The sequence below is a fragment of the Solea senegalensis genome, linkage group LG3 (genome assembly GCF_019176455.1).
Source record: "Solea senegalensis isolate Sse05_10M linkage group LG3, IFAPA_SoseM_1, whole genome shotgun sequence".
In the NCBI taxonomy this organism is placed as follows: Eukaryota; Metazoa; Chordata; class Actinopteri; order Pleuronectiformes; family Soleidae; genus Solea; species Solea senegalensis.
The window spans coordinates 13,520,420-13,664,598 of NC_058023.1; the positions used below are offsets into that span (position 1 = coordinate 13,520,420).

The following is a 144,179-nucleotide window of genomic DNA, read 5'->3' on the forward strand; positions in this document are numbered from 1 at the left end:
CAAATAAACAAATTTAGAATAAATACATTTTGTATATTATATTATTATTATAAATATTATTTAATACATACATGTAACCTAGTATTGAAACACCTTAATAACACTGAAAATATAATTTTCTGTTATGTTATATTATTATATCACTAGATTATGATTATAAGAAATATTGTAAAAGGTGAGACATTTTGGAAGATTTAACAATGTTAAACTGATGACGATAACAATAATGAGGAAATTTTATTTACTCTTTGGAGACAACAGAAGCTTGATTTCTTTGTACATGTGGTCAATTAATGGTAAAACTTAACACATTTCCAAAGACACAGAAAACAAAAGAGAGAAATATATTTATTTTGAAAACAGTATAAGCACACACTGTATTTCTCCCTTATTTCCGTATTTATTTTCTTCTATGATGCCCCCAACCAAATTCTCAAGTGTACCAAACTACAACCCCCTACAGGGGGAGCCTGTGAGCTTCTCTATGATCATTCTCGTCATAGGTGACTAGTGCATAATCATCAGTGTCGTTTTTCATCAAGGAAGAAAGTGGGATTTTTTCAGAAAACATATTTAATGAAACAACCAAAGCAGAGTAGATAACTAGATAAGCTTTCGGTTATGTGTAGTGTGTGAACTACACTAAGATGATGTATGATGATGCTTGATCTAACTGACATGACCGAAATAAACATATAAATAAAGAGTGCAGCGATACCTTTGACATTGGTTTGCTTATGTAATCTGCCTTCATACGGATTTTACACATTATATGTACGTTATACTTACACTTGGTTGTAGTTAGTTTGTAAAAGCTATTGACTTTATTTAAGCGGCACATTAGATGCCCCAAGGCGGGTTCACAATAAATTTCACATGAATTCCTTTATCCTGCGCTGACTAATGGAGTTGTGGGTGGGACAGAGGGTAAGTAGACGGTGAAAGCAGAGGGTTTACCAGCCAAGGAAGACATTCTCACTAGCGCAGGGTGCTGAAGCGCACAGAAATACAGGTGAATCCTTTATCCTCAAATTAATGTTGCATGTCTTTTGTTGTATTTCTGTCTCTTCCTCTCCACGAGTAAACTGTCATACTGCTGAGAAGCGGAATACGAACAAGCAAAGTATCTCACACTTCAGTGCCGTTGGTATGTGTCCTCTTAAATGTAAAACAAGAATAAAGCTGCTCATTATCATGTACTGCTCTCTCATCACCAGGCGCTTGCACTTAACTTAAGTTCTTTAAACATTTCTATTTAAACACTGATATTCTGGTAACTTTTTTTTGTTTTTTTTGTTCATTTCCTGCTTTCACCATTCAAATAGCAATGCGTCAGAGACCAAGGCACCTGGCTTTAGAAGGGAATGACAAGCGGAAATCTGATTGGCCTTACTGATGTTACACCCAAAACACACCTTGAATAATTCAGACACAAAATACAAGCCTCATGCGCCTCACACTTATTTATGAATAAATAAATGAATAAAGAAATAAAAAGGTCACAGGGATGCCAAGTGGAGAATGTTTTCTATAGACCACATATTTGAAGGGTTTCATTGAATTTCTTTGATCGGAATTTGCACCTGTAGATATTGATCAGTGGATACAGGTTTGTATTCCTTTCTATTGACATTATCTCTGGAATGCTATGTGAAAAGGAAAGCTAAAATACATTAACATGAATGAATATTCATGAAACAAAAGAGACTTGACAGAAACTTACTGTTCTCAGAGCACAGTATAACGAGCTGTCTACATATAAAGCAGTATTCAGTTTAAAGAAACTAAAACAGACATTTTATGACCAAGAAGAAGTCAGAGGAAGGGACACAATCATTAATCCACAAGATATTAATAGTGCTTCCCAATCATTTTACTCAAATTTTTTTTTTTTTCGCTTAGTGTTTTTATTTATTTATGTATTGTACGGTGTCCTCGAGTGCCCAGAGAGGCGCCTCCAAACAAAATGTATTATTATTATTAATAAAATCAAACATTTTCTCATGTCACCACGTTCTAGATCAAATAGAGATAGAGCTCAAGTCTCCAATTTCATTATCTGAATGCACTTGGCCTCACTTCATTTTAAGATCAGCTAGCAGATGGTCACAATGAAATTGATATTTGAACATGGCATGGGACATGATAGATGGAAATTAAAAAAATTGTCTCTTTGCATTGAAGATTCTCATAATCACATTCCCCAGGAGGCTTATTTGTTTAGTAAGAGATAGAAAAGTTTCCATGAAAACTCCTTAGCAGTAAATACAGCTAGAGAATTTCATTATCAGAATGATCAGAGGCCATTGTTGGCACCAGGGACAACAAGAGAGAATTGGGCAGACTCAAAACAAACATGAAAGAACTTAAGGGCAGAACGACATAGTTAGATTAAGGAGCCCGACACATGGAGGAAAGACTGAACACGGCTCTGCGCGGCTTCTATTCCAAGCGACCGCTAAACTGTCAGTGAAGTGCGATGATTTGGAGTCAAGAAAATACGACACGACAGGTTCAAAAGAAGAAAAACGGGCGAGGGATGTCATCAAAAGATTGAAGGAGCAAAATGTGAAGGCACAATTTTTTATTTTTTTTATTTATATGTTTATTTCGGTCATGATCACTCATCACCCAGCAGTGCAGTTCACACAATACAATAACCAAAAGAGAAAGCGGGAGAAGCCAAAGGCTTATCTAGTTCCACTCCCATTATCATCACACATTACATTTTTCTTTTTTTTTTTTTCTTTTTTATGACATTTGACAAAGAAAACATGTTTCAGCATCAGGTAGCACTCAGAGATATAGTCTAGATCTGGACAGTCAAATCAGACTCCATGTGTTTCTGTACATGTGTCCATGATATTCCGTCGCGCATGACAGTCTCGACTTGTTGCCTGGCATATTCAACTTCCCAAAAGTCACAAAATGATCCAATCAATAGATGTCAATGCATCGTTTTTATTTATTTTTTTGAAGTGAACTACAACAATCAATTGTTACCTATAGATTGGATACTATTATCATATCTGCTTTTACTATGAATGATAATTAGGAGTAATGCTTGTTTTGTTTGCACTACTTATTAAACAGAATCATTGGTTTTTCTAGAGAGTGGCAGTAAAATGTTGAGTTTTCAACAACTAGATACACTTAGTGCTTTTCCACAGAGGGAAAATGCCACAATTCTCTGATGAGTTTTGGAAGACACATGTTCTTGTTCCTGTTATTATACACAGAAGAAATATAAACTTAAAATTATAAACTTTTGTTTTTGCTCCCATTTTTCATGAGCTAAACTGAAAGACCTAAAACATTTTCTATACAAACAAAATCACCATTTCGCTCAAATATTGTTCACAAATCTGTCTAAATCTGTGTTAGTGAGCACTTCTCCTTTGCCGAGATAATCCATTTTACCTCATATCAAGATGCTCATTTGTTCAGTTTAGTTGTTCAGTTTAGTTGTGTCTCTTTTATACTAAAAGAGACAATCAGGTATTTCATGCCTCATATGGCAAAAGAAGAGGGGTTGCCATTTTAACTAGCAAATGTACACCACTCAAGGTTGAGAAAGAGATTATCACTATTTCGGTGCTGAATATATATGCACCAAATGAGGAGAAAGAGATGTTCTTAAAACAAATAGCTAAAGTAATAGTAAAGTAGTAAAAATCTAATGCCCAAAGATTGTCGAAGAGTTTTGTGTGCTGAACTTCATCTTAATCCAACCCTATACATACCACTTGGGGATCTAATAGACATAAACTGTAAGTCCTGCCTTCTCATGAACTGACTACTGACTCTCCCTAAACTGACTTGCAAAACCTTGAAGCAAAACACACCCATGTCAAATATTTTTGATTAAGGAGTGTAAAAAAAACAACAGACGATGTGGACATAGCCACAGATGTCACTGAAAGAAAATGTTCTTCATCTAGTTAATAAACATTATAAATAGATACATTGTCACTGCATAACAATGACAGTTGCTCTAACAACAACACAAGCTCCAAAAACTGCAAAACCTGACTTGACCTGACAAAGGCTACAACAACAACAAAAACAACTTACATAGAAAGATTCTTTAATGTACCCAGGAGGCATCATCATTTTCTCATGTCAATCCATTGTCCATACCAACACAATGAGCACAGCATTAAAGTAATTAAACAGAAGGTCAGGACAACACTACATCTAACATGCATTCCCTCCCTCACCCAGGGTAAAAACATCCCATTAGAGCATGTGGGAGGAACACAAATCACATTTGGCACAAGCTACATAGTATGCAGTGCTAATATTGAATCCTTATATTTGTTCAGTGCAAATACGTTTTTTTTCAGTTTGTCACTTGCTCTGACAACGAAATCTGTGACAGTGCAGAATTGCTCCAAAAACAACAACAACATAACACCTAGCTACAGGACAGACATGAACACAAATAAACATTGTTGTTCAAAGACCTTGAGCAGCAAGCTTTAGAGATGGTGTGAAAAGTTTGAATACAGAATCAACTCTGTCAATACATTTTAGGTAAAAGACAAAAATTATTTTGATATTGAAAATATTGCACTTTGTCAGATAAGATATTTACAAAGAGCTGTACACTTAAAACTTAATTGAAGTTGTAAATAAATCCCACAATATATACAATGACACCTCACAAATCCCAAATTGGTCACGACATTCAAGGTGACTTGTTGAGTAAGTAAGAAACCTTTTTTTTTAACATTCCATAAATGGTGGTACAATCCATTGTTTTGTTGTGCAATTTAAATCATGGTAGCACAGAAAACAAGAAGACGTGCCTGACGAGACTGACTACACTGTATTTATTCACTGTACAATTTTTGAGAAAAAGCATAACTACAATGGATAAAATGCTAAACTAAGAACTTCGAACTTTAAACTTCCTTTGAATTAGCTCATCACTTAATTCAGCTTTGCACTGATTAGACAATCTTAGGTATGAATCAATTTATGAAGCAGGATGACATACTGTACTTTGAAGTTCATTTCGGGTTTGACTTTCAGTCCAATGAAGCTGGTTCACTTTTTTTTTTTTACCAGGGATAAATCACCATGGTAAAAAAAAGGTGCAATACTGTATCCTTTCTGTGTCAACAGAATGTTGATTAATTTGAATGGATCAAAAAAAGGAAGTAAGGGGAAATAAAAGAAATAATGTTTCATAAATAAATGATCCATGTATGATCCACACCCTCTGCCAAACACACTGATTTTGCAGCAGTACTAGCCTGCCTGCCATTGCTTGAGCTTTCCATTCATAATAGTTTGTTCACCATCAGAAAAAATATTAAAGTATTCAGTGTTAACTTCATGAAATTATTGTGCTTATTATAGTATGTCACTCATTATACTATACGTGAAGATTGAAACTTTTCTCCACGGATTTATTTCGGTAGAAATGGCATTCCACCCTCTTTGCCAACAATTGAAAAACCAGCTGACTCTTGGAGAACTGGTCTTACTGGATACTTGTAAATGAACTCCGAATAACTTTGAGGCAGGCAACTCTGACTTTAGGTGCCCTGTTTGATCACAATTTTATTGAGTATATTTTGATATTTCATGATTCTATATTGTATTCCTCTTTAAGATGAATCATTTATGACTATGTGGATATTTTATGATTTTGTGAAGTTGATTGTAACTTCCAATTTGCCTGTTAGTAACCCTGTAAAAATAAATCTTTGAGTTGTCTTAGAATATCAAAAATGATTTCTAATGTTTCCTGTCTATTCTCTGTATGCCATCATACTTTTTTTTTACAAAGTTTAACAGCAGTTATCAACATTTCCTGTGTCATTCTAAGTTCTTTATTCATGGTGCTGATGATGCTAAGGTAGGAGTTCTTTTTTTTATTTTTACTTGATCTGTACTGGATAATTTACTAAAATTGAAAGTGGAACATACTGTCGCCACCATATCTTTATTTTAATAGAGACCATACGTCTGATTATTTACCATGGATATCTTTCCTGAAAGGGTCCACATCCTCATCTGGCCAAATCTAATGAATTCCTTCCTTTTGTGATGCCCTGTCTGTCTACCAAGTTTGGCACACTGCATTACAGTGCTTTCTTTTGTACTACAAACATGACATGATTAAAATATCCCTGGTAGGAGTGGTAACAAATCTATCTATTGGCTTTCAATGCCTTTAATCAAAATAAACCTGATCTATTAAACCATGGGTTATCAAAAAGCCTTTGTCCTAATGTGCTATTATAGTACAATGTATCTTTTTCCCAGAGCACTGTCGTATGATAATATTTACTTAATGACAATAACTAAGGCTGTCTTATGTAGTCTTCTTTGCCAAACATAAAACTGGCCACACCCAGAGATTCTTAAGTGATGCACTGTCAACTAGCAAAGATGTCTCTTTTGTCAGCCAGCATACAGGTGTATAGAGGGTGTGGAAGGGCAACAGCATAAAATGTCTTTTATCTATTTGTTTGTTTTAAACCTTTGTAATGTTCACTGATCGTACAAAATGCAGAGGCTAGTACAATCTTTTTTGAGGGGTGAGGTTCTGACAGACACACCAGCAGTGAATTTTGTCCCTGTCAGCTGCCAAACAGTAAAAGAGGAAGAAGAAAAGGTATCAGGCACAGAATGAAAACAATGAAAAACAATAACTGATGAGCCAGCATGGTCATGTCATAAAGGCTGGATTCTATCGGTATAATCCAATATGCATCTGGGGGACTTGAATTGATTGAATAGTCACTAAAACAGCACAAAATAAACATCTAAGCAGCAAATTATCTTACTTTTTCACCAGTGATCCTCATAGTTTCCACATTCAAATGTCCACAGATGCCGCTGGATCCACGTAACCTTTTGTCATCTGCATATTTCCACAGTGGCCGGTGCTGACCCTATATGGACAAGTGAGATTACAATGAAGAAAATGGTAACCATGGAAACTTGCCTCAGATTACGTTCAACACATCACGGCAACTCTTCTAGGTGAGAAGCTAACAGCGATGCATGTGGATGCCCCGCGAGTGTCCTGGATTGTGGATTATCTCACTGAAAGACCACAGTATGTGCGCCTGCAGCACTATGTGTCGGTCAGGTTGGTCTGCAACACCGGGGCACCACAAGGGACTGTCCTCTCCCCCTTCCTCTTCACCCTTTACACCACTGACTTCAGCTACTGCACAGAGACCTGCCATCTTCAGAAGTTCTCTGATGACTCTGCAGTAGTTGGATGCATCACAGGGAGTGATGAGACAGAGTACCGGGCTGCGGTGGACTCCTTCGTCATGTGGTGCATGCAGAACCATCTGCAGCTTAACGTGACGAAGACTAAAGAACTGATTGTGGACTTTAGGAGGTCCAAAACAACCAGTGACCCCTCTTTCCATCCAAGGGGTCAATGTGGATGTGGTCAAGGACTACAAATACCTGGGAGTCCACATTGACAACAAACTGGACTGGACAATAAATACACACGCCGGCTACAAAAAGGGCCTGAGCCATCTCTATTTCCTGAGGAGGCTTAGGTCATTCAACATCTGCCAGACCATGCTCAGGGTTTTTTATGAGTCTGTTGTGGCCAGTGCGATCCTCTATTCTGTTGCATGCTGGGGCAGCAGGCTGAGGGTCGCTGATGCAAACAGACTGAACAAACTGTTCCCGCTGAGTTGGACTCTCTGACGGTAGTCTCAGAGAGGAGAATGTTGTCCAAGTTAAGAGATGCACCACTGAACGGCACAGAAAATCATTCCTGCCCGTGGCCATCAGACCTTACAACTCCCATCTGTAGATGTTCATTTATTAATAATCATATTGATAATGAATTGAATTGAATTGAATTGATAATGTCTATCCTGTACACGTTGTACATTTGTGTGATGTTGTTATTCTTGTTTTAAACAAGGGCTATACATATATGAAAGATTGTCAAAGAAGTGGGGGCAATGAAGCTGTGAAAGATCCTCAGGTGTGTTTGGATCATACTGAGTGGGATGTCAGGACATCTGTGTACCACCATGCAGCAGGATGAGTTAAAACAATGTCAAACCTTGGTTTGCAACTAAATTCGGAAAGCTACAGTGAGATGAAGATGCTGCTTTCAAGAGTGGGGACAGACACCAGTTTAAAAATGTACAGGTTTAGCAAGAAGGTGATGTTAATACAATTATTTATTTAGAACTAAATTCAATTCAATTTTATTTGTATTGCACCAATTCATACATAATCTCAAGGCACTTACGTGGTTAGGTCAAGACCTTACAATTACTACAGAGAAACCCAGCAGGAACACAATGATCATGCAACAGTGGAGAGAAACAACTCCCTTTTAATAGGAAGAAATATCTGTGTGTGTGTGTGTGTGTGTGTGTATGGAGGGGTAGAGTCGGGTTCCTTGTTCCTGGATTAGGCTAAATAACAATCAGATAATTACTGGGAGGGCAGGCGATGCTGGGTATTGATGGGACAGCTGGGACACTTCACAGATGGAACAGTGGACAGACAGACAGAAAGAGACAGAGTGAGATGGACAGACACACAGGCGGACAAAGAGCAGACAGAAAGAGAGACAGTGGACGGCCAGAGACGGATGGATAGAGAGAGCAAAATAGAGACAAATATAGACAGAGAGTCAGAGATGGAGACAGCGAGAGAGAGTGAAAGACAGACAGTGGTTGGACAGAGAGAGCAAAATAGAGACAGAGACAAAGTGTCAAAGATGACAATGTGTGTGTGTGATGCAGACAGGAAGAAAACAAGCATATGAAAAGCACATATATTTATAATAAACTGTGTTACTGTAATCTCCTGTAGAAAGCCTGAGAACTCTGACGCCGTTATCTTTCAAAAACCCCACCCTTACCGTGAGGCAGTTGTGACACAGCTGTAAATTAAGACTAGGAGTCATGGTAGGAAGTGAGACAAGGATGGAGGAGGAAAGGAAATGAAAGGTTATTTGAGGTTTTCCCTTCTGATAAGAGAAAATTGCAGCAGAGAATAAAGTGCAAAAGGAATAGAATAGAAACGGAAAGATGGACGTTGGACAAAGCACAGAAGCTAAAAAAAACTAAACCCTCATTGTTCCACTGTGGGATTCCTGAGCTGATTCCTCAGGAATGTGATGAGCAAAACATGAACAAGAGTGAACGAGTGGGAGAAAAGGGTAAAAGTAAGAAAAGAAATATAAAAAGTGGACTGAATGTAAAACTACAGTATAGAGCAAAGATTTCATCTCTAGACTTACCTTAAAAAATGAGTCAGTAGTGGGACACGTCTGAGCAGAGAGAAAACAGAGAACCAGTCATGCAAGGAGAAACACGTCCCTCTTCTCTCCCTTATATACATACACACGAGACATTTCCTGCTTCTGTCTGTGGTCGTCGTAGCCCGAGCCCCTCCCTCAAACACAAAGAGCTGTGCCCTGATTGAATCAGGACTTTAAATGAGGGTAGAACTGATGTATAAAGGTCCAGTGTGTAAAACTGAGGTGAATTTATCCTTATTTTGCAGAAAGTTGCAAAACTTTGGCAACCCAAAACCCTCCGGAACTCCCTCCAGCTGGCTTTTCACCAACTCTTTTAAATCTATGTTGAAGCGACACTTGTGGGTGTTTTGTGGCCGCCTGACTGCTTTTGTTTTGTGTTTGTTTTTGCTTTGTTTTTCTTCTACTGTTGTGCTACTATGTTACAATCACCTGATGGTATGAGATGTGTTTTTTCTTTCCACCCTAATGAGCCTCATTCGGGTGGAGTCATCTCAGCGATGTGTGAATGAAAAAAAAACTGTTGTGTAAAGCAGCTTCAAAGGAATACTTCACCGATTTGCATTTAGCTTTGTATTACTAGAATAAGGGTAAGTATTTTTGAAAAATTGTGCTTCCCAACCTCAGTTTCCCCTGAGTTGAGAAATATCTTCATTCTTTTTTGTTGTTATGTGCCCACCAGTGACGCTAATTCCGCACTTTTTAGAGAGGGGGACGGGACCTCATTGCCAGAATGTAAACAGTGCCCGCCATCTTTGCTAACAGTTACGCTAACAGGACCAAGTGTCACTGGTCCTTTAAGTGGTCATCAAAACTAGATAAATACAAACCATTAACCATGACCAAAAGGCTTTTTTAATGCTTCCTTTGTTTTATTCTTTAACTGAAAGCAATTATTCACATATGCAAACATAACTATGGGTAGTATATTTAATAACTGTAAATAAAAATTCTTGCACACTAGACCTTTACCTTTAAAATTCTTTTTTTTCTTTGTTTTTGAACATGTCCTTTCATCAACCACAGTGACTCACTTCAAAGTTGACAAATATCACCATGGCAACTGTCCCCAACAGACTTATTAATAATACGTCTTGTTCCCTGGTTGAACGTGTGTGGGAGAAACCAACCTGTGACTCGTCATTTCCACTGGTGAAGGATCTACTGGGTGAGACCATGTTTTATCTCCACAGGGGTGTGTTCTAACTCAAAGAAATAGAACGTTTCCCATGTTAAGTACATACAGTTTCATGTTCTTTAAATGCACACAACTGTATTGTTGTATTTGTTTTAATTTGACTTATCTTACTAATATTTACAAAAACTGGTAATGTAAAACTTACATCTAATTTAAATGTTGTGATTACAACGGTGGGCAGAGACTAAACATGACTCTGTGTTAGATTCTGCTGGACCTCACAGTAACTGTCAGTTGGCTGACTCTGGAGACAGTAAATGACAGTAAATGACTTATTGTCCTCTGTCTTCTTGTCTGTGGTGGTAGTTTGAGAATGAGCCTGATTTCGAGGTGAACTTCCTGGTGTTGAGCAGGCGAGTTCACAGTGACGTCAGAGCGCCCCCAAGAGGACGGAGCGTCGGATAGTCTGGACTCATCAGGTAACTAGCTTTTTTATAGAGTTAATTTAATGTTATTTATTGCTATATCTTTATAGATATATCTATATCTATATAGATACAGTGACGTCAGATATATATCTATATCTATAGATATAGTTTAATAATACACAATATTTTCAAGATGACCACATTCCTTGCATGCCATATTTACCTATTAAAGATAAGTAAAAATGACTTCATATAAGTGTAGTAGAAATGGCATAATTCAGGCGCCAGTATTGTAAACATGTTCTTAAAATGCTAATGCACTTCATGTCTTCAAGAACTCAGTTGCTTGTGATGAGACCATTAATAATGCCTCAACTATACAATATCATTTTCTATTTGCCAAATGCTATAACATTTAATATGTTTACGATATCTCAAACAGCAGTTGCCAGGTGATAAAACAGCAAAGACAGACACATGTTGTAAAAGTTTTATTCTTTATTCAAAGTCAAAAAAACTAAAAGAACAACGATACAGAGAATGAGAATGAAACTGCGTAAATGATCAAATGGAACAAGCAGGGAAAGGGAAAAAATGTTTCCATTGTCATCAAGCATACAGATGCTTCCCTACCAGTCAAACTGGGTCAAGTCGTGTGAGAAAGCAGCCATATTAAGAACAAAGTTCACACTAATGTAGTGGGTAAGGTTTTTTTTTTTTTTTTAAATAGAGAGGCCAAAAGTGCTGTTTCTTTGGACAATCTCTGCTTAAAAGAAAATGAGCTGTTTCACAGGACAAAGGTTGCCCTCTAGTGTCTCCAGTAGTGAAAACACCAAACTGAGCACTGAATATTTTGTCCTTCGTCCTTTTAACTGAAATGACGCCACAACCTGGTGACAGCATGCACCATTTTGTACAACTGTTAGTGAAAAGAGCAGTCGACATAGTGGCAAAAAAACAAAAAACTGGTGGGGAAAACAGGGAGGAGGTGAAGAAAAATTAAAGTCCTCCCCCCTTCATCCACAGTTTATGAACATGATCCTCCTGCAAACAGGTTTACAAAGTCACCAAACGCAAACAAGAGAACCCCCCCTCCAAAAAAAAATTTAATTCTTAAATTTTCTTTATTTATATTCACACAGAATAGTTGTTAACTTTCTTAAATAAACTGAATAGTCCAAATAAACCTGTGTACATGTCAACTATTAGAAATGGGACGCAGATTAGCAACAAGTAGGAGGGGGTTTGAAAAGACAGAAGTCCCAAAGTGGAGATTTCTCCCAAGAAAAAAAAAAAAAAATAGTACAATTGGGACTCCTGTGGATAAAAACACCACCACCTCCAGCAGGTTAAAGGTGCTGTCCTTCAGGTGACCACAACGAGGTGATGGGGGTTCCTTCAGGCACCTCTCCTTCTCCGTGGCTCCTCAGTTGTTCTCTTCATCACTGTCATCTGGGCTGATGGCTGGGCTGTATGTCGGGGAGGTGGGGCTGTATCCGGGAAGTGGGGCTGCACGCGGAGCCTTTAGGACTAGTTGGCTTAGTAGGGAGACGCGGGTGAATACTTGGGTGAGGTCGGGAGTGTCGGGAGGGGGGAGTACTTGGGGCTGGTAGGTGTGTAGGTCGGGAGGTCGGGGAGTGGGGCATGTCGGGGAGGTGGGGCTGTATTTTGGCGTTGTTGGGGAGTAAGTGGGAGAAGTAGGGGAGTACTTGGGCGATGTTGGGGAGTACTTCGGAGAAGTAGGGGAATACTTGGGAGACGTGGGAGTGTACTCTGGGGAGCTGGGGCTGTATGAGGGTGAAGTCGGGGTGTATTTGGGGGAGGTGGGGGAGTAGGAAGGAGAGCTGGGGCTGTAAGAGGGTGAGCTGGGTGTGTAGGTGGGGGATTGTGGGGTGTAGCGTGGACTGGAAGGGGAGTAGGATGGAGAGGTTGGGGAATACGATGGAGAGGTGGGAGAGTAGTTGGGGCTGGTCGGGGTGTAGTTGGGAGAGGTTGGGGAGTAAGAGGGTGATGTTGGGGAATAAGAGGGGGAGGTGGGGGAGTAACTGGGAGAGGTGGGAGTGTAGTTTGGCGAGGTGGGGCTGTAGCTTGGACTCGTTGGCGAGTAGGAAGGAGATGTGGGGGAGTATGAGGGGGAGGTGGGGGAGTAAGAGGGAGATGTGGGAGAATAGGAAGGTGAAGTGGGCGAGTAAGAAGGCGAGGTGGGAGAGTAGCTGGGCGACGTTGGGCTATAGCTTGGCGACGTCGGGCTGTAGCTCGGCGAGGTTGGAGAGTAGGACGGAGAGGTGGGGGAGTAAGAGGGAGACGTAGGGGAGTAGGATGGGGATGTTGGCGAATAAGAGGGAGATGTGGGTGAGTAAGACGGAGAAGTTGGGGAGTAGCTTGGTGAGGTGGGAGAGTAGGAAGGAGACGCTTGGCTGTAAGTTGGGGCTGGTGGGGGAGCACGAGGGGGAGGTCGGGGAGTAGGAGGGGGATGTGGGGGAGTAGCCCGGGCTCTGAGGGGTGTAGCCTCCAGGGGAGCGTGGCTCGTAGGCTGGGGAGGTGGGTGAGTAGTTGGGTGACATGGCTCCACCTAAAAATAAAAACAGACACATTTTAAGTTGAGAAAAAAAAGACGAGATCCACCATTGGGCCACGGTTATTACTTTATCTTTGCTTTACATGTTGCAGTGCAGTATATAGTGTACATGCTGAATTATTTCTCCGTGAATTCCCTAATATATTGTCACAGGTGTTACAATTTTGATGTTTGAACAAATAAACTTTCTCCACTGTCTAACCTGGAGATGGGATGTATGGACTGGCTGGTCCTGGAGATCCTGGAGACCCAGGAGTCGGGGACCAGGCTGGGGAGTAGCCTGGAGAGAAGCCACTTGCATCTGATGCTGCACTGGGAGAGAAACCTGCTGCCCCAGGGGTCATGCCGCTTCCTGAAGAAAAGAAGAAAAAGAGTCAGTGAATGAAAACAGGAAACCAACAAAAGGAGATGAGCCATGTAGATCTGGACATTAACTCACCAACACTGGGAGACCAGGCACCGTAGGCTGGTGTCGCTCCTGTGTTCCATGGTGTCATGGCAGGCGACATACCACTCATGGGGCTCGGCACTGTGCCAAAGAACATTCCAGTGGCTGCAAATAGGAAGGAAACAGAACATGAGTATCAAAGCTCTTGCATTATACCTACAATACATGTCATGTAAACACATTTTAACTAAACAAATCTCTCCACTTACGTCCAGCCACGCTGATGCCAGGTATGTTGGTAGGAATCTCCATGCCGTATTTACACTTCTCAGCATCTAGGAGCAAATCAAAGCAGCCTGTACCAGCCGGAGCGAGCTGGCCGAGCATGATGTTCTCCGACACACCTTTCATGGGGTCACTTTCTCCATGGGATGATGCCTCCATCAACACATCCACCTTGAGACAAGAATGCAAAAAAGAACATAGGATTGAAGTGGGGAATTTCATCATTGGATCTACAAACTGATCTTGATTGATTAGAATTTCTTTTCCCAGTTTTTCACAATTTAACAGTGTCAAATTCATTTCTATTGAAACTATCTTCTCACCGTTTCCTCGAAGGAACACTTCATCAGTGGCCCTGTGTCTTGACGGTTGATGCCGTGACGCGTGATGGCCATCAAGTGACCGCGGCACGTCATGGTGTCACAGAGCAGAGCCAAGTGACGGTAGTTGACGTAGGAACCGTCAAAGGAGATGACGTGGTACAACTCCCTCTCCAGAGCCTTTCGCACAGCCTCGATTCCCAAGACCTTTGAAAACGGAAATCAGTGGAAGGGACAAAGTAAAAATCAAGGACATTTTTTCAAGTCATTCTATTACGGAGACATAACCATTTAGCGTCTGTACCGTGAAGATCTCCACAATGTCGTTGGAGGTGGTTCTGACGGGATCCACGTCCTTCTCGCTGAGCACTCTCATGAGACTCACTCCATCTGTCTCGAGGATCCACTCCTGCAGGGCCTTGAACTCACCATCTTCTGTGATTATGATCTTTTTCTTATTGTCAGTCTGGGGCAAGTGCATGTACACCTGAGGGAAAGGAGTTTCACTGTTACAGACGCGAGTATGATATATATATATATATAAATGTACGTATATATAGATGATTCAGAAGGTAAATTATGTCATTCTGTATACTCCATTACCTTGCTGATCTGCTCAATGCCTTGTAGGGTCATGTCTGTCAGCATGTTGGACTCGATGCACCTCAAGAACACATCGTCATCCATTTTGTCTACCACCTCCTCATCCTAGACGAGAAAAATACAGTTCTGTGTGATTCATCACGCAACAGTGAATTTGTGGTATCTTTGTTAAAAGTATCCTCACGACTCACCTCTTGGAACTTGTTCTCGTCGCTGTTCATGATTCTGATTCGCAAAACAAGCTTTTCCGCATTGTCGTCGTTGAAGATACAGTTCAGATCATCTCCAAAACCTATTCAGGGAAGGAATAAAGGGGACATTAAGTAAGAAAAGAGAGACACTTCTCTCCGAGTACAGAAGTAGGAGCATAATAGCCCACCTGCGTTGATCTTCTCTGCAATCTGCTCCATGGTCAGCTTGCGGTCAGTCATGTGTTTGCGGTCCAGCTCAATGCGCAGCAGCCAAGGGGAAATGCGTGTCACATCAAAGTCAGGCATCTCGTAGTACACATTCACCCACTCCTGGTCCTCGGCCACCACAGTGTTCTGAGGGTTGGGGTCGTAATAGATGGCAGTGTTGGCAGTCACCTGAGGAAAAAGAGACACATTTTTAGCTTTTGTAAATTAGAAGGAAACCCTTCAGTTTTCATGACAGATACATGAAAAGCTCACTTGTTTTTTTTCTTTGGCAATGTAAAAAAAAAAAAACCCACACAATGAGAACAGTACAGTAACTCTCTCTTACCTTTCGCAGTGTGGTGTGCTCTAGTCGACAGAGGATGTCCTTGGCCCTCTCAGCGTCACGTGCTGCCTGACCCAGCAGGAAGACGGTAAGTGAAGGTGTCTTGGGCCTCTTGGAGATGTTGATCAACTCCTTTAGACGTGGCACACCAAGTGTTACGTTCTTGGCTGATACACCGGCGTAGTGGAAAGTGTTTAGAGTCATTTGAGTGGCTGGCTCTCCCAGCGACTGGGCAGCCAGAGCTCCAACCATTTCACCTGGGTGGGCCTGATGGAGGTGAGGAAATTTGATTAATATAAAAAAACAGCTTATCTCCATAATATCATGTGAAAATGCAATTGAAATTGAAAAATGAATTTGCTCAACTTACAATGGACTGGTTGAACTTGGTCTCGATCTCTCCCAGCAGCCAGTCGAAAGCCTCAGTTGAAAGGCGGAACTCCTCCGTCATGCGCTTGGAGCAGAGCGTGGAGCGCAGGTGGATGTTGAAAAGCAGAGTGGCATTCTGCTGGGCCTGTTTGCTCAGTGGGTCGTCCCCATTCACAATCACCAGCTTTTTACTCAACTCATGAACTCCTGCAGAGCCAAATACACATCACAGAGGTTCAGATCAATGCTGCAGTTAAGACAGCATCTGTGTTTGGTTTTTTTCCCTATATAACTAATATAACAAATGGCACTAAAGAGATTTACACTCTGAACAACATTCGAGCCATAACTTCTCAAGCTCTATTTCTATACCGTCAGGTGACAACATGGTTCACAAAATCCTCTAAATAAAAATATGAAGTAATGACTTTGCTTAATGCATTGAAGGTCAGTGGCGGGTGATGTAGAATATATTTCACCTACGATGTCTGTACTTACCCTCGACTACTCTTAGTGGATTCAGGTCTGTTGGGGTCCGAGTGTTGATGCGAAAGATCTTCTGGGCGTTCCAGATCATTCTGGCCAGGTTGCATGGCAGCACAACCTAAAAAAACAAACAATTATTTATCAGAATTTTTTGATTGTTCATGTGGCGGAGCAACTGCTATTTCACAGAGGCGTGCATGGATCTGATCACTCACCTTACTGTCTCCAGTGGGGAAAATTGTTCGAAGGGTGTCCCTGTCCTCTTTCATCCTATCAAACTCCCTCTCCAAAACGCCCTGTACATGAGCGTTGGTCTGCACGTCTTTAACCACGTCTTCTTGCAGGATCCGCCTCAGTGCGCGCTCATTTGTGCAATCAAATCGGAATCTACACAGAGTAGACGACATACAACAGACATTAGGGTTCTAGCAAGTCTAACATCTTAAATGTGAGGTTATTTCATTTCCTAGCTTAATATACACAAGTATAAGGATGTGTGTGTCACTCACTTCTTCTCAAATGCCTTGTGTGAGGGTTTGACTGTTGCCAGATTTTGAAACTCCACGTTCTCTCCTGCCAGGCCGTCCTCACCGTAGCGCAGCTGAACCACCTGGTTGATGGAGTTACGCACTGTGCCATCGTACTTCACCATTACAGACTCCATAGATTTGATGAGACGACGCTGGATGTAACCTGTTGAGGCAAGACAGAGTTTCCACATTAAAAAATGCCAATTAAACGGCTTTGTATGTGAACAAAAGCTCCCTTGACACTCGGATGCTTTGACTCACCAGTCTCGGCAGTCTTGACGGCCGTATCAATCAGACCCTCTCTGCCTCCCATGGCGTGAAAGAAGAACTCTGTTGGTGTCAAGCCGGCCAGGTAGGAGTTCTCCACAAAGCCTCTACTCTCAGGACCGTAGTCATCTTTGATGAAGTGGGGCAGTGTGCGGTGTTTGAAGCCAAAGGGAATTCTTTTACCCTCCACGTTCTGTTGCCCCACCACAGCAATAACCTGTATGAGGATAGATCGACAGTCAACAAAAGGTAAAATCTACAATTGTCTTCCTGATGAAAGTGTGTAAATTTATCAGACTCTTACCTGTGAAATGTTAATCTTTGAACCCTTGGAACCAGCGACCACCATGGACTTGAAGTTGTTGTACTCAGACAGAGACTTCTGGGCGGACGATCCCGTTTTGTCACGGGCGTCGTTGAGGATACGATTCACCTGGTTCTCAAAGGTCTGTCTCAGTGTGTTACCAGGGGTCGGCTCTAGCTCATTGTTGTGGGCTTTCTCAATGACCTGGGAGGTGGAGGGCAAAGGTAAACTACATTTTCTGTACTAAAGTTCCCATGAAAACCAAGTACAGCCGTGTCAATGATTTGCGTTTACCTCTATCACATCCTGCTTGGCTTTCTTGATGGTGTTCTGAATGTCGAGGTATGTTTTGGCATCAGCGATGGAGTCACCAATACCAATGGAATGACCTGAAGGGGTTGTGAATAAAAAAGAAAATAGGCCAAATAACGACAATTAATGTAAATGGTTTGGTGCAAAAACAATTATTGTTTAACGTTTACCATTTAATACAACAATAATATCAAGTATGATCTACAATATTCCTGGGCATTATTGTTGATTGAAGTTTTAATTGGAAATAACAAAAGGACTATTTTAACAAGTAAAATGCTTAAAATTAACAAATGTGCTTACTATGAACATTCTCCACACCCCTAACTCTGTACAGTTTAAATTATCCTCATCCTTCATAGTGTAATATAAATACTACTCTGCTTCATTCTTATTTAACTTGTCAATCAGCAGATCTTCATCTTCCTAAATGTTTGGCTTGCAGAGGGAAGTATCTTAAAAATATGGAATAGTTTTCTCATCTAGCTGTACATATAATAGAAAATACAACAAACTCTAATATTACCTTTGTGAGAGAAATAGTTTGTGATCAATGTAATCTAGGCATATTGTCTTCTTTTTGGTTCACTGAGGTTTTGTATTAAGTGAAATGGACTTTCATCTCTTTTGTTTTACCCTCGATGAGCAGCCAGTTGTTGACCACAGTCTGAATGTTGGAGTAGAAGAGTCTGGTGATGTCATGACCCATCTCCAGGTAGGAAATGTGGACGAGGGAGCCAGCTGACGTTCCAAGAGACTTCTTACACAGGATGCCCATGATCAACTCACCATTTTCCACTATCACCTATGTGAATGAGATAAATGTGAGTTTCCTCGCATTGTAAACCACTTATATTCTTTGAACTACACTTAATTAATCAGGGTTTTGCACCTTGGTATCCCCAGGTGAGATGTGTTTGTATGGACCGCTGTCCTCATCGTCAGGGTGAGTGCTGTGAGTGCGGATGACATTGATGTGTCCGGGAATGATGAGACTGAAGATCTGCTTGCCTGTCCACAGAGGACGTGGTTTGAGAATGGCCGGTTGAGGCATTTTCCCGTCCCAGGTGGACAAGAACATGAGGAGATTCATGACTTCACCCTGTCAGAGCAAAACGTACAGTAAGTACAAAAATATTCTGACAACACTACATATTCATGGGGTTATTGTCTGAGATGCCAACAATCCCCTTACCCTCTCTAAGAAGACGTCCCTCTTTGTGAATTTGCGTACAGCGGTGAGAGTGTCCTGCACAATACCCATGACGGGTCTGTTGGACTGGGGCGTAACAATCATACGTGGCACCATGGCCAGCTCCTGAATCTCTGCCCTGGTCTCCAGGGACTGAGGCAGGTGAAGGTTCATCTCATCCCCATCAAAGTCAGCATTGTATGGGGTGGTGACACTGAAGGCAGAAAAGAGAATAGGATGTTGGAGATGATGATGCTTCTTTTTTTTTTTTTGCACATGGATTATAGCTGTTTCTGTTGAACCAATCAAACTTACATAAAACGTAAGGAATATTCTGAAGCGTGCACTCAAGTGCTAAATAAATTACTTCTGTGACAAGCAAGTGAGGTCTGGTCATGTGATACCTGAGATTAAGTCGAAATGTGGACCAGGGCAGAATCCGAACCCTGTGCCCCATCATAGACATTTTATGTAGTGTGGGTTGCCGGTTGAAGATAACAATGTCACCGTCACACATGTGCCTTTCCACCTAAAAAGTGAAAATACATCCATTTTAAGATTGAAATAAAATATTTCACATCTTTGTGTAACAAGGGGCATTCCTTGTAATATTATACACATGCGTTAATATACATCTTTTTTGTTTAATCTTGCCTTGTAGCCTATCTGCAGGTGAAGGTCACTGGGTTTGGGGTGGAAGCGGAGGTCAATTCTGTCTCCATTGTCGCGTATGATGTATTTGGCTCCTGGGTACTGGCTGTTGCCTCTTCGCACCAGCTCTTGCAGTCTAAAAGAAGCCATGGGAATTAATTAGCTGGCATCAAATTGAACTTGATGAAATACAAGTTTGTGCACATTGAATGAAATTTAGCCTGGTAACTCTTCTGAAGCACCTGTCAATGTTAAATGGTGTGACGATTTCTGGGAAGGTCATATTAGCTGCGATGGATCGTGGCACGCCCACTTGATCGATTTGCAGGTTGGGGTCTGGGGTGATGACAGTTCGGGCTGAGAAGTCCACACGCTTGCCCATGAGGTTACCTCGAACTCGCCCCTCCTTTCCTTTTAAGCGTTGCTTTATGGATTTCAGAGGACGGCCAGATTTTTGCATTGCCTAATTGAAAGAAATACATGAATTAATAACCACCATAAAATCATTGTGCAAATTTTTGAAACGGAAATTTACTACAGCCACTGAGACTGATATGTAAGGCACTGAGAAGTGCTCACATACCCTTGGCAGGCCTGGCAATTCATTGTCCACCATTGTGGCGACGTGAAACTGAAGCAACTTGACGTCTTCAGCTATTACATGAGCTGCTGCACCACTCTGCTCGTTTCTTCTCAGCTGGTTGTTGATTTTAACAATATCGGCCAGCTTGTGGGTCAGGTCATCCTTTAAAACAGAAGTCAGTTGTTATTCTACAGCTTAGCTCTCACTCTAATGCAGCATAGAAAAGCACACCAGAATAAAAACATTCAGATTGAGTTTTATTTCTAACCTTTATTAAACCAGAAGAGTCATACTGACAGTAAAAATCTTTTACATGAGAGCCGTGAGCCTCTTACCTGGTTGCGAGCAGATCCTTGCATTACTACAGCAGGCCTTACAGCCAGTGGAGGCACGGGCAACACAGTCACAATCATCCATTCGGGCCGGGCAAACTTGGGGTCCATGCCCAGGATAACATCCTCTTCATCTGAGATGCGCTTAAAGATCTCATGTACACGCTCAGGACTCAGCAGGATTTTTTTCTCCTGTGAATCCTCATTAACGTGCTTCCATTCCGCATACAGCTCCAAGCCAGTGCGTCTGATGCGTGGCTGGTAGCGCCCACAGCCACCGTGACCCTGCATTGGTCACAAAAAGTTGAGGTAAGATGGGAGAGTACACAGCCAGGAAATGTTGACACCACGTACGCACATAATTATGACAACAACCAAATACCTTCTCCTTGGTGAGGTCCTCCTCATTCTCCTGCTGTTCCACTCCAAATTTGTTATCCATTTCCTCCCCACCTTCACATATATTTTTTCCTTTGCACAGCTCATAGACGTGTGTCAAACGCTTTCTGGGCTGCCCTTTAGATTTTATCAAGATGTCTTTGATTTTTGGATTGTTCTTCAAATAAAAAAAAAAAAATTATTAGAGTGCAAATTCATTACAAGCAAAACTTAAATTGAAATTAGACCTAACATTAAAACATATCATGTGGCATTAACACAGCGGTGAATATACTTACTGAATCCACTAATAGCTTGGAACAGAAGAAGCAGACACATCGGAGAACCTTTATTATCTTTGTAATAAAGCAAACGTGGAAAACTGGCTTTGCCAGTTCTATGTGCCCAAAGTGACCTGGACATTCTGTCATGTTGCCTGGGGGAACAAACATGTGACTTACACAGAGTCAAAAAATCAACAGTCAACAACAAATAACATAATTTATCAGGAAATATACCTGCACATGTCTGACATCGTCCAGTTCTTTCAATGACACCCTGTCTTGGGTCCATGAGGCCACCAAGTTTAGGACGTCCTCCTTCTGTTGTTTCGGGGTATTTAATCCCCCCTTCTGTGACAGACATCCGTTTCTAGGGAGATGAATGGCAAACATTTACTTTATTTGATACTTCAGGAAAGTTATTGTTTACCATCAGTGTTAGAATATGAATGACCAAAGGTATTTTTTTTCATACCTTTCCCATATAGAAATATCAAATATTGAGTGGTGAAAAACTGTATTACCACTAATAAATGTTGCATCAGTGTTACATATAGCGTTAACAGTAAATAAATATGATGATAAAATCAGTTTGTCTAGTGATTGCATGTAAAAACATAATCTGAAGAGTTATTTTTCTGTATCCTTTATTCCTACAAGACACACAACGCTCAATCAAAAATCATGCATATCCGTTTATTTTTTAACTTTTTATTGTTTAAATTTCGGGTGAAAAAAACCTAACCGTTGTTACAATGCGGTCAGAGGTAAAACACTTTAGTCCACAACAAATAGCTACAAAATAAACACTACTGCTTTTACTGATGGGCCTAAAAGTCACACTGCATGAATACAAAGGGGGTTTAATTCATGTGATAGCTTTGATCCTTTTTAATAATGTAGTGCTTTAAGTTTTTTCGAACTTCCTGCTACATGCTAATTAGCACAAGCTCCACTAGCCGGATAAAGCTAGCTAGGCTAGGCTAACAGCAACAGGAAGCATCTTCGTTGTAAACAGAACCATGTACATGTTTAATCTACAAGATAAGTTAAGTAATTGTTAAAAGCAATGTGTGCATGATGTGTCAGATATTTCACAAAAAAGATCCCCATAAAGAAAACCTACAAGCTCATCTGGGCTGAGGACGCCGAATTGAACTCTCTTGATCAGGCGCAATGGGCATGCGCTGTCGCCGGAGGGCGGTCCGTGCATCCTGTCTATTCAAAGAGACGCGTCCTTCCTCGGCACGCCGCTTTGTGAGCAGGAACAGCCTTTAACTCGGCACCTCGGCTCTGGTCAGGCCGCCAACGGTGACCGGATAGTCTCCGAAGGCGATATCCCAGGGACCTCAGCTGTCGCTTGCCTTTATAACGTAATTAATTGTACTTTGATCCTGACTTCGCTAGCTACCGACTGTCCCCCTCCCTTTTTCTGGTCTACACTCTGGAGCGCTCTAAGCGCTTCTGAACGTTAAGCTCCTCAACGCTTGTTTATATAGACTGAGTGTTACTACGGGGTTTCACACTCAAAAGGACAGGGACAGAGTCTTTGTGGGGCGGGCCATAGGTCTGCGTAGTAAAACGCCCATTGGCTGTTTAATGCAGTTACGTAAACAAGTCCTTTTATCACACGTACAACCAATAAAATTCCGTGTTGTATTTCGTCAACGAATCAAAAATGAAGGCGGGCGTTGATCGGTTTCTAACTCATCCTTATTGGCTTTGTTAAAACAGTGTAGGCTGTGCCATTGTAAATTTGCATGCTAAATATGAATATTAAATTACAATGCTCCCTATTCGCCCATCTTCTCATTCATATTGAGTAGAAGATAATAATTATCCAATAGGCACGAAGAATTTTGCCTTTTTAGAATAATTTAACCGAAACCCTCCCCGTTTCCGATGTTTTCCGAACGCTGCCGATGTTGAATTCTTCCCAGAGAGCAAAAATAAAAAAAATCTCTGTTGTCTCGTTCGTCTCGCTCTGGATCAGCCTGGGCTCTAAGAAAAGTGGCTCAGGGCTGAGGCCTGTAAAAGACCGTTTATGAAACTGGAAAATTGTCGAAATACATGACATTTTCGTCTCAAAAACACTGTAATGCGGATTATTTTTCGACCTATGATAGGAGCACGTCGACGATCTGCTTTTTTAACTTGTGGAATTTTGGATCTCTGGGACTTTTGTTGCAAGCCTCGGACTCACCCGCGCACGATGTCCGACCAGAGGACTGGATTTTCCGCACGGCCTGTAGGAAAGTATGGGAGAAGCCTGGAGTGTTCTTTTCTCGTGTGTTTTCAGATGTTTTGACATTTTTTTTTACTAATATTTGTCATATGCTGAGTATTTGTCTGACTGTATTATTCGCGGTTTTTTACGTTTTCGTTTTTTTCCTTTTAAGAGTGACATTTTGTTACAGGCCACGTTTTAAAATCAACCACAAACGCCGTCGTTTTGGCGGTGAAGTAATATTTGTCCGCTTTCTGTTTCAATTGTCTTCTTAAATGCAGTTACTGCAGACTGAAGATTACGTGGTAGAAACGACCCAGTCTGTAATTAATTTAAGTCCAATGTTGGTATTTATATTTCGTAGAAGTGTTGCTGGTTAGCTTTAAAGTCAGACTTCTTCGCCGTCGACGGTATGTTCTTCGTTGTTGTCTCTCTGTCATTATGCCAAGTATTGTGTATAATTAATTTGGATTTTGTTATGTGTGTTTTTTTGTAAAATGTCCATATGCTCGTGTGCGCCCAGTCCAGTAAGTCAGACCTACGAACGAACGGTTTGTCCATTAACGTAATGGACACATCGTTCGTTTCTTACCAGTTAACTATTAGCTAATTAAATCCGTCGTTATGTAAGCCACACTATGGTCGTGTTTAAACGTAAGTGTGTTTATTTTGTTACAGTGATAATGGAAGTAGTTTCCGTGTTTTTCTCGTTTAGAATAAATAAATGCTATCTCTGCTAGCATAAAGCTGCTAGGTCTCCATTAGCGTCCAACATGGCGGAGGTTGACTATTTTCTTGTAGAGAAAGATGGAGACTGGGATATTCTTGTTGTTTTACTAGACCATGTTATTAGCTGCGCATTTTCACAATATCGAGTTGATTCTTATACAAGAACGACACTAAATAGTGTTTCCATTGTCTTACGAATAGGTAGAGTTGAATTTTCGAAACATGGTATTGAGCCATTATTTCAGCGGTCTAGACTCCTCGTCGGTGTCGAAAGTTGAAGCCATTTTGCTAGCTAACTACGTGCATGTGACTGTAATTTAAAAAGTAAGTCCGCTGTTATGAGCAATAGTTTAAGAAATCGTTTCAGCACCAGTCTTGTTTTCAGAGACGGTTATTTGTGTGTAATCCTACAGTTAAATCTGGTGAGGTCTTGTATGTTACACCCAAGGTAAGTTAAGTATAAACGTTTGGTTGCTGCTGATTTCAAATGTCTAAAAGGCTATCGGTACAATGTGTGTCTATGTGAACTCAATTTGAAAGCTGCACTTCTTAAATGCCCCAGATTTAAAATTGTGTTGTCCCTTTGTGTGTTTACAATAACGGGAATGGGAAGTGCAAGCAAAAACTAGACACAATGCTTCAACCACCTCACAATATCTCCTTACATTAGTTGCATAATATTGACGATGTTGTAGTTGCTTATAATATGAAATGACTGTAACACTGCCTAAACTATATGGTTTAATTTTACTGACCTTTTTTAAATAAAGAAACTGAACCAACATGTTTGACTGGGTTGATTTTTTTCTCCCTTTGGGGCTCTCCCACGTTATTTTTACATACATGAATTTATGTGTAAAACAGTTACTTTAGTGCATTGTGGCTGGTTTTGCTTTCTGTGTCTGTGCTGCTGCCCTTCCAGCATGAACAAGCCTCTTTGCCATCATATCTTTCTGGCAGGTCCCCAAGAGGAGAGCATCTTTCAAGTCCAGAGGCAAGGCTAGATGGTACGTTTGCAGTATCCTTATGGAGTAAATAAAAAAAAAAACACGTTTTAAATTCCGACAAACTGATGAAATGGCATGCATGTCAAGTTTGATATGCACAGCGGAATGTGACAGTAAATCACTTTGTTCACCATGTGCCATGCAATACCAATGTCTATACAAAGGATCTATTATAGAGCAGTTGGCTCCCTCTTCTGGCTCAAACTGAGAACGATCACCATTGCAAAGATATTGCACAACCACGTTTCCAGTGCAGAAGTGGGCCCCACAAGGCCGCCAGTCCTACTCCCTCTGCTGCTACAAGGTTAGTGCATAGGCTTAAGAGTTCAGGTACAAGATTGAGTGAATTTAACAAAAAAAAACATTTGAAGGGAAGAATTTAATCACACACCAACATTTTTACTGACATAATATGTCTAATTCTTTTGCTAAATAATATTGTAATATCCATCAACTAAACAAAAATCACCAACCTGTTGAGAGCTGGATTGTGAATCCTAGAGAAAATCAAAGTTCGATTATTATTGGTGGTAGTAGTAGTAATACGTTAACAAATGTTACAACGTTGGTATGAAGATGTGACCTGTAAGTAAGTGGTTCCCCATTACAGACCTGTACTTATGTTGCTGCATGTTTTTTCCATTCTTATACTAATTTAGATATTGACTAGATTTCATAAATTGCAGAAATATAATTGATAATTGATCTGACTGATATTACAGGCAGAGGTGAAATGTATGTGCTGAGTACTTGATTTGTAAAGTATGTCATTGAGTGACATTTAAGTTACATAAAACTTAAAAATACAGCAACTGTTAATGCTGTGACATATTGTGTCATTAATAATGATATATGATACTATAACAATTAAAGAAGCCATTTAATGAGCTGTTTTTCTTCTGATGCTCACATACAGTGTTTTGTACGATTGAGTGAGAATTTGACTGCAGGATATAAACATAAAAATTAATTTTTATTACTATTAGAGCTGCAACTAACGATTATGTTCATTGTCGATTATTTTCTCGATTAATCGTTTTGTCCATAAAATATCAAAAAACCTTAAAAAATGTTGATTGGTGTTTGTCAAACCTGGAAATGATGATTTTCTTAAATGTTTTGTCCACAACCCAACATGATTAACTGTTAATGATTTCTTTGTTATCCAGAGCAAAGAAATTAAGAAATGGTTTGTTTTAATGAAAAAAAAGCTTCAAACTGATATATCGATTATCAAAATAGTTGTCGATTAATTTAGCAATCAATTAATTGTTTCACCTCTACTATTAATATGTATTGCAATTTTAATTTGTTTAAATTAACAATCCAAGTCGATTAAACAATATCCCCATTTCAAACAAGGTCTCAGAAGAGTAAAAGTTTGGGTAGGGGTGTTTTTTTGTTGTTACATTAGACCGTTTTTATCTATACTTGTGTTATCGTATTCATGTGTTGTATTAATATTCACATATGTAGGGTCAGAACATTTAACACATGATTTCCTGTAAAAGGCCCTGGATTTGGTTTGTCTGTAGGGGGAGCTCTTGTTTGATGATGTCAGAGTATGACTGTTAGTGTGTATGTTTACAGGGGTTGGTGGGGAGGTAGGGAAGGGAGGAGCTTTGTAACACAATAAAGTAACACTGAACAAGAAGAGAGGGAGAGACAGGCAGATGGAAAGCATGGTGGGACGAGCGAATGTGACTGGATATTCGTTACTCAAGAAAAAAACAGCAACATGTCCATAAGGCTGTGATGCTACTGCTATGATAAAATGTTTTTGCTGACCAGACAATAGGGATTTTGTAGGTTATATTAAAGTTTGTGAATCAGATTCTGGGCTTTTTATGGTGTTAAAGTAACCAAATTTCGCTCTCATAATCAAAGACTAAACAACAGCCTCCAAAGGAAATTTGCCATTCAACATTGTTTCTAGGAATAAAAGTGATTCACCCATTGTAATTTGAACAAAAGAAATATGTGTCAGTTTGTATTTTGCCTCAAGCTTTTTATCAGGATTTTGTTTTTAATAAAGATTGGTGACGCAGGGTCGGAGGCATGCTCACTGAGAGTCCACTGGAGCAGGCCAGCCCATTTCTATTCGCAAGAGAATGTCCTGTTCTTTGGGTGCTTGTTTTGGCTGATGTCAGCGCCTGTCAGTCGCCATCTTTTTTATCATTACTTTATCACCCACACGCTCCTTACATTAGGCCCTCCAACTTCTGATCTTCTTGGACTCCCTTTTTTCAGATGGCTCATCTACAAAAACTAGTGGAGAGAAGTAGGAATGTTAAGTCACCTACTATTTGGCTCACAGGACACAGCAGAGATTTGCAGTAGATCCATTTTTTGTATTAGTCCTTCCAGCTTCTTCCTGGAACTATCTGGTTGCTAAATTAATTGCTCTTAATCCCACCTTGTGTTGCAATCGGCTTTAGTGCTAATCTGGGTCTCATGTAGTGCAGCCAAGTCTCATCTGGGTAACCCTGCTCCACTGGCCTGTCCACTGCTCTCTTCTCCCAAGGTCCTGGAGTCTGGAGTTGTCTGGAGTCTCCTTTGCCATGTATCCTATTTTTTCCCCCCACTTTTTATTTATTTAGTGTGTATCCTATTGGCCATTTGTTTATGTACAGTTCACCCTTGTACTCACATGCTTGCTGTTCCGCCCCTTACAGAACCTTCTCCCTTGTCTATCCTCCTTTTGCTTGAACCTTCCTCATAATTTCACGCACGCTATCTTCAGCCATCTTTTTTTGTTCTCACCCTTGCTCCATTCCCTCCATCTCTCTCTTGCCCTCATAGATGGCACATGCTGTTTGTACTGGCTCTCTCCTCGATGTCCAACTTGCCTTTGCTCTCTTTCTCTGTCTTCACTTTTTTGTGTTTAGTTTCGCTGTTGTGTTTCCCCTGGCATAATGCCATAGCCCCTGACCATCTGTCTCACGCTTTTCTTCCCTCTTAACTGCTTTCCTTTTCGTCTGTTATCCGGTTGTAAATAGTGATTAATAATTTTCCGGTTGATCTTTAGACAAATTCACCTCACTTCTGTTGCCTTAAACCCTTTGTATTTTTCTGTCTCTCTTTGTAAGATTTTTTTATAGCCCGTTGTGTTTCCGGAAGGTTCTCATTGAAGCGTCTGTGTGCTATTTAAAGTGTCTTGCAGAGAAAGAGGGCTGTTTACAGTGCTTTCAAAATACAGGCTGTCTAGAAACAGGAAGTACCATCGCCCCGAAGCGCAGCAGTGCATAGCCTCAGCCAACACGCAGCCACTTCCTCCTCCTCAACAGAGGCTCCAGCAAAACAACCCTTACGCTTATCAGAGAATTATGCACCCCTCCCATCTGCTGCCCGTCCTCCTGAATGGCGCACATACACAGCAGGCTTTTCACCTCCACCATGGACTATCTGGCTTTCTCCCATTCTCCTGTGCACACAGCCCCCCCTTTTTCTTCCTACAAATGTCTGTCTTCGCCAGTGCAGCATGCCTGAGTAGCTGCCTGGAGATGAAGAAGCTAATTAATTTGATTTAGCCGTTCTCTCTCTCTCTGGCAGTGGAAAAAACAGCCGTCCACACCACCCTTCCACACCGTATCAGCCACCCCTCCCTGATGATTTTCCACCTATCCTTTCCATTCTCCTTTGGCAACACACTACAAACCCTCTCTTCCTCTCCTCCTTTGCTTTTTTCTTTCCTGTTACACAACTTTATTTAGCTAGTGGTTTGTTGCATATCAAACTAATTGTGAATTCCATGTCGATTGTAACATGCATATGTGGCTAAAAACCCATCCATTACCCCCTTTTATCTCTTGTGTGTGCCCAGGGACAGTTTGTGTGACTCAGCAGTGCTTTACCGCTCACACAACCATCCTTGTTACAGCTCAGTGTGACTGCTTCATGGACCTGCAGCAGGCCTGTCGAATTCCGGGTAATGAAAAAACATCTGTCATCTGATAGTATGCATCTACCCATTGAGTTTTTTCTAAGTTTGCTCAGCTTTTTACTTGTCAAGATTATCTTGGAAATCTTTCCTTTCATCATCCGTGTCTTATACAGGTGATGATTTCTCTAGTAAAATGTAAAGAAAAATTGAGCCATTTTAATTTGTTTAAACTTCTCTAATTAAACTTAAAACCCTGAGCATGTGTGACCATTTCTGTTACAGCTGAATTGTGATTAGGACAGTTAAAATATGAAATTCATATTTGTCTTCATATGTTACATACATAGGATATACATACATCAAGAGATCTTATATATAAAGAAAACTTTACCTTTACACCTTGTCATGGTGTTATTAATTTTGAGTTATATAGCATAGCCTAATGAAGCTTTGAAAAAAGCAATTGTGCGTAAAATATCTTTGAAAGTAAAACATGGATTGTAGTGACCTGAAATTTAAGTTAAAATTTGCCACAGCTCTTGCCATATGGATTGATGTTTCCATGTGAGAGAGAATGCAAATATTAGAATTTTTATATGCACAAGTCTTCTTCACATGTGCCAAGCTGGGTTTCCTGTAGGTCTCAAAAAAAAAACCACCTATCTAATATTTTATTAGATAGTTTATTTTCCACCCTGTGATGTGTCAGGGTGACACTTTGAGGCTTTATGAGAGAAGTTTAGATTTTGTTAGGAAAAAATAAACAAAAAGTAATGTTTGACTGCACATAAATTGACATCCTGATTTGTCTGGAGTACATGCACATGTTTTGTTTCTGTTATCCTTGATACATTTGCATTGATGAGTCGTTGAAATTGAATGTGTGGATTGGGGAATATCTTGCTGGGTGAAAATAACATTTCTTGGCACTGAGGTATGTGGAAGTTGTGAAATATTATATTAGCTGTGCATCGCAAAACCATATGCAGGGTGCTCTCAACCCCTCTTGTGAAAGTTGTAAGGAGTTTATTGACATGTAAGATCGCTGCACCTCTAGATAGTCATGAGTAAGTGATTAGCTTGAAACGTCTCAACTGCAGTGACTGTTCATCTAATGGGAGCTGTTTATTGGGTGCGTCTTCTGTTCAATGTAACTGAGGTGTTGCCCCAATTTTAGTAAACAGCAGAGAAGTGTTGGCTAATAAATACATGCTCCAGCATGCAAGCTCCGCCTCTCTGTCTGTCAGACATAGCGGGGGGGCTTAACCACTGTTTAATTTGTGTGGTGTCTGGCTCCAAATGTAAACATATGTCATGCCAAGCTGTACATGTACTTACACATAATGTATGTGCTGTGGTTTCATTCCACGTCTCTGTCTTCACTTTTCTAAGTACAGGCCACAGACACAGGATTTGCGTCTTCGTAAACCCACAGCTTCCTCTTTAAGAAAACCACTGACCTTTGAACTCGTCAAGACTTCTCACTTTGATATGGGTCCAAGTCAGCTGGAGAGCAGGTTAGTCATCCCTTCTTTGAGATCACTGAGTATGTTTACTAGTGCTTGAGCATGCCTCATGGCCTGTTCATTTATGTTGAATAGTAAGAATTCAACCTAAATATATACTGTATAAATCACTCACAACAGGCCATCTGTCAAGGTAATTATTCCCATGTGAAGCATTTTTACATTTTTGCGCTATTTATGAAAAGCACAATACCAATTTTTGTATTTCCAAATGCTCAGACATGAGCAAGAAGTGAAACACATTCACTTCCTGATGAAACGAGGACTGTTTCCCAAAGCAATCCTTCACAATAGTACGTTGTGCTCTGGACAGAATAATACTGATAAAATAATAAATAATATGAATGGATTTCCGTAGCCATCTGACAATTGTGTCAACAGTCTCCTGGCTGCTTACCAAAATTGTGGTTTGGTTTGACATCTGAAAACAGCTCACTTTTCCTCTAGCCACTGATCAGCTGGCTTACTGTAGCTAGTAGACTCCTTTCCATCCTCTTCATCAATCACAGTATTTATCTCGGCAGCAAAGATTTTGCTTGATGCACAGCTCTGGTCTTCGGACACCAGCCTAAGCAAATGCCTGCATAATCAATCAAAATACCAAAATGCTTTTAACTAATTATCTCTGGAAGACACTTAAGTCGGACACAGAAAAAAACTACCATACATGCATTTTGAGGCCAGTAATAACCTTTAATGCAACACTCAATATTTACTTCATTGCAGTATCCTCCTTATCCAGAGCTTTCAAAGACTCTTAAGTATGTTTTTTTTTTATTTGCGTTTATTTGGTCTATGAACTGTCCAAAAATGCTTAGATTTTAGCCCAAGCTTGTATGGTACCTGCCCAAACAACAGCCACCATACAGAATGAACATAGTTGAGCAAATGGCAACTTAAATGTTGTATAATTCCTCCAGAATTAAATAAAGACCAAAACCAAACCAAAATTAAAGTAAAAAATGGGCTTTACATAACAAAAGGATGCCTTTATTTGTGAAATGTGAAATGTAAAATGTGAAAACGCATGCTCTAGCTGGTGTTTCTGTGTAACTTGCTGAAGATGCATGGTGGCACAAGATCGTAGTCTCAGTAAAGCACGTTCTTCGCCCAAAGTACATTATGTATAAAACGCTTATTGAAAGGCTACGAAAACTATTTTATAGTAAATATACCCTTACACACATGTGCTTATGGGCAGTGTATTACATTTTTGCCAGTATACCCTCTTTAATGTTACGCATATATTGTATATATTGTGTTTATTGCTTGTTCATGCCACCCTCTTGTAGCTCAATGGTAGAGCCAGACGTCTTTCACCTCGAAGGTTGTGGGTTTGATTCCCAGCTCTGCTAGTCTACATGCTGATGTTTCCTTGGACAAGACATTTAATCCCCCTGTGCCGACAGTGTGTGAATGGGTATGAAAGATGATAGGTGATAGGAAATGCCCTTCATAGATGTGCTGTAAGGAAATTTGAGTGAATGGTGAAACTAGTAAAAAACAGCTTTGCGCTATATAAATACAAAACCATTTATCATTCTTAAACCCTTTTACCTTTGGCTTTTTTTTTATTCCTCAAAGTGGCATATTGTTGCAAGATGCAAGATGGCTTCCTTAGTTCCACATCTTGGTCAATTCAGATGTGTATGTGTGTGTGTGTCGCTTGGTAGCACAGCATGAAAAGCTATGATCACGTTTCGCCGAACATTCATGAATGGGGACGCCTGGACAGCAGGGGTGCCTCTGAATACAGAGTCGGTGGCTGGCTGCAGCCATGGGACAGTGCCAGCACACATGTGTGGACCAAGTGGCTGCACTCCTGGAACACAAACTCACAATTGTCTTTGCCAATGGGTAATCTGTTTCACACACGCTGCCCCTTTCATTTCCCCACATTTCAGGCATTGTTTTTACTGCTACTTATGATCATAGGTTTTACACAGTCCAGTCCTGAAACCCCTCACAGCTGCTGTCACATGCACCGTCCACACGCAAGCAGCATGCTTTGAAAACGTGCAGGGGTGCATGGGGTGGGCTGGGTGGGGGGAGTTCCAACTCCAAGACCCAGAGAGGTCACAGGAACAACACCCAATCACAGAGAGGTTCCCATGGAGACAAGTGTGGCAGTGTACAATGAGGGTGAGAGAGTGATGAAAAAGAGGGAGAGAGGGAAAGGGCAGGGAAAGAGTAGGAGGAGGGTGGGTTGTTGGCGTCAAGGTTCAGTTGGTGGGTACTCGGTGGAGGGGGTGGGAGGTGCAGTTCCACTCAAAAGGACAGTGGGAAGTATGATGGTGTCGTAGTATAACAGCACTGGAACATTCTTCCATCCCTCCTCTCATTTTTCTACTTTCTTGTTCAACTGAAAGAATTCCTCCTGATCTAAAGCTACAAAGTAGTTCAGGGCCAACTGAGGGAGAACAGAGATATGTGGAGTTTCCACTGACCGTGATGTACGTGGCCAAGAGTCACCATAACGGACAAGAGTGGTTGCTGTGAGGCATTTTTCATGGTTACGAATAAATCATAACTGATACCCAGCCACAGGCCTTGATGAATGCGCTTTTGGGCCATTGTTATGTTAAGCGTCCTGTGGCATTTTTGCAAAACAGAGTGGAAGCCTGTGATTTGTAGTTTTAGTCCAGAGACTCACACTATGCTGAGAGAGGTTAATCGATCTTCGATCATTTGAAAAAATGTCTGTCCCTGTTTCTGTCTTTATCTGTCCACCTGTAGCTGTCTCTTATGTTAAGGATACTTATAACTGATTTTCCATGTTATACCTTTAACCAGTTCCACGCTACTCAACTTTGAGTTCGCACTCATTCTATTTCACCAGGTGAAGCCACTTTATGATAGGCCTTGTCATACACAAGTGAGAAATCACATGGGGAAATAATGTGTGAAACCGAGCCTAAATTAGATTTATTTCATGTTGCCACATTAACTGTAGAACATTTACTGAAGCAGTGCTGTCTGTGATGTTTGTCATATTTTTAGATGTCATACTTCTCTTTTTTCTTCTCCTTCTTCTCTCTGATGAAGCATGGTTGAAATTCTGTTTGGGTTTCAGCTGCCATCACCCCATTCTGGTTTCCGATACTGGGGTTGCTTGAGTTGTCGCAAACTCTGCTCATCACATGTCAGATTGGGCTGTGACTTGCAGAGCTTGTCCACGCGTGGATTATCAGGCTGGGTAGTGTGAACTAGGCTTTACATGGAAAATACACTGATTACCTCTGAAAACAGTTTTATCTAAGTCGGAGAATGTATGATCATGTTCTGGCCACCATTTTGGACCACCGAAAATGTGGAATGTCTGCACTTTCAATAATCCCCTGTTAATTCAGACACGTATCAAATGCCACTCCTCACAAAAAGGCCCTGTAGGACTGCAAATGTATCTGCAATTTGTACGCCACAAGCAGCATGTGTTCCCGGTCAAGATGGAGGATAGAATTACTGTCATGCTGACAACTTTCCAAAGCTATAAAGTCATTTCTTATGGCAGCATAAACCACAGTGGTATGTTTTGGCAAATCCATGGATTGATAGGCCACTCCAGCCTTCCTCAACTGAATTTGTTTCTTGAAGGAACACGGTCCTACCAACTCAACCTGTTACCATGTTGTCACACAGTGCTGTTAAGGTTGATGCCCTTCAGGATTAGAAACTAAGGGCAAGGAGTTTGAAAGATGTGGACATTAGCCAGGCAGTGGGAGTCTAATGAAAGATCGTGCATCATGGAAAATGTAGGTTTCAGTGGTTTTGAAACTTGGCCCACACTACAAGACTTAATGTCAGGATATCTCAGCGATTGTTGCATTGATTTTGACAAATCTTTCTCTATCCAGGCTCCGTCGAGTACCTAAAGTTTATCAAAGTACAGTGCTAAATCACTGGAGTATCCCTTTAATGCCCAGCATTTTCCCTCAACTTCATTTGTTTAACAGGCTGCTTCCATCCGCCATTAGACTACCACTAGTTTGTCCTCTCTCTGTCCAACTGTGTCTCCCTCGCTCACACTCCTCTCACAGTCTCACTGTCTTTGCGTCCCTGTGCCCAGGTTTTGTGAGTTGGCGTGGTTCCTGTTTGTTTTCAGCCATTTTGGGGACTTGCAGTGCTCGTAACAAACTGCTTAAATGGCGTCCTCTTGCTTGCTTGCTCTCCCACCATGTCTCCCTCTGCCTCTCCCTCCCTTTCCCTATCGCTGGGCTTTGTGTATATAAAGTAGTGTGTGTGTGTGTGTGCGTGTGCATGCGTGTGTGTGCGCATGTGTGTGTGTACATGTGCGTGAGAGAGACAGAGGGAGAGAGGGAACAACACTTCCAAATAAAAAGAAGATTGGATTCAGTGAGGTGGGAGGAGAGGGGAGGAAAGGGGTGGGGGGGTCACTTGCTGGGAAAAAAAAAGCAAAAATACTAAGAATCGTGTGTCAGAGGCATAAACTGGAGTGAGAGAAGAGAGAGAGCTAGAAAAGGGGAGTGAGTGAGGGAGAGCAAGCAAGTTTGAGTGTGAGAATCACTCCTGCCCTCTGTCTTCACACACTGCTGCCTGTATGTGTGTGTGTGCACCGCCTCTCCCTGCTCTCACTCTCTCTCCCTCTCGCTCTGTCACACACACACACTCAGACGTGCGCATACACAGAGCAAGGGGGAGAGAGAGAGAGGGAGAGGGAGTGTGAGGGGAGAGAACACATCGCAGCAGAGATGCAGCAGGAGGTTTTCCGAGGTACGTTTTCTTGTATGCTTGCCTTCCTGAGAGACAGACAGAGAGAATTAGAGGAAGAGAGGCTGAATTCTGTTGTTTTCCTGCTTGTTTTTCTGCTTCACTCTGCTGCTGTAGCTGTAGTTGCTTCAAACATGAAGAGGAGGAAAAGGTTTTTTATTATACTGTGCGTGTGTTGGGGCGTGAGCGTTGGTGGGTGTGTGTATTTGTGCAGTGTGTTTGTGGAGACATATTTTTATGTGTGCGTGCGTCTGTGTGTGTGCCAGTAACAGGCCTTGTCTCCCTCATCCTCCGCTCTGTCGCTGGCGCACCACGCAATTCTTTTTCAAGAGTGATGACTCGTTTTGAGGTTGTGATAAAACTTTTAATTTATCAAAGCCTCTTGCGTCTCTGTGATTCACCACAGGTGAGTTGAGGGACAGTGAGTCACATGTCAAAACAGGCGTTCAACATGATGTAAGCATTGTTGTTGGGGTCTTAACATGGTGGGCCAGTCTCCCACCCTTGCCCATCAACTTATAAAAAACATCAGAAGAAGTGTTTTAGGGAGAAAACTTGCATAGACGACGGTAAACGTCTAATTTTCCACTGACTGATTCTGTCTTTTTCCTAAATTTGGCCAGCCCAGTTTGTCCTCCATTTTACCAGCATGCTGTTTTTTTAGAGGTTGTCTCTCGTAGAGCAGCAGAGGGCATGTTGATGTCACAACCCCACTGTTGCTTCCATAAGCCTCACTTTTTTTTCCAAAACAACAGCATCTGCTGCCAACTACTGCACATTCCTGGTGTCCATGAATGCCAAGCCAATACATTGGGCTCAATGTATGGAAAATATGAGCGACACTGTTATGGGTCATAGGTCAGACAATTTGAGTGTAGTTTGGTGTTGTGATGCACTGCTCTGTATGTAGTTTGTTGTTTTTTTCCAAATACCGCAAAATAAAGGATGTCGATGTTGTTGTGTTCATGAAACTGGTGCAGGGCTTCCATGGCCTGCCATAGTTAAACATGCCATTGATGATAATATGTGCAAATGTGTCTTAGTGGTTTCAGAGAACTCCAGTGGCACTAACACGCCCCCTTCAACGGGGACTCAGTATGAAATTGAAAATGATTTTGGGGAAATTACCTCCAATAGGTCACTGGTATAGTGTTTCGTCTCTCCAGGGGAACTTATTTGGCCTTAGAGCTTTTCAAAGCATCCTGTGATTTTGTTGCTCTGAGTAGAATTATGGGAATTATGTGCTGGGTTGAGCGCTAACAGACCATGGAGGGAATAGCATTTAGACATGGGCATGTTTGCTGGTGCGTGGAGCAGCATGCAAAGACACCACGATACGACGATTTACACATGGGGAGGGAGAGAAGAGCGGGGCTCGCAGTCAGTCATGCTGAGAGGGATCACAAAGACAAGGAAACCATGAAATGTGAACATGAGGAGATGTGTTTGAAGTTACCCCTACCTCCCGTACTCACTGCACAACCACCACTGCCACCTCTGCTCGAAAACTCCTCGACCCATACCAACTTCCCTTCTGCTTACCTCCTCCCTCCTTTCTTCCCTCCCTCTATCCCATCTGGCTGGCTCCACCATGCTCTCTTGGCTGGGGGGTTGCAGAGAGTTCAGTAGCTGTTTTTCTAACGATGCCCACTCCCACTTATGCACACCCTCATGTGCTCATATACACCCTCCTCTTCACAGACCAACTGCTGCTCTGATAGTTGGGCCCCTCTGGCTGCCCCTCACAGGGGAGAAAGCCTAACCGTCACCTTCCTCTTCCCACATGCTCCTTGCCCCTGGCTCACTGACTGGAAAACCAATGCCCCCACACATTATGCCTGGCAGGCACTTGTCTTTAACTCAGGCACATGCATGCATACACAAAACGACGGCTTGTCACCGCCGAAGATTTCTTCAAAGGATAATTTTGGTTCATTACAGCTTGCTTCTTGTTCCTGTGATTTCATGTGCTCTACAACTTACAGTGTGTAACTTTTGGAGATTTCTGTTGTTATTTGTATGCCTCTGTTTGGTCTTCATGAACGGCAATTATGTAACATTATTTGTATTTTGATGTTGATGAGCCGATACAGTTTTTGTATCGGCGTGTGTATGTGTTTTTTTTTTTGTAATTTTTTGGAATTGGTCCAATACTGAAATTCACTGAATTGCATATAGGAAAGAAAAATTTGATATCCGAACAGTATCGCATGCTTCACTATGGACACTTAATATAGACTGTAGAAAATGTAAAGAAAAAATACAGCTTTTTAGCTAAGTCATGTTGAGGGCTGTTTATTTCTTCTTTTATGGGAGAAGGTTATTTTTTACACAGTTTTAGAATACATACATATATATATCTCTTTGAAATTGCTTGGTAAATGTATCAACACAAATGTGTTTGTAGTTTTAAAGGTATATAATGATTGTATCAGACTGATATTGGTATCGGTAGATACTCAAGGATGTGATATCTAGTAACAGACACAAAAAAAATTATATCAAGCCATCCCTACTGAAAACAGGTTCTGTTAACAATGCTATCAGAGCTGACTGAGGGAGCATTTGTGTATACAGCTGTAGCACAGGGGTGAAACAGGGCAAGACGAGTTTATCCTGTCAAACTGCTGAATGACCATATTTTGTGAGCAGTAGAATTCACTTCTGAAAGTGTTTTCAGTCATAGTCCAACCAATTTGCAGCTATCTCACTTTACTATGTTGCCTCCGTCTGTCTTTGCCTTAAATGAAAATCACTTCCTGTGTGCAGTGTGGTAATGTGGCCAGGCATCACAAGATCTAAATATTGCTGGGGTGCCGTGTAGCTCAGTTGGGCCCATTGCAGTGACCCGGGTTTGATTCTATCCCTGGTCCTCTGCTGCATGTCTTCCCCCTCTTTCTCCCCCCTTTACTCTTCACTGTCCTATCCATTAAAGGCAAAAAAGGCCCAAAAAAATATAAAACATAAAATAAGAAACACTAGACAGAATTTTTATATTTAAAAATTGCGCACCACATTTTTAATTGTTGAGATCAGTGAAAGCAGTGACAATGCTCAAAAAATGTAGCGTGAAAAAGAAGCATCCAAAGTATGTAGGTCAAGTTACCATAGTTTCAACCACACACTGCTCTCCTGTGCAGAAAGTGATAACTACTTATATTTCAGAATTCACAGTTGACACAATTGTCACCTCACAATAAGAAGTATAACTAATATTTAAACTCATTTACTACCTGCCTGACTTGGTCTGAGTTCACATACAGTGTTGTGCAAAAGTCTTAGGCCACTATGAGATTTGTTATTGTAGCAATACTGTAATGACCATACGGTATGATGTTTTCTCTATCACTTTATGGGAACACATCCAGAAAATATGGAAACATGTGTGCCCTTTTGGAAGAAAAAAAACAAGAAAACCAACCAGCTTCTACGATTTAAAGTGTCAAGTATTTAGTGTGACCTACCCTCACACCCTTACTCTCATAACTGGAGTTTTAAAGTAAATGGCGTGACAAACCTGTGTTTGTCCTACTATTCCATGCTGAGAAATGTCTGCTGTGAAAAAGGTCTATTACTCCAGGTTTGTTCAAGACATGCTTGAAAATTACATACACGTTGTCTGAGTTAGACCCATTGGCGGTTTGCTAATATATAAGACCAAATTTTAGTCACGTTATTCCAATCCATATGCCAATGATCACAGAATTTGACAGACATAAAAACAACAAAACTGGTGGTGTCCTGAGACTTTTGCACAATACTGTATTTCTTCACCCATCTTTTTTTTGTATCACAGAAAGTAGTTTAATGCTCCAGTTGATAGGAAACCCAATTGCATTAAATACTGACTTTTTGGGATGGAGGCTCTCTGTTCATAGCTGCTCCCAGTAGATGAGCAAGGACAGACACACACATCATACTGTACATGACAGATGACCTGAGTCAATCTCTTTATCTTAGAAATGCTCCGCCGATATTGTTACTAGTTGTGTTCTCTTCCATTTTTAGTTTGCTTTGCGCTGGAGACAAGATGGTATCATTGCTGAATAATTACCATTTTTAGCAAAGAGTCATGTATACGCAGCTGCTCATTACAACAGCCAATGGGAGTGCCCTCTCTTTGAACTGTCATGTGATTGGTCAGTGTTTCCTGTTATGCTCGCAATTTCCTCAAAGCTGGAAACAGAGTATGAGGTGTACAAGTCTAGTTCTTTCTCAGATCACTGAAACGTTGTCATGAATTATTGATTGAATGCCAAAATATGTTGCCCAGCATTATTATTATGAAAATGTTGGAATCAACCAGAATGGTGATGGGGAAATGCTGGCAAGAGAAAAGATGACTTGATTATATTAGATGCACTGTATTAAAGAAATTTTAATAAGCCTTTGGTACAAATTTACAAATGCTGCTTACATTAATTTTATCTGCACCAAAACTGTTATAAAATGCCATTTGTTCATAGTCAGACCTATAGTCCTCAATAAGTCTTAAAACACAAGTAATTCTCTTTGAGATAGAAGCAAAAGAATAAACAAAATGTGATTATTGGATTCTAACAGTTTCAGGGGAATAAACAGATTGCTCAATGGCTGGTTCAAGGCTTTGAGCTGGTGTAGCAGCCAAACTCCTGTCGTTTGCTTTCCTGTCGTATGTTATGCAAGGCCACTTCAGCAGTGATGTTCCTGGTGACTGTTCATTTAAATTCAGTGGATTACTAACTAATTGCTAATCTGTTTTTTCCCCAATGTTAATGACAAATACCTCAAAGTTAATAATTAATCTGTTTCTAATTTGATTGAAAAAATTAGGATTATTTAGCCAAACACCACCTTTGCTTTTCCTGCAGTTAAGCTGAGCTGAGGAGACTAATCAACAAATTTAGGTTATTCCCAATAATTCAACACCGAATTAATTCACAGAATTAAACATTGGCAGTGTTTTGTCATATTTGCCATTGATTACAAGTTGTGCCGCTTCTTTCTTCTACATGTAAATGTAGAGCATCTGTCATATAAAAGCCAACGTCTTTGGTATAATGTGTTTTATGTTACACATGAGTCAAGTTTGTAATTAGTCGTGCTCCGGACGAGCACCTGTTCCTGCTGTGTTGTTTTGTAGTGCCACAAGTGTAAATACATCAGATGAACACTTCACAAGGCGACTGACATGTTTGTGCAGAACGTCCTGTTGTGGTGAAGTGTGGGAACAGGTTGGTTGTTTATTTTGGTTCTTGCTTCAGGGTTCTTGCCATGTTCATGGTCACATCAGTCAGAAGTGTGTACATTGTGTGATGGTAATGTTTTTATACACCTCCTATGTGTTTGTGCACACACCTCCATGTGTACAAGTGAATCCAGCACATTTAAAGCGTTAAAAGATGCCTGTCACACTCAGACAGCGTGTTGTGCATGCTCTGCTTGTGCAGCAGCAGCTGTGTGCGTCACAGGGAGATAGCGAAAACGAGCGAGGGGGCGTCATACGCATTTTCCTGTTCATGGTACAAGCATCAGATGAGATGGTGAAATTTTTAGCCTTAGCACTTGTCTCTCAGTGTGTCCGCCCACTTGTAGCAGGCTGGCACTTGCCGTGAGGGATTTCCTGCACAACATCTATCGCTCCGCAAATATGAGTGACAGTGGGGGAGTGATTCAATGCAGAGCAACATAATACGACAAGCCAGACGAGACATGATTGTGCATCTTTGTTTTTAGACTCGGATCACCTTGAATAGGCATAAACAGGCAAAGGGAATTTAACGATTTGTTGTCTGCATACAGCAAAAAAATATATTTGATATATTTTTTTGATATATTTATATGCACTATTGTTATTACTGAACATGTTTCTTTTGCTGTGTATACTTCTCTCTCTACTTGGTGTCATGTTGGCCTCAGTTTCACTTTTTGTTTTTGAATGTCGTTTACAAATTGGCCCTTCGACAGTGAGTCGCTTTGTCTATGTCTTTGCGTCATGCCACTGGGCATGGATGAGCATATACACAGTACTGTGTACTCTTACATGTTTTACTGTGTGGATATTTTGGTGTGTGTCTGTATGCTTGTTGTTTTCATGTGTGCAAGTGTTTGCCCGGGCTCCTGTCTGTCTGACAGTGCACTGTGTCTGGCTGTTCCTGTTTGAACACCCCCCACCCCTCGCTCTTTTTCTTTCTGTCTCTTGCACTCTCCTGTCTCACAAACTCTCCCTCTCTCTTTCTGTCACCCTTCCACTCTGCCTCGTCCTCTCTCTCTCCCTCTTTCTCTCTCTCCCTCCTCTTCCCTCTGCAATAACAGTGCTGACCTAGTTTCTGCCTGTTCAGGGCTGCCTGTGGAATTTTACAGCGGCCTGCCTTCCTGGCTGCTTTGCTGCTTGAAAACGCAGGCAAAAAAGCATGACTGAGGATTTTTCTCCTCGTCACATCATTATGACCTTATACCTTCTCTGTTCTCCTCCATAATCCTCAGTTCTAAACCAATGGAATATTTGTTAATATGCAAGAAGTGAAATCGCTTGTTTCCTATGAATCCGTAGGCGTAATATTTGTGGAAATTGCTGGACTGCTGCATCCACCACCATGGCAGCTGAAGTAGAATGGAAATAAGAATAGCCCGTCGCTCATCTTCTGCAGCTCAGCTGAGATTGTACCGGATGCAGAGAGCGGAAAAACTCAGTGCACATGCATGCAGTCTCCCTCCTCCTCTTCCCCTCTCTCCCCTCCCCACCTTCGCCTTCACAAATAAATGGTTAGAGTCATGCCCAGCAAATACTAGCCACTGCCAGCAATGGCTAACAAGGCCCTTGCACAAATAGCAAGAGCCTGGGACTATTTTAATGTGTGTTAGGGCCATGAATCTTATGTCAATACTCTATTCTGAGGGAATCTTGATTAAATCTGAGTGCCTTCCAATTAGGCATAGGGAATGTTGTGTCACAGCCGAGAGAGATGGATCTCTGGAATGCCTTTCTGAAGGCTTGGCTGTGGCACGCTGAAATTTAAACCAGCACTGCCACAGATTTGTTCCTTCCCCCAGCCCTCTCCTTCCTTTCACTCACCATTCCTGGCTGATCTGTTTGAGTTCAGGGCATTGAGTTTTTTTAGCATTTTCTCAAGCGATACATGAACGTTATGGCTGTTCTGGTGAAAGATTTAGGTGTAGTGTCAAACTTTGCTTGATGTAAATGTATATTTTTTTGTGGTACATGTACCTTAGGATGTTTATGGTACTAATATATTATTTTATTTCTCTTTCAGATTTCGAGGGCTGGTCATGGTGTCCGGTGAAAAGGTATGGGACCCCCTCCATGTGGGCCGTCTTCAGTCATATCTGAATGAGCAGCACCTGGCAACTGGGCTAATTCCCCTCTGCAACATCACAGAAACTGCGTCTGAGGACACCACGTGTCACCGGAGTCAGCGGTCCATACCTTTGTCTTCCCCACCACTGTCATTTGAGGTCTCCTCACATCCACCTGTGAATTTATCCAGCTCTAAAACGATCAAAGAACTATACAAACCTGTCAGGTCTCGCAGGGTGGCCTCTCAGCCTGACGAGGAGGAGGAAGGGGAAATTGAGCAGCTGGAGATGAAAGGTAAAAGGCAAGGAGGCCGAGGAGAAGCCATGATGGAGGACAGACTTGAGGACATGGCTGATGGACCTAAAAATGCAAAAATCACCTTAAGCTTCCCACTTAGTGCTGCCCCCCTTCCAGCCTCTATGACATCTCCAAACCACTGTCGGAGCTCCTCCTCATCCTCCCCTTCCCCCCAGCGACGGCGTCCATCCTCCAAAAGCTCAGACGGGTTGCTGTGGAAACTTGACGCGACGATGGATGTAAAGCACAGACCTTTCAAGCCCCCGAGGCACGACAGCTCTCCATCCTCTTCACCTTCCTCCTCCTCTTCTCCCATGACTGTTCATGCACTTGTCAGGAAGGATATAAAATCTCCACCTCCACTAAAGTGCTCCAAACCCAATCCAGAGGCTCAGTTTCAGAGATCTCCCCCAATATCCTCCAGTGGATCTTTAGGGGGATGTTATGGACACAGAGTTGCCAACAGTACAGCCTCACCGTCCCAGACTGCTCAGATTCTCTTCAGTCTGGGCACATCAGCCTATCAGAGAGGTGACGATGCAGAGAGGAGAGAAAAAATGCAAGGAAGACCTGCTGGGAAAGCAGGAAACCCTCATGGACCAAGTCTTCACCCACCCACCCTTCATCTCCCTCCTCCTTTACCACTACCTCCTCCTCCTCCCCCATCTGAGGGTCTTACTGCAACCCCTCACTCATCCTCCTATCCTCCTTCTGATAGCATGAAACCTGAGCTGATTTGTGGGGTGTGTCATCGGATTTTCAGCTCGGCCTCTTCCCTCACAGTCCACATGCGGCTGCATCGTGGCAGTCGTGGTCTCAGTTGCCGTTACTGTGGCAAAGTCTTCATCCACAGCAAGAGACTGCAATCCCATGAGGCCTCCTGCAAGGTGCCAGGCCTACCCTCCAACGGCCTACCCTCCAATAGCCTGAGCCCTCCTTCTCTCACTGTGCAGCCTAAGGAGGAGCCACTGGAGGAGGGTGAGGTGAGGGTGGAAGGGGGAGTGATTGTGGGAGAAACAGACATCAGTAAGGTGCGGCCAGGGAAGAAGGCACGAAGCCTCCTGGCTCGTATCCAAGGTGATGATGCAGCAGCCGCAGAGTTGCTGGCGGGAGACGAGCACCATTTTGTGAAGGTGGTAGATGGCAATGTCATTTACTTCTGCTCTGTGTGTGAGCGCTCCTACATGACCCTATCAAGCCTAAAGCGTCACTCCAATGTGCACTCATGGCGCCGCAAATATCCATGCCATTATTGCGACAAAGTTTTTGCCCTGGCTGAGTACCGCACAAAGCATGAAGTTTGGCACACCGGAGAGCGACGCTACCAGTGCATCTTCTGCTGGGATGCCTTCGCCACTTATTATAATCTCAAAACACACCAGAAAACAATTCATGGTATTAATCCCAGCCTCATCTCCAGTGAAAAAACAGCTAATGGGGGCTATAAGCAGAAAGCTAATGCCCTTAAACTCTACCGCCTTCTCCCCATGCGTTCCCAGAAGAGACCCTACAGGACATACAGTGACAGTTTGCATAATGGCCTGCTACTGCCATCAGCTGAAACACCTCCTCTCTCACTGCCTGGCCTGGGCTGTGCTCTGGGCCCTGGGGATCTACAGAGTCTCATCAGTGGAGCACACCCTCAGAGTGTTAAGCCTGACCCAGATGACTTCTCGGTTTCTGGGGCTGCTGAACACAGGGACCTCACCATACCAACACCCCTCCCCCATACAGACATGCCCCAAGTTAGGACACTTGAGAGTGAAGCCTTTGAGTCAGACCAGAGTAGAGGCAGTGGCAGCTTCAAATTGTCTAGTAGCAGCAAAACCAAAACTCATAAGACTAGTAAAGGCACAGAAGCAAGCATGCCTTCTGTGATAACATATGGACATACAAAACCCTCTGTCATAGTACATGGAACTGCAGTGTCATCTTCTGTCATTGTGCATAGCAACCAGGTCATCTCTGGTAGTGACAAAAGCTCAATAAGCAGCCCATCCCCTGAAACCAGCAACAGTCAGACTTTACCCAAGGGCAGTCCGAGGTTAGTGAAAAAGCAAAGGGACAGTGCAGATAACTTTAGAAAGAGATCGAGAGACAGTTCGGATAACACAGAGGATGGTTTCAGAGGTGTACAGGAGACAGAGACGGGGAAATTGTTTCACAAGTCACGCAAGTCCCACAGTAAGAATGACAGCTCTAATTTAAAGCACCTGCCAGCCTCTGTAGGTTCACAGGTCAAAGAGGCAGGGCCACTATGCCAGATTACTGTACGTATTGGTGAGGAAGCCATCGTAAAGCGTAGCATCTCTGAGACAGACCTTAGAAGAGACAAGAGCCTTTCTCCCCCAAAAGCTAAACGCACTGAATCATCAACTGTGCGAGACGTCAAGGATTCACGCCACTCTAACATCCATCATCATCACCATAAACACCGCCTGCACCGTAGAGCCAGCATGGAAGTAGAGGGTGAAAGGGATGGAGGAGAATGTGTAGAGGAGGTCAGGAAAAAGACATCAAAATCACCGGATGGCGTGAGGGAGTACTACTTCCGTCAGGAGGTCCGTGAGCAGGACAGTGACCACGACACAGAGGATAATTTATGGCGGCCTTACTACTCCTACAAGCCTAAAAGAAAGACTCAAGCACATCTGCAGAGGGTCAAGAGCTGGCAGAGGAAATTGAAATACAAGCGCTCTATCCGGGTGAAGAGAAGGGCAGAGAGACTCAAGAACCGCATAAATAAAGAAACTGACAAATCACAAGATGAGGAAGAGGATGGAAAGATTGAGGAGCCCCAAAAACTGTCAAAAGCTAACAGAGCTGAAGAAGAGGGGAAAAAGAAAGACTATCCCTCTGCCCCTTTAAAGGAGAAGAACAAAGACCCGAAAGAACAGGTCAAGGAGGCCTGTCATAAGGTTCCCACCAGTCCTCTGCACTCTCCAAAGCCTCCTCCATCTACCTCAGAGGCTCCTATGGGAATAAAGAGGCGGCCATGGTCTAATGGGAATGCAGCAGAGTGTGGTACATGTGGCCGCTGGTTCTCAAGCACCAGAAAGCGAGACAAACACGAGCTGAGCCATTTGCTGGAGTTCGTATGTCTCTTCTGCCATGCCACTTTCCCCTCAAGGGATAAATTGGAAGACCACCAGAGAGCCCAGCATCCTAAGCCTACTGAGGCATCCTGTGTTCCCCCTAAAGTGGCACTTGGAGAACAAGTTGAAGGAGTCAAATCTGTTCCAGAGATTGCAAAGTATGATGAAGGAAAGGGGGGGCACGTGAGCTTAGTCGGGAGTAATTCTAGTCCAAGTTGCCTAAGCAGAAGAGCATTATCACGACACACCTGTCCACAGTGTCATAAGGTGTGCAAGACATCTTCAGCACTTACTCGCCATGTCCGACGCCATGAGCTAAGCAGTTCCCCAGAACGAGAAAAGGAAGAAGAGGCCTTAGAGCCAAAAACAAAAGAGACCGTTATTAAAGATGTAAGCAGAGACCTAGAGACTGATAAAGCACATGTTCCCAGTGCTCTCTCTGTTTCAGTCATCAGCTATTCAATGCCAGACCTGCCCAGCAGTGGTGACTGCTTGACATCACGGCAGCATGAGGACCACCTCCTTCAACTGACAGCTGAACATCACATGTCAGAGTCCAGAGACATACCTGAACTAACAGGGCTCACTCATCCAGCTCCAGAGAAAGAGCATTGTCCACAAAACGCAGACCCTCCATCAGAAAGTCCAGTCAACCTCACGCCCACTAAACAGGAACTCACAGCTGCCACACCCTCTGCTCTCCAGAGTGTGCTTGTCATGAATGGACCTGAATGTCTGGACTACCGCACCCACAGCAGAAAGAACCTAGACAGCCAGATCCACAGAATACCCAGCCCTGTGCATGTTGTGGCATCCACCAACACCTCTCCAAATGTGCCAGTGACATCACAGACCAGAATAACCACTGCTGCTGCTGCTGCTGCTCCCGTTTCCATGACAACAGCTCCCTGCTCTGAGGGTGGATTCATGAAACGGGATGGGGTCATTATAGACAGAGAGAGGCAGTGTGGGAGTGGCATATTTCAACATGCAGGTTATGAGGAATCAACTCTGTTTGAAGAGCTCAGAGTTGAGCCACAGTCCAGGAGTCCTTCTCCTGAAGAAGCACAAGACCTGACAATGTCCTCTATACTAGCTAGGGAGAGGGCGATAGAGAGGCAGAGAGAGAAAGAGAGGGAGCTAGAGAGAGAGAGGGTGAGAGACATAGAAACAGAGAAAGAGATAGAAAAGGAGAGAGAGAGGGCCCAGCAATCGAGAAGATCTGTTCATGCCACAGAGAACCAAACTGTTCTATTGGTTCCTAAAGAGGAGCCCTTGAGTCCTGTGCCGTCCCCCCACCACATCTCCACTCAAACCACTACAAATGCACCCACCTCACACAGGCACACTCCCACATCCCCATGTCAATCCCCCTCTGCTCTTGGACTGTTAGGTCAAACCAACCGACAGGTTCACTCCATTTCACAAGGACTCGACAGACTCCCACTTTCTACAGGAGCAGGAGGTGTTGGTGATCGCCCCTCTGCCCACGCTCTCCTTCTGCCCCGAGCCCCTCAACCACCTGAGCCAGAGTACCAGGACACTGTTTCTTCCAGAGATTCCCAGCAGGGGGATGTCATCCCAGTTGGCTACACTTCCCAGGATTACCCCCTTCCCCTCCTTGTTCCAGACAGCTATCGCTCTGGTAAGAAGCAAGAGGAAAACCTGCTTATGTCCTCCTATCCTGCTGGACATCTTCCCTTTGGCCCACTGGGAAAAGTTTTGGTCCCTAATGGCGGGGACCTGGCCAAGCTACCATTTTATCCAGACCCTTACCAGCTGCTCTATGGGCCCCAGCTGCTGGCCTACCCCTATAACTTGGCAGCTCTACCTGTGGCTCTCAATATGATGGCACCTGGTGGGGACAAGGTGGAGCCTCTGCCTTTCCTTCCAGCCATCTTCAACTACGCATCTACTGCTGGACCCTACATGGGTACAGCCCCCCACCCCCTTGTGGCAAATCCCAGCCTATACAGCAGCAGCAGTGGCAGCAGCAAGAAGCAAAGAGACAGCAGCAGCAAACCTTAGGACAACAGAAGCACTATGAGGAATATATCCCAGAGGGGACAGCCTGGCCTGTTTAGGATGAGCTGGAGGGATGTGTGCTCACTGGGTCACTGACTGCACTTGCACAGTACCTCTGCCTCTGTTTTATTCAGTAGAGATCAGAGCTAGGCATTCAATAAGGAGTATGTGTGAAGGGAGGAGAAGGAGCAAAGAAATGGGGAGGAGAAGGCCAATAATGTAGTAATGTATCATCACCTCCCCTCTCTTTACTCCTGCCCACCTTCTCTTTGTTTCTCCTGTTTTGCTGTAGTGCGTCATAGTTCTAGAGCTTGATTAATCTTCCCCTCTGACTCATATTATCTATAATATAAGAATAAGAACCGCTAATAAGAATGTGTGATGTGCGGGAAAAAAAGTTCAGTCTGCTTCCCTTTATAGTCATGGCAAACGAGGATAAACAATGTTCAGGGAAGGCTTGTGTGGGCAACGATAATGTCAAAGACGAGAGTTAGTGAGAATGAGAGGGTGAGTGAATCTTCCTGTTAAATGAAAGTTATATATGAGCATGTACATGCACATGTGTGTAGGGATTTTGTGCATGCAGAGGTTGCCTCCGGCAGGTTTTGCTGCGTATGTGTGTAAGTGTGTGTGTGTGTGAGTGGATTATGTGCATGAATGGATAGATCATTCCGTGTCATGACGCACACAGCATTCTTACTCTAGTTGGAATAACTACAGTAGGTCAATGTCTAGAAGTGCATTTAGAAGTGATTCTTCATATCCAAATCATTAAATGTCAGTTCTATGGCTGAAAGCGAGACTATGACAATGACAGATCATCTGAGCTTCTAACCATATTACTTTATGGTCAGGTGACACTGTAGGAACTGTACAGCATTCACCATAGTTTGTACCTTATGTGCACAAAATAGAAAAGTAGTGGTCACTTAAAAAGGGGACACATGTAGCTGCTTCAGATATGTAGCTGGCCACTGGGTTAGAATCGAAGGCTGGTAGAACATTGCACTTCCGTTTTTCATCTCATTTCCTTCACAAAAAAGAGGAAAGGAATAAAAACCAGTCAGCCTTCACCTTGCGTAGCTTTTACCTCTGGATTCAGGGTATTGTATTATTTCTGGATAGGAAAAGAGATATATGGGCACAAAACTGTTGGACACTGAGTCAGAAGGCCCCACAGAAGTGATTTTTGGGACAAAAACACACATGTTCCCATTCTCGCTCTGATGGGAAATTGGAAATAGTATGACCTATTTCCCCTCCCGCCCTGTGTCATTTACTAAGTGGTAGGAAAAGGCTGAGCTTAGCAGCCAAAGTGGTGGCCCAAACCCCGTAATGCCCTCTTGGGGCCCTTTTTGTTGTGTAATGTTATTTCTACATGTTTGTTTTGTTCAACTATGTTGTTGTTTATGTTGTTTAGCCCTCTTACCAGATGGAAGTGGCTTCAGTGAAAAAGGGGAGGGGGGAGTAAACTTAAAAATATGAATGTACATTTAGTCATGAGGTTAATGAAGTACAGCTACATTAATTGTAGAGTTGGTTTCAGTTCCTTTGTTTCTGTTTTGACACAAATAACCTGTTAAAGAACCGTATAACGTATGGTATGCATATATACAGTAGTCCTAGGAACATGTCAGTAAACTTGGGTTCACTATCCACAAAGCATGAGCAACACTTGCTTCCTTACCGTTTATATCCTCAGCAAATCTGGCACTGTGCGCACAACTTTTTTTTTCTGTTTCCTTTTATAATTTCTGGACTTTTTATCCTCCGTATCTATTTTCTTTTTTGAAATTAATCATAGACTGCTGTTTGGAGAAGTTCCACACAAGCGGCCACCATATTTACGTCTCACAGCTTCTACTTAAGACCTGTTTAATTCTCTCTCTCTTTCCTCAAGCAAACACTTGGCACTCTGCACCTCTGAACGAAGTACATACAGTAGGCTTGTGTGTGTGTGTGTGTGCGTGCGTGTGCGTGTGTGTGTGTGCGCAGGTGATGGTACTGGTTTAGACAGGAGTGTTAAAACAGTGTGACCAACTGAAGGGGCACACAAGCATCCTCTCGGGTGTGGTTACAAGCCTTTTGCGTGTTTGCGAACGTGTGTGGTGAATGAGTGAAAGTGTGAATATGAAAACCAAAATAAATCTGCCTGAGCAGTATATGGGCCACCTGTTATTGTTTTTTGTTGTTTGACACTTTTCTGTGGGTTAGTTTGAGTGTAAAAAAAAAAAGCCTCGCTGTCTCCAATATACTATCTGAAGTCATTCCTGTAGATGGACATGTTTGTGTTTTTGGACCATTTCTTATGCCATAGTTTGCCATCACGGCTATCATACAGACCAAAAGCATGCAAATTGACGTATTGTAGTGACTGGACTGGAATCTGGTGGTAATATACAACTATTTACTGTATGTTTTAGTTTAAATGAATGTGCCTCTGCTTTGATATTTAAATAATTATCTATAGTGAGACGTGGATCCGCCAGATTTCAACTGATAAGGTGCCTTGTTATGGCATAAGAAATTTGAATTGCAAATAAATGTTTCCTGAGAAATGACAGTATGATTTGGAGATAGATTTCATGGCTTTGTTTGCTATGAAGGTGTTCATAGATGTAGGGGTGTGGCTAAACTGTTTTGGTATTGTGTACATGTCTAGGGTAATACTGTGCCATATAGAGCCCACAAAATATGTTAATGTTATTTTTAAAAGATGTTTTAATGTTGCCTGATGACTTTGTCTTTAGATTTGATACAAAGGCTTGTAGCCACAGCTCTCCCAAAGTCTGTAGTCTCCTTTTATTCTTGTTCTCTCTCTCTCTCTCTCTCTCTCTCTCTCTGTCCTCTTGTTTCCATCTCCCTTTCTTTCTTTTTGCTGCAATCAAACAAAATAAAGTATTAACCTGATGACCCAATGAAATCAGCTCTTGTCTGGTTTCATATTTTTTTTTTTTTACTTCTTCTCCAAATTGTCTCTATTAATCTTTACATGTTGATTCATTCAGAGTTCCTAATATGAACCATGTGCTTAAAGTTGGCAGACTCCGAGTTTCACATTGTTTGAATTCTGTCATGATGTCCTTTTAATGTTTTATAAAAAGCAGAACAAACATTTAAGATCCTTTGAACTTTCTTTAGGCGCATACTTGATTACTTTTATAGAAATATAATTGACCTCTATCACTGCATTCCGTGTTAATATCCTCACAACTTCCATTGCTACGTGATGTTTTGTATCTTTGGTTATCCATTTCATAGTATTTTGTATTTCATAATATTTACACCAGCACGCATTTAAGTTTCCATTAAATTTTATATAAAAACTTTATTTTCTGTGAATTTGTTGCAGAACTGGAAAAAGAAACAAAACACAGGCCAATAACAGCTTCCTGTTGCTAGAGCCAGAGCCTTGAACAAGCGTTTTCCCACTAGTGACACTCAGTGGTTTTAACTAGTACAGGCAGTCAAGTGACCCATTGAGATGCATTTCTTATGAAAGCAGTACTAAAATTGGATTTGTCCTGCAAAACATGCACTATGAAATGTCAAGAATGTGAGGAAAAGTTATGTGTTTGTTTGATGTTTGTAGTTCTTCAGTGTAGCACAGCTACAGTGGTGGATCCAGGTTTTCACACTGGAAATTGTGACCTTTCTTAGCACAACAACAGATCACTACTAGACTCCTATTGTGTGATGAAATCTTACCTATTAACATGTTAATGAGTGGGCAGTAATTATTACTACACCTTTGACGTGCATGTTTCCTCCCGTTGCATGACGGTGTCTAGTTCTACCTACTGAAACTGAAGGAAAAACTAATTTTATTATGTCAACGTTAACGTAACAGCCTGAGAAAGCAAAAATAAATAAATAAATAAATAACCTCCTTACTACTTTCATATTCCTTCTGATGTTATCTACTGTGCAACCTCATCATCATAAAAAAAAAATCCTGATCTGTTATTACTGTTATATGTAATCACTCCCAAAGTCTGTGTCACTGCCCCTCTGTGGGTTATGAAGGTATTACAGGGGGGCTGCAAATTTAGAGGATTTAAATTTTGAGTTTTATTTTTAAGCTTCATAATTGTAAGATATGAAGGATATGTTTTGTTTTGTTTCTTACGGTTGCTTAATTTAGTTGTTTATGTAGACACTTTGGGCATTTTATAGATAATTAGTATGTATGGAGTACTTTGTTTTCATCCATCCATCCATCTACCGCTTTATCCTCCACATGAGGGTTTTATACCCTGAAATTGTGTAAGTTGTGAACAGTTACTTTGACTAAAGCAAGAGTAAACACAAGCTTAGCTCAGTAAAATAAGCTTAAGGCGGCAAAAAGTTACATCACCTTGCCCTTTTTAAGGCAAACAGTTTCCTAGATGACCTTAGACTTGACTTGAAATAAATAAGATATTATTTAAGGTTTTGAGGAAGTTTGGGAATGGCTACAGTAATATATTTCTGAGTAATGTGTTACTGCCCAACACTGTCTGTATGTGTGCATGTGGATGTGTGTTTATTGCACTTCTCCCCATCAGGCCTATTTCCCAGTATCATAGGAATGCAGGCACTACTAGTGTATAATGTCCTACTTCCTTTACAGCACAGTATAACTTTATATCATCAAGATGGGCATTTTCTATACAGCACTTTACAATTTCTTTTAAGGACACCTTTTGGGAACTTCATAACGTCGCCCTTTTTGATTGGAAGGTCACCCCGAGGGCACTGCATCACTTGTCTCCACTAGAAAGGCACTCCTCAATCTATTTTTTAAATTTATATGTCGTTTTAGAGGCCACAAATGAATGGCAGGCAGTAGGGCACTCCCTCACCACCGGTGCACGCCACTGCTGCTAGGCCATCAGCAGCAGCAGAGGATCAAAGTTCCTGTGTATTGGGTAAATACACACAGGAGGTCTGGCTGAGGTCAGCCACCCACACTCTAAATATGCCCAATGCACAAATACACCAATCACCACAGCTGATTGAAATGCACACTTTTCTAAATGTCTGTCATTTTAATATTATAACCACCAACAAATCACACTTTTCCTTCCTTCACTTTATACATCCTCGTCTTTGCTACCTGCTCACTGGATCTTCTTGAGTAAGCTTCCCATTAGTCACAATTACTCATCAATAACTTACTTTGGACATTGCCTGTTTTACCCTCTGGACCCCAGGACATTGTGAGTCAGCATCAGAATCCCTCTCAATACACCACCACGGCTCTCAGCTCAGTGTAGTTTAAAGTCTGCAGACCTGCTGTGAGCTTAGGACGGTGCACTCTGGAACGCCTGGGTGGGTGAACTCATAGAAAGGATGATTGTGCTTTGCAAAGCCATGGCAGATGGACTGCTGCTCACGTTGAGTCTTATTCTGCTGGCATGGGGAGTCCAGGGCCAGGGAAGCGTGGTATGTGTGTGTGTTTTATATTTTTACGCTATCTGAGTAAATTGCACTTAAGCTGCAATGTCAGCTGTAATTATTTTTTCCACTCTCATATATACTGATGCGCTCTCCTCAATTAAATGCCTAAGAATACACTGTCAAGAATTTGTGTTAGTATTATTATTATAATAATTGTTTCACAGACTTTATCTATGATCACATCTTTGTGTTTTATTGTGAAAGGACTTTATTTATAAGGAAAAAGTACTGCCAAAATGTCAAAACTGCAAAAAGTGTAAGTAAAAGTTTTTATGCGTAAATAAATACACAGAGAAACGGAATAAAACTAAGTCAAATTCCTTCTATATTCACTCATACTTTGCCAGTAAAGCTGATTATGAAATCCCTAATATAAAAACTAGGTACGGCTGTCAATTTCTAGTAATTCAGGATAAAAAGATTAAGTAACCTAATGATAAAGTACAGCATCTAGGACACGGTAATTAACTCTAAATATCCATGTACTAATCTGCTGAGACTGTACAGTCAAATATTTCACAGTGAGTGTTTTTCCCCTCATTATATTCCTTAAGTGTTCTACTAATCAGAATATCTGTCAGGAAACAAGATGGGGAATGAAAGAATGGTTTAATGCTGTTGAATGACTTGTGTTTTTCAGACAGCAGTACCCGGCAGCACCCCCGTCCACCTCAGCCAGAACAGAGACATCTGGAGGCCGTTGGTCCATGCAACAGTCAACCTCAGCGACGTCAAAAGGTAAACACTGCAACACGACAGCTTAGCGGAAACAACATGACCTGTGTGAGGTTACACATATTTGAATAGAAACTTGGAAACTCACAAGAGGACAATTGAAGTGGGTGAAGGGGGAAGTGAGTAATTCTGTTGGGAGATTCGTTCCTGGCTCCTCGTTTTATTTTTTTATCAGCATAAATATTACACTAACCTTCATTTTATTGGCTTTCAATACGTTTGACCTCCCGTCAGTGATTAGATTAGATTTAAACAGGGGCCCTGTTTAAATCTAATCAGTACTGTTCAATCTCTGCAGCATCAAGTCGTCCTTTCAGGTGCGGACGTTTGACCCCGAGGGTGTCATCTTCTACGGAGACACCAAGGAGGGAGAGGACTGGTTTGTTTTGTCCCTGAATGAGGGCATCCCTCTGATGCAGATTAGCCAGGAGGGCATGTTCATCAGTGTGGAAGGAGGCCCCAAACTCAATGATGGGAAGTGGCACACAGTAGGTTTACAGTGCCAAATGTGGCAAAATGATTCATTTGTTAAAGATTTAAAGCTGTAGTGTGTAACTTTCAAATGCATACAAATGCATGTTACATTTGAATCACTTTCAAATGAGTTGAGCACATGCAGTGTTGTTTTTGGTAGCCATTCTAGATTTAGTCTTAGTTTTAGTCTTTTGGACTAAAACGCTTATCAGTTTTAGTCACATTTTAGTCATTTCTATATATGATAGTTTTAGTCCAATTTTAGTCGAAGAAAACTCAAAAAAGTTTTAGTTAAACAAATCCATTTTGGTCAATAAGTATTGGAGATTACTGTTGGGCAGAAACCTATAATCTCCATATTTCAACTTTTCAACAGTTTTTTTTTCATGAATTGATGCCGACTTCATCATACAACAGTGTCACACTTAAGTTTGACATGAAATTTCCTCCGCCGGTGGTGCGCCGCAACCAAATAGATTGGCTGGAGCGTAAATCGTCTTGAAGCAAGGACCAACTCATTTTTAGGTTTTGATTAACAGATTACGCGCACAATAAGCAGAGATGTCGCGTGTACTTTGAACGTCTGACAAACCACACACTGACATTTACGTCCATTCTTGTCTCGTCAATGAAAACTCACACACATCTTGTCAGACGTTCCAATCACAGACAAGATTCACCAGCGTGTCACACGTTTGTGACATCACATTATTCATTGCCGGATATTTGATTTGATTGGCCGCGGATCTGGATGTAACCAATGAGAGCACAGCCCCAGGTCACGCTACCGACGTTTTGAAGACAGAAGTTACACACTTGAGCTTTAAAGCGGTACTCTATAATATACAGTGTATGAGACTTGTATTGGAACTGACATTCTTGTTCTCCTGGTGTCCCCAAGCTGGAAGTGAGCAACCAAGGAATGTTTGTGATTCTGGAAGTGGACGGCTCCAGTAAGGTGGTGGTTGGTATGCATTCCCAACCGAAAAGGAGGGTCATGTTAGGGGAAATGCGACTGGCTCTTGGCGGGATCCTGATCAACAAGGACAAGCTGCTGGTTCAGGTGCACTGCTTCTTTTCCTTTTTCTTTCTTTTTATGTCATGCCAGTGCACTCACTTGATGTGTAGATCTTTTTTTTCCCGTTATAGGTCCAGTGTATACAGTTTTGTACAATCACCTAAATGTTCCCACAGAAGGGACCCTTTATATTTACATTAGGAACAGGTCTTCTCCATGGAGGCTGTCATGTCAGACCATCATTTTATGGGATTTTTTATTTACTGTGAACTAAAGCCAACTGTAGGTTCTCTTTCATGCTTGGAAGGGAGGGGAAGGGTGAGGTGAAAGATATTTAACTGCAACATCCAAATTTACCACTAGATGTTGCTAAGTCCTTCACATTTAAGCATTAACATTTCTACAGTACATACTGTACTTTTTGTAACTATCTGCAGAAAATGAACACAAATACAGATCATAAAATAAAACATATTGTTAATTTTGATGAAACACTATATTTTGTAGCTACACACAGCATTTAAATGCTGGTAAGTGGCTGTATAGTGGTCACTATTTCCCTCTGATTAATTGAGACAAGTTTTCAGTGCTTATGCTTCTTGTAGTGTCAGTATGATGCTCTACTATTTTATTGCAAACATCACTCCTGAACTTAGTCTTAAAACAATTGCACAAATGTTAATTTTGAAGAAATAAATGTTTTTAAAGATGCAAAACTATGTTGTCAGTGGAGAAATACTTCCAAGTCCATCATCAATTGATAAATTGTCTTCGACAACTTGTATTTGCACTGTGGCGTTGCATGTTCCTGTCTTTTTTGTTACTCTGTTTTGATCATTTTAGTATTACCGTGTTGCCTGCACCTGAGTATATAAGAAAGAAATTAATTGCAAAAGTGTGGTGAAGACCGACCACAAACACTTTTGAATGTTTGACAATTGTGAAGCATCCACAGGTGTTGGCTCTTCCTCGCACTCTTCGTCCTGTAGTTCCTCCCACTAAATGCTGTGTTGCTTTCTTTGCTGTAGTTTGAGCCACACATGGATGGCTGTGTGCGGAAGGGCAACTGGCTAGACCTCAACATCCCCTGGGAGACAGAGATGGGGGAGCTGTGGCCCTGCTATGAAAACATCAAGCCCGGCAGCTACTTCCCCGGCACTGGATTTGCCATTTTCAGCACCTCAGGTGACAAAATTGTGTTCAGTTGTGCAGAACAGGAGCTAGTATTTACATCTCATTAAATAACAACTAGACTAGATAGTATTTCCTTTCATGACAAGGCATCTAGTGTACATTTTTCCTTTTATCTCTAATTTAGTGCATGTGTTTTTAATATGTTTATTGTGCTTTTGTGCTTTTGTAGTTTTCCCTTTTGACACAAGTATCAGTATTGAAGTGCAGGGAGATTTCAGTCAGCTGGATGGGACCATTTTTAGCTTTAAGGCTCCAGGGCAAGACCTGACGGTCGCTTTGGTGGCCAATAATGACACAAAGGTACGTGTATACATTACATCAGATATGAGCGACAGTCAATTTCACTGTAGGGCACCATATGAGGAAAATATGCAATTTGCGATGACAATGTGATGTGATAAATATCACCAAATAAAATGGTATTTATGTAGCCAACACCAAATCACAACATACATTATATCAGGGCATTTTACATGCAAGGTGGAGGAGACCTTACAATATTAGAGTGAGAGAAGAAGAGAAACCCAACAATTCACACAGTAAGCAAGCATTTCAGTCAGAGGAGAGGAAGAAATCTCTCACAGATCCAGACTCAAAGATGTGCAGATGTTCCTCGGCTGGTTGAAAGGAGTGCAAGGAAAAATGCCTCTCTTTGGGCTTGCATGAGGAAAAATATACACGTATTGCAGTTTAAGCAGTCTTTGTGACACGTACAATATATTTTATATTTTGTGATGTGTATATTGCAGGTTGTTCTTGCGATGATGATTCATTTTCGCTATATTGTGCAGCCCTAATTCACAGATCGTTCTTATAGTTTGTACTGTAAATATTAATTAGACTAAGCAGCTTACATGACATTACATGACTTAAGTTATTTTCTGTCTCTCTTGAACTTGTAGATGGTCACATTCTCTTATGGCAAAGAAAAGACGACTATGAAAAACACTTTAAAGAGACTGGTGATAAGATTCAATGATTTACTGGAAGTGTTTCAAGAACATCCCAAGCTCACTGATTTACATGTCACTTCACTGATGAATCCTGGTGTCTTCGATGCATGGAAAAATGGCCGTCTCGCCATTGGAAGTCTCCTGGGTGAGGATAAACAACAACAGTATCCCCTATTCTTCCAATTCACCTGGACAATTACAGACTTTTTGCAATACATAGTCACATGAGGTTTTGTTTATTTTTTTAGGCGAAGGTGAGGACGACGTCGGCTCCCACTTCCTGACAGGCTGTCTGGAGAAAATCCAGGTCCAGGGGAAGGATTTGGATCTAGATTTAGCTGGCAAACAAAAGTCAGTCTTCTCTCACAGTTGCCCTGCATAGAAAGTGCACACAGAAAATAAGTGGTAGATGTTTTCAGTGGGTGCCCTTCTAATCCGGCAGCTAATTCTAATTCCTTATATGAATATAGTACTTGTATCAATTGACCTCTTACAGTTTGGTGTAAAATATTAATCTGTTTTTCAATAGACATCCTCATGGACAATTTTAACAGAATAAACAGATTAATTTGGGAAATGTGAGCCCGACCTTGGTGCATGCAAACAAAAAATTACAGAAGATTTTGATGCATTTGAGACACAATTAAAATGCTGATTCCATTTTGAGATTGTGTGCAAACATTAATAAGAAACAGTGGCTAGGGTAAAGAGAGAAGAGATTTAAAAGGTGGATTTTGCCCCCTCTAGTGGATTTTTACACACAATGTTTTTTACACAAATGGAGGTTTGAACAGCTCCATCAAGAGTTTCCTTCACGTTGTCTCTAGTAATATGAATGTTTATAGGGTGTGTTTCATGAAGACATTTAAGATTATAAATGATCAATGCTTTATTAGCACAATTAGTTAAAATCACATTTAACCAATTCAGAGAGAATTTAATTAATACGTAAACTGCAAAATCAGACATGAAATAAAACAGAAGATTTAAATGACCAATGTGTAAAGTTGAGGTGAAATCATTTTCATTTGCCATAAAAAAGTGTGAAATCACCCCATGCTTCAATTGGTCAGTGAGTTTTTTATTTATTTGAAGTTTAAATTATACCCACATTATAAATTTAAACATTAATGTTATTTTGGTTTCAATGTATTCATTCATATTTAAATTACTAGGGTGTGGCGCGGTTCTGTCGTGCGATTTGTAGACGTCTACCGGATATCATAATTGTACTGTCGCAAAGTGCGACTGTCGTGAATACTGGCCGCCCGTTGAAGATGGCGGCGGAGCTGCATCCGCGGAGCGGAAAGCTTATCGGCCTGTCCAACTCGAACCGAACCGCCCGGCGCAACCAGCCAGTCCAAGAGTTCAACCATGGACTGGTACTTAGTAAGGAGCCGCTGAGGGACCGGGATGTCTTCACCGTCCGCATTGACAAGAAGGTAAACAACAACAGGCCGCCGCTGCATCTTCCGAGCCGGGCGAGAGCAGCGGGAGTGCGGGGAGCAGAGCTGCTGGGACGGGCCGGGGGTCTGTCACTGTCCGCAGAGACTGGAGCTCCCGCTGCTCGGGCGGCTTACATGGTTTGACAGCGACAGTGACTTGGTTGTTCAGCGGTGAAGTACTCACACAGTCAGAGCTTTAGCCGCATCAGAGTCGTTAAATTAACACCGTCTTATGTGAAGACATGTTATTCGGACCACTGTGCTAACTGCAACCTACCCATGGTGCCTCTGTGGAGGCAGTTAGCTATGAGCCGCTAGCAGCACCAGACGGGTTGATACCAGGCTAGCCGGGGTTAGCATTTCTGTAAAGTGCTACAGTGTCTGTCTTGTGTTGTCAAGGACCCGGTGTTTTTAATTGAGCATAAGGAGTTCAGTTAAGCCGGGGTTGTATTAAACGGGGCTGTGTTTTCTGTCTTTAGTGTTGTTGTGGCGGAATGACAGTCACCAGTGCCGTAGTCTGCCAGTCTGTGCTGATGGCTAATAGCTGCAGCTGTGTTCCTATCTGATCACTGTTACACAAAGGCTAAACACAAACAATACATATCACACATGCTCTCAGTTAGCCTCTGCTCTACTCTTCTTTTCTTACAAATAACATTCAGAGTTGCATGTTCAAGGACTGAGCTTGTACACATGATCCATCCACAAAACACATTCATTTTAACATGACCAGAAGTGAACTGCATGAAACCACATATTTACCATGATTGTAACATGTACTGTCTTAATACCATTATTATCACCCCTTCCTTATACCACTTTGATATTGACATTGATATTTGACCATGTAGTCTGCATTACAGTCCTTATTCTACTGTTTACATTGAGCCACATATTCTCTGTTTACTTTATGAGACCTATAAGGTATTTGTAAAAAGTAATAAAAAAAATATCGCTGTCTATGTGCAGCATAGCTCGAAAGGTTTATTTAATATATTATTTAGATATGAAAGATTACATTTTGGTGTTGATCTGGATTCAGGACTATTGTTTAACAACTGTTGCAATCCCTGCATACAAAAGAGGGGTGTATTCAACATACCTGTATTAAAAATGGCTTTGAAAAAAACATTATACATGTATTATACATGTGTATTCAGATATCTCTATTTTAGCATGTAGTTTGGTTGAAATTTGGATTAAGATCAGGGTCGAAAAAACATAAAATGTTAATTTGTAAAAAACAGTTCCTAGTTTGAATGAATTGTGTTTCCAACAATAAAATTGTACCTTTAAAAAACTTGGACAGTGACAATAAGACATATTATGTGATTCCTTTTCCAGTTGCCCCATGTTGCGTTTGATTGAGTTTAGACGTATACCTTGTTTTGCCCTCATCATGTACTGACCCAATCTAAAAATGCTGCTTTTGTTTATTTTTAATGTGACATGTGTGAACATGTGGTGTTTGCGTTGTTATCAGTGGTTAATGGTGTTTTGGAACATTGTTCTGTCATGACTTTCTGTATCAGGTCAGTGCCTGTACAGTGTTGCTTACACTTTGGCTGTGTTCGTATTAGTCCGATGGCTTGTCTGTTATGTCTTCAGCCTCTAACAACATGGCAGCTCCCAGATACACACATACACAACCTTGAAAAGACAGTGTGTGTCTGACCAAGGAAGACTATGGCGCAGATACAGTACGTGTTATTCCAAAAATCAACCATGCATGAGTGCATGAGTGCTTGGGAAGCTGAACGTCCACTGTAGGTTATTAGCGTCTAAAGGACTATCTATCTCTTATCTATATCTCCATCTGATGAAAGCTTCCACAATAAACAGCCTCATGCTCTGTCATGACACACGTTGCCGGTCTAAAAAAAATCAATAACTTTCCATCATAGAGGGCAAACATTGGTATGACTGCCCATTCTATTCACTGACATCCATGAAACTGCACTGGTAGAAGTTGGAAGGCTGGTGTAAGAGGGCAAATGAAGAACTGGTTGGTTTTACAAATAGAGGCCAACTATATTTAATGTGTGGCTTAACCAGCATTGTGTTAACTCATTTGACAATGGTTTGAATGAAACAGACATTATATTTGAAAATTGCACTTCACAGTTTTGAAGCAAAACGTCTTCTAATCATTTTGTCTGCAGTTTTCCCCTTAGGGGATAATTAGGTTAGAATAATATAGCTGGTAAATTACAAATTCAATGAATTCAATTAATATTGGTAACCATAGCAATTTCACTGTTTTAGCCAAACCTGATTGTCTGATTTGACCTACAAATAAGTAAAATTGAATGCTTCTTTGTCTTTTCTTTTGAACAGTTAATAATTAATTATTTTATGAAGCAGTTCATTGGTTCTACTCTGCTTTCATGGTTATATCCTGTATTTTTGAAGATGGAGAGATGGTATGAGGCAGACACCCACGGGCTGCTGTTACATAAGTGAGTGAGCAAGGGAAGGAGATGTCTGTCTACTCCACACAGCGACCCGGTCAGTCTGAGTTACTACTAAATCTGTTAACCTAGATACACAGGCTGTAGTAGCACACTGCCTTATATTGCAACTGCCACAGAGTTCAGCAGGACACTTGGGAAATTGATCAAATTAGAGGAGCTTGGCAGGGCATTTTTTCAAAATAATAATTTAATCTCAAAATAGATTTCTTTTTGGAACAACAGAGGTGAATTAATGCAGGAAAAACATCCCAGGAGCTGGTCTGGATTCAATGTTATGCTCAAGGTCACTTCATCAGTGTGGTTTTCTGCCAACTTAAACTACAGTCCTGTGGCAACACTGGGAAAAGAAAAGAGGTTTGGCTGAATATTGATCATATTTTATTTTGTCTTCTTTTTTTTTTTTACATAATGCACAAAGTAAAAAGCTTTTTGTATTCCCACTCTCCAGAGTGGGAATATGTGGATTTATGCCCCTGTCTTAGTGAACTTATGCTGGGCTGAAGTGTCTCTGTGCAGGAATCTGAATATTCAGCTGCTGCATGGACTCTGTGTTATAGCTGACACGGCATGAAAATTAGAATTTAACCCCCAGAGATCAATAATATCACGTTATTGTGAGCTTATGTTGAGTTTTCTGGGAGGAAAATGATATCTGTCTCAGGCTGCTTGTTATGTGATAGTATTCCAATGTCGTGCAAAGACACAAGGAGTTTAGCACTGAGGCTTTTGTGTGAAAAAAGCTCATCTTCATGTTGTTGAGTCTTGTGTTGGATTTGCAGTGGCAATAAAGCTTAAATATGCTTAAACATGGTATATTCTATGTTCTATGTGCCTATGTTTCAGCGTCACAGCTAGAAAACATCATTATCTGTGCTGGTTGTTGAAATCAAAGAAAAACTGAAAAAGATTGCTCTTGTTCTGAAATATTGCAATTGTGATGGGATTCATAATTTGACTTATTTCTTATTTCCATATCTATGTAACTTTATGGAGAAAAAATCAGGATTTTTTTTGGCTGTCTACAAACAAAACCAATTTTTTTTACTAAAGAGAAAGACCAAAGTGCTGCAGAATTACCTCATATTGCTGTTTTGACACAATCAAATGCTCAAAACTTGCATGCTGTCGTCAAAAATATGTACAACACTTGCTGTATGGCTGGATGGATTATGCTCTTCCTATTTTTCTTTGATGTGGTATCTTGCACCAGGTCTCAATGGGATGGGATGTGGACACAACTACCGTTATCCATTAATATGCTCAAAACATCGCATTTTGGACATGGAATGATGGTGATACTGTATTTATTTACTTTAGTATTCATGCAATCAACACATCTTTCATCCACATGTTACTCAGCATCCACTCTGTCCTGCTTTATTTTCAAAGAAGTGCTCTATGAGCTACACTGACAGAATGACTAAAAATAACACGACGGATCATTTATATGAACACACTTTGTTTTCTATAGATAGATATTTCCAGTTTTGAGCTATGTACCAGACTGAACAGTCACTCACAGCTCAGATGTTCCCTCACTCACTGAGATGATCAGAGTAACAGATGCTGTTACTGTTTTTCTTACTCCAGTCTTCTACTGTTCACATCCTGCTCTGCAGTCTGCAGCACTAATGTGTCAGCACTTTTAGCTAACATGGTTGTTGTCAAAATTGTTGTTGATGTACATGTTAATTGAGCCTCTCTCGTTTGACCTCAGGTGAACTCGTGGAGCGGCTCCATTGAGATTGGCGTGACTGCTCTGGACCCTGCTGCTCTGGACTTCCCCAGCAGTGCCACAGGCCTCAAAGGGGGCTCCTGGATTGTGTCGGGCTGCTCGGTGCTGCGTGACGGCCGATCGGTGCTGGAGGAGTATGGCCGTGACCTTGACCAGCTAGTGGAGGGCGACCGCGTGGGCATTCAGCGCAGCTCCCGTGGCGAGCTCCACCTCTGGGTTAACGGGCAGGACTGCGGCGCGGCCGCCAGTGGCCTGCCGCCCAAGCTGTGGGCAGTAGTGGACCTGTACGGCAAGTGCACTCAAGTGACAGTGGTGAGCTGTGAGCCACCGCCACCCTCTGCAGAGAGGGAGAGAGAGACAATAGAGCAGGACAAGGAAGCTGCTGATGATGATGATGAGGATGAGGAAGAGGAGGAGGAGGAGGAGGAGGAAGAGGTGTTGGTGTGTGTTGGTCGGGAAGATACAGGGATTACGGCACTGATGAATGTGGCAGCAATGAATGGAATGATCAATGGAGATGAAGGTAGCTGTGATTTTAACCACCTATCATGTTTCATTGTTGGATTGTTTTATTTGATTGTATACATTTGACTGTTTTCCTGACAGTGCCTGAGCTCAGCTGCAGTCACAGCAGACCAGACAAGTTCCCCAACAATCTGGAGCCTGACACAGGTAAGAAAATCCACCTCAGGTCAGCTGATGGACACTTTGTAACACAACCAGCATCGATGGTCCATTCTCATCTTCGTCTCTCTATCCTCAGTTCTGACAGAGCACCAGCTTTTCGATGTCTTCAACAATGCAATAGTATCTTTTTATCGCTCTGAGGATGAGGGTGGGGGGGAAGATGGTGGCGGTGGAGGAGGAGTGGGAGGAGGCAGCAGCAGCGGTGGTGGAGGAGAAGGAGTGGGAAATGCAGGAACTGATTCCTCAGCCAGAAATGGCAGAGGGAGCAGCAGCGCAGGAGGCACAGTGAACAGTGACAGTGGGACAGGTACAACAGGAGGAGGAGGAGGTGGTGGAGAAAGTGGAAATACCAATAATAGTCCTGCTAGTAATGGAGGGCTGGGGCCAGGAGCTCCGACAGGTGGGATGACCACCAATGACGCGCTGCTTTTTCACGAGAAGTGCGGCACACTGATCAAACTGAGCAACAACAACAAGACGGCGGAGCGAAGAAGACCACTGGATGAGTTCAATAACGGCGTGGTGATGACCAACCGGCCGCTCCGACACAACGAGATGTTCGAGGTGACTACAATCACACAGCTGAATGCAAAAATGTCCACTAATGCATGATATAAAGCTTAAATTACAGTTATTTGAAATATTACAAAGTAACTTTTGGTGATTTTTGTTGTTATTCTGCCTCTGTTTGGTCAGCCACAACAGAAGAAGAAGAAGTTTAAAATCACTTTGTTGATGGTTCTCACTGAACTCATCTGAGACCGCATTTAATGTCAATGTTTGCGGATACCAAGTATGAAATGTTGCCTGAGGCCGCACAAAGAACACTTCATTTTATTAATCAAGACTAGTCATACCAAAAGATAACATTTGTTGATTTATTTATATATTTTTTTTAAGATCCGAATTGATAAACTGGTCGATAAGTGGTCAGGCTCTATAGAGATTGGTGTGACCACACATAACCCCAACAACCTGGACTATCCTGCAACTATGACCAATCTGCGCTCAGGTAACATAACGCACAGAAGATGCACAGAAACAAAACAGGAGTTGTTTGAGTTATTGGTTACACTATGGACTTTTTTTTTCACCAGGTACAATCATGATGAGTGGCTGTGGGATACTGACCAACGGGAAAGGAACCCGCAGGGAATACTGTGAATTCAGCCTTGATGAACTTCAGGTTCAGACATTGACACACACACACACACATACACATTTCATTTTGCCTCCTACTGCGAAAGTGAATCTGTGTTTGTGCTTAAAACAACTGCTCCCCTCACGTTTCAGGAGGGCGATCACATAGGGTTGATGCGAAAAGCCAGTGGAGCGCTTCATTTCTACATCAATGGGATCGACCAAGGTGAGACGCATTGAGATGCAGCTGTCAGTGCTGAGTAGAAGTACACACATGAATCGTATGGGCTGTCTTTGGCATTTACCGATTATTACTATTTGATGAATGGGGATGATTATTACTTATGTAAGTTTTCTTCAAAGTTTACTTTTTTGATTACCTGTCCCTAAAAAAAAAAGAATGCACTGATTCTAAAGATCAGCATTTTGAGAACGAGTTGAGAACACACCTCTTTTTCTTTTCTTGACCTTGTGGTGTTTCTGTCCCAGGTGTTGCTGCAGCCCAGACGCCCGGCGTGGTCTACGGCGTGGTCGACCTTTACGGCATGGCCGTTAAAGTCACCATAGTTCACAACCACAACCACAGCGACCGCCTCAGACGCAATAACGCCATCATGAGGGCTCTATCGCCGGATGTGGGTCGACCTCGACCGGCTCTCACCCTCACCCCTGACCCAGAGGGTCTTGACCGCCTCCTCTTCCACCCAAACTGTGGCCAGAAGGCTGCTATCATCAGTGACGGCAGGACGGCGTTGCGGCCACAGTGAGTCCATCTCCTTTGCACTGGGTCATCTTTTATTGTACAACTTACTAAGTTGCAGAGATTTTTGTTGCAGCCTGATTTAAACACTCCTACAAATTGAATTATTTTATCATTTAAAGCTGAGGACAGTGCCTCTGCAGGCACTGAGGCTGGATATATGTCACCAGTAGATTTAGGTGTAAAAACGTTATGCAAGTTTGCGGTGAAGAATATGTATAAATCCTTCATTTTTCACTGCACACACAAGTTGACTACACTGTCTTTATAGTGCGACTGATGACTTCAACCATGGTGTGGTCCTGAGCGGCCGGCCCCTGCGCTCCAACGAGGTGTTCCAGGTTCGCATCGACAAAATGGTGGACAAATGGGCGGGCTCCATCGAAATCGGTGTCACAACGCACAACCCTGCATACCTGCAGCTGCCCTCCACCATGACTAACTTACGCTCAGGTGAAAATTGCACAAATGTTTTTCAAAAGGCTCATCTCTGTTCATTATGTCAGAGTTGGATGCTAAAGTAATTTGCATTCTCCGTAAGTCTGTAAATGTCAGAGATGCAACTGTAGTGTCACAACAAAAAAATTTCAATTTCCTTTGTTGTTCACTAGGGACGTGGATGATGACGGGAAACGGCGTGATGCACAATGGAACAACAATCCTGGACGAGTATGGTCACAATTTGGACCGACTCAAGGTGAGCCATGTTTATTTCTCATGACTCCCCCTTCCTATTTACTAGGGATGCACTGAAGTGAAAATTGTTGGCCGAAACCGAAAAACAGAAATAAATTATTATGCCAATTCTGTACCATTGTTGTTTTTAATCTAATTTTGTTGTTATGGCTGTGATGGTGTGTGCTTACCTCACTAAAGGTCAAGGCATTACAATTATACTGTGTATATATAGATATATAGATTAATATTAATGCCTCAAAGAATAAATCAATTAAGAATCTATGAAAATATTTAGGAGGATCTCATCTGGTGCAAACAGACACACAGCTCACCGCTCCTGCGCTGTGTCTCCGTCACCAAGCGGGCTCTCCGTATCCTTTGCAGCCTGGATAATTTCCCCAGATCCAAATAATGATCCTCATAACAAGGATTGAGTACAGTAGTCGCAATGAAGTGCAGGGGAGTTCAATATCTGCGCTGTATGTGGCTAAGTTAAATTTTTGCGCAAAGAGACCTTCTAGCATTATATAGGTGCTGTTCCACCATGTTCCAAACTGATCTTGGACAGACTCAATAGACGGGCATGTGCTGGCCCCAGTTTCCGCATGCGTCATCACAATATCGGTTGTTTTGTTTTGGCGTTAAGTCTTTCGGCCGATATGTTTCGGTCGCCGAATTTCCGGTGCATCTCTACTATTTACCCATCCCAATGAGCCTTTCCTCTCATTAAGGTTTGTCTTTATGGATTTTTATGTTTTCCCTCCTATAGGCAGGAGACACAGTAGGTGTGGTGAGGAAAGAAGATGGCAGCCTTCACTTCTTTGTAAACGGTGTGCCTCAGGGTCCAGCAGCCTGGAATGTCCCTCCCAGCGTCTACGCTGTGGTCGACCTCTATGGGCAGGCCGCTCAGGCCACCATCATGGATGACATGGGTGAGAGAGTGAGGCAGAGGAATGGACAGCATGAGAAAATAATTCATCAAGATATACTTGATTGTCCCATAAAGAATTTCATGGCTAAAATGCTACAGCAACAATCCTAAAGTGATAGTGATGTGATGTAAGGCTTCAACAATTATCCGATTATTTATCCATTACTTAAGTAATTGTCAACTATTTTGATAATCGATTATTCGGTTTTAGAGTTGTTTTTTTAATTATTAAAAAAATCTTTCAGATTTTTGAGTATCTTAAATGTGAATATTTTCTAGTTTCTTTGCTCCGTTTTGACAAAGAAATCATTAAAACAATGAAAAATTGTGGTTTGTGGACAAAACAAGATATTCAAGAACATCATAATTTCCAGGTTTGGGAAACACTGATTTTCTAAAATTTTCAAATTTTCTGACATTTTATGGACCAAACAAATACTCCATTAATCGGTAATATATTCGACAGCTATGTCCGCTGTGCCCGTTTGTTGAGTGCACAAAAAACATCAGCAACGGGGGGAAACTATTGCGTCTAAAAGCTAAAAGCATAAACATGATTTAATTGTCTAGTGCCTGTGTTATTGTATTTGCATAATTCATTTTGATTGGCTGACACCTGCTTGGCCCCGGTCCATTTCAAGTGAACGAGAAGTGTTTATGTTGTTATAAATGAATATCACACCTAAAATATAAAAAGGTAAAGAGAAATATAAAACATTAGACAATGCAAACACTGCAAAATGTGCAAGAGTAAACTGCTGGATTTAAGATTCTAAGGGTTGTAACCATTTCACCTCTTATATCTCCTCACATCTCAGTGGACCTCCCTCCTCTCCCGGAGGACAGCTCAGAGGGACCCACGGCCATGTCTCCTGGGAGCCCCTGCTCAGTAGGCGGGGCCACCACGACCAGCGACCTGCGCTTCCACCAGCTGCATGGCACCAACGCTGTCATCACCAACGGGGGGCGCACCGCCCTCCGTCAGAACTGTCGCAGCGAGTTCAACGATGCCATTGTCATTTCCAACAGGTGATGGAACGGTTTGACGAATAACTTTCCCGTCATGTTTTTCTGGGTTTATATTTACGTCCGTCATTTAAATTAAGAAGCGTTCTTAGCAAGTTTGAAGGGAGTTTTTCCAGATTCAAGTTTCCACACCTCCTGCAACCAGTGATAACCGCATGGGAAAGCGGGAGAAGCAAAAGCTTATCTAGTCCTGCCCCCATTACCCACAGAATACATATATTCATCTTACAATACATAATTTCATCATACTTTTTCTTTTCTTTTCTTTTTTTTTTTCTTTTTCTTATGACATTTTGTCAAAAACATGTTTCAGCATCAGGTAGCACTCAGAGATGCACCAAGTAGGATCAAAAAGTGTGAAATACAAAAAGTTGCTTCTCTTATTTTTTTATTGTCATTATTTGCTTATTGCACAAAGTCAGGGAATGTTGTGGTTTTCTCATCAGTCTGCTCAGGCTCCTTTACGTGCCATATCTGTTGTTCCTGCTATTTTTTCATTTGACTTCTAAATGACATCCTTTATTTTTTAAATGTTTTTTTACGAGCATAAAAACAGGCCAATGTAAACTCAGCATTTCACTCTGTTTATATGGACAGTCAAATTCTGATATTAACCTGATTATAAGTGGTTATCAGCGGCTTGTATAGAGCATTTTCTGATTATGACGGCTGGCACAGCGCCCAAGTTAGTTATAAGCTGGATATTTCTCAGATCCAAATCCATCAAATGGCTGTCACTCGCTAACTGCATCACGTTCCATAGCTTCCATGTCATGACCACTGACCTCAAACAATCCCAAATTGTAGTATTACCCTAAAATAATAGAACACACCCTTTTGTATTAGATTGAACTTGTTTTCATATTTTATATTACATGTAATTTAGCAGATGCTTTTATCCAAAGCGACTTACAAGGTAATTGAGTACAACCTGCCAGGGGTGGAGTTGAACTTGCGACCATGAAGTCTTTTGCACACAGGGTGCCGGTCTTAACCACTGAGCCACTTCACCCCCCAATGCTATATGAACATTGATATAAAAAATAGGAATTTGTCCTTTGCTGAAACATCTCTGTATCATCTTCATGTCGTAGGTGCCTTCGAGAAGGAGAGCTGTTTGAAATCGTCATTCAGAAGATGGTGGACCGCTGGTCGGGTTCAATAGAAGCAGGTGAGGTTATTCTACCAAGGAATCTATCTGCATTGTGGTTTTTTTTCCACATATAAGAATAGATCAAATACAAGGAAAGGAGCATTGCCTTAAAATAAACACACACACTCCAGAGACTCTCTTGAGCACATTTATGGGAGTAGATCATTTCACAATTAGTTTTTCTTCTGTAATCACTGCTGTTGCACTCATCTACTATGCTGCGTGTGTGTGTGCGTGCAGGAGTGACGGCCATCAGACCAGAGGAGCTGGAGTTTCCAAACACGATGACCGACATCGACTACGACACTTGGATGCTGAGGTAGTGATATATAATATGATAATATGTGAAAAGGTTTATCAACTATCCATGTGCAGTGCTTATTAGACCACCTGTCATAAAAAGGGAAAAACAAATACTTTAGAACTTTATTGTTATTTATTTGGCACAACATTCAACCACTTAAACCTTTTTTGCTGTGCAGGAATGCAAGTGAACAACTATAATTAGTTATAGTTATGGTAATAAATAGTTATAATTATAACTATAGTAAATTTTGTAAAACAGTGTACAAAATTCCTGGATAACAATAATTGTATTTTAGCATTAAAAATATCATTTTGTTTAAAGAGCTTCAACATACTGTCGTATAAACCATTACAGGAACAATAAAGAAATGATTTTTATAATTACCAATGCTGTTAATTTCGGGTGGTGGTCTAAAAAATATGATTTTTTTTTTAGTTATTAAATGATGCATCTGGAGGTTTGTGTTAATGGCTGGCATTTTTAAGTGTCCTTAAAACAAGGACTTAAATTGTAGAATGTGTGGAGCTGCTAGAAACAGAACGCATATTAAGGTTTTCCTCATCTTTTGTTTCCACAGTGGTACAGCTATCATGCAGGATGGCAACACGATGCGCAACAACTACGGCTGTGACCTGGACTCTCTGACCACAGGCTCAAGGATAGGCATGATGCGCTCAGCCAGTGGCGACCTGCACTATTACATCAATGGTGTGGACCAGGGCGTCGCCTGCTCAGGTCTCCCTCCAGGTAAAGGAGACACTTCTAACAAAATGTCAGATCTGGACTTGTTGGATGCAAACACAGGAGGTTTAAATATCACAAACTGCTTCATCTCTCCGCTCTTCCTCAGAAGTGTTTGCAGTGGTCGACCTGTATGGTCAGTGTGTCCAGGTGTCCATCACCAGCTCCTCGGGTCCACTGGACAACAGCCTCTGTACTTGCAACATCACGGAAAAGAGCTTCCCCATCCACTCACCAGGTAAAATTAAAAGGACTGTTTTGTCTGTTTTAGGGCATATCTTGATATTTTAATATATATCGATATATTTCTAAAAGACATATAACACGGGACAATATCGCTTGTATCGATATAGTTCATTTTGCGTTAAAATGACAATACATGGCCCGCAAGTGCGCACCTATTTCTCCTCTCCCTCTCCCTGAGTCCCTACACACACACACACACACACACACCAGGGCACCCGTGGGAGATGTGGGTGTTTTAACACCCACACTTTTCCCAGTGAGAGGGTTCAACACCACCCACACTCAGTTTTGCACAAACCCCTCACTCCAGTCGCTCCGTTTCTGCGCTTGCTTCGGCTGCATCCTCTTCCCCTCCCTCTGCTGTCGTTGCTTCAATCATGACACCGGCTGATGATTGGCTCTTCTGCCTTAAATCCCGCCTCTCTTGGTGTGATTTATCATTCAGCTCGTGCTGAGGAGGCGGGAACTAGCTGGTTCATAGTTCACACACTACAGAGTTTTGACTTATTTTCCATTACTGTCAGTCACTTTTGGACATATGGAAGCCCGAAGTTGTCAATATTGATAATAAAATATAAGACATTATTTAATTATCATATCAACAAGCTGTGTTAAATATCTACGTGAAATAATTGTGAAAATTGTTCAAACCCATTAATTTTCAGTTTATTATTGTTATACATGCATAATATAGATTATTTTGTAATTTCATTACAATTTTTTTTTTCCAATTTTATTAAGTCCATTTTTGTTTCTGTTAAAATTGTAACGGTTGTATTTTTGAATTAATTACTGTGTATTATTGTCATGCAGGAAAGAGATTTGTTATTTTTTTTCAAGGAGCATTTTAATTTCAGTGACCTCTGACATTTGGCATGTAGCTTAAACTTATAACAGTCTGTTTGTTTATTTTTTAAAGGGTTTGCCTCTGGAAAACATTTTATCTAATATGCTATAATGCTTTGGGGAAACCCCAATTACATCACAGAAAAAATATTGAGATATATATCAAGCATCGCCATTCAGCTAAAAGATATGACTTTTAGTCCATATCGCCCAGCCCTAGTCCTAGCCGTACAACATCATGGGAATGGATGACAGGCCAGTTTAGTGGTTTAATGTCATATTAAACGTCCTCAAAGCCTCATGTCCATGTCTCTTGTGTGTGTGCGCAGTAGCAGGCGTGGCTCATCGGCTCCACGGTAAACACGGTAAGAACGTGGTGCTGCTCGGTGAAGACTGCCAGGCCGTCAGAGTCGGAGGTTACTCACATGGCATCGTGTTTAGTGCCAAGGAACTTAAAGCAGATGAGTTGTTTGAGGTAAGAATCTGTCCACAGTCATTTAATAGGGCTGCTCGATATAACAGTTGTTTTAAATCATTCAATTAATACTGCAAAGTTTTGCTCTGAGTTTAAGTCTGAGAAGTTTTTATATTTATTTTTTATGATAGGAGATTGAAGGCAATAATATTGCAGTATATAGTGATATTGAATAATCGCCATTGCCTGATTTTACTTTCCACCTCTGTCTCCTTGCAGGTGAGGATTGATGAAGTGGACGAGCAGTGGAGCGGCTCGCTGCACATCGGCGTGACCACTCTCGCACCGCCGGAGCTGCCGTCGTGCCCACTGTCGGGTCTCTCGCCCTCTCTGCCGCATCTTCGCACCAAGGTCACCTGGCTGCTCTGTGGCTCCGAGGTGCGCCGCAATGGCGTGCTGCAGCGCCAGAACTACGGCTGTTCACTGGACCGACTGACGGTAAGCTGCACCGTCTGCCCTCCGTGCTGTGACCCGAGCTCCTCGCGTACATTTTTTTTTTGTCTTTTAATGGATCACCTTCAATTATAAAATCTTATCAGCACTTATATTCAGAGACATTCTGAGAAGAGTAGAAAGAGATTAGTATCTTCAGGCAGTGGATATCTGCCTGAAGCTTGTGTCTTTTCCTCTGACTCACTCTCCTTTTAAGCTTAGTCTCTCTTATTGATTTAAAGCTTAAGGCCCCAAATAGCTTTTTTTTTTTTAAATGTCAAATCTCATCTTTTTTGATGTAACATTTTATAGTCGTTCCAGAGTCTTACAACTTAAATATTTACAGTAATTGTTCCATATAAAAGAACATGTAACCTTGTTGATTATAGAGCGATATACTACGGTCACTAGTTAAATATGTATGTATATTAAATTTAATTGGAAAAAAAAGTGATTACAGCTTGATATTGTTCAATTATTTTATTCTTCCTTTGTTACAAACTGTTGAATGTTTCGTCTCAGTCAAGTGAAACGCAAACAGTAGATGTTGAGACTTGATGTGCGCTTCCAGGTTGGGAACCGTGTGGGTGTGAAGAGGTGCAGCGATGACACCATGCACATCTTCATTGACGGAGAAGACATGGGACCTGCTGCTACTGCGGTGTCCAAGGTACACACACAGTCTCACATATTTAAAATGATCCACATCTGCGTGCTGAGTCGCGGTACTCTGTCCTCCCCGCTGCCGTTCAACACTGTTCTCTCGCTTCTTGCAGAATGTGTACGCAGTGTTGGACCTGTACGGGCGTATAACCGCTGTGTCCATCGTCAGCTCTTCACTGATGGAGGACATGGAGAGCGTCAAGGAGCCGTCACTGACGTCAGAGAGCTGCAGTGAAGGAGAGGAGGACAACACTCCCGTGAGAGAGGTAGGAGGCTTGGGAAGCAGCATATATTAATAAAAATAACTTAATAGTCGTAAAAAAAACTGTACTACACAGGTTTTAACAGACTCTACACAAATCTTTATTCCATCTTTAGGTTGAGACAGAGCTGTGTGCACTGGTGCCCACCGTCATGGCTTTTCTGGAAAACCACGGCAAAAATATCCAGCTGTCAAACCAGAACCTGACGGCAGCCAGGGTGTCGAGCTACAACCAGGGCCTGCTGGTCACCGCGGAGCCGCTCGCTCGCCAGCAGCTCTTCCAGGTACGACACACTTTGACTTCCTTTTAAAAAGGACGGAGAGAGAAAAAAGCATTATTAGGATCAAGAAAAGTAATTCATCTCAGTATCAGTGTATCACCACCTTCTGTTTGGTTACCAGTTTCAGATCGACCGTCTAAATCCGTTGTGGACGTCATCGCTGTCGTTGGGAGTAATAGGTCACTCCCCCGACCGGCTCAATTTCCCCTCCACAGCGTGCTGTCTGAAACGCTCTGCCTGGCTGCTGCAGAGAGACTCTGTCTTCCACAACTCACTAAAGGTATGTGTATACACACACACACACTCAAAGGCACAAAATCTTGTGTCACTGAAGTTTTTCCTCTCACAACTGTTCTGCTCTCCTGCTCAGATTTGTGAGAACTATGGTCCTAATCTGGACACTTGTCCAGAGGGGACGGTGTTGGGTCTGCTGGTGGACGCCAACAGTTGTCTCCACCTCTTTGTCAATGGCATGGACCAGGGTGTGGCAGCACAGGACATCCCCTCACCCTGTTACCCCTTCATCGACCTCTACGGCCAGTGTGAACAGGTCTGCACACACTTCAGTTGTATCCTTTTTATGTCACAATTCTATTAAAATTGACTTTTGTAGAGAGACTATAATCACACATTATGCAAATTAACATTTTTTTCGTCATAACAGGTCACAATAGTAACAAACAATGTGCAAGCTGTGGGCGGAGACAGTGGTGAAACCCGTTGTCAGGGCGACATGGAGAAGGCAGACATGGTCGATGGTAAGGAAGCAGTTTTCTTGGCTGCTCAGACCATAGATTCATTAACATATTTAATTTTAAAAGTGATTAAAAAAAAGGTCTCCAAAACAAGCATGATGAACATGTGAGTCTACAGAGTCCTAAAGGTTTTTCTGTGCAGGAATCAAAGAGAGTGTGTGCTGGACGCCTCCTCCAGAAGTCAACCCCAACAAGACCTGTGAATACCAGGCACTGTGCTCTCGCTTCAAAGACCTGCTCACGCTACCTGGTGAGTTTTTACTACAACCTTTGTCCCGTCATCGCCTCTGTCTCCCATCAAAATCATAATCACCCTTTGTCTTGTTAAAGATGGCTACTTCAGCGAAGACGCCAAGTACAACCTGTGCTACTGTGAGTCCTGCCACAAACTCCGAGGGGACGAGGCGTATTACAAGAAGGGCGAGCCACCCCGGGACTACGCGCTGCCTTTTGGATGGTGCCGTTTCGCCCTCAGGTGAGACAACGATCCCCGTTTTACCATAAATGAAGCCAATCACACTTTGCTTACTCGTCAGTGAATGAATGTGTTCCATGAAGTGCACGCGCTCTCGTTTTTGTTGCAGGATCAAACCTCACTGCGAGGTTTCTAATGCACTGAAGAAGTGGCACATCGCATACCACGGCACAAGCGTAGGAGCTCTGCGACGCACGCTAGACCACAGTCAGCTGCTGCCCGGTAGGAAAATTGCCGACTACTAAATGTCAGACATTAAAGCTGCAGTGCAAAGTTGATTGTTGATATTACTCTGCTTCTGTTTGGTCAGAAACAATGTTAAATTTTTTATGTTCGAGTCTTTCGTATGACCTGACTGAGGGAGCGTTTGTGTGTATACACCAGCACTGCGGGGCGGTCGGGGTCAAGAATACCATCAAACTGATGGTTATGATTTATCATTTCAACCTGTGTGCAGTCGTCTCCCTTTGCTAGCACAATGTTGCGGTTGCCTACGTCGTTTTTGACACACGTCACTGTGTGTGTAGTCCGGCGACATGAGCTCTAAACAACGCTATACGTTGACTGAAGAAGTTTAATTCAAAATACCTCTGGCACGTTGCAGGGATGTCGTCCATCTTCTCTGTGTCTCCGATGAAGGCGGAGGGGCCAAACGGCTACAGTGAGCCAGAAGAGAACAGCGCCCCCGGCAGGGAGGTTCCCAGAGTGCGGCTCTCCCCCACCATGCGCTACTCTGGCTTGGAGATCTTTGCTCCCAAAGTGCAGTAAGTCCTCCTGCTGCGCAAGACATGAGCTTTACTCAAAGATGCCATTTTTTTAAAAAAAAGAAAAGGTCCAGTGTGTAAGATTTTATTCTTAGGCTACAAAAATAATGCCCAATTATTGTAGTATAACATTAAGTGATGTTGAAATGGCAGAAAATGAATAGACACTGGACTTTTACTATGTGTAGTAGAGAGCTGAGAACACTCACAGCCAGTCTCCCCATACAGATTTCAGGATCCCCGCTCTCACCGCTGCCACCAGGCTCAGGTAGGGTTCCAAGTGTGCGTGCGTCCAGGCTCCTACAAGGTCGGACCCCAGACTCTCAGCCACAGCGAGCCACTGGACCCGCGCTTCAGCAACTCAGAGATCGAGTGGATCACGAAGGAGCAGGGCGGCACGCTCCTCTATGGACTACTGGTCCGGGTGGAGTGAACGTAGTAGCAGCAGAAGCAGCGAGGGAGGCACTCGGGCGGGAGGTGAGGAACGTCCATGTCCATGTGACGCTCCTCTGACTTTTCATAAAACTGACAACTAAAAATCCAACCCCTGCCTTGAGCAAGAGACTCCTCTGGAATCCAGCTGTTCCTGTTGTGGATTGTTGACAATTCAGCATTATTGATTTTTTTTTTTGTTTATTTTATTGGTTTTTGGTTGTTTGCTTTCGGATGCCTTCAGTGGTCGGGGGCTACGGTGGTTTAAAAGAAGAACAGACACTGCCTGCACTTTATGTTTCGGACACTTGTGGGCGATTTAAAAAAACACCTCATCGACACAACAGGTTTGTTCTTTCCTTTTTTCTTTCACCCTCAAAAACAGCTAGTTTTTCCTTTTATGTGTTTGGCACTTACTTCATCGCTCTGGTCAGTGTTTGACTGTAGGAGCTGCCCCGCGCCAACCTGCACGTCAACAGACCGTCACCTCAAAAGAAATGTGGGTTAAAATAATAATTTAAAAAAAGATAGACACCAAGACTGAACCCAAGAATGTCTTTGTGATTGATTTTAAAACTGGAGGAAGGAAAAAAATAATAATGTTTACACATGTCCCACTGTACATTACTGTCTTTGTGTGGCCACATTTACAGTCTGCCTAAGTTATTATTATCAGTCCTGTTAACATTTCTTTTTTACAACCCAGCATCAACTTCTTACTAAAGAACAATCACGCTGGACAAAACTGGAACGTTTGACTTCTGTGAAAAACGAAGAATTTTGAAAGATAATGAATGGAAATGATAGCTTTTGTGCTCCCAATATATTTAAGGGCAAAACAAAAAGTGAACTTTTGTAACGTTTTGGAAAATAAGAGCTTGTGAAAAAGAGTAAACCACTCCCAGTGTGTGTGTATGTGTATTAAACATGAAGCCACAACCAATCAGAAAAGCTTTAGACACCGTGCTCTGCTATTTTCTCGTGGTGAAAAGGTTTAAAGGTCCAGTGCGTAACTCTAAAGGAAGAATAATTGGCAGAAATTGAACGACACTACTGATAATTGTATAATCAAAGTCTTTTGGTTTTTGTAGCATTAGAATAAGCCTTTTATATGAATTTTAGGCCTTGTTTTATGGGGCAGTCATTTTGCGCTTCTACAACAGCCTGACGAGTTTTGCACATTTTGAAGTGGGGGGAAAAACAAACTTTTCTGGTCTGTAAACGCCACTATAGTTTCTTAAAGCACTTGGTAGGAGAAGTGGTGAGTCACTCTGCAGTCTCACCAGTAGAGGTCACTAATTCTTACACACTGGACCTTTAAAGGACGTAAAGTTGACAAACCAACTGCAGTGTCTTCATCTTTGAAGTCTTTTCACCTGTAAAACCAAAAAAAACAACAGTCTCACATTTGTGTTGCTCATCAAAAACGTTGAACTTCACAAGTTAAAAAAAAAACAATCACCTGTACTGTTTTTATGCATGTTTTTGCACAAATAAAAACATGATATTGTTAGTTCAGTAATAGACATCTCCTGGCTGTAGCTTCATGTTAGCTCACACACGCACGAGTGGTGCCACTTAATTAACAAAAGGTCTCTTACTTCTAAAAAGGTGGTTAAGTGGACAGAAGCCAAAAAAAGAAAAAGGGTGTATAGTGGTTTTCCCACGTCCCTCCCTCCCTCATTATCATGTTTGTTTACACAGAGGAGCATCAATATGTGAAGAGTCAAAGTCGCCTGATAAACATGACCTACACTGGTGTTTACACGTGAATGTGAAACGATGACATCACCTTACATCATGGATTTACATTTACAAGTGTTTATACGAGGATTTCATTGGATCCTGAACATCCACCTAGCAACTGATTGTATGTGAACAGCTTTCCAAAGCATTCAGTTTCATAGTTTTCAGTCTTGTTGCCAATTTGTAACAAACACACCGCAGTACGTGAAACCCAGATATTGTGGTTTTGTTTGTTTGTTTTAAAGACAAAAAGTCACAGTTTTGACACGTCAAACTCTAGAACAGAAAAGCTCAGACACCTTCTACGAGCAGCTGCGATCTGACCGACGGAAGATAAACTGGGTTGTACGAAGAAAAAACTTCCTGTCAAAAATGTGAAAAATATTATTTTATGGGTTATTTACAGCCCAGTGCTGCTTTGTACAATTTAATTTGTATCGTTTCCTCTTTTTTTTTTTTTTTTCCGTATGTTACATTGTACAGGCTGTTACATAACAAATCATATCGTGATTTTTAAAAAATGAAAATAAACTGACAGACAGTATGCACAGATCGCTGGGGTTTGCGTGTTTCTTTTGGGGGGGTGGGGAGTATAAATTAAATATACAGAAGAAAAGACAAAAACCTACTGGTGTTTCTGGTTCCTTTTTTTTCTCATTTTATTTAAAGTAAGAAAAAAACTTCACTGGTCACTGACATGTTATTGCAGTGTTGCATACTTAAGTCAATCACACCTTTCCAAAACGTAGACTAATTACTCATTAAGGCCAATAGTGGGTGTTTTTTTTTTTTTTACAGAAATGGAGGCTGCTTCAGTGGCAGCACTATCCTGCCATTTATGAACACATACACACACGAAGAGAGAGAATCAGCCTCAAGTTCAACAACTAAAAACAGACAAATGACGACTTTCCTGTCCCACAAACGTTAAGTAATGATGTCGTAAACACAACAGGAACGGACCGTTGACAGATCGCGATCTGCTGGACGATCCTGTTGGGTTGCATAGTCGGTTTAATTTACTCATCTGTTTTCAGCTTTAATGTGACACATACACCAGCTCTGACTTTTTCAGTTGGACCCTGAGTTTTCTATCTTTGCGTTTGTTTTTTTTTATTTAGGTTTGAATGTCCGCTGACTTGGGAGTCTATTACTCCGACTCTTGAGCTCTTCCTTGCCATTAAAATGTGTCTCAAATAACAGTTCAACATTTAGGGAAACTCACTTACTTGCTCTTCCTGCTGTATATTGGCATAGGGTTTAGTATGTCGTCCAAAATGTGACAAAAATGTCATAGTTTAGTATGTTGTCCAAAAAGGACAAAAATGTCATAGTTTAGTATGTCGTCGACAAAGTGACAAAAATGTCATAGTTTAGTATGTTGTCCAAAAGGACAAAAACTATACTATGACGCTTTTGGTGATTTTGGACGACATACTATACTATGATGTTTTAAGTGCAATTTTGTACCATTTTGACCTATTATACTATACTATGACATTTTGTCTCCATTTTTAGACGATTATAGTATACTATGACATTTTGGTGCCATTTTAGACCACATACTATACTATGACGTATATGATGCCATTTTGGACGCCATACTATACTATGACGTTTTGGTGCCATTTTAGTGCCATTTTGGACGACATACTATATTATGACGTTTTGTCACCATTTTGGTGCAATTTTGGACGACATACTATACTATGACATTAGTATATATCATATTGAAGTAGCAATATTGTATCAATATCTGCACTGTGTGAATTCAAGGACTCAATTCAAACAAAGAAAGTTGTAATTCAATGCCATTTAAGCAATATTTATTTTCAGTGCAACTCTGGTGGACAAAAAATAAATAATAAACAATATCAAACAATATAATGATATTAACAAGTTAAAACAAAGACTGCATAATAATCAACTATGTAAGACTTTTCTAATGTGTGTACTGAACAGGTTTTGTGGCGTCTTTGAGGGAACACTTTTGTTGGCATGGCCAGCCCAAGCCCTTAGGGGGCCCTAAGCAGAATCTCCAACTATGCAGTGTCACTTGTGCTTGCCGATTATTGACACGTCACACTATAATGTTACATTATCAATTGTATTAATACAGATGGGTTATGAACTACTCTTCTCCTTCACAGATGCATAAGGACCACCCCATTTGTTCAAGAGTGGGTGCATATGGCACCAAAACACACACACGGACGCGACCAAATAAAACAGCAGTTGTACAACATACCAGGACTGAGCAGCAGCCACTTTTCTCTCACTCTCACACACACACAGACACACACTGGGCTGCTCTCAGCTGTGTTTTCACTCCAACTAAAGTCTCAACTTAAATTCTCTACGCTGCTTTTTTTTCCCCTCAAGGACACTGATATGTGTCATCACTCGCACACAAATTTTTTTTTTTGAATACATGCTGATAATGCACCAAATTGACTTGTTTTCAGGTAGAGAAAAAAAATCATTTTGATCCACATTTTTATGGGGGAACATGTTGTTCTGAGTACAGGCCTCAAAATAATATAATTTGTTATAAGCAAATAAATGAAAACCTGTTAGTCTTTGGACTGGGATTGTACATAGAAGTAGGTAACTGGACTTGCTGTAGTGTCCTTAATACGTTTTATGTCTCATCCAAGAAGCTTTTTAATTTAAAAGACTTGACAAAGACAGCAAAAAACACATGTTTATCTTCTGGAGTAGGGGAAAAGAGGGAAAGCCTGTAAAACGTATCTGCTTTGCAGAATTATTGCGTACCAACTTTGTCAAACATGGTGTTATAAAATAAAACACATTCTCTTGTTAAACAGCTTGTATACAGACTCTTAACATGCACAGTCGGGAATAAGCGTGAGATTAGAAAAAAGCCTTTTTGTGTCTCAGTGATGCGGGAGGATCTTTACAGGAGGGAAGGTGCAAATTATAAATGAGTCTAACAGGAAACCTGGTGGGCCATAAATCACATCAGCGGACAGGCCATATGCAAATGTGTTTACGTGTGCCCGCTGACATCAGCAGCTCTGGACAAAATGTACAAGCATGTTTTATTTATCTCCTGTCTCATTACATACTATGCTACAGTAAATACAGTCTGTGTGTGTGTGTGTGTGTGTGGGGCAGAGCAGCAAATGGGTGGCATGACCCTTTTCTCATTAACACAGACTGAAATGTATGGTGAGGACACACTGGTGGAGCTCCAATCATCACATATTGACCAAGTGCCATCGGTGGATCCAAGGTGCATCACTTCACATCCACTGTACATCAAAAAGCAGACAGGTTTTAATGTCCATTTGCAGTCAATGTATTTCAATATTTCAACACTCTACTATTGATCTAACCACTTATTTTAAACTAGAGGGATTAGTGCAGCTTATATGCTAATATGGAGGAGAAAAGAAAACAAAGTGGCATAGGTCCAAACAGTTGGCTAAAGCCATGGTTGATAAGTCAACAGTTTAAATGGGTTAATGGTTACTCACAGAAATGGATGAATATAAACGTTGCAGCAGCAAAACCTATAGAAGTATATGAACGAGGTATTATAAATAAATAATAAAAGGTCAGCAAGGATAACAGATGTTCAAAAAAAGAGAGGAAAAAAATCAGGGGATCAGCACAACAATCTAATCATTTGTTATCTATTTAATCTACCACCACTTTAAAACATATAAGAGTTTTGCAGCTCACAGCCAAAAACACGGCAGAGGTAATAGAAAATTATTGAATAAATGGATCAAAACAAAACAATTTGCAAACAAACTTTTGCTGCTAAAGATGGTTCAACAGCCGGTCAATCATGTGACAATAGCATAAAAGTGTTAAATATTGTATTAAGTGTGCATTTCTCCTGGATTTTCACACACATCATTCTCAAGAGCTTAATGGTAAAAAGAAAAGGACACACCCTGCTGCTGCTGCTGCTGCTGTTGCTGCTGCTGCTGTTGCTGCTGCTGGATGTTTCCATTGCAAATCCTCTGGTTTCATGACACTTTCTTCAGATGACAAAATTTGGATGTGGAAGAACACGGGAGAAAAAAAAGATAACTTTTTATCATAAATAGTTTCTAGTTAAATTGCTTTTAGTTCATTTGTTTGATTGGATACATCCATTTTTTTAATGTATTGTTACTGAGGAATTGCCATTTATCTATATGAGTCAGTCAAATCACAAATCATTATGTAATACTATCAGGTTCAAGCTGCACACTTATCAACTATAGTTTAATAGCTACTTCTGCAACAACAACATTTTAGTACTTCAGTTAAATTGGTTCAGTTGAGTTAATGTGCAGAACTCTGACAGAAAAAAACGTTGGATGGTGCCACAGAGCAGTAATGACTCGTCTCTCTCTCTATAGTGTGGGTTAGTGTTTTGATTTGGGCACTTTCTAATAAAACACTGAATCATACCGCCTTTGTAAAGCAAGTGCTAAGATGTCACTCAGGATAAAAATCGTGTCTTTGTGAAAGTTTAAAGCTCATTCTGGTCCTCCGTTCCTTGTCTTGTCCAAAACATTCGAAAATAAGCCAAAGTCATTTGCAACCACTCGTCAAAACCCTGATGATTCAGTGCACTGAGGGAGAAATCCACTGACGGTTTCTTTGTCGGACTCATTTGTGATTAACAGAACATTAAAAGAGTTCTCTCGTGTTTATTTGCTGCATTATGATAACATGGAGCAAGACGCTGGCCAAACATGAAACTAGTCTGTAATCATAAACTGGGATGAGAGCCTTAATATGTTGGATTTAATCCACTGTCGCTCAGCCAAAGCTGCTCTCATCCATACAGTTCAAGGAAACTGCACTGCTCAATCAGGATGGATGCATTAAAGAAGACTGGGACAGGAGAGCTCACTGATAATGTGGCTGCCAGCTCGGACAGAAGGAAAAAACTGATTTTAGCCACTTAAGGAAAGGATCATCTAATAAAAGCTTATGCTTATGTCCTCATTGTATTATATATACTTTTTGTCTCACTGCCAGATGGACTTTTGTGGTTGGAAACTCAAGTTTGTAAACCACTCGCTATCCCACACAACTGTTTTCAGCTCACGGTCTACTGCTGCCACCTTAGTAACATTTGTGTCACTTACCTAAGTTTGAACAAAGGATTTCAGACACACAAGTCACCAAACAACACATGTGCCTATCTGAGCTGACGTAGGGTGATAGGCGGGGTACACCCTGGACAGTTCACCAGTCCATCGCAGGGCCACATATGGAGACAAACAACCATTCATTCTCACCTATGGTCAATTTAGAGTGACCAATTTATCTAATCGCGATATTGCATGTTTTTGGACCGTGGGAGGAACCCGGAGAACCCGGAGAATACCCACGCACACACGGGGAGAACATGCAGACTCCATGCAGAAAGGCCCTTGTTCCAACCGGGGCTGGAACGCTGGTCTTCTTGCTGCAAAGGCAAGAGCGCTAACCACTACACCAACCGTTTGCCCTACAAGGAGAAATGACAAGGAAAAAGTAATAAACATATTCTCAGTGTATCGTTGACTTAAGCAGGTGCAGATTTTACTCGGTCGTGTTTGTCAGAGGATATAATCCCAACATTCCTGGTAAGTGGAAGTCAAATCACAAACTTTTGAGGCGAATCATCAGATGTAACGAAGCCTGATTGTTTTGGTCATACAGGAAACCATGTACCGCGCCTGGCGCTTTGGGCAATTAAAAAAAAAATAAAATCGACATTGATTCTATCAATGTTAACTTTTTTGTTGGGATACTTTAGGTAAATATAGAGATGAACTAGAGTTTGGAACAATACAAAAACAATTATTCTGTGCCCTAGTGACCCCAAAGAAGTTCAGATAGCTGCAATCTAAGAGCCAGATAAGTTTCTACATGACCTAATTAGGATGTCAAACTTTATTATCTATGGTGATGCAGCTTTAATTGTGTGACCTGGACTTGCCTTACTTTTGTAATAAGAACAGCTGTTCTCATCTCTAGCATAGCAAGTTGTCGAAGTGGCCAAGTAAATTCTGCAGTGACTGAAAGCTTCTCAAGCAGTGCAGACACACATACAAGAGTGAATACATCAGCGTTCTTGAGGAAAAAGGCGGCGCACTATCATCCACTCAAGTGTGCATCCTTACAGTGGCCTTAAAATTGTGACAGTTGTGACGTCAGATGTGGCTGCTCAGTAGGAAAACACTCTTCAAAGCAGGACATTTCATCTGCAGCAAGACCATCAGCCTCAAGTGGAGCAGGGGAACAAAAATAATCAAAATACTCAATTCTCAATACTCTATATCAATCTCCTTACTTGAACGCGTTCCGCTCACTGACAGTCAAGACAGCGCCTGAACTCTGCCCCGATCTGTCGAGTTAAGCATTTTTCAGACACATTAAGGTGAACGCACTAAAAGTCTTTCGAATGCTTTGCTGCTCAATGCTAAATTCAAAAAAGTCTGATTGCTTTCAAACAAAACCAGTACAGACAAAACTAAATCTAATTCCTTAATATTTCAACCCCTTGAAATACTTCATGTATTTCAATCCGTATGTTAAATATGAAACTACATCCAGCAAATGGTCAGTTTGACATAAAACATTTGTCTTTATGCTCATCTTTGCAGCTTTACTGTTAAAACAGTGTCTATACCATCAAGGAAATATAAAGTAGATTGCTTATATTAAAGCAGTCAGATTAATATAATGGGCACATGTTCACCTTTAAAGGAATACTTCACCAATATGCATTCAGCTTTGTATTACTAGAATAGGGGTAGTATTTTTGATAAATTGTGCTTCCCAACCTGCCTTGAAACTGCAATGCTAATACTGCACTTTTTAGACCAACTCGTAGGGGGACGGGACCTCATTCCCGGAATGTAAACAGTGTACGCCATCTTTGCTAACAGTTACGCTAACAGGACCAAGTGTCACTGGTGGACACGTCACAAAGAAAACATTGAAATCAACTCAGGGGAAACTGAGGTTGGGAAGCACAATTTTTCAAAAATACTACCCCTATTCTAGTAATACAAAGCTAAATGCAGACGGTTAAGTATTCCTTGAACTCCAATCACACTACAAACACACTACATGGGTGAAAAGGTATTTGAGCATGATAAAATGTCCCAACTGTCGACTGAGTCAAAGCAATGATGGGATCCATTCACAAAGCTGCATTGCCCTTCAACTTATTTATTGATGTACTGAACATGGGAAAAATCCAAAGTATTCAAACACAAAGTAAAGAACATGTACATCCTTTTAAATACTCAAAGAGATATTCTATTCCAAAAATGCTGAGAACCAAGTCAGACTATACAACTTCAAATAAATTATCATTCTCATATTAAGAATTGAAATAAGAGTGGTCAGGGGTGGGAGTGAACAGTTTTTCATGTCAGACCATCAGCACAATTTGTCAAGACCAAATCATCAACAAGTAGTATTTATGAAAAGAAAAAGATAAATTCTGACAGGTCAGGCATGAAAAACATCATCAACCCCACAGCAGCAAGTATCACAACTCATCTAGACTTAAAGTTTAACTTTTACAAGTAACACAAAGAAGGAATAGATAAACAAGAAAAAGCAGTTGCAAAGATAATTAGATAATGCATAGCACACTGCTCATTTGAGGGGAAGCATGACTGGTAATTGGTTTAAATAACAAGCAGGATGCAGGTGCAGTATTCAGTGCATCCAAGGCTCCACTGGCCCACATTTGTTTGTTCAAGATGAGTCAGATGAACTCCTGCAACCAATTTAGCTGTTAATTGAACTGCTTCACTGACCTTCCCCCAAAGTGAATAAAGCAATATACACCTTTTTACGATTTTAAAGACAGGTTATATGCATTACGTTTATATATACGAGTATGAAAAAAAAAAGAGAAAAGAAAAATCAAATTGTTCAAAACTGTGGTTTATATCCATTCTTTACCACATAAATATATATCTATAATGTTTATATATAAAAAAACCCAAAAACAAATGTTTATAGTTTCTTAATACTTTTTTTTTTTTTACGAAGCAAGACTATCTACAGACTAAACAACCAACAAATTTGATGCACTGTAAATGTTAGTCCATGGGAGAACAAAAAAACGTCAACCTAAGGGAAACCGAAATCTTAAATATCCAAAATAAAAATACCTTACATACTACAGAAAAGGAAAAAAGAAATAGTTCTATTAATATCACATTTTCCAATGAAGTCCAAACTTGAACTAAAAGAAGTCTGCCAAATATTCAACATAAAAAAGGACTTATTTACACAGCTCAAAGCTCAGGAGTAATCCCTTCTTTTATCCACAATAGTCTGTCTGCTGCCTTCATTGGCTTGTCCTCATTCTGTCATACAAAGTATGTAAAAACTCTTATTGGTCAATATTAAGACAAAATCAGTCTAATGATACATCGTAGGTACATCACTCAACACCATGTGCTCCATTTGAAGAGAATCCTTTAGGAAGAACTGATTATTATCCCCCATTTACCTTTAACGACAGCTCCACTTGATAATTTTGCATGCACTTTTTTGCGAATAAACCTTAGTACTTTTGTCTGTTTCCAAATCAAATCGGAAAGCGAGACCAGGATGACGGGGGACCCCACAGATGATTTTACAGATGAAACCAGCACTGCCATTGATTCTATAATCTAAAGATAATACAAAGATCTCAAAATGTATCTTTTACATCATAAATCTCTCCAGAAATTTCAACCACTGCAAACTTTCTTGTAAAGTTCAAAAGCTCACAAGGTGTCATATGAAGATATTTCTCAAAGTATCCAAGTCAAAATATTTTGTTCCAGGTCCAGTAAAAAGTTTCTCCAAATTTTTCTTTTTATAAAAATAGATGCTTTTTAAACCCACATCAAAGAGGTTCTTAGCTCTTTGGCAAGGTACTGCTTTAAGAATTTTTTTTTTGTCTTTTATCCGTTAAGTTTACAATAAGCAACATTATGCAGCCAACCGATAATCAACTCATATTACAATGAACGGAATACTTGCAAAATCAACAAAACCGCAAATAGATCAAAATAAGTACTTGCTAACCACTGAAGGCAGAACGCACCTAAGGCGAACCAGGACACAAAAATACAAAGAAAATCACTACACATAACTTTACAAGACCAACTGTTTCAAAGCAGGTGAGCAACAAAATGACAAAACCTATCATAACATTTTAGAAGGTCCATCTATAAAGACAGCAAGAGAAGTCAACATCACAGGCAGAGACCTGCTGTATTTTTTCCTGTTTTAAAGTATATTGAGAAGATTCAAAGCGTAGTAATAAAACAAAAGAACAAAACAAATATCACATTGTTGGACGCTAAATATTGTTTTTCTTAACACTGATTTACAAAGCTGTTGTTACTAATGTAGAAAGTTACGGTTGACACGCTTCCATTTTCTTTTTCCATTTTCTGTGGAGTTTTCTAGAAACAATCGCAGTGGGTATTAGGCTTTGTGTGTTTTGTTGGTTTTGAATGAGACCTGCAGCACTCTGTCTCCGAGGCGATATCCATTCAAGCTGGCGATGGCCACGGCTGCTTCATCATAGTTAGTCATGGTGACAAAACCAAATCCTTTGCACTTGTTTGTGTTGAAGTCACGGATAACTTTGACGTTTGTGACGGCACCAAATGGGCCAAACATCTGCCAGAGGATGCTTTCATCTGCATCTGGAGCCAGGTTGTAGACAAAGATACACCAGCCAGTGCCTGCGTGTCCTGGGATGTTGATGCCAGCCAAGCTGGTCACCCCATCTATGGCCATGGGAGAGAACCTGCTGTGAAATACAAAAAACACAACACTTTAACAAAACTGGCAATTTTAGAAAACTAGAAATGAGTGCCTACAAAACTAACTGCAAGTCTATAAAGGGTTGTACTTCATTCGAAGCATCAACAACCTCCAACTGCAGACATATTTTCATATATCATAAAATAAAATACTTTAAGCAGAGTCTTCATGCAGCTTAAATCAAGATGCAAACACTTCAATATGACAGAGCTAGAAATTAGTAATGAAGGTTTCCACACGTGTTCCAAAATGTAGTAGTTTTTTGTGACCACTTTTGTACATCAACAAGTCACTGCTGTTAATAACATAACACAAGCACATATTTGAGCTCATCGTGTGTTCATAAAGACAAGAAAACAGTCATTAGTTTCCAAGTCAGAGTTTGTGCCAGGACTTGACTGAATGGCACACAAATGTCCTGGCCTTTGAGTTTTGTTTCTTCAAACTGCAAAACCACATTTACCAAAGTGCATGGAAAGCCTATGAATTATTGCAGCAGGTGTCGCATAAGATTAGCTGCTCCAGTTGGCCTCTGAGGGAACATCGACCATGACAGGTGTGCTCCCAGCATCAAGGACCCACAGAGAGCCAACGAGCAGAGCAGAAACAAATCACTCGTCTATTGTTGCTAGCCATCGGCCTTTGAGCTTTCAGGGGACAGGACTTCAATCATACCTGCAGAAGCTATTCTTATAAACTGAACTTTGACAAACTGGAACCTCGGTGAATCCTGTAAGACGTCTGACGCAACTAAGTTTAAAATGGGACAGGGCTGTCCATAATAGATCAAGGTAAGAGTATGCAATAGCAAGAAAAAGATGGTAAAATTCTGTCTTTTGTTACGTAGCAAGACATGTTGTGACAATGTGTTGAGATTAAAGCACTTCATTGCATCACTATCTGTCACTAACCTCATTTTAACGAGAAAGGAATAAATAATTACCGCTGTGCTGATAGGGATGTTTGACGCAAATTATTGCACGTTTTACTTTACAACTGTAAAAATGTGTGAGAGACATACAGTGAAAAAACATCATCGTCAAGAACGCTAATATACCTGACTGCTTTTCACAACATGCACCAGAATTAATAAATGTAATAGTCTACCAGTGAGATACCATTCCAGGTACAATATATCAACATTAATCCATAAGGTCCAAGGTATAAGTGATGAAAAAAAAAAAACTTTTTCACACAACCAAAAGATTGGAGGACAAGAAAAGATAGTAAAGAATATACAATGTTGTACAATGTATACAACGATTTCTTTTTTAAATTGAACACCAGTACAAAGCTTCCATGGGGAGAAGTGCACAGATGAACACACCATGAAGAGAAGAATAATAATAAATCATTTTTTCATCACTGTAAAACCAACAGCTAACCTAATAGAATTATATTAAAACCTGCAAATTTATATTTAAGAATGGTAACTTACAATCTAATATTAGTCACTAAACCATCGATAAATTAGGATCTATAAAACCTAGAGTTCAATTTACCTTTTAACTCCATATGCCATGTTCAGCAGATTGTCCAACCTAACAAATAACACAAAAATACAACAGATGTAAATAAATTATATATTAACATAAATCACGTTTTTATGGAGGTAAATGGTTTGCAATTACATGACAGAGATGAGCAATACGTTTTTCCACTCAAGATTTTGTTCTTATTAAATGTAATTGATCAGTAAAGAGAAAGATAAGCTGCAAACAGTTTTGACAAACTTTCTTTTTAACTTCATAAGTAGTTATTTCAGGTCAATCACTGAAGAGCAGATTCATTAACAGATTATTATTAGTTTCCACATGTAAACCAGGTAACTGGACTGTCACAGACCATCCACTGAATAATGAATATTGCTCATCTCATTTGCATGTATGTGTCTCATATGCCTACATCTGCAACAGGAGGAACACAGCAAAGTTGGAAACATGGATATGTGGATGAATAATTCTGAGTATTGATGAATCTCCAAAACAGATTATTTTCACAATATTGCTGTGTGACAATTTAGAAGCATCTTTTAAAAACTCCAGGAGGGTCTACTTGACATCCCTAGCAGTATTTATTAAATAGGGTTGGCTCTAATGTTTTTGATGTGCCCCTTTTACCTGAAGCGTTGTGCCTGCTGTGCGAGGGGTCCTGGGTACCTTCGATTGGGTGACTGATAGAGCTGGGACAGCAGAGCCTGGCTGGTCTTCTGGCTTGGGTTATTGGCAAACTTGACTGTAATGGGTTCAGTGGCTCCAGGTGGCTTCTGACAGTTCAGACCCTTGATGGCCTCCTCAGCCTCAACTCGCCGGTCAAAACGGATGAAGCCAACTCCTCTGGAAACACCTGAGTGGAGCCAATGTTGTCAGGATTAGTTTTATCTCTAATCATGTTGTATGCTGTACAGCAAACACTTTATACACTTACAGTGACATTCACATTTTTAAAAAAACTTTTTCACACAACCAAAAAATTGGAGGACAAGAAAAGATAGTACAGAATATACAATGTGAGAAATGAGCAAGTGATTTCTTTTTTAATTGAACACCAGTACAAAGCTTCCATGGAATGGGCATTTGTGAGAAACAGGGAGAAGTGCACAGATTTCCCAACACACCATGAAGAGGTGAAAAGAAAAATCATTTATTCATCACTGTAAAACCAACAGCTAACCTAATAGGATTATATTAAAACCTGCAAATTTATATTTAAGAATGGTAACTTACAATCTAATATTAGTCACTAAACCATCAATTTACACAAAACAGGTATTATGAGCCATTAAAAATATTCTTTTCATTTGTTTTGTTTTTGTTACCCTTTTTAATCACAAATTCCTTCATGAATAATGTAAAACTGAAATGAATCCTATTCAAATTACTGGTTTCATGTTTGAGAAATAAAGGCAAACACTTGTTTCAGCAGAAAGAACTAACAGGAAAGCTCCCAGTGAAAGATTGTTTCACAAAAAGCTCTGGTTTCTACATGATGGTTGAGAGGTGGAAACTTAGAACTGCAATAGCTGTCATGTCGTACTCACCAGTCACCTGGTCCACCAGAATGCGTGAGGTAATGATGCGTCCATACTGAGAGAAGAGCTGCTCCAGTTCTTTCTGAGTCATGGTCTTTGGCAAGCCACTGACGTACAAATTAGCATCTCTGATGGAGGCCGAACTCGGACGAGCGTAGGAAACCTACAGTCAGAGACAATTCATATGATCACTGTTAAAAAAAAAAGTTGCTTTCTAAAAAATAGAAGTTTACATCAATTATTCACTTCGTTGTTGGATTCTGTTAATCAGTGCAGAAATTCCATTTGTTAAGTTGGAGTACAGGCATGAGGATGGCCGTATACAGTATTATACAGCAGATTATATTCATGCATTGCCAATAGTGACAATTTATATTCATTCTTGTTAGTACAATTTACTTGCTCTTCTAAAAAGCTGTATAACGATTTAGAAAGACAAGTGTCTGTGACATAAATGGGGCCCTACTATTTCTGCGCTCTCACACGAAATCTTGTAGAATGTGTCATGATTTGTCTGAAGTTTCACTTTTTCTGAGAAGTTGGAATGGGTTACCGAGACACGGGATGTTTATGCATGTGACACCAGCGCAGCTTCCCGTCACGACAGTGCCTAAGCAGCCATTTGAAACAAACATACCGTTTGGTAAAAGGTGACAATTTGTCATTTGCACGTTTTAGAAGTTTTCTTACACCAACACAGGCATCAGCAGTGCTTGCTGATGAGCTGACCATTTGACAAACCCGGAATATTTTTTATCTGAAGTTACATATTTCAGGCATTCAGCACATCATAAAATAGTGCAATGTTGTGTTGTATAAATACGTTTTCCGGGTAAAATATTAAAAAAACTGAATTCGGAAAAATCTGCTCACTCTGCTCAAAAGGATAAATTCTAACTGGGTTGATCTTGAGGGAGCAAATGCTGACAAATGTTTAACAGCTTGTCATGTAGCATGAATAATGGCTGTCATGAATAAAGGATGTCACGAATGTCCAAATCCTTGATTTGATTTTCGATTTTAAGGCTACAATTTGACTCTCAATCTTTTGGAACTTGGAAATTCACTGTTCCAAATGATTACGCACAACAGAGTTTCAAAACATTTTATAGGTTGTAACTTAAAATGGTAAGTTGGAGCAAATGCTGACAAATGTTTAACAGCTGATAGCAGTCATGTAGAACTTGAAAAAATGAATAATGGCTGTCATGAATAAAGGATGTCACAAATGTCCAAATTTCCTTGATGATTGATTTTCGCCATTTTAAGGCTACAATTTGACTCTCTGACCATTTTCTTCTTGTTGCTTTCTGATCATCTTCATGCATGGACCAATTCAAGGAATACTGCATCATTTGCTGCTATGGGCATAAGAGGAGAGAAAAATGATTACGCACAACAGAGTTTCAAAACATTTTATAGGTTCACAAGTTCAATGATGCAAGAATTGTGAAGCTATCAAATAAGGAGTCCTATTTTAAAATGTAACTTGAACTGTTAAGATGTTTTTGATTGAAATAGCTTTTGTTTTCAGTAAATATGACTTAATTCATCAAATGACCATTTTCAGTTCTTAACTGTTTTTAAGCTCTGTGCGTAATAATTTGGAACGGTGCATTTCAAGTTTTTGGTTGATGACTTAAATTATGCTGACTGTCATTTGCATTGGCTATTTAGACTATTTTTAAACCAGAACAACGTAATTTGCATAATAATTTGGAACATAGTGTACATGGTGTCATGAGTTATATGTCTATCATTCATATGCGATATACCACACTAAGGCCTTATGGTCAAATGCATTAACAATATGAGCAATAACCAGTAAAAACTTAAATCCAGGGTTTTCCACCACCAAATAAGGTTGCATGTCTGAGGCTACAAACAAGCCTAAAGTGCTAGTTATCGCTTTAGCGCAAGTTGAATTTTAAGGACGTTTCGCTCCACGTGAGAACAGAAGAGTTGCCTGTGTTAACGGAGTTGTTTTCACAGTGACGTCCTTATGATATCAGCATGCGGAGATGTCCGGTGCTATGCTATAGCTGCACAACATAGACCGTTCGATTTGTTGACAAAACTCACGGGAAACAAAATATTTCCACACCAGTGATTTTAGAGAAGCAGGAGGGGGTTTGAGTTTGGTGAATGTGTCACCCAAATCAGCAGCTGCCATTGTTACCATTAGTTGGCACCAGATTCGGGTTAGTGGGGGGAGGTAACGTGTAGTCTTGCTACAATGGCTACAACCACAACACTTTTTTCCCTCTTCTGGTACGCTTGCATGACATCACACTGGGGGCATAACAAAATCCTTGATCCCACCTTCGCTTCCGAAGGTAAAGATAGTGAAATCTTTTGATCAATATTCAATTTACAATTGAGATTGTAACCCCTCTAATAAATATGGGGCACAAAGCGAAAGCAAAACAAAAAGTTTGTTTCATGTGCTGTTGCAGATTTACTGTAAAGTTAAATTTGTCCCACAGCATGTCTAGCCACTTAGCATTTTGATTGTTTTATAAAAAGGTAGCGCACTATAATAATTTGTTCACTGCATGGTCTGTCTCCCTGTGTTTCCCCAGTGAAGCGAGAATTACTCATCAGTTTACTGGACAGTTACTATCAGTGTGTTATTACTTTTTCTGTCCAAATTTGGACTCATGACAGAGATGGATGTACCATCAGGTCTGTCTAGATTGCTCATTAAAAAAACAACATATATATGCATTTAACATTTCTTCAAAATACTACAGACAGCAGTGGTGCTGTCTAGCCCGTCTTACTACACCAGACATTTGGAGGGATCACAGAACCAGACTACATACACATGCAACTTAGCGCTTATATACAGCAACGTAATAATAAACAGACCAGATATTCATCAAGGTTCTGTGGATCAATAAGTCATTACATCCCTGAGCAGTCATAAATTGTATTTTGAGTGCACTACACTCTCAGACATTTATACAACACGCAGGAAGTGAGACAGCCCAAATTGAACGTGTAAAAATGGACTGAGGGTGGTTTTGTGGAGGCCTAAGTGAAAATTAGAGAGGGAGTGGGAAAAAAAGTCTCGTCGCTGCAAATCTTTGTGAATCCACCCAATTAACCTACATATTGCCACAGCTATTTAATTACAGTGTTAAAGGCATTAAACAGTGTTATCCAAAGTCCCTCTTTGCAATCTCATGCAACAGATTGCATGAAAAAAAGTCAATCACTTTAATTAAAGAATTCTTGTGCTCTCAAATCGATATCAGATCGACCCCATCTTAAAACTCACCACCTCCTGAAGGGAAGGACTACAAATTACTAGTCAATTCTCTCCTGACTTTTCAACCCCACCTTTCTCCCAATCACACCTTCAGACTTCATTTAGTATTTATATTTGCAAAGTGTATTCCTCACCGAGGTTTATTTGCACTTCTGATAGAGCAGCTTGATAAATTTGGATGTGTGATTTACACAAGTCCCAATGTTATACTTTGACAGGTAACTAAGAAAGAGAGGCAAATAAAAAGTTGTGGTCAATGTCTAATTCCTCAAAATGGCATTGTATTGATGGATCATAAGTAATATATCTCCCTCCATTCATATTTAAATGCAAAATACAGAAATCGTGGAGAACAAGTTTGGTGCTATTCAAGAATATTCCATCTCAAAATGTGCTTTTGTACTTGTACATTTTCACCATTACCCTGTGTCCAGTGTGAAAAGGCTTTTGGTGACAAAGACCTTTGTGAAGTAATATATCTAATCTGCCTCTACCATCCACAAATTCCATTGCACTATTTGAAGCAAATTAGTTTCTCCATGAGCACACCGTGTGCTACATTGCCTGATGAATGCTAATGGCAGCCACCTTCCTGTAAAAGGCATACAGCAGTGCTACAGCACATGCAACCATAGAAACAGTTCTGCTCTACTTGAGGCCCAGGCGAAGCTGCTTGTGCCCAGATTAACAATAGGCTCCCTTTCCACCCTACAGTTCTCCAGCCTCATTATGCCTCAACTCCAACTAAATATAAATGCCATTTCTGTATTGTTTAACATATTTCTGTTAATTCGCATTTGATAAGCTTGTTTGGAGAAGACATATCTCTTATATAAATATATATTCCAATATCTTACCTTGATGGTTTTGGTCTGAAGTCTCAAGCCATTTAAAGTATTGATGGCTTTTTCTGCATCCTTCGGGTCCACATAATTTACAAATCCATAGCCTAGGCTCTGACCTGCAATTACAGGAACAGAAAACATATCTGATTACACATATGGACTAAAACGAGACTGCTGTGTACTGATGAATGGTGGCAATCCAGTTTTAATAAAAAATAAATAAAACAAATTCCTGCAATACTAGAAAACATCAAGTCTCAATTTTTTTTTTAAACAGGTCACCAACTCATTTCCAACAGACAACTAATCTGCTTTACAACCTTTAGTAAAGTCTCAAACCAACTGTTATATTAAAAATGACAGGGTTTTTCTCTTCTTTCACAGCAACTCATCTGAGACAGCGCAGTAGCCGAGGTGCAATGTGTTCCTCCCTCTCTACAGTTTATCTCTAAAATGTACAATAGATTGACACCCACTCTTTATGTGCACAGAGGCAATTCAATTTCCACCACCCACACTGCTGGGTCTCTATGCAATTCTACTGCCGGTCAAGTTCACCAACTCAAGCAGCTTGAGAATATTAATACATTAAGCAACTTGAATTTCATCAACAGCCTTCTGTATAAGACAAGACGAAGGGAGCATTTGCTTTTGTTAAAACCATCACATTTCAGCATAGAAATCAACCAGACAAATACGTGTTTGTGATTGGAAATCCACAAGTCCATACAGTCACATTCATATCAGGTTAGTTGATGCTTTACATACACTAAACATTTGTGTATTGTTTATGAAAATATGGTGAATGGTGTATGAAAATATGTGTTCAACATTGCTGTTACATTAGCTTTTGCTATATATATATATATATATATATATATATATATATATATATATATATATATATATATACACACACACATATATATATATATATATATATATAGCAAAAGCTAATGTATGTTATATATATATATATATATATATATATATATATATATACACACACACACACACACACACATATACACACTGCTCTTTGAGCTGTTCAACTGTGATTAAGAGAGGTTCATAAACTTAATTTCACCTTACATATCGGGGACTGTTATAGCCCAGAGAAAAATGCCAAGCCTTTGAAATAAGCTGTGAAATGACACTTTTACTTAAGCCTGGAGGGCAGACTGTCTGTTCTACTATGTGGGCACACTGCACCCTTATTGTCATGTCTTCCTATAGAACATCTAATATCTGCTACACCCACTGTTACAGCTGGGGGCTCTAAACATGTTCCTATAACAAACAACTTTCAGCTGTCTTTAAAGGAGTAGTGGCAGCATGCTGTGATGCTCTTTCAGACAACTGCTGCACCCAGTCTCTAGTGAAAAGAGTAGTGCTGCTCATACTTGGAGGAAAATGACACAAAGACTAAGCTGCTGCAGCAGAAGCCAACAGCCAAACTCACCAACAACACACAAGAACATTTAAAGCAAAGAGGAAGCATGCATTTCTCTGGTGATTATTTAGCATTTGATGTAGCATTGGTACACATATTTAGGCTGTCTTAAATCCATTGCCACAGGGCTAAGAAAGAGACAAAAGCAAGAAGGTCTAAGGGGACGGGGTTTTATGTATTGCTCAAGTGAAATCCTTGGAAAATTAGAAGGCTTTGAATAACATGAAGGTTATTTTTTCCTCCAACTGAGTTTGAAGTCCATTTTTCCAGTCCCATTTCAGGCTTTTATTAGTTAAACTGGATTGAAAAAAAAATCTTTACAGCTTATTTTATGATGGCATGCTGGTGAGGTTTCAATCCATTCTGCAATGTGGACTGCTCAAACATACCCACCTTTTTTGACTTTGTTTTAGGATAAAAAAAACAATTTTAAACCCTAAAATATGAAAACATGATCACAAAATTGAAAGTATAATTGTAAAAACAGGCTGAATACATTTCTTTCACATTAAGTAATGACTAGTGCACTATATGTGAATCAATTGGTTCTGATCAGTTATTTTGGCTGTTACATTTTAGTCGAACACAAGGACCGTTCATACAATTAAGAAAATTGCCTATTAGGGATCTTATTTGAAAAGACATCTATTACCAGCTGGAAATGCAAGAACTCAATGTTTATAGCTGACTATCTTTAAATGAACATAATAACCCATTACTCTGTATCACATCACAACTGGTGTTAAGAGCCTTTGAAATTGTGCCATAAACAGACTACAGACTCCATTAACAACACACTGTTTCACTTAAACATGCTGGTGCAACTGTCATTCCTAATCCAATAGAGGCTCCCATTTTGATTATATTATTACAAAAAATTACAAATTATTTTCTTATCTCAGACAAAAAAATGGCAACGCAATCAATGATTTTTGTAGCTTCAAAAAAATGATAGTTTTGAAAAGTAATTTCAGAGATAAACATTCAGAGGTCACTCATTAAAAAAAAAGAACCTAATAGTTAGACTTGAATACACTTTTAGATCAGATTGAACTTTAAGAGTGCATCTTAATGTGTGACCACATGGAGCAGAAAGCAGCAGGATAATTGGTGTGTTAACTAAAAATGAAAGAAAAACAAACTGAATTAGGCTAAATGAAAATGTTTTTCAGTTTGGCCTCAACAAACGCATGCATGGCTAACCCACAATAAATCTTATTTTAGGGATCCAAAATGCCTTTCTCATCTACAACATGAACCAGACCGATTGGATATACGCGTTTCCTTTTCCTGACTAATTATTTTTTAAATACCAGCCATGTCTATTAGGACAGAATTTGCTTATTGATTTATTTATTTTGTATAATCAAACTTGATTTTTTTTCTATTGGATTCTGATTAGATTCTGATTTAGAGTATTTTTACAGTGCTTTATAATGTTTGAAATATTGATTATTCATATTTAATATTTATAATGAGTACGGTTAACTGCACTTCTGTGTTCATTAAGGTGACTACCTCTGGCACTCAGAATAAAAATAATCCATAATGATCACCTTTTTCACCTCATACCTCTTAAAAGCTCTGTGCCCTCCTCATTTCAGTGGAAAGACATGTTCAGTCAACTATGGCTGAAAACAAATCCAAAAAGCCACAAGACCATTGGACTGAGTTATGAGAAGCAGATGGACAGTCTACACAACCTTGACCAAAACAGCCAGCAGTAAAAATCCAGCAGCCTCAGCCATAATCATGTCACAGGTCCTCTCAGTGGGTCTCTCTGCCAACTGCAAATGCATTCCTCCCATCAAAACAACCTAAAATCATCTGCAGATCATCTACCTGCTCAGATATAAACAAATGCAATGGTGCAATTCAAGTTCCTTCACATTTCTGTAGTGAATGAACAAATAAAATTCCACTTTGCATCACCTCAGCCTGGTGTTTATATGCCATTTTGTGTGTGGAACTAGTATCATCCAACATATTAAAACAGCATACAGTGCATAGTATTTAAATGAGTCATTCTGTTGCTGCTTGGTAGATTTTTATAATGGCTACTATGTGCCTGATATTCTCCATAATAAGATGCTGGCCCATGCATTTATTAGGGGCATAAAGTTCCATTATTTATGATGCCAGATGTCATATATACAAGGAGGAAACCACATGCTATGCATGCATAAACCAAAAAAGTTGTACTATACAGTAATGCTAGTTGAGCCCCACTGATACAATATTTGGACTTATTGTTGACATTAATAAGAAAATGTTTTGCATTAATTCCTTTCAGCTTACATTTAATTAGTTTTACTAAAAAATAAAGTTTAATTTTGCACATAGCATCTGTTGGACCCAAGCACAAACCAGGAATGAGAAATAATCAAATGTGTTACCTGTTATTTTGTCTCGAACTAGTTTACAGGACTCAATTTCTCCGATGCTCCCAAACAAGCTCTTCAGCTCCTCCTGGGTCATGTTCTGAGGCAGATAGTTGACTATCAAGTTAGTTTTACTGTCCTCTATGCTCCCTGACTCTACAGGTGAGGAGCAGTTGTTTGAGATTGTGGAAGGGCCGTTGCTCGTGTTGTTGCAAGATTGCCCATTGGACAGCTGTGTTTCCATGGCAGCAATTACCTGCTAAAGAAACAGAAAAAAAAAACCTTCATGTCAAAAACAAACAAAAATACATGCAAATCATAGTAAACCACAAAATACCAGTTAAAAGAGGACACTCTTCACTCATTGAACAATTTTACTGAAATATTTCGTAGTAATTTTTTGTCAAATAATTACACAGGATTGTGACGGCACTTAAATTACAAGAAACATCGCACTTCATCTCAAAATAATGCCTCAAGCATGTTAGTGCACCCCAGTAAAACTAATATTATTGGTCATCATACTTATTGCAATATAACTAGCTCGTATTGATTGATATCACTAATCACTGATCATGTGCTTGGCTATGTGATGTGCTGTTGCCTCAGTTATGTCTTTGTAACTTTAAATTTTTTATCACACAGCACTGTTGCGGAGTACCTCAACAGGGTGGTGTGCGTATCTCCACATGTAACGGCAGATGGCCGTGCCATACAAAGTGTGTAATGGTGCGAGCGACTAAGATGATAGAATAAGTTTGTTGGAGGGTATGGTCGTCTTGCATAATTTGCGGACGGCATTGGTCTGACTTAAAGTAATCAAAAAACTGCCATGCTGACAAGGTGTCCTTTTTTCCTCATCTCCTCGCTTTCAGCACTCAGGTTCACTCACTACAGGTTGTAAGCATGGTTACTACTTGGTTACGAGGAAGGGACTGAGTTTATTCATGCAAACTAACCTGCTTTGTCTATTTTTCTAGTACTTTTTTGTTTTTTGTTGTTTTTTCAACAAAGTTGAGCGACTTTATCCAACATCCTATTGAACGTTTTTTTAACTGATATTACGGAAGTGTCCATCACGATATGTACCGTTATCGTATTATCGCCCGGCCCTATGACATAGATGTTGAATAAAGCAACCAAAGTTAAAAAGATTTCATTCCCCACTATAATCTAGATATGCAAATCCTACAGCGTAACCAAACCTAAAAAGCCACCAGTTCACTAACACTAGACAGTTCGGCCACCGAAACACATTGGCCGAAAATGGCCAAAAAAGGCATTTTTGGTTTTCTGGCCTAAATACCTAACACGGGACAGCACCTATTAAATGCTGGAAAGTCTCTGCGCAAAAGCAAAACATTGCTGCATACAGCGCAGATTATGAACTCCCCGTGACAATTTTACTTTTGGTGCATCCCTACTGGACAGCAGTGAGCAGCAAATTAATGTATGAAGAGTCATCCTTTGTTAACAGTTGTGCAGAAAGCAAGTCATTTCCATCACACAAGCATGCATATTAGACTTGGGGACAATCACACTTTGTTTAAATTTGTACACAGATGCCATTACATTTTAACTTTAAATGATAAATATATCAGTAGCACACAGGTTTAGACCATACCAATAGAATCAAACACTTATGACTTGGAAGCTTTTCACACACAAAATCCAAAGCGTAAGAATTCTAAATTTATCATGTGATCAATTAGGATGGAATGTGAAAATACGACAGAGATGACATGAGACAAAAAGCAGGCTTTCTGGCCATAGGATTTCAAAAAGGGAAGTGCCACAGACCCCAGTCCAAGGCTCAGGCGCCCACGAACCACTTCTAAGCAGAGAAGCCACATCGCACAGTCTGACTGCCATGTTAGTTTGGAGTTGCCGTCTGAAAATGTGGACACAAAAAGTACTTCATGTTAGATCAACAATATCAAAAGCAACAGTCAGCAGGGATCGCATGTTATTGTTGGGAAAGAGGAGGCTATATTTTTTGAAACGGCCGTCCATGCAGATTGGGTTGAATCAGGGAGACGCAAAAGGCTGTTTTACTTAATCACAAATCATCTTCAATAAAGAGCAGACCAAAGAATTGTACAGTTCAGTCAAGAGATATACCTGGCCACAAATCAGGGACAACAAGCATGAGTTATAGCAATCACTAAGATAGACGGTGTGCTGCACAAAGATTCTCACTGAAACTGGAAAGCGCAAATCAATTGCTCACTGCTCAGCAACACAGCTGATGTGCTCAGGTTTCGCTGACATATCCTGCATTTGTTAAACCAATCTATAGCACACAACACATGCAAAGAATTTTCAAGTTTCCCCGACAGTCTTAACAATCCCACACTTTTAACAGTTTAACCACAATTCATTTATAACAATATGGCAAAAGCAGCTGGTATGAAAAAACCTCACCACACTCAATCAAAATGAAACGACTGACGCAAATAAAAAGGTAATGTCTCATGCATGTCTAACAATTGAAGTCATACATTTTATTTTGGGTCATTTACCAACCCTAGAAACCCTGGTCATTAATGTTAAGCTTAACTATGACTACTGCACACCTTATACCTAAAACTGTGGCTAAAAAGGAGTATTTCTCTATTTCAGCTGCTTACCAGTTATATTACAAATTTGCATTAGTGTTCAAATGGCATCTTTGCATGACTTAAATGCAAATAGATTTTCTCAACACAAGCACAGGAAAAACCTGCAGTTGTCAGATGGACAAGTATAACCCAATAAATCTGATCAATATTTCTTAGTGGAGAGCATCTCCAACCACAGCCACTGGTACAGTGTTTCACTATGGAAGTGGATAAGGCATCAGTTAAAAAGCATTACCCTAAAAGTTTCCCTTTTCTTTTTAGATCCTTTCAATATTTTTTTACTAGCCCGTACAAATCTGCAGAAAAAGCTTGGTATCACATTCATATCAGAATTTTGGACATCCACCTCTTATTCAATTAGAAAACTAGATCATAAAGGCCAAATGTCTCTAATCTAATCTCAAATCATTCAGTTTTTGGACAGAAATTCCAACATTTGCCCTTTTAATCAGATCCACAGCAAAGTTTGTTGGGTTTGGGCGACTTTCTTCGCAACATTACAGCTAACAAACCAACCAAAAGACAGACATTTGTAAAAACATAACCTCCCTGGCAGAGGCAATAATTATAACCTAGCTTATCCAAGTGTGAAAAACTGGAGGTGTACTGTGAGTGTGTGTGTGATTACAGTACACTGTGATAGCTTGACTAAAAATGACAATGTACTTAACAGTGTTACTTGTGCGATGTTTAGAAACATTTCTATTCTAAAAATATCAGCATACATCTCAGTATACAGATAACACCATTTTAGTTGACTGAATAAACATGTTTATGCCAGTGTCAGAAATAATGAAGGAAGAAGATAGTTGAATAATTGTATAAGCAATGCCTTATAAACGATAATGTATTGTATACATTGTGGCAGAATATTTGTTAAGCCATACAACACACATTAAAACCTTTGAAATATGAAAAATTGATTACTGCAAAAACAAATAGATAAATGCCAGAAAATCCTATTAAGGCAGCACATTTTCTCTGGTTTCAGTGATCAGATGTAGACTAGAGCTCAACATGACACCATTATCAAGCTAGTAACATGTTATGGGCTTTTTTGAACATGAAAGAAATGGATTGATCACTTTTATTTAACCCTCTATTTTATACAGACTCCACCGTTGTGACAGGAGCACTGAAGACAGAAAGTGCACTTCGGATGAGTCAGCTGTGTTTGAGATGCTGTGTCCCAGTACTGAAGTCTGCAAGAACATCCTCACAACATTGCATTCTCAGCTAAAATATGCAACCTCCTGGGTCACACAAAATATGCTCAACCAAGTGTTCTCTGCAGCAGTATAGATGTCATGTGTAAAACACCCTAACGCACAGACAATGTGTATATGAAAATACACTATACAGTTCATGTCACATTTTGCCTTACTGACAAATTGTGATTACTGACTGACTTGTTCCATGTTTGGGGGAGTGATATAACAACTTGACTACCAAAAGTGGACATATGTGCTTTTGACCTTTACAATTAAAAATAAGGGGCATTAATTAAATAAGTTAATTTGTTTTACTTCTAAATTGTTTTCAGTGTTTAAACTACAAATGCATGTCATTTGATGTCCTACACAATCTACACAAGATACAAAATCCAAGCAAAAAATGCAAACTATAGCCAATAGCTACAAACCACATGACCCATTGCCACATACAATTTTCATTTGGGGAAAAAAAATAACCTCAGTAGAGCATTTAATGTCACTTTAAGAATGAATGGGATTACTGCAGTTTTGTTCAAATGTTCAAGCCACAAACAGGGTATCCCACTGGGATATGTAGTGACAAGCTTAAGGCCATCTAGTCTAATGCCACATTCAAATACACGCAACACATATTTTTACATTTATTAGACTACTAAGGAGGAGAATTGGGACTGAAAAAATATCTTTGTTGTTCTAAACCAGAGAAGGATGACGGAAACAAAACTGGATGAACAATACTGACCAGTAAAGTCACAACAATTTAAAATGTTAAAGGAAAAAAATAAATCATTTTTAGTGAATTTTAATGAACACAGACATGACTCAGTCCCTCCTGCCGTCCTCCCCGTGCTACTGTGATTCACAGTCTGTAGTTACAACTGACGGTGGAAACTAGGTTTACAGGAATAAAATAACAATTTAGACTGCAAATAGCTTTAATTTTATCCTCTCCATAATGCTTTGTATAAAATTGGGATGTTTGTCATAATGTGGGTTGACTTAAGACTTAATTGACATTTTGCTTATGACAACACTCACATTAATGTGTACACTAATAATCAACACTGGTTAACAACTTCACCTGCTTCACTGTATGTGTGTGGAGAAACACCCTCACCAAAGAAAGGAGAGCAGAGAACAAGTGCAAGGAGGATAAAACAAGGCCTCATACTAAATATATGACATCATATATCTCAAACTAGAATTGTAAAATTGTGCAAATGTATAAACAAAAGATTATCTTTCAAAGACACTTGTTTAATTTAATCTCTTGAAATGCTGCTTTAGTTTTGGAAAGCTATGTTACGACTTCAAATGGTAATATCTAAACATGACCGCAAATGATAGCCAAGTAGGGCATAGGTCAACAGATTGTCTTTTTACTATAAACAGAAAAAACATTATTTATGGCTGCATATCAAAGGAAGGAAAACAATGAGTTCATATTGGTCTAAATTTAATTTCTAATTTGTCACTAAAAGAAAATTATATTCATAACCATAGTATGAGTGAATTGATCTTTATTGGAGTAAACTATCAATTATCTTTGACACCAAATATACTGCACACGGATGGGGTTTTGAAATTCACAGGCTTTGTGACTTTTTACTCAGTGTCAGTACTGCTTTCACATTTCAACTTTCTACCTGTGTTGTTAATGTGACAGAAGACGCAGGTAAATGTAATATTAAGACAAACATCTGGAACAATCTGGATAGAGCAGAGGCTGCTTCTCCACAAGCAGCCTCATTCACATGTACAGTAAAAGAAAAAAAAAGGCCAACACAGAACATATTGTTGAAGAAAATGACTTCACTTCAATCTCTTTCATGTTTCACCTGTTATTCCAAGTGTAAAGCACAAACATTGGCTATTTTCCTGTTTGAGATAGTGCCACAAGAAATTATATCATTAGACAAACACTTGGAAGAGAAAGCTTGGCAAAACACCTCTCCCCAAAAAATTCAGTCAAGCCTTTCTTACACAGTGCAGGCATTGCAGAGCATCTTGTTCACCGAGAGGCCCTGCCTCCGTTTTCATCAGAAAGTCCTTTTTTTTTCCCAATCATTGCTAACCATCCACCTACACAATTTTACCCCACTGAGCAGGGCGCCTTTTAGGACTCATTTAAGTGTAGTGTTTACTTATTGGTACGATTTCACAGCCTTCTCACAAGGGGGAAAAAAAACCATCTGAATGCAGCGTTACTATGAAGAGAATATAGTGATTCCCAATTCAACATTAGTCTCTACAGACATGCAGAGTTATGAGTTACAATATGCAAACAGTAGTGGGAAATGGACATGCATAACTAATGGAACAGTCATTTCTTAAATGCAAGTGTTCCACTCGAATACTAAGCCATAGCCATGTCCTTCACTCTCTAAAGCTGTCATACTGGCTCTATTTTTGTAGCTTACCAATTGTGTTAATTAATTACATGGGAATATGACTGAGTGGGAGTTTGGAAGCATGATTTCACAGCTGAGCAAACTCTTGACTGAAGTACAGCTGTCAATCCACTGATATGGAATCAATTAGTCTGACAATTGCGTATCATGTTCGCAGGTCAAATGCGTGAATTATCAATACATTGTCAACCAAAAGCAAATATATGTTTTTAGGCAAAAACATTCCCAGTGTCTCCACACAAAAAAATTACTTTATAACTGTTGTATGGACAAAGCTAACATTTTTCATCATTTTCTGTTTCATAGACCTAAATTGGTATACAAATAACCAATTTAACATATAGGGTATAGCTGAAACAATAAATCGATTACTAAATTAATCTACAACTATTGATAAATCGATTCATCTGTTTGAAGTGACCAGAGGTTTCATGAGTTCAATTTATGTAGAGAATGAGGTGTATGGGCTTAAAGACCCCTCAATTTAAATCTATATTCAAAAACAATCCACAACTCAATTTCCCAGAACACCCGCCAGAATGACTATGACAAAGTTTGTCCACTCTCCCCAGGTATTATCAATGAACAACAACTAAATCCTATGCTTATACACACTTTACCAACATAAGAAACAAAACATCAGCATGCCAGTGTCTTAGCTCCTGTAAGCAGCGCTAGTGTGGCTAACAGCAGAGAATCTTGCTTTGGACCAAACTTGCAGGTGGGGCTGAGTGATGCGGTCAAAAAGATTATGATTAAAGACTAGTATTGATAAATATCGGCAAAGGACTGAGCTTTGCTCCCGAGTGAAAATTCAAGGTAAGATTAATTTTGGTTTTAAACTTATTTGTGGACAGAAACATGATCATGAAAACAAACACTTCACCAATCTGAGGCTCTCAAAGTGTGTTCACACAATGCACAAATATAGATGTACACAAATTTTAATAAAACTACATCACAGTATATAGTATCATTGAATTATTGCTCAGCCCCACTTGTAGGCTTGTGTAAGGAGTCGAGCCAGAATGACAGTCATACTTTGTGTTGGAACTAGTATTGTACTTTTCAATGTTTGGAAAAGGTTTGTTATCATTTGTTTCTTTGTTGCTTTTGGGATATCAAAACCATTTCTATACAACTGACATGGAGTACCCCCAACTCTTGTAAATCGTCAGTTTTACTTCATTACAGTTTTACTTTAATCTTCATTAACTTCCAAAACTATAACTTTCTTTGCACTTGGCTCCACTTTTGCTCGTTTCTGCTCTTTTCTATCTTCACCTTCTTCCCAGACAACTTAAGAAAAAAAAATGCTCACAAAAGTAGTGGGTGTATCCTGCTTGCAATCCAAAAAAGACAGAGTCCAACTGACATTTGTGCATCTTTCAGTAAAATATTATTAAAATTACCAACAAAAGGAATACAAACATTTCAGCTTACACATGATTACACTTTTGTCCCCCATTCTCAAATAAAACAAATCAGCTCACAAACATTTCAAGTAATACTGCATAGACCAGTATTTTTTACACTGGTTGCTGAGCCCCCTAGTATAAATTCATTTCAAGTATTATATAAAACAATACTGTATGGACTATTTCTTCCCCAAAAACATGAACGGGATCAAAACTATAGCTATAATGCAAGCCCTGTAAGGACCACAGAGGAAATGCAGTAGAATAAAAAAATGCACACAAATCCAAGGGGAAAAGCAATTTACAAATTGGACTCACTATGAAAATCCTTTAACTTGAACCTGATGTTACATCACTTATTTTTGTGACACCACTTTAAAGTGAGGAGGTAAGAAGCTCTGCTACCAATTTCTCAGAGAACCAAACCTGACCAAGGTGTGACAAACTGCAGGGAAAAACCTCCAGTGCGCACACACCGACATATACGGCCTGTCCTTGAAAGCTAAAAGCCCACAAGAGTTTGAAATTGCTATAATCCAAGCTATAAAAACAGATGTGTCTATTCAACTCACTGACACAAGAGCCAAAGGCTACAGCATTCAATGCTGGAAAAAGTCTAATCACCTATACATAAACAAAAAAAAATGTCATGTGGTGCAAAAAAGTTCATGTGAAGTTGGACATGAAAAGGATTTAGTATTTCACAAACATGCACTTTTTAATTAAATGCTAAAACGTGACACAATTTAAAGCATCTTCTCAAACACAGTACTTTGGGAAAAGGAAGTAATCCAACAACGTTCTATGTACTCCACAGTTCACCTTCAAAAAAATTCTGTTGAGCGGTTTGTATTGCTCAGGAGACTGCAACACATGTTCAGTCAAATGTAACGATACTGAAATTCACAAATAAATGTTTACTAATTAAAAGAATTACATTAACATATAACATCCATCACACCACACCCATGTATGAAAAGTGGTGATCCATTAGGGCCTCGAGTGATGCAGTGACAGGGTTCAGGGACACTGCAATGCTGCCTTCTGTGATGACTGACGCATGCAGAGGGAGGGCCACCCTGTGGCCAACATAAATTAAAGACCAAGTGAAAACAGTCTTGTGTATGTACAATCCACAAGCACAGACAGGATCAACTGAAAATGGGGGAGGTGAACGGGGGCCCCACAAAGAGAAGAAAAGGCAATGGGCATTTAGGATGACAAAAGGGACAAAATTGTGTCTGTTATTCCAGCTACAGCCACCCACTGCACACTAACCCAGTTCTGACAGCAGCACATATTACTGTATACAGCAATGTGGCCTTTGGAAGTTCGCTCACTGACTGCATTTTAGTCACTCTGTCAGCAGCCTTTATTTAGAAAGGCAAACGTGGAGGCTCAATAATACATACAGACAATCGCTCTTATCTCTTGTCCCTCTCAGGAGCACAGAGGCTACGGCAGTTGTGGATGTTGGAAGAACACAGAAGAAAAATGCCTAAAAGGAGCCTTCTATTTATTAATAGAAACAGGAACATGTGGGTATCTAAAGCTAAAATTTGAAATGACACTTATTTGAACCAAGATCTCTTGAATTCTGAACCTGAAGAGTAAGATTAATAAAAAACACATTGGTGTGGTTTTATTTATTTAAAAAAAAATGCTCTTTTGGAATAGGAAGTAGTATCTATATTCATGGCACCACCACCAAACTACATTATTTCTACTGTTAATATTTCATAAGCCTTAAACATTTTGTCCAATAGTTTCATAAAACAGCCACATTCCACATACTAACAGACAGCATTTAAAAAATAAGCAATATCAGAAACCTCCACTCCTCAAATCCTCTAAAACAACCTCATTCCCTTTTGCTGGGCTGCCCTCCCCCGATACCCACAGGACCAAAGATGTCCTGCTTTTTGGCAATCTCCCTTACACTAATCGCTGAGTCTTTTAGCTGCTGGCTAAATCTTATCACAATTTACCAAGTGAACTTTATACACAATAGGAGTCAACTATCAGTCACATGTCAGTGGTTTTTACACATTCACCTTGCCCATACACTCACTAGAAAGCTAAAAAAAAAAAAAAATCTAAAATACAAATGCCTTTGTTTATACCCAATAAATGGTTATATTACCTGCAGTTACAAAGACCTGCAATACATAATTGAAAATTACAATTTACAAGATGACTACTATGATCGTTGACATTAGACTTAGACTAACTTCCCTCATTACACAGGAAATAAAGCTTTATATAAGACATTTAAAATGACTTGGACACAATGTGGAAAAGAAGTAGGGATACATACACAGCCGACATTTTCTAGTGCTTTTGCAATAAAAAATAGTGGACATAATAATTCAATGTAAAGGTAATTCACGCAAGGTAAGGGCAATTAATCACAAACACTGAAATTGTATATGTGTGTATATATAAATAAATAAATAAATAAAGGTGGAATAATCTCCGAAGATAAATCGGTAGGCGAATGAATTTCACATAAAATCTAGTAATATTCTACCCTTGATATAGGAATACGGTATTTCCTTAAAAGACCAAAATGTCTACTTAGTAACTTTTAAACTAAGAGTGTCAAATTATTAGTTACACTTAGTCTTAAATACATTATACATACATTAACACAGAAATGCGTGGTTTGGTCTAGTTTAATTAGCAAATGAATGGCACCTGCTGCTGCTGGCAGTGACCTGTGCAATACGACCAAATGCGACACAAACTGCGCTTGAACAAAACTACATTACAAAGTAAATTCCCTGTGAATGTATGGCGTTTTTAAACCACGTTTAACATTTTTAATATGCCTATATCGTTAGGCTACGCCAGCAAGCCATTTCATTCACGACAGCTGAAAAGCCCGCAGTCCACCTGCACCATATCAAACACACTTTGTGCTGCTAATTGGTGTAGCTAACGAGTGCACCCATGACGCGATTGTGCGCTGGCTCAAATGTTGTTTTAACATCATATTTGGCACAGTCGTGAAATGTCGACTGGTAAAATTTCAACATGTCGACCGAGGACATGAAAGCACCAGGTCCGACAACAGAGCGAGTGTGCGCTGCCATTTGGCCTTGCTAGCTACCGTAACTCATCACATGGCGTTTTTCCGTCTACATTTTCGGCACAGTTAATTGCAACAGTTAATATCTCTGCCACCGGCACTATGCAAGGTCTTACCTGAAGTGTCGAATCGTCGCTGCGGATATTTATTGAGGTTGAGTCTATAGACATCAAACTTTTGGTCGTAGTCTACGCGCGGTGGAATAAGGGGCGGTGGCGGGAACGCGGCTGCCATAAGTAAACTAATCAGACCCTCATCCAATCAGCGACGACAACGTAGGTACCCCGGAAATTAAACATAAAGTCACTGATTTGCTGCAGGTGTACTACCGTTTCGTGCTCCCTGACCAAAGACTACAAATAATGAGACGTTGAAATAACTTAAACCGGGGCCCCTAAAGCTTCATCTGGAGGCTTCACAGGTCACAGTGGTATCAGAGATGAAAACCAGTAAAACATACAGTTAATCTGATCTACTATGACTATATGACTATACATGTGTAGGCATTGCAAATTCAACTTGAACACCTGGGCTACATTAGTGTGTATTTAGCATTTATAAAGATATTAAAAAGAAAGGGGAGGGTTGGCCAAAACAATTTTTTCTTCCTTTTTTTAAGTGTAACTTGCACTTAATTTGCATTTTAGACGTGCATGTAAATTCAGAAATAAGACACAAATATGCACATGAGAGCTATCATTCTGTAACTACCTACTTAGTGGCTGCACTTAACCTATATGGTATTTTTCCCCTTTATAGTTGGATTTTCAGTTCGAATCAGATGGGGGGAAAGGCAACCTCTATGTTTAACTGTCTTTTACATTTGTTTACATGTTTAAATCCTAAATAAATTGCAAGTTTTTATAAAAAAGCACACATAAATATGAGTAATTTGCTAAATACAGCTGTCATTTCAACTGCTAATGTTAAAAACTACACGTTAAACAGCGTCAAAAGTCCTCAATGTATGAAATGTATTTTACTTGAAATAAAAAAAGAAATAAACGACTACTATGCGGATCCCACGTTTCAGCTCTGTGCCAAGGCCCCGTGTCTCTACACACTGGAGCAATAAAAGCGTCCGTCCATGTCTGAGACCTCGGCAGGTTTTGAAATGTGAACATTTGCGGAACCCTCTTATCATATCGGGTAAGTGCATGATATACCAAGGCACCGCAATACATAGTCGAAAACCCAGGCGTCAGTGGAGACATACATGCAGCACGGTGACTTTCCTGTCGCACTCACATGCAATAATAACACATCCTGAGACTGTACAGTGAATGCATCATCCGTCCTTTACAATGAATATTTCAGGTGAATGAGCAAATGTGTAAAAAAATATCTTACCGTTTCTATAAATGAAAGTTAAGGACGTCCTTAGGGCAAACAATCTCTGAATCAAACACCTGGCCAATAGCGTGTAAAATGATGAATTCCGCTCTCTCTTTAGTTAAAACTTGGAAACATAAAAGCCAACACAAACAAGATAAAATGAGGAAATTAAATATTTATTAAATCAAAACACAGAAATGATTTCCTTTTCAGCAGATGCATGAAACATAAGGGAGAAAATAACAGAAGAAAGAAAAGGAATCAAATAATTAAAAAAAAGCCGGCTTCTGCCTGTCTCGCTCTTCACAGGTGCGCCACACAAATACGCGACATCACTAAGTGGAAACCAAAGCGAAGAGGAGGTTGCCTTTAAAAGGAAGATAGTCCTGCCGGCGAATATATAGAGCCGTATCACAGCGTGCCTATACCTCTCCGCTTCCTCCGTTTCATCCATTCAACCTACACACAGCACGCACTGGACGCGGAAGTATACCTAGAGTAGCTCCATCCAGCGCTGGTGCACACTGATGCTCTTCAACACTATTGGCTCTAACGTGCTGTCCTCCTTGGTCTGCAGCGTCTTTCCAAACCACAAGATGCCATTCGTCCTCGCCCCAGTCACTCAAAGCGACCGAGCCTTTCTCCTAAATATGGCTTTTGAAATCAAACATTGCTTCGCAGAGGCATGCACGCAGCAGCAGGCGGGAATTACACCACGGCTCGAGTGGATTTCGCATGTGTCCCCACCACCCCATCTCTCTCTCTCTCTCTCTTTCCAATGTGTTTCCTACCACACTGCCACTGCCTGCAAGAAAAGGTGAAAGTGACCATTTTAAAGTGGTTTAGTGCTGCTTTAGGAGTCGATGCTTTCTCCAGGAGGAGGTGATGGTCCTCTTCAGCTCTCGCATGAGGCAATAAAACAACTCCGACACCGCACATACCCGTCATCAACCCCTTTTCTTTGCTTTTTGCCACATCATACCTCCATCAACTGCGTGAGCCATTTCATTTCAGCACTCTCATATCACATGTCAGAGTAGAAAGTCCAGCTTTCAGTACCACGGACAGCGCAGCGTTTCAGTACAGTCGCAGTGGAGCAGCCTGCGTGTTTCTCACTGTCTGCCTCACAGTTACAGTCAATGCCCATCCACCAACACTCGACCTGCAGGCTGGAAACCAAACGAACCAAAGATGGACATTAATTTTGGCTCACATTTAAAATTATAGACATGTTGTCCCCCCACACACCAAAGCTTTACAGCATATAGCCAAAACACAATGCAAAGTGGCAGAGCACACTGTACACCAAAGGTGGCAGCATCCCATGCGTGTGCTTTGTCCAGAGGGTGGAGCAACAGTTAGGCTTGTACTAGAGAAAAGGAGATTAATGCTTTCCAGTCCTGGCACCAGGATAAAGTGACCAAGGAATAAAAGTATTTCATAAAATTAAATAAAATGAACTAAACAACTAAGTTAAATGCACATTATAGGAGAATAGGCTGCATACAGAAGAACAAACGTAACACAGTGCTGCATGTCGTTTTGTGTAATGTAGTCGAAATCAGCCGGCACATAGAATCATCTGAGTGGGGCTCCATTTTCTCACATCTCCTCAGCTCAACTAACTTTGCTGCTCTCAATAGGTTTCTATAGCAGTGTTTCCAAAACACTGGATTGGGACCCACAGATAGGTCACTGGAAGAAACTAATTTGTAGAAATGTTTTTGCAACTTTGAAATTTTAAAAATTGTGGGACATCATGATCCCACAATTTAATCCCAATTTTAAATAAATATAAAAATAAATTTTAATTTTAATAACAATATCCCACTTTTTAAAGATAATACACTTTATGTATATGTATATATATATATACACATATATATACACATATACACATATATATATATATATATATACATACATACATACATACATACATACACACAGATATACATACATATACACATACAAATATATATTATATGTTTGTATACACATATATACACCCTTCTAGTACTTGAAGTAACTGGTAGGATAACAGTTTGAGAGTTTGCATGCTAATATTCTTTCATCTCGTCACCTGCATATATGGCACACGCCTAACTCACTTCACTCACTGACAAGGGGATATTAAAACACAATGAGAGCATATCATTAAATGGATGCTGTGAAATCTGTCAACATAGAGGGAAATGTGATGTGAAAATTATAAACGAAAAAAGTTAAAGAAAAAAAAAACTTAAAGAAAACATTGTTGAATTGGATCCCCAAGAACAGAACCGAAATAGAGAAAGACTCTACCCTTTTAAATTGTAATGCTTTTATTTTAAGACCATATATAATAAGAACATTTACAGCCAAAACTTTTGAAATGGGCCATGTGATTGTTTGGCCAGACCACAGCAAACAAAGGAATGAGATGCTATGATTTTAATTCACAAGTGGGAGTAATGGTAGTCATTTCATTGTTAGAGAAAAAACTATGTAAATGGGACAAAGAAAAACAGCACGTTACTTTGAAATATTCGGCTGCAATGCCCATAAACCCAAAACAATATACAGGGATTTTATACATATAATAGGCATACTGTTTAATTACACATTTCCACTTCCAGTGCCACTAGAGTCCAGAAATTGAGATCAGGGAAGTCAAACAAACACAAAAACACTGAATTACATGAACTTGCAACATTTCTTATTATCTCTACAGGCTACTGCTTCTCACAGAAGAAGAACTTCCTGTCACTAACTGTTCACATTATCATAAACAAAGTAGGTAAATGTAGTGTAATGTTGTTGTTTTTTTAATGTAGGTCAAATTCTCTGGCTCACTCACAATTTGCATGAAATAACAAAACATTAAAAATAATAATTGACAGTTGATTTTCAAGTCCCCCTGCTCTAGTTTTTGTCTTTGGGGGAAATGATTCATGCCGACAAGTATCAATTAGATCATTACCATTTAGATAGCATATGCGAATTCTTAAAATGATAAAACATAGAACCACTGCTCCCATTTTTAACTGTGATTTGTGAAAGTGCATCTCCATGAAGGCTTACTTGAAGGACTGTATTATTATAAAAAGTACAACACAAGGACAGGTTTGGAGATCAGGATAAATGTGAGGAGAGGAATGAATATGGTGGCAGCATAAAGTGGCTGCCGAGCTAATTTGTCTTACCATTTCAACAATCACTTTGATTTCAGGTGCAGCTGGGCTCCTGCTTTAAGTCTGACATGCGTAAAGTGAAACATGCAGAGAAAATATCACAGACTAGCAGTCAATACTTAACATTCGGGGTGTATTAATTATTATGCTACACAGGAGATCTCACTGTGTGGCAGCCAAGGCAACAATCATTGGAAAATCTTACCAGACTCCTGTAGCTTTTGTCCAGCAGCATCTTCCTGTCAGGCTCTCACAGCATGTTCCCAGCCAGCTTCACCATGTCCATGGAGCAGTGTGAAAACAACCATTTTGATTTCACTACTGAGAAAAAGAAGCAAAGAAGAGTGTGGGAGTGGGGGCATACTGGACTGTGTTTGTGTTTGACCCTGTTTGCTTAATTATGAGATTAAATGTGAGTGGAGTAAATCATTTTCACTCATATATGTCACAAAAAAACAGGACGGCCATGAACCAAACAAAAAGTCATTTGTTGGGCTCAGGTCACAAACAACAGTCCACTGTGACCCCATTCTTCTTCTGTTGCTACTATTGCTACTACTACTTCCTCTTCCTGTGGAATGGACAGTTAGCATGGTTAGCACATCACAACTCTGCTCTCTGAACAACTTCTATCTTCTACTGATGAGTTCGATTATATCACACTGTTTCACTGACAGAAGTAGAGAGAGGTCTTTAGAGCAGCAGCCACATTTATATATTAATTCAGATCCACCTTTGTTGCTCAAATAAACTGGACTTCCTGGTCTAACATTCACCTGCTGCCTGGTGGTGTGGCAAACATCTTCCTGATCACACCTATGACACACTGGGGGGGCGTGGCTTTAATTATATAACCTTTGAAAAACAACTTAAATCATCCCAGAATTTAGATAACTGATATTATATGCAATGGCATCAGGAAAATAGGAACTTAAAGCTGTAGTGTGTAACTCTTTAATCTCAACAAATATATGTAACATTCAAATCATTGCCAAATGAATTCACACCATGTTAATTAAGCCTATCAACTCCACATGAGTCACACTGTCTTTTTCAGAATATAGTGTTTAAATCTCAAGTTGACCATTGACATTCCCACACTGCACACAGAAAGTGATTAGTTTTGACTCAAGACAGATGGAGGCAAGAGCAACATTGCAGTAAAGAGAGACAGATTGAAGTTTGACTGAAAACACAAAGATGTGCCCAAAAAACTTTCAGAAGCTAATACTACTGCCCAAACATCCCACTCGCTCAACAGTTTAACAGTATAAATACATCTTGTCCCCGCCCACTCCTGTGCTGCTGCTGTATATACACAAATTCTCCCTCGGTTGGGTCTGATAGTTTTGCCTGACAGAACCTGTTTTCACATGCCGTGACATATAAGTATCAGCAAAATCTGAACTGGAAAACCAATAAAGTACATATGATCTGCTATGGACAAATCTAATATTAAAATGCCCACAGAAAGAAAATTAAAATTAGGAATTTGGCTCACGTGAAAAAGAGATTACTGCTCAGTATTTACTGTCCATGAGCTAAAAAGGTGGCAAAACAGGCTCATCTGGGGAATCTTTACTGTAAAACAAAATATTAATAATGCAGAGGAATACAGTATCATCCATATACCTGAGTGGGAATCACATAGCCGTTAATATTTAATGGCTACAAATGTAAACAAGTGTAATTCGTTAGCAGGTCAGAGCCTGGGTCACTAATGACTGAACAAACTGAGATTATTTGTTTTGTCTTTTCAACTGGCAACAGATCAACATGACAATGATGCTCTTTTTGCCTGAATGACTAATAAATCCCAAAATATCCAGTGTCACATGTGATAATGTGATATATTAGAGGTGGAGTTATAGGTTCAACTCAAATTACCCAAACATTATATATGTCCAGTTTGTAAAATTTCGGTGAAACTGTTTTCATTTGGCACAAATTAAATTGAAAATTAAACAATTCTACTTCTAATTATATCATATATACCTGATTGAATGAATTGTTGTTTTTATTATCCCAATATGAGCCTTCTATACTTCCATCAGGGGCTGGGTCAGCTCTATGGAGGCCACTGTTTTTACAACAGCCTACAATGGACAAACTAAACATCTTTCTCGTTTTGATCCTAACTGAAGGCTACATAGATTCTCCAACAAACATGACGGGAAGAGCGAGGTGAGGGATATTCAGCTGCAACATGCAACTTCACCAATAAATGATGAAACATTTTACACACTGTACCCTCTGTACAATTGTTGGCAGTTGCATTTTATGTGAGTTATAACCCATTTTCATATATGAGTTTTTGTTTGCTTTTTCCCTATTATCTATTATCTACTTTTTAAAAAAGAAATATTCAACTATTTATTGGACAAAGAACCAACAGTGTAAAAACAGTTTAATATTGACTCCAGGTCAGGTTTTTAATGTATTATGTTTAATGCGGGACTTTTCCTTGTCATGGTGTGTTTATAAACTATAAAACTGTGTCACACATCAAGGAAAATTCTCATAATTTTTCCAAACAGCAGTTGTCAGAAAGCAGTGAATGAGAATGAATGATTAGAATGTGTTTCTTTAAAGTACGGTAAACAACACAACTCCACTGACAAAGTAAAAACAAAAAAAATTCAAAAAACTTCTTCCAGTACCAAGGTGAAAGTCATAAAATACTCCCACTTGAATCCTCGTTCCCTGTGGATCCTCTCTCTGCTCATTGATAATCGGTATGGCTGAGCCAGTGGGTCCCACCTCTTGCTATTAAATGTCAAGGGTGAGTGTTCTCGACCTCAGCATCCTCCCAGGACACTTACTGGCAGCCTGCGCGGATGACACGCCTGCATTTCATCTCACACAGGCAATAGATTCCAGCATAGAACCTAAGATGTCAATAGTTGTTTCTTTGAGACATTAACATTTTCCTGCGCTGGAGCCACTTAGGTGACAATGGTCTCTGAGTTGCATAGAAGTGATTATTGAAGCTCCCTGCTGGGTCTGGACAAACATAAGTCCAGATGAGCTTCCTGAAAGTCTGCAAAAGTGGGTAATGAGCTTAACTGCTGTTAAAAAAAAATCTCTGCATCTCTCAGTTTTGTCCGAGATTCTCTACAGTTGACAAACTGTAGAAAAAATACAACTTGGCGTCCTAATTTCTTGTTGTTTTATTCTTTTCAAAACTGAAAAAGAATGAACGTTTTTGGTGCCCACCCATCCCTGCACTGCTGCTGTATAAACACAAATGCTCCCTCAGTCAGGGCTGATAGTTTTGCCTGACAGAGCCTGTTTTCAGATGAAGGACGTGACATATAAGTAATGTCACACTGCACAAATGCTCCCTCAGTCGGGGCAGCTTACGCTCAATGTTACATTTTTCTGTTATAATAAAATAAAATCAACAAAAGTAATTCCATTATTAAAAACACTAATATTTTTGGTTTGCTGTTCTCTGTCCTGAGCTGATATCATCAGATGAGCACAGACATTGTGTTTACTGTGTGTAAGATGAATAATTGCTGTGGAACAGCCAGTAGGAGCATGCATCTATATACTGGTGTGAGTATAGGTGTGAGGCTGTAAACAGAGCCCAGAGTGCATGCATAAATGGTGCTTTCTCTCAGACTACTTGTCAGACATTGTACTGAAAGGTTACTATATGAATTTGGAATTGTTGCTCAATAATGCCTACACAAATCCTGCCTATTGCACATTTAAGTTTAATGTGTGGGTAAAACAAACACTGACCATTGTTGGTACATACTGTATGAATAACAGAAACACTCACGTATTGTATTCACATGTACGGTAGGGATGCTTGAGATTATACAAGGAACAATGTACAACTCGGCGCTCAATGAACACAAGGAAATACAAATGAGGGCAAACTGCAGGTGAGAAATCACTGTAACTGTAATAGAATGTGAGATGTAGAGAGTATGCATATGTGGAATGCTAGACTGATGTGGACCCTTGTTTACGTATGAATGCCACCAAGGGCTGCACATGCATGCAAGAATGTAAAGTGGTTCTCTGCAGATGGTGAAGTCAGTTAATTTATTAACCTCCTCTTCTGCATTTAACTCCACACAATGCCTGATTTTGAAAAATGCCAAGAAGTGGGAGAGAGTGGAGAAGTGAGAGGACTATTTGACACTTGAGTTGCAGCTGTCTAACAGAGCGCTGCCAACACCATGCCCCATACGGTGGGGAGAGAACGGTGACAACGCAACAGCTCCAGCGTTTAAAAAAAAAAGGGGAGAACAATGGGCCTCTTACTGATTACACAAGAGAGCGATGAAATGCTGTGTTTCCATCATGGTACCATATGGTTCAGTTTGGTACAATGCGGTAGGGTTGGAGCTAGTGAAGCCCTAGGTCAGGCTTGCGCTTCAACTGAGAACAGTAACTTTACTTGGTAGGTGGGGTGTGGGCTGTGCCTGATGGTCGCGTAGTGGGATGTCGTACCATGCGTCAACAGGGAATGGCCAGCAGCTCTTTTTTACCCTGCACAGTTTGTGAGTGGGCGTTTACACTGATCGCAAGGGAGTGACATTTTTATGTTTCCCAATCAACTGACTATTGTGGGTGGAGCCGGTCTAACTGTATTGTACCCTTTTACTCGGGCAACCCAAGGGAAAGGTACCAAATAATGGTATGGTTGGGGCTTTGCAAAGCACAAAAAAAATACAAAATAGTATTTAGTGTTTCAGTGACCCAAGCATAGACTAAAATAACCAATGCTAAAATGACCAAGTAAGGTAAGCTGTACATTTTACAGTCCGTGACTACTGTGTGTAATCTGCATTCAAATGTATTTTAAAAACGTTAACTTCTCTAGTCAAGTGACGTATTTTCCGGTTTTAGGGTGCACGCGTCTTTCTCGTAGATTTTTGTGAGACACACGTACAGACATGCCCTTGCAGTGCAAAAGATAAGAAAACTCTGGGGCACAGAATATTACGCCCGAAGACCTCCCACGGCAGGGCGGACTGGCCTGATGCCAGCGGAAGTGCTAATGCCTCCGCTCGTGTCTATGTCTATGTAAGTTGTGCTAACTTTACCAGCTGGTTTCATCGTGCAAAAGGAAGCCCCACCGGTAGCCTGGATTTAGACAGGTATCACAGACTTAAAACATTTCTCTGAAACATATGGATAATGCTACAAGAACAAAAAAGTGATAGAGAAGTATGCAAGTTTAAAGGAGACGTGTACATTTTAGGTACATGCTAACCTTTTACTCTAGAAGAGGAAAAAAAAGCCTTTCTGACGACTAAGATCATTAGGCCTTTTTATATATTTCTGTATGATATTTGAGGTTGATGCTGACACATGATGTCATTGATCGTGGAACATACAATATGGGTCCTGCTGGGAAGCCTGAGCTCCGACTGTGACTGCCAGTGCTATGTAATGCAAGACTAGGTGATGTCATTGCGGGAGCACAAGGGCCCACACGGAGAAAAAAAAATATGACAAAGTAGCTCATGTTGCAGCAAGACAAACTGAGACAAACAGGCTTTTTTAAATTTGTATTATTTTGTGTATTTAATTGTGCCAAAATGTATGACAATAAAGGCTACATCAGGGTTCTCCCTCCGCACCCAGACCTCAGAGACCTAGCAAAAGAAGATTTAAAAATATATCAGATGCCCTTGGATCAAATATTTAACGTTTTCAATATTCAAGGAGACTGAAAGGAGCATTATGAATTTTTAAACCCTTGTCAAACATTTTAACTGACAGCCAAGAAAGGCTGAAGGGATTCTATGATAAAAATGAAAGAGAAGCACAGCAGCTGTGAAAAGTAATGTTGTTGTTTTTTCTCCAATCACGACAAATCTATGTGTGCAGTCAAATTTAATATGAGGCTAAAAGAAACAAAGTTAATTGAAATGTCTTTATTTTTTACTACCTTACTGCAGCCACTTCTGAACAAAAAAATGGCACTTTTAATGAAAAGCTGCAACAACAACAAAAAACCCAACAACCTTAAAGCAACAAAAATGAAATAAAATATGAAAACTGTTTCTTTCATCTTGATCCTTTAGGGGAAATACTGCTTGCAGAAGAACAGAGTGAGGTTTTGGATCTGTGAGAAAATCAGGCATGAAATCTCAATTACACGTGTCAAGATCTCAGGAAATTTCAATGCCTTTTTGCAAACACTTGTCTCTGGGAGACACGGAGAAGTGCCCGACCACCCACTGCCTCATTCCCCCCAGAAATAGCTTAGTCTTAATAGTCTTATTGGAGAGCAGGATGGACAGCGTGGGCCTATCTGTTTGAGGGTGCAGAGGGGAGGTGAGGTGGGAGCAGGTGTGGGGGAGACAACGATTGATTTGGTTGTCCTCAGACAAAATAAGAAATCAAGGGTTTTTATGTGGCACCACTCCTTGGCAAGCCTTCACAGAGTCCCAGAGATTAGAAAGTGAATTTCCCAGAAAACAAACAAAGGGCATCATTAAACAGCAGCTCAAGTCTGCTCACTGTTTGTCTCTTAAGAGCAATTTGATCTTTAGTGTTCATTTGAATCCAAACAGTAGAGGGAGTTTCCAAGGTTTTGTCCTCAGACTCTGGCTGAAGATATACTCTTTTTTTAGAAATACTCTTTGCAGCAGTCGCTACTCCACATACATACAGTGTACTGCACACTCCTTACAGGTGCATTAGAACAGTGACATGGCCACACATTAGGTCATAATTGATGACACAGACACAGGTATAGGCAGAAGAGCATCATAATGCACTCAACACTGAGGACACAAAGGTCAAACACGGATAAATGCTCCTTACATGATGTTTTCTATTTAACAGCATAATCCTTATTCTTTTTCACAATATTCGTTTCAATGTCTCACTATGGGAAGCAAGCCTCGCTGCGACCCTCAGAAGCACTTATGTCATTATGCCAATCCTGGTGAACGTGTCCCTCCGCTCCGCCACACGTGGAGCCACCAAAACGCGGGTGCAGACGACACAACCTCATTCAAAAACCTTTTCTCACCCAGAGCATATCTCACGGCAGTCTAAGGTTTAGCGTTAGCACACCAGCTACCTTCTCGGCTACTGTAAGCACACCAGCTAACTTAGCTCTCCACTCCTGCCGTACAATGCGATAAATGGAAGCTAAAAAATCTTCACACTAGAGGTGATGGAGACTCTGGACAATGTCCCTGCAGTTGCAGGAATCAGATGGAGCAGAGACCCACACCAGGTCTACTCAAGCTGCTTAGGGCTGGAACATGCCCAGCAGGCTATCTACGCCCCCAGCTCCTATCAACACTGTGCAGTGTTCACACTGAAAACTCTCCACAGACGACTGGCACGCCAAGTCAGCCTGTCTGACAATGACCCCTATCTCCCTATTGGCGACCTAGCTGTCGAGCCCGCAGTGGAGGAGGAGGTGAACCTGTTGGAGGCTGTGCCGGCGGCTAGCACTGACTGGAGCTCCCAGTCCTACCTAGCTCTGGCTCTCCCTCGCGATGAAGACGTCCTGGACCTGGACTATGGGGACGACGAAGATGAAACCTTGGATATTCTCATTTCAGAGGACGATGATGACAAGGATTTATTTGCCCCCAGGGCTGCACAGTGTCTGTGTCGCTCACGGGGATGGAAGTGAGAGGAGTACGCCAGCTTCTCCTCTCCCCACGGACCTGCTGGACGTGGAAGCAGCAGTAAAGTTGGACATCCCCTGGCCTGCAGTCGTTACGGAGACTCCCAGATCCTGCTGGCTAAAAGAGTGACAAAGCTGTTTCTTCCCATCTTCCCAGAGCTGCTAAATGAAATAGCATGCCTGTGAAGAGACCATCCATAGGAAACAAATACCTGGTGCTGCTTCCCTCTACTGCGAGGTGATGGAGAGCCGGGGTCTCCTGCACATGCCTCTGATGAAGCCACTGGTAGCGGCACACCAGCACCCCATGCTGCCCACAGTGTCATCCCAGACTCCCACACTACTGTCTAAGTCTGACCGTTTTCAGTCAGTGACAGAGAAGTATTCTTGCTTCTCACTGCTTACAAGGCTGAGATATGTGATGAGTATGTGAGTACGCGTGACCCAGTTTCACTGGAGGAAATACAGACCATTTCTGATCTTTGCCTCCGTGTCTAGCGCTGCGTGGTCCAGGCCATGGGGAAAGCCCATGGTCATCCAGGAATGGGCACAGTGGCTTAACCTATCCAGCCTGTTTGACCACAGGCATTTTTTGCTCCGTGCTGGCCTCTATGCAGCGTCAATATGAGGCGAAGAAGAAGGAGGATGAGGCGTTCCAGCCCTGTCTCCTTCGTAAGCCCCCGGCTCCCTCTTCCCGTGCAGTGGGTAGAGGGCGAATTGTGCAGTCCGCAAAGGCGGATTTTAAAATCCTGAAGTGCCTGACCCCTCACCCGGTCCCGTCTGGTTGGTCCTAGATTCCGTTCTGGAGTCCTAGATAGAACAGAGTAATTCTCTCTTTCTGGTTGGTGGACGCTAGATAAGCTTGGTATTCAGGTACTACCACATCCCATAGTGAGACATTGAAACCAGTCATCAGTCATTATGTGACACCAGAGGGTCACAGGGGGTGCTGCGCCAATCTCAGCTACATCGGGCGATAGGCAGGGTACACCCTGGACAGTTCACCAGTCGCAGGGCCACACACAGCGAGAGGCAAACAACCATTCACTCTCACACTCGCTCCTAGGGTCAATTTAGAGTGTCCAATTTACCTAATCCCCACATTGCATGTTTTTGGACTGTGGGAGGAAGCTGGACAACCTGGAAAGAACCCACGCACACACGGGGAGAACATGCAAACTCCATGCAGAAAGGCCCACCGGGGCTCGAACCCGGGTCTTCTCGCTGCAAGGCGAGAGTGCTAACCACTATACCACTGTGTGAACCTACATTGAAACCAATATTATGAAAATAACCAGTTCTTTGAATAATATGAGTGAGATGTCTGACCAGACAAACCTTATTGGTTGGGCAAGTGAGAAGAGGCCACTTATCTTGAATGAGGTTGTGTCTTCCGCGCACGCTATTTGAAGTAGGTGGCACTGCGTTGGGCGGAGTGGATGGACACATTCACCAGCCAGTCAGGATTGGCATAATGAGATAAGTGCTAGGCTTTGCCATAATTGTAATATTTGCCATTTTTGACGTTATACCAAATATACATTTTTGGGATTTTTATAAAAAAAATGCCAATTTGTGGCATTTTATTCTGTTTTCAGGCATGTTTGTGACAATACTGTCATTTTCACTCTTTTCATTCTGCAGTTTAATCCTTTAGTCATTTATTTTTACAAAACTCAAAACTCATTTGTAGTCTAAATTCATTGTGTTATTGTCATATATGCAATTTGACACTTTGACATGATGTTTTTGGCCATGTTTACATCCCTCACAATAGCATTTTGGAACATTGTTATGCTAAAATTATACTGTGGTATGATATTTCTGGTCAGTTTGTAACATACCAATTACATCTTTCTAAATTTTTATGATGAATTATTGCCAATTTATAGAATATAACTGAGTCTTTTAGGCATTTCTGTGACATGTAATGTGAGCGACATGCCAAGTCATCCCACAGTATGATGCTTTTGTCATAATGGTAATTTTTCACCATAACTCAATGATATCATGGAGCATTTTTACGTAAATTACGCTTCAGTATTTTTTATTTGTAGTATATTAGTGAGTATTTTAGTTGTTTTTTTTTCCTCCCAAGGCTTAGCATATGAAGGAACCTTTGGCCCTTTTATGAAATTGTTGGTAATTTTTCACCCATGCATACTGCTTATATAATTTAAAGCATATTATTAAGTTTGGAGACATTGTGTGATACAATATGATGGCAGTTTTGGCACTTTGGCACTATGACATGGCATGATGTTTTTTTTTGTCCTGTTCATGATGGAATATACTGTGCTGATGTCAATTTCATTGAATCTGGACATATAATGAGGTGATTCTGAATCACAGAGTGTAGCAAGTGACTTTTTTCAGTTCAACACTAATTGTAATTGAGTATTGTAACAGTTTGGTGTTGCTACTTTTAATTTCAAACATACATAGGACCTGAAATAGTGAATAACATTTGAACTTGAAATCCCCCTAGATGAGCAATTGAGTTATTATTTCTTTTCTTCTTCTTTTTTGTTCTACAACAATCAAGAAAATAAATTAAACTGGAATGATTTGAAATGCAAGATTAAAAACTGAAAAGTCAAACTGTTTCTTTTTTTTTTTTGTCTCTGATTAATTATGTGGCACAATCTGTGAAAGCTGCCCACGTCTCAAGGTGTCCATGACCTTGTAATTTATTATTCATTAGTCAAATCAAGAGTCAGCCAGGACTTTGCTGGACTAAACATGAAGAGCCAACATTTTTTCTCAAATTAAAGAAAGGATTTCATTAGTGGGCCAGGAGCAAGGGATAAATGTTATACATTCAGGTCAAACAAACAAGTGATGGGATGATTAATTATTCAGCCATGGCAGTTTGCTGAGATAATGACTTCTCCACCCTAATGAATTTAACTAAAGACAAACACGTTGGATCCTATTTTGGTATGATTCACCTCTGCAGTGACACATTAGTGCATCACTACAGTTAATTGCTTCCTCCCAAAGAAATATTTGTACAAATTAGTCAGCCCAGTTTGGCGCTGAAGATGAATTGAGCATGTATCTCATTCATTATTGCAAAGGGGTTTATTGGGATCTGATTGGGAATGCAGGAACAAAAACACTTTATTTTTTTATTTAGAAGTATTGTGGTCAATGGCCTTGTAGAGAATAACCTCTGCGCCAATCAGCCATTAAAAGTGTACAGTGATTCTAATAGATACATAGAATAATAGATGGATAAGAATAAAGTCAAATTGTTTTACTTTTGCCAGTGGTATTGAATACAGCAAAGGGAGAGAAATCCCTACAATTTTTCATTAAGTTTTTGAGGATGGATGGTTGCATACAAGTGTGATTCAGTCTGATCCTGTTAAATCGCAGAACCGTGTATCTGTGGTTTCATGTAATAATTAGTATTAAGAATTTAAAACAATGTAGTTAGCCACTCTAAGGGTGTTGTTACCATAGGCTCAGTCATAGAGGTTATGTAAAGGTTGACCTATGATATTTGAGCAGATTTTTATTTCAATTATTTAGCTTTTAGAGTAGTGGGTAGAGTTTTTTTTTTAACCACACCACATTACAATACTGGAGGATGTTCATAGCTAAAGATGTTAAAAACCAAAAAAGTTGAAAATAGATTCTCTGCTTTGTCCTTTTTCAAACAAATGTCATGTGCTCTCGCCCGAAGTATTTATAGGATAGCTGCTTGGTTTTTGTTCATCGTGAATAGTACTGGAGATATTATGAGAATCAAGTAGTGACACAAAAACCTTTAATCTCAAGAGCATAATAGATATGTAAAAACATATATTCATAGCTTGACTTGAAAGATTTAATTCTAAAATGCAATCATTTTACTTTAAACTTTTTTGTAATTTCAGCCACTATATAAGGAGAAGTTACCAGTTTCATTTTATAATTGATTATTGAATGTGTATTCTGTATTCCAGAGGCTAATTTTAGTGGTGGAGTAGAGTCAATGTACGTAACACAAAAAATTGAGGAATTCATTGAGTAAAACTCGATTCGCACTGTGAGGCAGTACGCATCGATATCTTGAGTCAAGGATGTTAGCACGCCAACATTTGCTAATTGTTACAAAACAGAAATCTGGTGATACCATATCAACTCAACCCTGCAGGAAACAGAAAGAAATTTCATGTAATCTGTCCACACGTGTGGGGATACCTCACAAAGATTGTGGATCTATTAAGATCCCTAGGGTCAGAGCTACGAGCGTGCATAGCTGACACTCTTACAGAAGACAAATCAAAAAGTTTCAGGTACCAATCATATAGTCCATGTTTGTGGAGAGCTTGGCGAGTCACAGATATTTGGGGGTCAGTCAGAATGTGAGAGAAGATCACAAAAATCTATTTCGATTTCTGTCTCACAATGGAACATCCAGGTGAGAGGATAATCTCTACCGCCTTTCTCCAGGGCTGCAGACACTGATCATATGGGTCTGTGTGTGATTATAGGGAGCTCAATTAATGTAGACCCAGGGGACAGTTCAATCACAGAGACAAACATTCCGCCAACATAGATTACGTGACCTGCAACCAATGGTCCATCTTAGCGCCGTTGATTGAGTTCAACAGGTTTGGGATGTTGGACCTTGCAGACATCCACTTAAAACGTACAGAGATAGACTTTTTCTTGTAGAGTCATTGCAATACGAGTACTGAAATAAGAAAGAGGCAATTGTGGAAGGAAAACAGAAAATAGAGAGGATATTTGTCAGTACAACAAAGCAGTAAGTGTCAGTCATGTTGAGTGAGGACACTTGTGCCAAGGCCTCAAAAACAAGCTTTTGAACAGATTTTAAGAATCTTTTAAACTGATATTACACAGATTCATCCGTTTTTTTTCCATTTTCCATCATCACAGTCTCATATACGTTCTTGTGCAATGTTAAATATACCCGCTATTGCGGTGGGGGTAAAAAAACTGATGAACATTCAACAGAGATTTGCATCACAAAACTGTTTGATACAACTCCGTTTTTTTTTTGTGCAGATCGCACATTGGTCTTGTGAATTACTCCCTTTCCATTTCAAAGCACTGCAATCTGGGACTTTTACTGCAGTGATATCTCATTTAAAATGGAACCATAATTGAATCTGAGATCACAGCCTCCAAGATACGACGCCCGTTTCCCCTGACACAGGCAAATCAGAGACATCCTACATTTCAAAGTGGCTTTTATGCGATTTCATGAGAGAATATGGCTAATACGGTGTGCTTAAGCAGATCACAATGGGCGTAATCCTGTGTTTGGAAGACTACCTCCCAGTGGCACACGAATAATAAAGAACCCCCTGTTGAAACAGACAAAAATGCCTCAGTCGCTGTGATTTGTTGTGACTGAGGCTGTGATTGAACTGCACAAACGTGACAGCCACAAAAAGACAGTCGTCTACCCTTCTTGCCTGTGCTACAGTATGCTGTACGTGGTTTGTGGGCAGCAGGAGACAACATAAGCTGAGAGAGACTTTAAATAGAAATCATATAGGAACTAGCCAGTATTGTCACTGAAGAGTCTCCTGGTATGAACAAGGTCTGTAAGGCGACATTTAATCTTCTTCCGCTCTACTAATGCCTGCTTTGAATGTAAATTCTCTGATGTAATATACTATTGGATTCTTTGTTGCCACTGGTTACCTCTTTGGTAGAACCACTTGCTGTCCAATTAAGTGAAACTTAATTCACAATGCCCATATTTTAAGCTTTGTCTCACAAAATGTAATTTAGAGCAGGCTGGCTGTGCTTTGTACAGCCTCTGTCCTCCTGGGAAGACTAGACAGGCATTTTTGAGCAAATCAAAATCAATAGCTATCTAAAGGGGGCGAATCTCACGACATTAATCTTCTGGATCCACCAGTGATTCACACTGTTATTAATCAATGTTTTAAAGTGGAGAAATTTGGCAATTAATCTTTAATTCTCTAATGTAACACACACACACAGGCATATAAAGAGCGAGGCTCGGTTACGCAGGCTCAGGGCTGATTCAATACAAGTCTAATGAGGTATATTATGACTCAGATGTGGTCTTTTTAAAAGCAGCTGAGTTTGCAGGAAGGGTGCCCATGAAATGGAAGGTAGAGGTCATTATGCTCAACATTTTCCAAAATGTACAACTGTGAAGATAGACGACTGCAATAAGAATGGCTCAGCTGGTCCCTATGGAGATTATCTGTCCCCCCCAAAAAGCATTCAGGCTTAAAGATCATCATATGTCCTGTGGCACTTCATGAACTTTAGATGAACTTTATTACAGATTCAGGTATTTAAAATAATTTGGTGATTCACCTGCTAGGTTAACTTAAGAAATAATCATGGGATTAGGCCAAAGGAAGCCCCCAGAGAAGGAGGCTTCATGAAACCACAATGGCACAGACTGAACAAGAATACTAGAGAAGAGAAATCAGTCAAGCCTGTCACATTGACCTATTTGACAGTGGTGTGTGAGCTGAGCAGAGAGAGCTTGAGAAGCGAGTGTCTATCATTTTTTGCTTTCTTTCCTCTTTGCTGTTCCTCCATGTGGTGTTTGGCTGCTTTGTGTAAAACACACACACACACACACAAAAAGCTGCTGTGTTGCTGCAACAAAAACAAGTGCAAAATAAACAAATCCATTACCACAAAAGGGAAAGAGGAGTTTTACGAGTCTAATTAAATAAACCAGCGCTTATTTAGTTAACTTAGGAATGAAATTAGATTTTTTTTTTTGGCAGAATGAAAACAAGTGAATGAGACAATATCTCAGGAAAAGGTTGCCAAATTGCACATTCACACTAAGATGGGTTAGACATGACGTGCTTTTGTGCCTCCATTCACACCATATACTGTATGTGGTCATATTTAAAGCTGCAGTGTGTGACCTTTGTCGATTGATTATATTGTTCTTGATGTGACATCCAACTTTGATCGCTTTATCCTCCACATATATGTACACATATATATATATATAAACAACATATATGTATATATATATAACCCATATATATATATGTATATATGCAAACAAATGGAAAATCAAGGAAAAATGAGCACTGACAGTGCGCGTAACATGGTTGCAGCCGCCAAGCTACTTCCATTTGAACAGCTGTCTCGCATGGCCCACTTAACCTTTCACACTCTCAGGACACATCATTCAAAAGAAGCGAGTTTCTTTGTCCCCCGATAATGTAAACAAACTGGTCCGCCTCAGTAACTGTGCATACTGTATGTGCACCTTTTTGAAATGGAATATTGGCACAAAGACGGAACCTTCTGTGTTTTTGTTACTCGTTCATATAAGAAATAATTGCCATTTCAGCTGATGTCTTATTGTATTGGCCTTGGTGGTTTTGATATTCAACCTGCACTTTAACATGCACCTGGGTTCTGCTATTATTTCTATTCGAGAATATAACAAAGATGCCTCTTCTTGTGCCAAATTTGTACTTCACAGGAGAGAAAGGGTTTTTAAAGTTTAAAGAAAGTCCTTAAAACATTGTATTTAAATATACTTTTTGTGTTGATTCTACATTCATTCCATGATTTTATATACATAAATATCTGTTATAAGCTTCGGGTTTATTTTGCCATTTGTGTGATCAATTAGTTAATTATTTTGAATCGATACTTGTATTGTGTACATATGATGGAGGTATCCAGACTGAAAGAGTGTGCCACACTCAGCTCAAAAGCCCCCACCGTCACTCATTGTTTGGTTGGTATGGTAACTGCTGGTGAATCTAAAACAACCCAAATAAATAATATTTTAGTCAGGCCCTTGAAGAAAAAAAGTAAGTTTCTGCCACTTTTTCTCACCCATAAATAAGTGACTTGCTTTAAAAGCACAACGACACCCCGTGTGCCACAGTTTGCCGTCTGGTTTCTCCGTCTTCGTGATGTGTGAGTGGACGTGTGATGAGGCAGCAGAGGTAGGAGTTGAACACTACATTTTCTTTGCATTTTATGCTACTTTAGGAAGTTGTCACAGTAACAGTGACATTTCTGAATTTCACACCAGCCGGATCTGACTGGTGCGTTTGACAAAAAGCTAAAGTTTGCAGCTAATTTGCAACTTACTTGTCTCTTTACTTGGCGTTGACAATAGACTGTGTTTATTCTATCAACACCTCCAAAGAGAAGATATGTAATAGTGAAAATGTGTCATTTTGAGAGTAAATGCATGAGCTATTTTTTTGCATGGATACAGTACGTGTATCTTTAAGGCTGCAGCATATTACGCAACCAAAAAATGAAAAGCTTCGGAATGAATTATACTGCTCAAAAAACCTGGTTATTCAGCAGCTCGACAGGATGTCCTTGTGCTGCCGGTGTATACAAACAAATGCTCCCTCGGTCAGGTCTGATGGTGCTGAAGTATACAAATAATGTTACATCTTTCTGTTCATTATGACATAAAAAAGGTTTTGTACCACAGCTTTGTGACACGATGCGGTTAGCATGACATTGGGAGCTTGGCCAGACTAGCGCTGAACTTCCTGACAAAGAGAAATGGGTTAAGTTGCGGCTATAACCGCAGTTACATGCTTGAGTTACCTAAGGCAAACAAATGGGTGCAGTGCATAGCAAACCAAAGCCTTGTCCTCACAACACCCCCATAAGTTATGATTTAGGAGATAATGGTGTAGACAAATGTGCTCCCTGCAAATTTAGTTAAATACACACTGAAACTCAGAGTCACGAAAACAAATTGTTATTGTTTGACTGAGGTTAATGGGCCATGGATAAGGAAAAAAGAACACAGAGTCAGTACAGAGAAGGTTAGGGAGATGCAACTACACTGATAGTCGACTCATATCTGGGTCTGAGCCTTTTACTTTCACACAGTGATTCGAGGAAGGACAACAGGACTGAGCCTGGACCAGAGGCTGACACATTCAAATGTCTCCCTCAAGCTAAAACTGGGCATTTTAAATTCCTGTTTATCAGGGACTGCATATTCAATTCCATTTTATTTGTATAGCGCCATTTAATAACAAACATTATCTCAAGGCACTCTGCGTGGTAAGGTCAGGACCTTGCAATAGAGAAAACCAACAGGAACACAAGCACTTGGCAACAATGGAGAGAGAAAAAAATCTCCCTTTTAACAGGAAGAAAATCTCTGACAGAAGCAGAGTGTACGGCCATCTGCCTAGGCTGGTTGGGGTAGGAGAGAAGGGTAGGGGATTAGTGAAGGAGAGGTGGGGGGAAAAGAAGAATGAAAAGGAGAGAAGAAGATTGAGGATATTATATCATACAAGCAGCATCACTGGAATGAGCACATGTGTAATCGTTGAGCAAGGTCAGATGGAGCGAACATGTCATGCTACAACTTCAACTGTTTCATGTTCATTTCCCATTAAGATAATGATCCTAAGAAAATGAAGGATAATGTAGACTAGACTACAATTTTTTTTCTATTATTCAGAACCAGTCGCGATGTATATGTAATAAGAATCTGAACTCTCATTTTGATGCCTGACATGGTCATGATATTATTATTATGACCATTATTATTTATTGGTCTAAGTATAAGATTTAGATATGATATCATGATATGCTCCGTGTCACCTGCAACCAGGTTCCTATTGGACGATGCCAACTGTCAATCACACTAGGGTCCACTCATATTTGCCATACTAGTGACGAAGACATCGAAACAAGTAATTGAGACAATTAACTCCTGAGGAAAAAAATGTCAGCGGGGAGTGTTTTTCCAAAACTGTCTAGACTTTGTGTTCATACTGTAATTTAAAAAGCGACTATAAGCCGCTACTTTTTTCCAACGCTTTGAACCTTTCGGCTTAAACAATGACGCGGCTAATTTATGGATTTTTCCCAGGTTTCACAAGCTTCATGCCGCGAAAAAACTGAGCACTGTCACATTAGACCAATGAACCTTCTGAACGGGCTGAGGTGCAGCCACTCGACATCAGTGTAAATGGTGCATTTAAGGTGGCGCTCCATGTTCAGTGGGAGGCGTGGATGACAAGTAGAGAAATCCTTCACTAAAACGGGCCGCATGCGAAGAGCAACTTATGGTCAAGTCTGCCAGTGGATCCTGACAGCGTGGAGCATTGTCAAAAAATCCACTATCATCAACGGGTTTGGAAAGGCTGGACTGCTGCGTGTTGAAGAGCAGCATGAGCTCAGCGGGGAATTTGCCTCTAGATGAAAGTGACGAGAGCGACAATGAAAACGATCCCGAGAAAACATTGGATGAAGCAATTCTGAGGCTGGTCAACTCTGACACCGAAGGAGATAACTTCAATGGTTTCAGGGCGCAGGAGGAGGAAGATGACTGCTGTTTACTCCAGGGGTCTTATTTATTTTTGTTACAAGCAATGTTACAGGCACTGTCTTTCATTAAAGCCTGTGTAAAGTTCATTCGTTTCAATGAAGGCCCCTGCGGCTTATAGACATGTGCGGCATATTTATGTTCAAAATGATTATTATTTTTTTTTTAATTCAGTGGGTGCGGCCTATATTTAGGTGCGCATAATAGTCCGGAAATTACGGTATTCATTCATCCATCATGGGGCTTATCCTGTGAGGTTGTGCAGGGAAGGGGAGCCAATCTGACATAAGGCAAAAGTCATTGTCTTTGTTTACAGATGAAGTCAATTAACGGGATACATCATGTAAATTATGAGTTCAAACTTTTGACTGGGACAGGACGACGTCCTGCTCCGCTGTCAGTCTGTGTGCATCGTGAAACCAACGCCTGACTTCTCCATCACAGTTTGACGTAAATCCTTTCTTCAAACTCTTGGAGGGAAAGCAAATAAGAGTATTTTCCCAAAATGCTGAACTATGTCTTTCACAAAAACTAAAAGAATACAAAGAATACCACAAAGACAGAGAAAGACAGAGAAAAAGAAGTCTGGCCTTCAACACGGCATGTAGAGAGGAAGCCAATCCTCACATTGTTCACTACAAACTCTACATTTCACTTGTTTTATTCTCTGTCATGGCAGCTACTCCCGACACGGGGGAACAGTTTAGCATCAAACTGCCAGTAGTCGACAGCTCTGGTGTTTAGGGAGAGAGAGCGAGAAAGGCAGAGAGAGTGCAAGAGGAAGAGACCGAGCCATGGAGGAAGAAATGTGGAGGCACAACAGGTAACTCTGTCAAACTCCAGGGGTCTGACTCGCTGATCCCTGCCTCTCATTAGAACAGAAGGATGACACACAGGCAGTGCAGGAAGAAGGGAGGATTCTGGGAATGAGGCTATGGGGGAGGAAAGGTACAAGTGAGAAAGAGGAGGTGTAAAGTGGGTTCCTAAAAGCCCTTGCACTGACAGGACTGGTGTAGCAGAGATATGTTTCAGAGAATGGCGATGGTAAAACAAATCTTCATGAGAAGAGGATTGGGCAGGTGAAAGACAAGTAATTGGAAGCTGTGGTATGACAGGCTGCCAAGTGAATCCCCCTGACCCACTGCTTCTGGAGGTAACTGGAAGTGCAACGCGAGTGCAGGGAGGCACCGCCTCCACAGTGTGAAAATCCTCCTGCAAACACAGAGACACCAAAAACATCGAGCAGGCCCGGTGATGGTGGGAGTTTGCAAATTCCACCTAACAAAACTCCACATTTGACAGCTTTCCTGAAGAAGTGTGGTCACACAGACATGAGCTGCATATGTGGTGAAATAACAGTAAACAGGAAAGCGCTGTCATCAGATGCAGACACAGTGAGAGAGGCACCAGGTCCAGAGTCCTGCTAATACTTCAACTTTACCCATCAATGGATGTGTAGGGACAATATCACCATCTACACACTAGGGCTGTCACTTTCCCCCCCAAAAAAATCAAACGATATCCCCCTCACACATACACAAAAGTGACAACATCTATCACTACTCTTACTTTTAGTCACATAAGGTTGAAGTCTCATTGCGATACCCATCTGTGACGCCTCCTCTGCTGACTCACTGGCGAGCGCTGGTGAAGCTATAAGCGCTAAAGTGCTTTCTCAAGCCACTTTTAAGACGTTCTGATGTCCTGATGGTTTTATTTGAGGATATTATATCATTGTATTGTCTTTTTACAAATACCAAGAGGGCCTTCGTAACAGAAGGACAATCAATAATAACATTGTCGCCGATTCATTTAATCGTCAGTAATTGTCGTAATTGTAAACAGCCTTTTCACTCTGTGGCACTAAAATAATTATTTTAGTCGGAGTGAAACATCTCGCTCTCTACCTATCTCTGCTGGGAGCCGCACGTGCAGTGGGAGACTGCAGGTAAACATCAGAGCGACAGGGCTGCTGCCAATCTAAGGACACTGTTCATGGTAAATTTATTTTTGTTTCCTTTTCATTAAAAAAAAAAAGAAAAAACAACATTTTGAATGAATTCTTTTTATTGTCTTTATTGTTAGTTAGCACATGTCCAAAACAACCTCAAGGTAAATTGACAAGCTGGTAGCTAAAGAGAGCGTAATTGTGTGGTTTATTATCAGATTAGTCGACTGATCGCTTCAATAATCGATGACTAGTCGACTGTCAAAATAGTCGTTACAGTTGCAGCCATAATTCTTAAAGGATCTGAAGGCAAGCTGTGCTTACAGCGCCCCCTACTGGCCCACTGTCTGATGCACTTGTACGCTGTATATTTTGTAAGCTTACAGGATGTGTTTGGTATCTTGATATAAAAATTAGAGAGTACTCTCAGGTCAGGGACAACCACAAGCCTCTCTTAGAAAAAAGAGGGGAAATCGAAGTAGTCGGAGTACACAGCGGTAAGTAAATTGTGGCATAACACAACCTAATTTTGGTTGTGTGTGTTTTTCCACACTGACACAATAAAATCAGAGAATAACACATGCACAGTGAGACTTTTAGAAGTGCTTGTGGTGTGCCAGCTCTTTAAACTCAGCACCTGGGGATCAGGGTTAAAAAAAACAACAACCAAAAAACTATAAATTATTAAATGTCAGACCATCTTCCTTTAAAAAGTGCCCAAAAAAAGTGTGGTGTCTAGACACAACATTGAATCACTAACGCGTGACTTGTTGAGGCACAAGCACTCAAGTATTTGCGTGATTAGTTCAGCTCCATGAACACATACAGTGCCGTCAGCTAATGCAACTGACTGAGTGAAACTTACACTTTATTTTGGTTTTAAAACTACTTAAAACCCACCCTTTTTAACATCCATAACATTCTTAGAGCCTTGCAATTCATTTAGAGATGCATCTTAATTGAATTCGATTTAATTAAACACATTTCAGAAATGAGGATTTTCTAAGTTCCCACTATTGTTTCAAATGTGTAAAAAAATAAGGGATGTCCTCAAGTGAAAACACTACAGAGCCAGTATTTGATTTGTCTGTTTTGGGCTACTGTAGAAACAACATGGTGGACCAAATGAAAAGGTAAACTCAACAATTCTCAATTTCAGATAATTATACACATATGAAAACAGACATGCACATCTTAAACCTTTAGTGTGCCACTTTTAAATGCAAATGAATGGCCATTCCATTCAAGATATTGCTAAACGAGTTCACATCGGCTTCACGTGACTCTGTCTCTCTCAATCCGTCACCCAGTGATATTTCCGCACGGCACAACAGGAAGTGATTTGTTTCACGTCACAACTGACAGAGACAAGGAGGAAGCAGAAAAGACAGCTGCGCCAGGATGGAAGTATGACTGAAAATGCTGAGAAGCAGCGATGACAAGTTCCAGAAGTGGATTCTATGGCAAAAACCAAAAAAAACCAAACCATCCGCAGTTTGATGGATGTGTGTGTTGCGCAATTGTGCAACAGAGCGCTGGGGGTTGTATGAGGCAGAGACAGATGTGGACATATTTGTTGTTTTACATGAAGCATGCATGAGCATACCTTTATTATATAGTCGAGCAAACCAATAAAAATGCGAAAATAAACTATTTATTCTTAATTTACAGCCTGAGCGGATTTGTTGGAACAAACAAATGTGATAAATCACTGCATTACAGTCACATTTCAGACCAATTATTCAACATTAGTGAGCATCAGGTGTTGTTGTCAATGTTTTTATTAGACTTTCATCCTATTTAAAGGGAGAAAAGTTACCACGCTCAGTAGTTTGGCATCATTGTATGCACCGCACTAAACATGAATCAGAGAACCAAGGGATAGGGAGTTGTCTGAGGAGGATATAACATTTCAGCTTCATGTTCCCGTCAATATAGCTGCAATTATTATAAGCTCTATAGGACTTAAGCCAACCACCAAGGACGTGGCCACAAGAGGAAATTCCTGGTTAATCAGAGTCAAGGAAAACATCTGAAGACATACGGTACAGCACTGTCAGATTGCACCATCCATTACCTTTAAAACAATAATAGGCTCCATGGAAGAAGACCGACTCCACTACTAAAAGATAAACATGAAAATGTCAGATTCAGAGTTGCTGAAAATGCACTTTGACAAGCTGCAACGCTTTTTACACAAATGTTCTTTGGATTGTTGAGACAAAACTGGAGCATTTTAGAATAGAATAGAATAGAATAGAATAGAATAGAATAGCAGCTTTATTGTCATTGTTGCAGGGACAATGAGAAACTATTGAGCACGATCTCTCTCAGCAGGGACATGTGCAATCACAATTGACTAATAAAATAAATGAAGAAAAAAACACGGCTTTGCTTCATCTGGCCTTGAATCTGTGCAGGGCACAATTAAATCTCAAGAGAATATCGGGGCATCCTGAAGCAAAACAAGGACTGATTATGGAAAGATCTGAGAAAAACAGACAGCTGGAGCTCAGGAAGAGCAGCTCAAACTACCTGTCGACAGACGCAGAAGTCTCACTCAGGAGTTACAGAGGTTGATCTTTGGCAGTAATTGCAGGTTTTATCTATTTAAGAGCAAAGCCTGGTTTGTGTTAAACATGGAATTAACAGTGATGTGGGGGGCAAATGACATGGGGGTTCTTGTATGTCATACCAAATTTGCTCCTGTCTGTACGTCACGCATAGAGGAACCAGTGACGCACTGGAGCCTTGAACTCAGATTAAAGGTGAGATGGAGACATCTTTGCTCATTCACCAGATAAATGTGACAAAGTCATGCTCTCCACGGTAAAGGTCAAATCACACAAGTAAAATATAACCTTATATAAACACGACTAGAATCTCATTATTTGAGTGGAACGGGTTGAACATGAAAACCTTTTCTTTACAAATGTTTAAATAATTTCGATTACTGCATAGCTCCCTAAAACTGTCAACGAACAATTTTCACACATTTTCCTTTTTTCGTGCTTTTTAAAAGCTGCGGACAAGTTGGAAACACTTTCCACATCCTGCATAGCGCCTCCTGCTGGAGACGAAGAGAACAAGAAGAGACACGCTGCTGAGGCGGAAAAAGTGGGAGCTGAGGCACTGTGGTGGTATGGGGCATAATGACAAGCTATAAAATTTTAAATACCCTCACACCCCACCCTTTTTGGTGAGAGACTCAATTATTGATATATTTATGGTCTGTCCAAGAAGCTTGTTAGAGTTATAGGCCAGGAAGACAGCGTGGGGTTAGCAGCTAAAAACAACAAAAGCCCCCCAGCAGTGTCTCTCTTTCTCTTCTTCCACTCGTACTCGTCAAGTGTCCAAATGACACACGACGCAAATTCTGGTGCAAGCAATAACATTTGAATGTCAGAAAATAATTCTTGCAGTAATATTTTCTAATATTAGAGTCACTGAAAAGGCCATGAATGGCCATGGGGGGAACAGGAAATGAATTACTACTTTTGCCCATGACAGTTCATAATTCCATTTTCAATATCTTTTTCCTTTAAAAGTTTAAGGTCGTTCTTGATGTACTTGGCATCTCTCATATATGTGTATTTGAAAGCTCCTTCCCCTTCTTTTTGTGTTTTTCTTTTTCACTCAGCAGCACGTCACGTGACAGCGAAATCTCCTTTATTATTTGGCCGCCATTGCCTGCCCCTGCATAATCGCCCAGAATGCATTGTAATTAAACCTCCCTAGAAAAGGGTATCGGACGCACGGCTCTGTTGAGAATGACGACTCGTTGAAGGCTGACTTAAACAGCAGGCCGCGGCTCCGGGGAAACGGTTTTCACATCGTCTACGAATGGTGTCCCACATTCTCAGCAGGCAGAAGGTTTCAGGGAACATCGATACAAGTCCTTGTCATACCAAGTAAGACAACTTCCACTCATACCTAGAGCAAACAAAGGAGCTCCCAAAGGAGATGTGCTGTTAAATTACCAGGCAGAAATTCCTACCTCCAACCTTTGGCAAGATGCATTCACAGAATGTTTTGACGCGAGTGCCAGAGGAAAAAAAGTTGACGTACATTTCTGAATACAATATAAATATTTAGATTTCAATTCCATGTAACAACACTGGCAGAAACCTGTAGTTAGGTTTAGGCACAAAAACAGAAAGACACGTCAAGACAGGTACACCGCACAGGGGCAATGGGGTTCAAACGGCACACAAACAAAGAAACAAACAAAATGTGATTTTCCATGGTGAAGGTCGAGTACCAATAACTCCCAAAAAGATGCATCAGTTCAAGTAAGACAGCGTGTGGGATTCTTGGTTTAGGTACGAAAAGTCGCTGGTTAGGCCGAGGAGCGGATGAGGGTTTCCAACACTGTCTCACCTGAACGTGCTGCAATATGATAAATGGGTCGAGGGTAAGGCTAACCAAATTTTGAATTGCCTTGATCAACCAATCTTTGGGGAGTTTAATTAGCTCCCCTCAGGTCGCTGTTTTAGGCTACCAGGGATTATTTTATTCCTGGGACTATTAGGAACCTGAATTCACTTGACTGACACCTCTTTTATACAGCATGTTATTTATTTATTTATTATATATATTTACATAAAATAAAATAAATAAAGGGAAAGTTGAACTTGAAAGTTGCACAGTTCCCACTTCCCACCCCTGGGCTTTGACCCGGAAAGGCCTGTACACAGAAGAAGAAAAACATGACTGTTTTGAGGATAATGGATAGTAGATAGACACAGAATGGTGCTCGATATTGAGTAGCCGACAGCTAAAGTTGTTTTGGTCTGTGATATAATAGGACGAGCTGAAAGGTGGTATATTGCCACCTAGTGTAGTGGAGGTGGACACACTTTCAATAAATGGATTCCGTGCTGGCATACTGAGACAAGGACAGTTGTCCATTAAAATGGCATGCTAACCGCTGCATGGAGACGTAGTGAATGTTTCTTTTCTTTTTTTGTCCCCAGGAGTCCAGGCTAAATATTTTACAATCCATTTACAAAAAAGACAAAACAAATGTCTTGTTTTCTCCCCATTTCAGAGCAGTGCAATTATTAGCTATTTGGCCATGGTTTGAGTTTAATTGGAAACAGAGTGGCACTTTAGTGGCTGCATCCTGTCAGTGGATATGTCACTTGTAATGTATGGCATCACACCCACTCACTTGGAAATCACACTGAAGCTTAATACTGAGCTTGTTTCCCACAAATCTCAGACTCGCTGGTCGTCCAATTTGCAGCTGTGAGTTCACAAAACTGCCCGAGCATTTCCTTTCTCGCTCGCTTTCTGTTCTGCTTATAGCTGAACAAATGCTTTTAAGACACTGGGAATGTAATTAAAATATGTTCATCGTTATTTTTCATTGATTTAAACTAATTCTCGGTGTGCAGAATAAAACAGTGGGGAAGTGCAGCAGGCGGCACGGAAAGCAGTCGGCTGAGGAAAGACAACATCAACGGAAAAGGCTCAGACACACATGCCCTTAAGATGAGTGATCTTTCACTGAATGCTGACACTTGCCAATTACAAACCGCCCACATCCCACTTGTTTTTAAGAGTAATTAGCCTGGCCCAGTGTGCATTCCAGGGAGGTCCTGGGAGATGAGAGAAATGTGCCACAGGTCAGCCAGCTCGGTGGAGGGTGGAGTGCTTAGAGAGCCCCTCTCCTCCATTCAACGCTGCGCTCCAAATGTGTGGGCTGCAGTGAAGTGCAGTGAAAGAGTAAGGGTTCGGCACGCTTAACCCCCCCACCCCCCGGGGTCAGCCATGATCATCATCAGACAAGAACCGCGAAGAAAAAAAAAAACATGCACGCGCACACACAGACACTAGATGGTCTTTCCTCATTCCTCTTTCACGTGTAGCAGCTGCATCATAGATATGACGATTGTGCAGTCCAGTTATATTCAGTAACTTTATTCAGAGTGTAGTTGTGAAATTAGGGCTGAAACAAATGTTCGGTTCATTGATTATTAATCGATTACTAAATAAACATCAACAATTTGGAGTGTTTTTTAATGAATCAAAACAAGTTTTCTGATTTTTCAGCTTCTTGATTGTGACTATTTTCTGGTTTGTTTGCTCCATAGTACAAGTGAAGCCTTTTGGTTTGTGGACAAAACAAGACATCTGAGAACATCATCATCATTTCCAGGTTTCAAAATACACTGATCAACGCTTTTCAACATTTGTTGGTGAAAGCAACAGGGTGGGATCAGGTCGTGGAAATATAAAAAGTAGTGAAAAAATGGGTGTCAGTTATCACTTCCAATGGAGAATTAGTGTGATTAGTTTTGTGCGTGAATATGTTGGTGGTTAGATGGAAAGTCAAGAGCTGTTTAGAACAAACAGGATCAAACTTTGATTTAAATGTGTTTCCGTGAAGATGCTGCCTTTCTCCCCCCCAAAAAACTAACAGAAAATCAAACATGCATTTAAAGCCTATCGAACTCAAAGACTGCCAATGTGGAAATAAATGCATTCACTCCAATTAAAGGTCCAGTGTGAAACATTTAGAAGGGTTTATTGGTGGTAATTGAATAAACTATGTGTTTGTAGGAGAGTATTCTACTAATCCCCCACACACACACACACACACTGGACTCTCTGCGGTTTGCATACCGCCCTAACAAATCCACACGCCCACTTACCACTTCACTTTACTTTCGGTGAGTCCAAAGTGGGAAGAGTGTCAAGTTTCACTTTCACCTGGACACCCCACATCACTCAGCTGATTGGGAAGGCTCAGCAGAGGGCCGAGGACATTCAGAGCGTCACCATTTCTACCACTGCACTATTGAGTCCATCCTCACTGGAGGGACGGCAACAACACACAGGCAGAGCCATAGACGCCTGCTGAGAGTCATTTCAACTGCACAGCACATCACAGGAGTGGATTTTGACAAGTCCACTATACCTGCCTTTGTTGTAGTGAATCGGGATCTGTATGCAAACCATATTTTTAATCTGGTTGAAAATGCATGGCACTGCATGCGGAGGAAAAGACGGCAACTGTGCTTTTCCATTTTGAATTATGTTACGGTTTCCATGGGAATCACGGGGAAAATATGTAACAGTGGAGCAGCTTTTATTTGCATAATGGAAAGACCGGTTTGATGGAATGTTTAATTTAATATTGGCACTTACAAACTGTCACTAACTATGAAAATGCTTGAGCACAAAGAAACTAAACTTGACTGAGCCATACGCATTTGTGGAAAACATTTAGGTGAGAGGAGGAATTTCATGAAACACAATCTGTGTCATTTGTTTGTTGATGTTCCTTTGCAAACACAAGAGAATGCACACAAATGGCAGAATAAAAAAAGGACACTTTGGGGTTAAAAGTTTATCATGTTGCAGCATATTTTAGACTTGAATCATCCTGAAGCACATAAAGATATAGTGATGCAATTTTTATGCAGCTTTATAGGGTCAGATGATGTGATAGCCGCCTGATTGTAGCCTGACCTTGGGAGACAAAAGGCATTGGCTGGGTTCAGAGGCGATCATTAGGAATCAGGCAAGACAGTCAATCATTTTATCGAGTGTAGTGTGTCATAACAGACGAGAACTGATGCTGCATTTGTGATGCGTCACAATGTCCTAACTGAAAGACTGAAACTTCTGTGACAGGAGCAGAGTTGAGTCTATTTTAGCCCTTATAAGTATTTCTTAATATGTTGTACATATTTTACAGCAATTGAATACTTCATTACAAAACTGCAAATTAAAAACCTATTTATCTATTTAAATTTATTGACATTTCACGACCCACCAGGGGGCAGCGGGCCATATTTTGGGAATCACTGATGGATTCTGTTTTTGCCTCTTTCCTGAAACACGATGGAAATCTATGACTCTATAATCACCAGATTTGAAACAGAAATTCTCTATATCGTTTTTAAATTTTTTAATCCGTGGTGCATAACATAAATAACATGTTCAACACATTCAAACCATTGTCACATGAGTTCACATAATGTTGATTAAGCCAATGAGCTCCACATGACTCTTTGTGTTTCTCAGTATAGCCGTGTTTGGATCTCATGTTGCCCGGCAACATTTGTGCACTGCACACAGGAAGTGATTCCTTCATGTGAAGACAGACAGAGGCAACAGCAGCATTGTGCTAATATAGCACTAACAAGTGGGAGTATCCTCCCTCAGTCTGATAGTATTGATTGACAGAGCTCATTTTCAGAGAAAGCAGCTATCCTTCCTGTTCACGATGACCAAAAAAGGTGAAATACTGACATAAAAAAAAAGACATCACGGCAGCTTTAACAATATGTGCATTTACATGCATGTTAAAAGTCAGATTTTAGCCGGACTAAGAAAATAATTAGGTTTTTCATGAAAACATGTTAGTCTGACTAAAATCGAGCTTGTCTTAGTCGGACTAACATACCTGGATAAGGTTCATAGTCTGATTAATAGACTCGAGTCAGATGTGGTGTTCTGTGCATGCACCAAAATTTCCTCCCTAGCTTATAGAGATACATTGCCACCAAGGGTGGAGTCAGGGTGGAGGTGGAGTCAGATGTTCACAGCCAATAAATCGATTTTTTTCCTCCACATGTACTCAGACCTGGCAAGTTGTTAAATTGCCAGTCTTAGTCAGACTACAGCCTTAGTTTGATTACTTGTTACTTGTTTTTTGGAGTTTCCAAACTGAGGACCAACAGTCAGAGAATATTAGAAGTGAGATGCTGACTCGAAACCATTTTTGTACAACAACGACACCAGTTCATCTTTTGTTCTTGAGAGATGGGTTGCATGGCATAAGCATGTTTTCATTCTTGTGATGACCTTTATACTCACTGGATTCAGAGGGAATTCAGGGAAACTTGTCCAACTTCAGGAAACCTTGCATTTGTCTTGCGTTATAGGGTGAGAGGGTACATTAATCAAAAAACTGGAAAAAAAGGACCTATGGCCTCAGCCCAGATAGTGTGACAGTACATACAGAGGATAGCAACAGTGGCTGTGTGACTTGCCTGTGACCTCCTGTCATGGCATGATAAATACCTAGCTGTGGCTATGGTCGACTGCGATATAACTTTGGGACAGTGGGACACTGATGGGAGCTTTGTTTCTGCCTTACATGTGGCGCTAACTTCCTCTATTTGTCCCGCCTGACCCCTAATTTAACATATTTACTGCTTTTAAACATAACAGATGGTGCCGTTGCTCTTGGACAAAGCAGGTCATGAAAGTAAAATCCCAAGAAAAGACTCATTTTAAAACCCGAGGGTGTGATTTGGTTCTCCACAGAGAGAAAATACTCAACCTGCATGAGTTTGGTTCTTGAGATGTTTAAACTTAGCTCTTGTCTACTTGTCAAGGTAGCATTCAAACAACACACATATCCATGTGTGGGAGGAGAGAGAGACAGACAAACATTAGCGATGTTGTGAGCAATTCTTAGTCACCCATCAGAGTGTGTCACGTCCAGTAATTGTTGTTTAATTAGCGGTGAAATGTTGTTTTCTGGTTTGATGGTTTACGGAGGGACGTCAGGAGGAAACCTATTCACTCGATCTACCTCTGCGATGCTTAAGAAAAACTAAGTGCGCTAATTAATGTTTTGTGGAAACATATTACTTGATAATAAAAAAAAAAGAAAAATCATGTGTAATTGATGACTGTGACAAAATCCGGCCTCTCCTTGACAGAACAATGGGCTATTCTGCTTCACACACATCCACTGCA

General features: G+C 40.5%; 5 protein-coding genes and 2 long non-coding RNA genes across 14 annotated transcripts; 4 read left to right on the top strand and 3 right to left on the bottom strand.

The window, feature by feature from the left end:
- Positions 1 to 11,316: 11,316 nt before the first annotated feature.
- polr2a (RNA polymerase II subunit A) lies at positions 11,317 to 22,925 on the bottom strand. Its single transcript, XM_044020304.1, is given in 33 exon segments — positions 11,317 to 12,342; positions 12,344 to 12,385; positions 12,387 to 12,475; positions 12,477 to 13,262; positions 13,264 to 13,412; positions 13,621 to 13,770; positions 13,858 to 13,971; positions 14,076 to 14,262; positions 14,415 to 14,618; positions 14,716 to 14,898; positions 15,015 to 15,119; positions 15,206 to 15,306; positions 15,394 to 15,601; positions 15,759 to 16,022; positions 16,126 to 16,331; positions 16,623 to 16,728; positions 16,826 to 16,997; positions 17,120 to 17,303; positions 17,402 to 17,624; positions 17,712 to 17,915; positions 18,006 to 18,100; positions 18,660 to 18,828; positions 18,916 to 19,125; positions 19,219 to 19,429; positions 19,620 to 19,744; positions 19,870 to 20,002; positions 20,109 to 20,329; positions 20,450 to 20,611; positions 20,785 to 21,066; positions 21,164 to 21,337; positions 21,459 to 21,595; positions 21,678 to 21,810; positions 22,567 to 22,925. Coding segments are annotated over 33 exon segments (5,892 nt in total). The 5' UTR covers positions 22,654 to 22,925; the 3' UTR covers positions 11,317 to 12,266.
- Positions 18,913 to 19,597, top strand: LOC122765856. Its single transcript, XR_006360017.1, has 3 exons — positions 18,913 to 18,969; positions 19,045 to 19,145; positions 19,260 to 19,597. It is a non-coding gene; the product is annotated as an uncharacterized LOC122765856 (long non-coding RNA).
- Positions 22,926 to 29,259: 6,334 nt separating the features above from the next.
- Positions 29,260 to 51,177, top strand: zbtb4 (zinc finger and BTB domain containing 4). The gene is made up of 3 exons (XM_044020305.1): positions 29,260 to 29,331; positions 30,679 to 30,803; positions 42,794 to 51,177. Exons 2-3 carry the CDS (start codon positions 30,778 to 30,780, stop codon positions 48,255 to 48,257), a joined length of 5,490 nt encoding a protein of 1,829 aa, XP_043876240.1. The 5' UTR covers positions 29,260 to 29,331; positions 30,679 to 30,777; the 3' UTR covers positions 48,258 to 51,177.
- shbg (sex hormone-binding globulin) lies at positions 51,105 to 58,736 on the top strand. The gene is made up of 8 exons (XM_044020309.1): positions 51,105 to 53,681; positions 54,337 to 54,434; positions 54,730 to 54,919; positions 55,807 to 55,968; positions 56,952 to 57,108; positions 57,287 to 57,417; positions 58,020 to 58,215; positions 58,319 to 58,736. The coding sequence occupies exons 1-8, from the start codon at positions 53,589 to 53,591 to the stop codon at positions 58,450 to 58,452; spliced, it is 1,161 nt and encodes a 386-aa protein (XP_043876244.1). The 5' UTR covers positions 51,105 to 53,588; the 3' UTR covers positions 58,453 to 58,736.
- Positions 58,737 to 59,267: 531 nt separating this feature from the next.
- Positions 59,268 to 79,076, top strand: neurl4 (neuralized E3 ubiquitin protein ligase 4). Of its 3 annotated transcripts, XM_044020307.1 has the most exons (29): positions 59,306 to 59,512; positions 63,707 to 64,247; positions 64,331 to 64,396; positions 64,488 to 64,975; positions 65,312 to 65,423; positions 65,509 to 65,597; positions 65,705 to 65,777; positions 66,041 to 66,314; positions 66,583 to 66,764; positions 66,923 to 67,008; positions 67,759 to 67,921; positions 68,739 to 68,949; positions 70,041 to 70,117; positions 70,340 to 70,418; positions 70,984 to 71,153; positions 71,257 to 71,385; positions 72,569 to 72,714; positions 72,934 to 73,152; positions 73,718 to 73,816; positions 73,923 to 74,075; positions 74,188 to 74,355; positions 74,474 to 74,632; positions 74,723 to 74,902; positions 75,017 to 75,110; positions 75,250 to 75,357; positions 75,438 to 75,582; positions 75,692 to 75,804; positions 76,187 to 76,346; positions 76,575 to 79,076. In XM_044020307.1, the coding sequence occupies exons 1-29, from the start codon at positions 59,348 to 59,350 to the stop codon at positions 76,777 to 76,779; spliced, it is 4,854 nt and encodes a 1,617-aa protein (XP_043876242.1). In that variant the 5' UTR covers positions 59,306 to 59,347; the 3' UTR covers positions 76,780 to 79,076. The 3 variants fall into 3 exon arrangements, with proteins under 3 accessions (XP_043876243.1, XP_043876242.1, XP_043876241.1); XM_044020308.1 differs by having other exon boundaries at positions 59,268 to 59,512; positions 74,474 to 74,902; XM_044020306.1 differs by having other exon boundaries at positions 71,260 to 71,385; positions 74,474 to 74,902.
- Positions 73,612 to 77,263, bottom strand: LOC122765854. 2 transcript variants are annotated; one of them, XR_006360016.1, is made up of 5 exons: positions 77,196 to 77,263; positions 76,556 to 76,932; positions 76,171 to 76,359; positions 74,220 to 74,375; positions 73,612 to 74,035 (listed from the first exon to the last, which is right to left on the bottom strand). It is a non-coding gene; the product is annotated as an uncharacterized LOC122765854 (long non-coding RNA). The 2 variants fall into 2 exon arrangements; XR_006360015.1 differs by lacking the exon at positions 77,196 to 77,263 and having other exon boundaries at positions 74,220 to 74,913; positions 76,556 to 76,623.
- Positions 79,077 to 85,698: 6,622 nt separating the features above from the next.
- elavl2 (ELAV like neuron-specific RNA binding protein 2) lies at positions 85,699 to 111,939 on the bottom strand. Of its 5 annotated transcripts, none has more exons than XM_044022270.1 (8): positions 111,424 to 111,939; positions 101,119 to 101,209; positions 99,334 to 99,577; positions 95,497 to 95,600; positions 91,375 to 91,528; positions 90,494 to 90,680; positions 89,837 to 89,875; positions 85,699 to 88,320 (listed from the first exon to the last, which is right to left on the bottom strand). In XM_044022270.1, exons 2-8 carry the CDS (start codon positions 101,188 to 101,190, stop codon positions 87,990 to 87,992), a joined length of 1,131 nt encoding a protein of 376 aa, XP_043878205.1. In that variant the 5' UTR covers positions 101,191 to 101,209; positions 111,424 to 111,939; the 3' UTR covers positions 85,699 to 87,989. The 5 variants fall into 5 exon arrangements, with proteins under 5 accessions (XP_043878205.1, XP_043878204.1, XP_043878202.1 ...); XM_044022269.1 differs by having other exon boundaries at positions 90,455 to 90,680; positions 99,334 to 99,574; positions 111,424 to 111,907; XM_044022267.1 differs by having other exon boundaries at positions 90,455 to 90,680; positions 111,424 to 111,905.
- Positions 111,940 to 144,179: the final 32,240 nt, after the last annotated feature.

Coding starts and splice junctions, on each gene's coding strand:
- neurl4 (XM_044020308.1), top strand. CDS start 59,348: ATGGCGGCGGAGCTGCATCCGCGGAGCGGAAAGCTTATCGGCCTGTCC. Junction 59,513..63,706: donor CCGTCCGCATTGACAAGAAG/GTAAACAACAAC, acceptor GTTTGACCTCAG/GTGAACTCGTGGAGCGGCTC. Junction 73,817..73,922: donor CTGCTACTGCGGTGTCCAAG/GTACACACACAG, acceptor CGCTTCTTGCAG/AATGTGTACGCAGTGTTGGA.
- zbtb4 (XM_044020305.1), top strand. CDS start 30,778: ATGGGTCCAAGTCAGCTGGAGAGCAG. Junction 30,804..42,793: donor CCAAGTCAGCTGGAGAGCAG/GTTAGTCATCCC, acceptor TTTCTCTTTCAG/ATTTCGAGGGCTGGTCATGG.
- shbg (XM_044020309.1), top strand. CDS start 53,589: ATGATTGTGCTTTGCAAAGCCATGGCAGATGGACTGCTGCTCACGTTG. Junction 53,682..54,336: donor TCCAGGGCCAGGGAAGCGTG/GTATGTGTGTGT, acceptor TGTGTTTTTCAG/ACAGCAGTACCCGGCAGCAC. Junction 57,109..57,286: donor TGCCATTTTCAGCACCTCAG/GTGACAAAATTG, acceptor GTGCTTTTGTAG/TTTTCCCTTTTGACACAAGT.
- elavl2 (XM_044022267.1), bottom strand. CDS start 101,190: ATGGCAGTCAGACTGTGCGATGTGGCTTCTCTGCTTAGAAGTGGTTCG. Junction 91,529..95,496: donor TTCAGACCAAAACCATCAAG/GTAAGATATTGG, acceptor CTCTGACTGTAG/GTTTCCTACGCTCGTCCGAG. Junction 90,681..91,374: donor TCTGGTGGACCAGGTGACTG/GTGAGTACGACA, acceptor GGCTCCACTCAG/GTGTTTCCAGAGGAGTTGGC.